Raw genomic sequence first — 144,179 nt, 5'->3', positions numbered from 1 at the left:
AGTCTCTCCCCAACTCCAGCCCATATGTCATTCTGCTGCCCGGATCATTTTTCTAAACAATCGTTCTGTGTATATCTTCCTGTTTCTCAAAATCCTCCAGTGGTTGCCCGTCCACCTCTGAATCAAACAGAAACTTCTTGCCATCGGCTTTAAGGCTCAAGGTCAACTCTCCTCCTCCTATTTCACCTCACTATTCTCGCATTACAACCCAAACCACACATTTGCCCTTCTAATACCAACCTACTTACTGGGTTTTAATCTCATCTTTCTCATTATTAAGAGATAATGCCTTCCTCCCTTCCCCTTCATATCCAATAGACCACCACCATACACAACAGACCAAAGCAGCATGGCTCAGTGGAAAGAGCCCGGGCTTTGGAGTCAGAGGTCATGGGTTCAAATCCCAGCTCCGCCAATTGTCAGCTGTGTGACTTCGGGCAACTCACTTAACTTCTCTCTGCCTCAGTTACTTCATCTGTAAAATGGGGATTAAGACTATGAGCCCCCTGTGGGACAACATGATCACCTTGTAACCTCCCCAGCACTTAGAACAGTGCTTTGCACATAGTAAGCACTTAATAAATGCCATCATCATCATCATCACTCTCCCTGTCTTCTAAAACCTACTAAAATCTTATTCCTTTGAGGCCTTTCCTAAATAATCTCTCATTTCCCTTCCCTGTTCTCTCTCCCTTCTGGGTCATCTATTCATTTGGACTGTAATCCCAGAACTCCTGGATATTCACACCATGCCCAGTTCCACAGCACTTATTTACATATTTTTTGGTCATATTTTGTAAATGCTTACTCTGTCAAGCACCATTCCAAGTGATTACACTTCTTACACTCTGCTGTTTCCCCTAGCTGTAATTTATTTTAATCTCTCTCTCTCTCTCTCACTAGATTTTATGTTCCTTGGGGGGTACGCATCATGTCTACCAACTCTATTCCATTGTACTCTCCCAAAACCTTAGTACAGTCCTCTACACCCAGTAAGTGCTTTATAAATGTATTGATTGACTGATTCTATTGCTGACTGACAATGACTTGATATCAATTTAATTTATCTGCCAACTAGATCGTTCAGTGTTTAATTTCAGATTATTCTTTTTTGGGCCCTGCAGATGAACCAGTTGACAAAAGGGAGTTGTTTCTTTGTTTTTTTTGTACATTATTTAAGCACTTACTCCCGTGCTAAGCACTGTTCTAAGCATCTGGGTAGATACAAGGTAATCAGGTTAGACACAGCCCCCATCCCACAGTCTAAATCCCAATTTTACAGATGAGGTAACTGAGGCAAAAAGTAGTTGTGACTGCCCAAGGTCACACAGCAGACAGAGGTGGGATTAGAACCCACATCCTCTGACTCCTAGTCCCAAGCTCTTTCCACTAGGCCATGCTGCTTCTCAGGAGGGACAGTTACTGTCCCTCATGCTGCTCATAATACAAATAGGAGGGAGTTTATATTTTATTTACATTAAGGGAGAGCTACTCTAAAATCCAACATCATAAGAAGGCTTTTTCTTATTTTTGTATTAAGCACTGAAAATTTTTACTTAAATATTTTTAATATTTTAGAGTAAGATTTGATTTTCTGAATCCGTCGAAGAGGATGCGTTTAGTAGTGTTGGTGCCATCTCAGACCCTGAGAGGACAAGATCTCGCTCAGTTGACAATAGCAATCCTTAAACTTTTTTTAACTGATTATCGTAGGTAGATGTATAAACAAAAGGAGGATTATGGGAAAACTGCATAACCTGAAATTAAATTGTTCCTGGGTGATTTTTTTGCCTGGATCCCCCTTTAGGATGGATTTTAAGTTAACTTTTGTGGAGAAGCAGAGAGGCCTAGTGGATAGAGCTCGTGCTTGGGAGTCAGAAGGATCTGGGTTCTAATCCCGGCTCTGCCACTTGTCTGCTGTGTGACCTTAGGCAAGTTACAGAACTTCTCTGTGTCTGTTAGTGGCATTAAGTCTGGGTGACTTCCCAGAAGTTCTAACCACAATTCTTACCTTGAATTTTTTTTAAAATCATATAAAATCTTCCTAATCCTAATCTCTTAGCTCTATCAAGATCCATGTTTTACCTCATCTGTAAAATGGGGATTGACTGTGAACCCTATGAGGGACAGGGACTGGGTAACCTGATTAATTTATATCTAACCCAGAGCTTCCTACAGTGCCTGGCACGAAGTAATCCCTTAACATATCATTAAAAAAACCCAAAAAACACCAGACTATGAATGGTGTGAAAAAAGCTTTCAACACACCAGCATATCTAGAAGATGGGAGAACAGAAGGTAGCTTGAAAATCACAAGCAAATCACTTACTGCAACTAGGATCAAGGGCAGTAAAATAGATAAAAATCAAAGGAAGTCCTTTGATGTATATATATCTATAATGCTATTTATTTATATTGATGCCTGTTTACTTGTTCTAGAATGTAAATGTGGGCAGGGATTGTTTCTATTGCTGAATTGTACTTTCCACGCACTTAGTAAAGTGCTCCACACACCATAAGCACTCGATATATATGATTGAATGAATAAATATTCTGGGGGAAAACACTTTTCATACAAATTCACTATCCAAGGACTGGCTAAATTCCCAGGTTCAGCCTGTTCAATTTATCCTTTTTTTAATGGTATTTGTTAAGTGTTTACTTTAAGTTAATCATCCCAAATCTCATACTGACAATTCTGAGGAAATGATACATTGACCTAAGAAACATGGATCTTGATAGAACTAAGAGATAAGGAAGATTTTTATATGATTTAAAAAAATGCATGGTAAAAATTGTGGTTAGAACTTCTGGGAAGTCACCCAGACAAAAGCCGGTTTAATGCTACTAACAAAATGGAATGAGAGATGTATAGACTTAAGGCTGCTACACAGTGGGTGAGCCTAATACCTGACTCTTTACCCTAATGCATAATTTCATTGCATAAAATGCTTTCCATTTTAAAAGCAGTGTGGAGGGAGAGGTACTGACTGTCTGTTCCTGTTCCTGTTACATACGTATCTTTCATCCACACACGCGTATCTTTCAAAATGAATTTGAAAGACCTGTGGTGGGAAGAAATATTTAGCCAATGATCAGTGAGGTCCTTCCAAACTTTATATAGTTTTTTTCAACCCTCAGAGAGGTTGGAATGAAAATAAATGGGGTTTTAGCACAAATACCTCCAAAAGTAGAAATTTAGCATGCCAAAACACAGTTTAGGCTTTGTCAATATCTAAATGGCCTTGGTTCCTCAGTGATAATAAAAGATCCGCACTATTATTTTGGCAGGCAGGACAGGTATCGTCCTGCCCCTACATGTTTTATGTGTTTTAGAAGGAGATGGTATTTGGCTACCTAAGAACCACACCATGCGTTTCTGAAGAGCAAATTGTTTAACCATTCCTCTGGCCACTTCGGTCCACTGGATTGAATGTTTGAGAAGGAATAACGTTTATGCAAAATGTTACAAGTAGTACCACATAAGTAAGATATAACAGCCAAAGGCTATTTGAGGTCTAGACTGGTTATTTTGAAGGAAGAAAGATTTTTTTTGTTGTCCTGCTTTCTAATGTTAAGCACTTACTAAGAGCTGGAGTAAGATAGCCAGGTTAGACACAGTCCCTGTCCCAAATGGGGCTCACAGTCTTAATCATCATTTCACAGATGAGGTAACTGAGGCACAGAGAATAATAATCATAAAGGTATTTGTTAAGCACTTACTAGGTGCCAGAAACTGTACTAAGTGCTGGGGTGGACACAATGTTTATCGAGTTGGACACAGTCCCTGTCCCACATGGGGTTAACAGCCTTAATCCCCATTTTACAGATGAGGTAACTGAGGCACAGAGAAGTAAAGTGACTTGCCCAAGATAATCCAGCAAAGTGCCAGAGTTGGGATTAGAACCCAGGTCCTTCTGACTCCCAGGACTGTGCTATTTCCATCGGCCACATTGTTTCACGGGCCCAGCTGAATTCTTAGAGAACGAAAATGGTTCTGAGAATACAGGTGCAGAAGTCTCAGTAGATATTGATTAGTATGTCTCTGATGAATGTAACAAAAAGGATAAATATGTTTTCAAGGTTGCAAACCATGCTGTAGCTAGGCCTTCATCAACAGACTCACACAGACTTAATTGTTAAAATTCAGTTTTAATAGTCCTGATTCTGAGGACGAGTTCTTGATAAATCCACTGCTTGGTCTGAGCCCTGATTGCACACAGATGGAATTCACCATTACAAATGTCAGTTTACTCTCTGCAGAATGGACCTTGTGAATTTTGCAGCTGTTGAAGATATGCGATCTCACACCTTTAATGGTGTTTCATTTAGGGGTAAACTGGAGGAATGAAAATGGGAAATCAGCTAGAGCCATACATTTTACATTAAAAATGAATGTAAACTGTACTTCCATAATCTCCAGAGGGCAGAATATTATGAAATGAAAACTGAAATCTTTGGCACTGAAATTTGCCTTTAAAGTTGTTTCTAATTGGGTAGGGTAAAATTGAGAAAGCCTGGTAATTATCTAGTGAGTGCCAGCAAAAATAACAAAAAAAAAATCTATCAAAGAAAAAATTAATATTTTGGGCCCAATTACCCAGGCTAAATGTCAGCATCTATTGCGCTTACAGCCGTTCACCTTGGATAGTCAACAGGCAATGCAGAGCAGAGGCGAGACCCAAGTAATCCTTGTTGATGGCCTAGAAGTGCTAGGGGTGGTGACCCAGGGCCACAAAAGCAGAGCTCTCTCTCCACAATCCCAAGCAGCAGGAATAGCAATATCATTTATTGAATTGCTTACTGTGAGCAGGCCAACTGATGGAATTTTGTTAAATAAGCAGCACAAGTTTCCACAGCATAATGATAGAGAAAGTTAGAAAACCAAATTGAGAAGGCAGCATGCTCACTCTCAATAAGAAGTGTGGTGGAAGGGTGGAATCAGGGTTGGTCTTAATTAGCAAAGTCTGAGGGTTGTAGTGCTGTCCAATCTATGGCAAGAGACACACAGCCCAACCAGATCCTTGAGCATCTCCACCAGTGTCATTTCTTTATTCAATTATCCAATCAAATTTATTGAGCACTTACTATGGGCAGAGCCCTGTATTAAGCTCCTGGGAGAGCACAGTATAACAGACACTTGCCCTGCCCACAACGAGCCTACAGTCTAGAGGGATTTATGGCTCATTCTCCGCTTCAAATGGTATGATCACAAATGAAATGAAGCTCTAGAACATAGTCTCCAAGCATCGGAGTTATACGGCTCACCTAAGTACAGTTGATGAGACATGAGAGGAGAATGAGGGATAGCTAGATGCCCAAACAACTGCTAGAGAAGCAGCGTGGCTCAGTGGAAAGAGCCCGGTCTTGGGAGTCAGAGGTCATGAGTTCTAATCCCGGATCCGCCACTTGTCAGCTGTGTGACTTTGGGCAAGTCACTTCACTTCTCTGTGCCTCAGTTCCCTCATCTGTAAAATGGGGATTAAGACTGTGAGCCCCACGTGGGACAACCTTGATTACCTTGGATCCCCCCCAGCACTTAGAACAGTGTTTGGCACATAGTAAGCACTTAACAAAATACCAACATTATTATTATTATTATAGGGTGTGCTGAACTTGGACCGAAAACAAGGAGGGCAGATGAAAGGCTTTAACAAAACCATGGAATAAAACCTCTGACAATGCAGTATTTCAGCCAAAAACTGAGAGTTAGTTGCTGAGTGTATACCAGCAGAGTGTATAGCTAAGAGAAAAAAACTAGCTCTCTGAGCAAAAGTTTCGTAAGGGACAAGAACAAGGAAGTAAAAGGGAAAACAGCATCAGACACAGTGAAAGTTACGTATGGTACTACAAGGGACTGACTATGTTTGCACAATGTGGCCAAAACGTGTCCCACATTGGCCTATTCAGCCATGCATGCCCTTGCAGGTGAATTGTACCATATGTGATGTGTCTGAATACAAAGATAAACTAACTATACTCTGTGTGCAGAGTACTGAATTAAATAGGCACTTGGGAGATTGACTCAGAAGCGAAAACATCCCGGCCCTCATGAGTTTAGGATCCAGTGGAGAGTTTCTGATCAGATGAGCTCTTTGGACACACGGCCCATGCCATGGTAGGGAAACTTTTAAGTGGGGATATGAAGCCCCTCAAAAGGGTCTGCGCTGGTCAAAATAATTCTGGATAAAGCAAGGGTGCTGGGAGTCGGAAGCATCGGGCTTCTAATTCCAGCTCCTCCACCTGTCTGCTGTGTGACTTTGGGCAAGTCACTTGACTTCCCTGTGCCAGTTGCCTCATGTGTAAAATGGGGAATAAGACTGTCAACCTCATGTGGGGCATGGACTTTGTCCAACCTGATTACCTTGTATTTACTGCGGTGTTTAGAACAGTGCCTGGAACATAGTAGACACTTTTTCCCCTTCTAGACTGTGAGCCTGTTGTGGGCAGGGATTGTCTCTATTGTTGAATGGTTTTTTCCACTATTGCACATGGTAAGCTCTCAAAAAATATGATTGAATTGTATTCAATTAACAAATACCATGAAACAGCAACAACAAAAACCTCTGTGTTGACCCTACTCTATACTATACTACACAGAATTCACTTTTCACATTTGAAGTGATTGAGACTTCTTCACTTGGCAGTACTGACTTCCAATTCATCCATGTCTTGTGCATTTATTCAGATTCGATAGAGAACTTTAAAAACTTCCAAGAAGTGTTTGACTAATAAGTGGCCAGCTCCACCACTTACCTGCTGTGTAACCTTGGGCAACTCAACTTCCCTGTGCCCCAGTTATCGTAACTGGAAAATGAGGATTTAATCCTGTTCTCCTTTCTCCTTAGACTGTGAGCCCCATGTGAGACCTGACTATCTTGTGCAGTGATGGACACATAATAAGCACTTAAATGCACAATTATTTTTATAAATATTTGATTAGTATACTGATCACATGCTTGCAAGGGCTTTTGCTCAACATCTGCACAGGCTTGGGAGTCAGAGGTTGTGGGTTCAAATGCCACCTCCAGCAATTGTCAGCTGTGTGACTTTGGGTAAGTCACTTAACTTCTCTGTGCCTCCATTACCTCATCTGTAAAGTGGGGATTAAGACTGTGAGCTCCCCGTGGGACAACCTGATCATCTTGTAACCTCCCCAGTGCTTAGAACAGTACTTTGCACATAGTAAATGCTTAATAAATGCCATTATTATTATTATTATTATTATTACTATTATCTGGGATACTGAGGAAGCTTTGGAAGCCTAAATTTCTCTTTACGCTTACAACAACTATTTGATTCTCTGAATAGTTTATTCAGTGCTACTTATAGGTCATACTTTTAAAATGGTATTTGTTAAGCACAAATTAAATCAAGAGAGATTGGTGATACACACAAGTAATCGACAGGTAAAATTCTGGTGGTTTGAGAACTGACAGAACACAGAAGGAAGACCTGAGCCTTGAACTTGGGCAAATATTTTGTCCTCTATAAATGAGGAAGAATGACCTAGCAATTATAGATTGGTAACTGTATCAAAGCCTGGAAATCAATTAATGATATTTATGAAGCACTTACTGTGTGCAGAAAACTCTAATAGTAATTATGGTATTTGTTATTCAGTTACCGTGTGCTAGACACTATACTGAGTGCTTGGGAGAATACAATGCAACAGGGTTGGTAGACATGCTCCCTACCCTCAAAGGGTTCTGGAATAATAATAAGAAGAAGAAGAATTGTGGTATTTAAGTGCTTACTATATTCTGGGCACTGTACTAGGTACTAGATACAATATAATTGAGCTGGACAGAGTCCCTGTCCCACATAGGGCTCACAGTCTTCATCCCCATTTTACAGATGAGGTAACAGAAGTGAAGTGACTTGTCCAAGGTCACACAGCATACACGCGGCAGAGCCGGGATTAGAACACATGACCTTCTGACTCTGAGGCTCATGCTCTATCCATTATGCCATGCTGCTTAATGAGCACTTAATGAGCACAAGATGATGTAGCAAGTGCTTGGGAGAATACAACACAACAATATAACGGACACATTCCCTGCCCAAAGTGAGTTTGCAGTCTAGAGGGGAAGTATTAAGAAATAGTTCAATTTCAAGGTAATAATAATTATGGTATGTGTTAAGTGTTTACTATGTGCCAGGTGCTGCACTAAGCACTGAGATAGACACAAGCTAATCAGGTTGGACACAGTCCATGTCCCACATGGGGCTCTCAGTCTTAATCCCCATTTTACAGATGAGGTAACTGAGGTGCAGAGAAGTGAAATGACTTGCCCAAGGTCACACAGCAGACAAGTGCCAGAGCCAGGGTTAGAACCCAGGTCCTTCTGACTCCCAGTCCTATGCTCTATCCATTATGCCATGCTATTTCTCTCAAATAAGAACATTGTAAAATATGGCAGAAATGTAAAAGGTGACTCCAGGATTGAAGACTTCTAGGATGGGGAGGGTGGTCATTTTTACTGGTGAAGAATGGAATATTAGGAAGAAGAGAGGGATTAGCCAGTTTGGGTCCAATTGATTGGCTAGATAGAAATGTCCTGGAGGTAGGAGGAAAGTCAACATTTTCATGTAGGTTAGCTGTGTATGGTACTGTAGCAGAATGACCTTCAGTTTGATGACAACTTGTTGCCACTTAGGCATACAGTCTCTCAATCAATCAATTGCATTTATTGAATACTTACTGTGTGCCTAGAACTGTACTAGGTGCTTGGGAGAGAACAAACCAGTAGACTAAAATCAGTCAGTCATATTTATTGAGCACTTACTGTATGCAGAGCACTGTAATAAGTGCTTGGGAGAGCACGATATTACAATAAACAGACACATTTCCTGCCCACAATGAGCTTACAGTCTAAAGGGTGAGACAGACATTAATATAAATAAATTACTAAAGTATATACTGGTCTTCTCATTTCAGTTTCCTATTTCCTTCCCTGTCTGTTGAACTTTGAAAAGAATTCCAGGAACACATGAAGATAATTTGGATGTGTTTCTGGCTTTCCCGGTTGAGGATGGTAAATTATCTCATGCTATACTGAAGGCATATTTGAATTAATGACTCCTCAAAGGTTTGACATTTGCCACTGTGTTCTTCAGAGCATGACATAGTGGAAGTAGAGTAGGCTAAGAATTAGGATGGTGGAAAAAAACCTTGAAAAATATTCAACTTTATACAATCCAGCCTGAAGGCAGATGACTCTGAGTAAATTTAAATTGTCACTTAACCTTTTTTGGTCTTATTGAACCCAGCTGGAAAACTGAATTAAAAAAAACAATTCCTCACCAAAAACCAGATGGTTCACTAGAGCTGAATTTCTCCAATGAACACATTTTAAAATAAATCCGGAATAAAAACTGAAGCCACCTTGAAAGCAATAGACAAAAAAAGCCCATAAATTCACTCTGAATGGCTCTCTCCCCAGCCACCAATTCAAACTCACTTTATGCAAATCATAATTTCTTTAGACCTAAACTCAAAAATACCAGAAACAGTTGGTACACTTACTGGGTCTTGTGCCTAACAAGGAAGCGTGTTGAAGAAGATTCTGAGGACGAGAAAAGAAAATCATGATCGTGATGACTAGAGCGGAGGCGGAGGTATTGGATGTGAGGTCAATAAGAAGCCTTGACCAAAATTACCCTCTGATTCTAGAGGTAAATGTATTTTTACCCTCTGGGAAATATTGATAAATGATTTCCAAATACCAGAGATGAAGATGTAGCACTTAGAACAGTGCTTGGCACATTGTAAGCGCTTAACAGATACCATCATTATTATTATGCCCTTACCAATCAATCATATTTATTGAGCGCTTACTGTATGCAGAGCACTGTACTAAGCGCTTGGGAAGTACAAGTTGGCAACATATAGAGATGGTCCCTACCCAACAGTGGGCTCACAGTCTAGAAGGGGGAGACAGAGAACAAAACAAAACATATTAACAAAATAAAATAAATATGTATCAGGCAATATGCTAAGCTCTTGGGTAGGTATATATTCCAACTTGGGGCATATTTATATATTCAATTATTGATTCTGCTATTTCATCCTGATGTTTGTTTACTTTTTTCTGTGATAACCTTGTGCTTTCTCCTGCTACCACTAACAATAACTGTCATATTTATGTGATTCCTATGGGCCAAGCACTGTACTAAACAATGAGGGGTAGATACAAGTCAGTCTGATTTGCTATTTCATGATCCTTTTTGTCTATCCCTGCACTAGGACTAAGCTACTTGAGGACAGGGACTATGTGACTTGTTTAATTTGTACTCTCCCCGGCATTCAATGCAGTGCTTAGCACTCAGTAAGCACTCAATAAATACCACTGACGAACTGGAAGAAAATGTAATTTTAAATTTGTTGGAAGAGGTGGATGCTCCCCACATCATACCAGAAAAAAAACATAGCCTCTGGAGAAAATGCCTGGATTTTGCTTTTGGACAACTTCAAATGTACTCTCCTTAAAGATTTAAAAAACAAAACATGAAGTGCAAATGTAACCTATTATAGGGAAGTTCATATTTTTATTGTTTTGGAACATAAATTATGGAATTTAAGATAGAAAAAGATAGTTCTACCGCCTCTTGGATCCAGACTTGGGAACTGCGGTTCCTTTGTAGTCTCCTTAACCCTGACTGGTCTAAAGGGTCGTAGAATGAATTTCTGTTGAAAGATTTCACACACAGATGCCTGCTTACTAAGCCTATCGAAATCAATCTGTGGATTTCCAGGTACTACAGCAAGAAAAGAGAAACTCTTCCATTGACCTTCGGGTTCACTGAGGGACTCCAAAGAATGGCTTCCAATGGGGGAGGGGCATTTTGGGATTGGGTTAAATGGCACCTCCCCAACCCAACACAACCCTTCTTTGCTTAATTCTTGAAAACATGTTTACAAAGAAAGCAAAAGGGAAAACATATGTATTTTTCTTCAAAGGATGACTATTTCTTACAGCTGGGTCAGACTCCCATTACTGAGAAACGTGCAAATCAGGAATAGCTAAATTGCTGAGGAGTAAAATAAGCCCCCAGACAAACAACCAAAAATGCTGAAAGACAAATTCTACATGGCTAGCAACCGGAAACATGTTTCTTTGATTTTGAAGAAAGAATAAAGGCATGAACTTGAACAATGACCTTTCTCATCTACAGTCAGTACAGCAGAGAGAACCAGCATGTCTCAGTGGAAAGAGCACAGGCTTTGGAGTCAGGGGTCACGGGTTCAAATCCAAGCTCCGCCAGTTGTCAGCTGTGTGACTTTGGGCAAGTCACTTAACTTCTCTGTGCCTCAGTTACCTCATCTGTAAAATGGGGATTAAGACTGTGAACCCCACGTGAGACAACCTGATCACCTTGTAACCTCCCCAGCACTTTGAACAGTGCTTTGCACAAAGTAAGCACTTAATAAATGCCATTAATATTATTATTATTATAGAAGCACCAGTCAAAGTAATAGTATTGATTAAGCATTTACTTTGTGCAGAGCTCTGTACCACACTTTTAGAAAGAGTATACAAGTGGGAACTAGAAATAGACCTTGTTCCTTGAAGGACTCGCAATCTTGAAATAGGAACTTTTGCACATTTGTCTTGGACAAGAAGTGTATCCTCTGGAGATGAATCAGATCTGAGTAGAGTTTGGGTTTTCACAACCACCTCAAAGCTGGGATGCTAGTTCATATCAGATCTAATCTAATCACCTGAGCTTTCCAAGCTCTGCTCGAAAACCAACCAAAACACATTTTTTTTCTGGTGAGATTTACAATATTTTCTGCTCCATGCCAAATTGCATTTCATCTGCTTTCCTCTTCTCCCATTCCCTGCTGCATCACACTGACTTGCTCCCTTTATTCACCCCCCTCCCAGCCCCACAGTACTTATGTACATATCTGAAATTTTATTTATATTAATGTCCATCTGCCCCTCTAGACTGTAAGCTTGTTGTGGGCAGGGAATGCGCCTGTTATACTGTACTCTCCCAATCACTCAATACAGTGTCTTGCATATAGCAAATGCCCAATAAATACTACTGACTAATGGACTGTCAGTCTGGTGTCCTGCGGAGAATGAGGACCAGCGGAAGGGATTGCTAATCATGATGTTGATATGATGCCATGGCTTCACAACTATGTTGCATGGTTTGATTCTATGCTTCATTATGTCTTTTAAACTGTTTAGACTCCATTGGCTTGCATGCCCATTTCAGTTCACTGGGCACGTTGATGCTCGGACATCTTACAGACACCAATTCAAACCCTCCGTCCTACAAAGCAAGATTGTGCTGCTGAGATGCTCACTGTATTCCACAACATTTTTCTTCATGCCTTTGCTCTGCCATTTGAATGGTTGGAGGCTTATTCAAAATATAAAGTACTTGGGGTTGGGTTTCACGTGAGATGTAGGTGGTGGGGATATTTGACTTTTCAGGGTATATCCTAGGCAATCCAAAGGCTAACCTGTGGATCTACAGTGGGGAAAAGACCACTGGTCAATCTTCAGTAACATTAGGTATGGACCACACCCTTGGATAAATAACATGGTTTGGAAATAGGGGAATAATACAATCTCTTATTGATGCTTTAGAATCTCCAGGAATAAAGAAAATTCAATTTGTTTTGCAGTCAGCATAACCTAATGGAAAGAGCATGGAATTGGGAAACTAGGGGACCTGGGTTCGAGGCCCACCAAGCCCATTGTGGGAACCTTGGACAAGTCACTTAACTTCTCTCAGCTTTAGCTGTCTCCAATTTACAATGGGGGTAAAACTGATTGTGGGACAAGGACTGCATTTTGATCTGTGACTTTGGGCACCCTACCCTCAGCTTCACAGCAATTATATATGTATTTCTAAGTTATATGCTAGAAATGAGTTGCTTATATTAATGTCTGTCTCCCCTTCTTGACAATAAGCTTACCGTGGGCAGGGAAAGTGTCTGCTAAATCGGTTGTATTGTACTCTCCCAAGCGTTTAGTAAAGTGTGCTGCACATAGTAAGCTCTCAGTAAAAACCATTGATTGAATGTTTCTGATCTATTAGCCTTTTATTTAGTGCAACTCTTACTACAAAGAGCTTAATAAGGTACTTTAATTATTGTCACTCTGAGGTTTTAAAGATTTCTCCTCTCTGTTTCTTTTCCTTTTTTTGGTTTGGTTCTTGGGAAATTTGCAGGATGAATGGAACGTTCATTTTTCTGTAAATTTTAGCTCAAAGCTCCTCAATCTAGCGTTGTTTATTCCAGTTTTATGACTTTCATATGTAATATTACTCATCATCCTGACTAATCGAATGAACAAGTGAAGCATCATGCAAAGGGCAGTTAAGTGGTACATCTGTGAGGGCTCACAACAGCTGCAGATCCAACAAAACAGAGGAATCACTTTCCCCTAAATGAGCAGCATGACCTTAGTGGAAAGAGCGTGGGCCTGAGAGCCAGAGCTCCTGGGTTCTAAGTAATAATTGTGGTATTTGTGAAGCACTGTGGCACATACAAGGTGACTGGGGCTCACAGTCTTAATCCCCATTTTACAGATGAGGTAACTGAGGCACAGAGCAGTTAAGTGACTTTCCCAAGTTACACAGCAAACATGTGACAGAGTCTTCATTAGAACTCACCACCTCCGACACCCAGGTCCACGGGTTTTCCACTAGGCTATGTTCCACTATTTGCTGTGAGACTCTGGGTAAGTGACTTAACTTCTCTGTACCTCAGTTACCTCAACTGTAAAATGGGGATTAAATCCGCCTCCCTCTGACTCAGATTTTGAGCCCATGTGGGACAGGGACTGTGCCGAACCTGATTAGCCTATATCTAGCCTAGCATGTAGGACGATGCTTGACACAGAGTAAGCATTTAATTATTATTCACAGCCATCGAGTCATTTCTGATTCACAGTGACTCCATGGATATACTTTCTCCAGAATGTCCTGTCCTCTGTCATAATCCACAACGTTTCTAATGGGTCTTCTGTTATCGTTGTTATGGTCTCTATCCATCTAGGCTGCTGATCTGCCTCTTCCAGGTTTTCCCTGAATTTTTCCCAGCATTAGTGTCTTCTCCAGAGAATTAGTTCTCCTGATTACGTGTCCAAAATATGCTAATTTAAATTGAGTCATTTGGCCTTCCAAATACCACATGGTTTAATTTGCTCCAAAATCCATTTGTTTGTTTTTCGGACAGTCCTTGGTATTCACCAAAGCCTTCTCCCACATCACATTTCAAAAAAATAAATGTTCTTTCTATCCTGTTTTTTCACTGTCCAGTTTTCAGATCCATACATTCACTGGAAACACCATAGAGTCGAATTTGTATTTTTGTGGCAATTGTTACATCAGCATATTTCATGACTTTTTCCAGGCTCTTCATAGCAAGTCTTCCTAACATTAATCTTCGGCATATTTCTTGGCTACTAGTTCCTTAATTATTGATTATCGATCCCAAGAAAGAAAAGTTATCAACTATTTCAATCTTCTCTCTGTTCACAGCAAATGTGTTTAAAACTTCCAGTTGTCATGATCTTTGTTTTCTTTACATTCAGATATAGGCCCTTCGTTTTGTTCTGTTCCTTAACTTTTAATAATAAGCCCTTCACTTTCTGCTAGTAGGGTTGTATCACCATTCAATATGGCAATACTTCAGGTGTACGCCCCAGCAACAGATGCAGAGCAAGAAGAAATAGATAGGTTTTACGATGAAGTACAGAGAGAGATTGATAAAAGCTGCAAGCAAGATATGTTGACTATAACTAGGGATTGGAATGCAAAAGTTGGTAATAGAATGGAAATGAAGGTTGATGGAAAATATGGGCTTGGAATTTGGAATCAAGCCGGGGACCGACATTGATTTCTGTGAATCAAATTACTTTTTTATTGCCAACACCTTCTTTATCCAACCTAAATGACCACTGTACACGTGGACTACACCAGATGGATTATATAGAAATCAAATAGACTATAATATTTGTAGAAAGAGATGGAGGAGTTCTATTTTGGCAGCAAAAACATGGCCTGGAGCTGATTGTGGAACATCATCATGAGCTGTTGATGTGTAAACTCAAGCTAAAACTTAGAAAGATCAATCATGCCTTACAGCTGCCCAAATATGAACTGATGAATATTCCCCTTGCATTTAAGGATCATGTAAAAAATAGATTTGAGGTTCTTAATCTTGCAGACAAGGAACCAGAGGAAATGTGGACAGAGATTAAAAACGTCATCAAGGAAGAAAGTCACACAGTATTGCAAAAGGTCAGGAAGAAGAAAAAGCCGAAATGGATGTCCAACATAACTCTGGAATTAGCCAAAAAAAAAGGAAGGAAGTGTTTAATAGCTTTAAAAGAAGAAGAGTTTATATAGAAAACACGTGACAATGAGTTATGCCAAAATTATGCATTGATTCTGACGAGTCATTAGTAAAGAGGAAATTAGGATGACTTTAAAAAAAAATACAGCATAGGAAAGGTGTATTTATTACCGTCTACCCTCCCTAGTGATATCTTAGAGATGAAGCATAGAAGCACAGGGAAGCAGCTCTAGTGAATAGAGCACGGATCTGGAAGTGAGAAGGACCCGGGTTCTTCTATTCCTAAAGCCATCACGTGTGTGTTGTGTGACCTTAGGCAAGTCACTCTAACTTCTCTGATTCTCATTTACCTCATCTGTGAAATGGAGATTGACTGTGAGCCCCATGTAGGACAGGGACTGTATCCAGACTGATTAGCATGTATCTACCCCAGTGCTTAGAACAGTCCTTCACACATAGTAAGACCTTGACAAATGCCATCATAGAAGTTAGATCACTAATCCTATGATGATGGAGCCATGAATGCAAATCAAATCCATGGGCTTCTAGTGCAGTGATCCCTGAGGAAGGTACTTAGTAAGCAACACTAGGCTGATAAATAGCTTTGGGATCCCAGCACCTGATGAAACTGCATCAAATTCTGGAAATAATAATGGTATTTGTTAAGCACTTACTATGTGCGAAGCACTGTTCTAAACACTGGGGGGGAATGCAAGGTGATCAGGTTGTCCCACATGGGGCTCATAGTCTTAATTCTCATTTTACAGATGAAGTAACGGAGGCTCAGAGAAGTTAAGTGACTTACCCAAGGTCACACAGCAGACGTGGCAGAGCCAGAATTAGAACCCATGACCTCTGACTCCCAAGCCTGGGCTCTTGCCGCTGAGCCATGCTGCTGGAAATAGCAGTATGACCTGAGGAGCAGACTGGCCTAGTGGAAAGAGCAAGGGCCTATGAGTCACTTCTCTGTGTCTCAGTTCTCAGCTGCAAAAGGGGGATTCAGTGCCTGTTCACCTTCCTTTTTAGACTATGAGCCCCAAGTGGGACCTGATTATCTTGTATCTACACCAGCACTTAGTACAGTGCTTAGCATGTAGTTAGTGATTAACAAATACCACAGTTATTATTGAGAGGAGCAGTGAGATGTCAGAGGGAAAGGGTGGGTAGGTAAGAGTGATTTCAGGATGAGAGAAAACAGATGGAGGGAAGTATCCTGTGGTATCTCATCTGTATCAAACTTCCATTGGTCTCTTAGACTATAAAGCTCACTGTGAGCAGGGAATGTGCTATATTGTATTCTCCCAAGCACTTAGTATTTTACCCTGAAAGCAGTAAGTGTCCAATAAGTACTAATGACTGACTTTGGAAAAGGTTCCAAATGTTCCTTATCATTTGGCCATGGATGTCACACCGTCAAGGTGGAGAGGGAGGGCCTCGATTCCTGTGGGAACAAAAACTCCATTGTCCTCTGAGATTCTGTTAATGAGCTGGAAAAAGGGAGTTGGACAGAAGTAAACAGACCTTCATGATTATTGTCGATCATAAATTTCCATGATTTGGTTTTCAGTTTCACTTGAAAATATGGGTGGCCAAGAGAGCAGGGTAGGAGAATTTGACTCAGGAACGAGACTGATGTTAACAGTTTGGAGGTCTTGTTCACAGTCTGCTCCTGGTTCCACAAAAACCAGAAAGCCCCATCTAAATTAAAATAGCATCCATTTTGGATCACATTCTGCCTATTGCACCAATAACAAATAATTTTCTCTCCTACCTAAACTTTTGCCATACAAAGTTCATCTCACTGATCTCCTCCTCTAGACTGTAAGCTCTCTGTGGGCGGGGAACGTTTCTTCCAACTCTGTTGTATTCTACTCTCTCAGAGGACCTAGGGTCTAATTCCAGTTCTTCCATTTATCTGTTTGTCCTTATGTATGTCACTCAGGTTCTCAGTGCCTCGGTTCCCTCAATTGCAAAATGGGCATTCAATACCTGTTCTCCCATCTACTGTGAGCCCCCTGTGGGACCTGATTATCTTGTATCTACCCCAGCATTGGACACACAGTAAATGCTTAACAAATAACACAAATTGTAAATCCTTTAGGTCTCAAAATAATAATAATACATAGTAATAATTATAATCCTGCCATGAATTCTGAAAGTGTCACTTCAGTGAATTTTAGAGAGTGGTCATTGCCAATTTTAGGAGTTGAACTTACAGGTCATCTAAAATCAGCTAGGTTTCAAAGGAAAACCTGTTGATTATTTTTGTCATGCCCCATCCTCCACTGGGCTAAGGACCTGCCAACTATATCCCAGTCACCCCATTTACAGATGCTCAGATAACTAAGAAAAAGAAAGGGTTTTCCCGTATTGCCTATATAATTGCAGCTCTGTATAACCTGGCTCCTTTCTAGTTTCTGAACTTTAGAAGTGGCTTGTTTCCCAATAAGAGGTTTTTAATTAAAGATGATGGATTATTAATTCTAATAACTCTGCCAGAACAACATTTTTCTGTGCTTTTATTTTTCTCCCTATCAACAGGGGAGTGAGGTGAAATTCTAGGTCCCGTCCACCGTTGCTATCAATAGAGTCGAGTAACTTTAGCGACATATCATCCTATCGCCCCAGATTATTTTAAGTGCTCTTTGAAAGGCTTTTCAACATTCCTGAGTGAAAAATATAACAGTGTTATCCAAAAGGCTTTCCAAGGTTATTCCCTTCCAGTCAACCAAAGAAGCTGCCAGGGCTGGCAGTGCCAGGCTGTTGCAGAGAAACTCAGAACTTTTTGGGATTTTAAAGTCTTGTCTGAAGTGAAAGGAGAGAGTGAATTGGATCACTGTAGAACTAGAAGATCACTGCAACTAGAAGATGCAGTCTAAAAATGATTTTTCCTCAAAAGTGGGTTTTAGAGGATTAAACTGTGGGAATAATTGTGTCAAATCGTCCCTTTACCTGCCTCTCAAGTCATAATTAGCAAGAGAACTGGGGCTTCCGTTTCACATGAGCCCTTGGGGCAAGTAATTCTGAGGCTGCAAATCTCTAAAATACTTGAGGTCTGAGCCACAAGCAAGCCTTTTCTCTGTGCAAATGTGGGCGTTTCCTAATCTCAGTAGCGCTTCCATTGTGCACACTCTTCTAGAAGCAGGTTAGCTAATCTGTTCTTCAGAAACAATTGCACTGCCAAGTTTCTATTTAACCAGAGGAAGAAGTGAATATGAATTTATGCTTGAAAAACATTGAGTGAATGCGAGTTGGTCTGGCCTAAAGAAAACTAACACATTGCTGAAGTGGTTTTATGTCAACCTCATCGTAAAGATCTTTGTTATAAATCTCTCAAATATAAGTGTTTCACTTTGATTCTCTACATTATTAAACCAAATGATGATCTCTTCATTTGAACCATTTTCCTAAAGACAAAACTGTTTTAACTACTCAACATGTAATGGGAAAGTGCATAAATTTGAGCTTGAAAAAATTCACTGGATTTTAAAAGGGAAATGCCAGGTGATTCGTGCATTTGGTTCAATTCTATTCGATTCCACTCATATTAATCGAGAACCTATAGGGGCCTAGGTCTTTACCAAATGTTATGAGGCATTATAGGAGAGATGACAAACCAAGGAATTTCCATCTGAATTTATGAGAAACCCGAGTGGAAGAAGTTTAATTCTTAATATAGTTTTCTTACAATATTGTTGCTATGGATCCAATATGAATCTGTGTAGCTCCTCTTTCTCTCTCGTTGAAGGTCGATTTTCAGTAGTGAGCAGTGTCTTCCCCTCTAGACTGTATGCTCCTTGTGGACAGAAAACACCTACCAACTCTGTTATATTCTAATAATAGTAATTGTACTGGTTAAACGCTCTCTATGCACTTTCTATGTGCCAAGCACTGCTCTAAGTCCCGGGATAGATAAAATTTATTCAGGTCAGACCCAGTCCCTACCTCACATATTTTCCCAAGCATTTAACACAGTGATCTACACCAAGCAAACACTCCACAAATACCACTGATGGAATTATTGATTCTGTCCTTGCATATCCACTGCAATCTACTATGGGTTAACTAGGGAGGTAGTTCAAACACCTCCTAATTGAGATCAAACCATGCCTTCCTTTGGCAACAGTAAAAAGGAGAAAAGGAAGCAGTGACCTTGTGTTCATCTGTTGCTTTGTCTTTACATACTCGTGCGCTATTTCTGCTTGGGCAGATCATTTAACTTCTCTATGCCGCAGTGTCTCATCTGTACAATGGGAATGAAATACCAGTTTTCCTTCCTAGATTGTGAGACTCCCATGGAACGGAATCTGTGTCTGACCTGATTTTATCTTGTATTTATCCCAGCACTTAGTACAAAGCTTGGACCATAGTAAGTGCTAGACAAATATCATTATTATTACAATTAAGACCAACATTGATGAATTAAAACCATCACTGAGGCAATGCTTCATTTCAATCTAGTTCAGTTGAGTAGGACAGTGAGAAGAATAGATGAGTAGCCGTAACCCAAATAGTTGCTTTATGCTGAACAGAAAAGGACTTACCTGTACAAGTGGGAAGGATAGATATAGGGAAACTCAAGCTTAAAAAGTCAATCATTGGTGCTTATTATTTCTGCCACATCTCAGAGCTTTCAGTCTATGTAAAAAACAAAACAAAAAAAACTTTCCTTCCTATCTATCCTTGGGATGTTGTCGGCAATTACTAAGTGCTTATTGTGCACAGAACATTGTATTAAGCACTTGGAAGAGTACAATACAATAGAGTTGGTAGACACATTCCCTGCCCACAGTGAGCTTAAAGTGAAGAGGGCAAAATGTGGTATGGTGGTAGATTGCTAGGAGGTGGCAGTAGTAGAAAAGACAACCTAAAATGGGCTAATCAGGAGAGGAGATACTAATGAAATTGGCATTACAAGTTGCAAATTCATCAGTTTATCGAAGGGTAACCATTATATGCATCCCATGTAGGATTTTGGGCTCTACATATTTTGTCACACCCACATGCATGGTTATGATCTTAGTGTCGACATCAACATCTTAGAGAATGAAAGGCAGCGATACTTGTGGTGAGCTTAATGAATTGTTAAATTGTTGCTGTTAATGATGAGATCCTGCTACTGCTGTTGCTATTAATGATGAGAGAAGCAGCATGGCTCAGTGGAAAGAGCATGGGCCTTGGAATCAGAGGTCATGATCTCTACTTTGCCAATTGTCAGCTGTGTGACTTTGGGCATGTCACAACTTCTCTGTGCCTCAGTTACCTCATCTATAAATTGGGGATTTATAGACTGTGAGCCCCCCGTGTAACAACCTGATCACTTTGTAACCTCCCCAGTGCTTAGAACAGTGCTTTGCATATAGAAAGCGCTTAATAAATGCCATCATTATTATTATTATCCCATTGCAGCCATCTACCACCTGCTAATTACCCAAAGGAAAAATGGATCGTCTTTATTTTTTGGGCCTGGGAGTCAGAGGAATTCACTTCTAATTCCAGCTCTGCCACTTGTCTGCTGGGTAACCTTGGGCAAGTCACTTAACTTCTGTGTCTCAGTTTCCTCATCTGTTAACTGGAGGTTAAATCCTATTTCCTCCTACCTAGACTATGAGTCCATGTGGAACTGGGAGTGTGTCCAACCTGATAGCCTTCTATCTACTCCAGTGATCAGAACAGTGCTTGGCACATAGTAAGCACTTAATAAATACTATTTATTATAATGGTATGGGCTTATTACTATTGGCAGGTTTGACATGCTTAAGAAGGAAATGAAAACCAGTTAAAGATGCCCAATTTGAGTGTACTTTTGGATACCAATGAATTACTAAAAAGAACTATGAAATACTTGAAACAAGTCATATATACATTAACAGGTTGAATTATCTTTTAAAGACAGATGACATTAAGAATATATTATCTCCTTACCCTATGCTTTCAAACAAGACCAAGTATCCCTGTCTTAATAAAAAATAATTATGTCTGCTAAGTGCTTACTATGTGCCAAGGACTCTTATAAGTACTAAAATAAATAAAAGATGATCGGATTGGATTCAGTGCCATATAGGGCTCTCAGTCTAGGTAAAAAAACAACAAAAAAAACCCTTTCCTTCCTATCTATCCTTAGGATGTTGTCCAGAATTTGAAAGTCACTTCCATCCTGAAATCATTCTGATTTACTTCAATAATAATAATAGTATTAAAGTGCTTACTATGTTCCAAATGCTGTAGTAAGTGCTGGAGTAGATATGAGATAATCAGATCCTTCAATCTAAACAGAAGGGAGGACAGGTATCGAATCCCCATTTTTCAGGTGAGGGAACAGAGGTACAGAGAAGTTAGGTGACTTTCCCAAGGGCACACAGCAGACAAGTGGCAGAAGTAGAATTAGAACCCAGGTCCTCTGACGACCCCCGCCCCGGGCCCATGCTCTTTCCCCTAAAACACACTGCTTTCCCTTCTGGCAAGTGGCTGACACAATTCTCAAACTCAGAATAGCATTTACTGCATAATTGGCTGAACACCTAATCAGGAAAAGAAGGGGAGGTGGAGTTCTGACAGAATAAATACCATTTCTGGAACAGCTAATGCTGCAGCTCAGAAGGGAGATAATAGGTTGGATTTATTTCTAGAAGTTGGAAGGATCTCGTGTAGGAAGTACATGTAGAAGGTGACCTGAATTCTGTAAACCCTCAGGATAAATGGCCACTGTGTCAGAAGACTGGCTGATCACCAGTTTAACTAACTTCCATCTAGTAAAATCCCGGCACTTACAGACCGGTGATTGTCACTTCTCTGTGTGGCAATTACTCTAATTTATAATTAAGTTTAGGACCAGTGAGCTTTGCAGAACAACAACATCACTTCTGTAAAGGGAAATTATACCTCATTAACCTGGTGCAATCCATGGATGATCAGAGCGCATAATGGGTCACTGGAAGGAGAGCTAGAAATGCAGAAGGAATAGCTAGAACTGTTCTATCACGCTTCTGTAAACATGCAGCCCATGGAGGGTAGCATCACAGATTTCCTCCAAGCATGCTGCAGTCCCTGTTGAAAGCTGAAAATTCTGAAAAAGGGCTTTGTACTAATATTTCAAAACTGGAATTTAAATGCAGTACGTTGTCCGGAAAGTTGAAAATTGCAAAAAAAAAGTTATTTTGACATCACATTTTCTGTAGATTTTCTAATAGGAAGGGAATATATATGCACTGAATTGCTGATGAATTCCATGTAAACTGAATTTAATCAAATATAACTGTCAAATGTGGATGGTCCCAACCTCCCTCCACAAGGTCAGCTCTCGTTCATCTCCTCCCACAACATAAACACACACATGCCCTCCCTTCCCCCCACCCCCCTCAATTCTGCCCACAGTGTTTCTATCAGTCGAAAAGCAGTGAAGAAAGCAAGTTCTTGTAAGGAGACCAAATTGTTGTCAAATGGTACTTTCCAAACGCTCAGTATAGTGTTCTGCACACAGTAAGTGCTCAGTAAATATGACTGAATGAATGAAAAGCTCCTGTTAATGCTTGCATAGCTCAGTATTTTCCCCTTTACCAGTTCCCCATAGCCTAACAATCACTGATCTGACACATCACCTTCTTGAGTTACAGACGGTTACATTCCTTAAAACCAATGACTGTCATGACCAGAGAGAAAAGACTTTCCAAAGGAAGCAGCTGTCAGGATGGCTAGACTCTAAATTTGACTTATCATGACAGTGGTTGTATTTGTATGGGTTAACCCCTAGGATTAGTTCTTGCCTGCCCTCTCCACCTCCCTAAAACAGATGTCTGGATTACTGTGCTACTCCAGAGAAACAAAGAGGGATTAGGGTCTCTCCTCTGTCTACTGTACTAAGCATACTTTGGGCTTTTCCAAAGGGATTCGCGTGTGTTTATATGTATATGCACACATACACGCATATAAATATATATTATATATATATATATATATATATATATATTTCAATGAAGGTATGGGTTAACAAGAATCAGTTCCAGAGTGGAAGAAAGAGATGGATTACATTAAAGAAATCATATGGCAAAGTTCTTTATTTAATGGTATTTGTTAAGCACTTACGGGCACTGTTCTAAGCGATAGGGGTAGTTAAGCAGGTTGGACACAGCCCCTGTTCCACCTGGGGCTTAATCCTTATTTTACAGATAACAGAGGCATAAAGAAGTGAAGTGTCTTGCCCAAGGTCACACAGCAGACATGAGGCAGAGCCAGGATTAGAACCCAAGTCCTTCTGATTCCCAGGACCTTGCTCTAAGCATTTAGCTTCATGTGACCCTATGAGAATAATTCAATCACCCATCTTTCCCTGCAGGCATTATGTGTTTACTGCGTGGAAATATTATCACTTCCATCTTAATCCAATCAATCAATAGTATTTCTTGAGCACTTACTATGTGCGGAGCACTTTACAGTGTGGCTCAGTGGAAAGAGCGCGGGTTTGGGAGTCAGAGTTCATGGGTTTGAATCCCACCTCCCCCACATGTCTGCTGTGTGACCTTGGGCAAGTCACTTAGCTTCTCTGTGCCTCAGTTCCCTCATCTGTAAAATGGGGATTAAGACTGTGAGCCCCACGTGGGACAACCTCATCACCTTGTATTCCCCCCAGCACCTAGAACAGTGCTTCGCACCTAGTAAGCACTTAACAAATACCAACATTATTATTATTATTATTATTACTAAGCACTTGGGCAAGTACAACATAACAAAATTAGCAGACACAATCCCTGCCTATACAAGCTGACCAGCTAGAGGGGCAAACACATTCATATGGATAAATAATGTATAATATATAATTTAAAAATATGAAAAATGCTGTGGGGTTGGGGGTAAGGCAAATAGAAGTCAAAAGGTTACATATTTAAGTGCGTAGATGTTGCAGAAGGGAGAGGGAGCTGGGGCAGAGAGCTTATTCTGGAAAGGCCTTTGGGAAGAGATGTAAGTGAAATCATTCCAACTTTTTCTTGGGATATATTCATGCTTGAAGGATGACAGAAGTGTTTATTTGAGGTGATGTAAACCAGTTCTATTGTGCAATATGGTGCTCGCTTCAACAGGACAAATACTCAAATTGGAACGATACAGAGAAGATTAGCATGGCCTTTGTTCAAGGATGAAATGCAAATGTGTGAAGTGTCTCATATTTTCCCTCTAGACTGTTCTCATTTCGAGCAGGGAACATGTCTTCTCTTTCTTTTGTACTGTACTCTCCCAAGTGCTAAAGTACTGTGCTTGGGGTATAATAAGTGCTCAGTAAATGCCATTGGTTTTTGATTGATCCATGGGCATTTGGGTTTTCTTCAACTAGTTTTCCAAAGGACGGCTTTGTATCTGAGTACTGCTTAGTAGCTTCGGCCAGGTCGGAAAGAGTTTTGGTCATAGGTGAACTTGGCCATCTAAATGTGCTCTGAAATAAAAGGAGGAATGGAGAAATTAGAACAGTGGAGAAAAAATGTTTCCAAACACCCAACACCTAAGGACAGAAAAGTCATGTTGTGTAGATTAGCGATGGACTGACAGTTGTTACAATGGCTTGATTCTGAATGAAGGGAGACACATTGAGGTTATTCACTTCCTTCAGAAAGACACATTTTTGTTGACTCATCTTGAAATTAAATGCCTTTCCTCTTTGCAAATGAAGCATTCTCTTCCCCCTCCCCACCCTACTCCCACCTCCAGCTTCCAGGGTAGGGTAGGCCTGCTGAAGAAGTGTAGGAGAAGACAGGATCACAGGATTGGGAAGTGTTGTAGAAGTGTTGCCTGGCTATCAGGACACCTGGGTTCTAGTGCCTCTTCTACCACTGGTTGGTAAGCGCTTAGAACAGTGCTTTGCACATAGTAAGCGCTTAATAAATGCCATCATTATTATTATTATTGCCTCCCCTACCTGTACTATAAAGTCTGTCTCTTCCACTAGATTATAAGCTCCTTGAGGGCAGGGATCATGTCTTCTTACACTATGGTAATAATGATAATGATTCATTTAGTGCTTACTTTGTGCAAAGCACTGTTCTAAACACTGGGGAGGTTACAAGGTGATCAGGTTGTGCCACGGGGGCTCACAGTCTTAAACCCCATTCTACAGATGAGGTAACTGAGTCACAGAGAAGTTAAGTGACTTGCCCAAAGTAACACAGGGAAACAGCATGGCTCAGTGGAAAGAGAACGGGCTTTGGAGTCAGAGGTCATGGGTTCAAATCCTGACTCTGCCAACTGTCAGCTGTGTGACTTTGGGCAAGTCACTTCACTTCTCTGGGCCTCAGTTACCTCATCTGTAAAAATGGGGATTAAAACTGTGAGCCCCTTGTGGGGCAAACTGATCCCCTTGTAACCTCCCCAGTGCTTAGAACAGTGCTTTGCACAGAGTAAGCGCTTAACAAATGCCATTATTATTATTAATTGGCGGAGCCGGAATTTGAACCCATGACCTCTGACTCCAAAGCCCATGCTCTTTCCACTGAGCCACGCTGCTTCTCTACTTCGTACTCTCCAAAGTGTTTAGCAGAGTGCTCTGCACAGAGTAAGTACTCAGTAAATACCATCGATTGAAACACATGATGTGCAAGGTGTAACTGGCTGAACTTATGAACCCACACACCAGTAAAATCTCACGTGGAGCCTGTAGGCCAATTATTTATACTTCGAGTTAGAGAATCTAGGAAATACACCTGACAGGGGATCCCAATTTTCAATATATATATCTTGTCAAACTCGTGAGCTTTAATTAAACTCAGAATTAATTCCAGAAAAAGCGAGAGATCTGTGTTTTATCAAGGCAGATGTAAATGAAATAGCACATGAGAACTTCCATGAAGCAATTCAGGAAGATTAATGTTGCTGAAGAGCATAATTCCTGTGGCATTTTATGGCAAAACAAGGTCAAGGTGATGGCCCTTTCCCCCAGAGTTAGCATGATAAGATCAACAGAAGAAAATCAAACTCCCTGCTGTCTTCTAATGGATTCCTTACCCACTGTAAAGCTAACTCCATCAGGAGGTGAAAGAGAAATGAGAGCAGATGCAGAATTTCATCATTTTAACCACTATTTAGCTTTCCTTTATTTTTATGAGGACTTAGAGAAGTCAGCTGAGTATCCCTTTAGAGTGTAAACTCATTGTGGGCTGGGACTGTGTCTACTGGCAATGTTTACTGCACTCTCCCAAGCGTTTGGTACAGTGCTCTGCACAGAGTACGTGCTAAATAAAAACCCTATCTTCCTGCCTTCACCCGCACACTCATATACACACACAGAGTATCTGAGTTGACTATATTGTTTTTTGTACTCCTGAGGCTGATTAGAAGTGGCATTATCATCAGTGGTATTATTGAGCATTTACTGTGTGCAGAGGCACTTAATAATAATTATAATTGCATTTGATAAAAACTTACTATGTTCCAAACAGTATACTAAGCGCTAGGGTAAATATAGGAAAATCAGGTCAGACAAAGTCCCTCTCCCACATACGGTTCACAGTCTAAATAGGTAAAGTAGGTATTTAATCCCCATTTTCGGATGAAGAAATTAAACAGAATAATCACCTTGTTCCACCACTTGTCTGCTATGTCACCTCGGGCACATCACTTAACTTCTCTGTGCCTCAGTTACCTCATCTGTAAAATGGGGATTAAGACTGTGAGCCCCATGAGACATAATTCCTTTGTATCTACCTTCGTTCTAAGAACAGTGCCTGGTGCATAGTACATGCTTAACAAATACCATTTAAAAAAACACAAATGTGCGTATACTAAGAGAAGGACTAATGGAAAGAACATGGGCCTAGACTTCAGAGGACCTGGGTTCTAATTCTGACTCTTCCACTTGTTAGCTATATGATCTTCGGTCAATTATTTAAGTTCTCTGGGTCTCAGTTTCCCCATCTGCAAAACAGGAGCTAAGTACCTGTTCTCCATCCTTCTTGGACTCTGAGCTCCATGAGGAACATGGACTATTTCCAGCCTGATTTTATTGTTTCTACCACAGTGCTTAGTATAGTGTTTGACACATAGTAAGTGTTGCCTAACAAGTACCACAGTGATCATCATTGTTGGCATACTCTAATCAAAGTCACATGGCCCATTAATAGGTTACCAAGGTCAAATATATAGTTACACAACATTCTTTTCTTTCTTTCTTTCTTTCTTTCTTCCTTTCTTTCTTTCTTCCTTTCTTCCTTTCTTCCTTTCTTCCTTTCTTCCTTCCTTCCTTTCTTTTTCTCTCTCTCTCTTTTTCTTTCTTTCTTTCTTTCTTTCTTTCTTTCTTTCTTCCTTTCTTCCTTTCTTCCTTCCTTCCTTCCTTCTTCTTTCTCTCTCTTTTTCTTTCTTTCTTTCTTTCTTTCTTTTTCTTTCTTTCTTTCTTCTTTTTCTCTCTTTCTCTCTCTTTCTCTCTCTCTTTCTCTCTCTCTCTTTCTCTCTCTCTCTTTCTCTCTCTCTCTTTCTCTCTCTCTTTCTCTCTTTCTCTTTCTTTCTTTCTTTCTTTCTTTCTTTCTCTTTCTCTCTTTCTCACTCTCTCTCTCTTTCTTTCTCTCTCTCTTTCTTTCTTTTTTATGGCATTCATTAAATGTTTACTCTGTGCCAGGCAGTGTTCTAAGCGCTGAAGTATATACAAGCTGATCAGATTGGACACAGTCCCTGTTGCACATGGGATTCACGGTTTTAATCCCCATTTTACAGATGAGGTGACTGACGCCCAGAGAAGTGAAATGCTTTGCCCAAGGTCACACTGCAGATAGTGGCTGAGACAGGATTAGAACCCAGGTTCATCTACTCCCAGGCTCATGCTCTAACCATTAGGCAACATGGTTTCTCATTCTTTATTTTAAATGAGGAAATACTGCATTTATCAACAAACTGCCCCAGAGAAATCACCTTTTTTAATATTAGCACTAAGAAGAGGCAATTATGCTTTCATGTACCAGCTTTTAAGGTGTGAATTTTCTGAGCAGGTTCATTCATTCATTCAGTCATTTATTGAGGGCTTACTATGTGCAGAGCACTGTACTAAGTGCTTGGAAAGTACAATTCGGCAACATATAGAGATAGTCCCTACCCAACAACGGGCTTGTGGTTCAACACATGGTGTGACCTTGGGCAAGTCACCTAACTTCTCTGGGCCTTAGTTACCACATCTGTAAAATGGGGATTAAGATTGTGAGCCCCACATGGGACAACCAGATCACCCTGTATCCTCCCCAGTGCTTAGAACAGTGCTTGGCACATAGTAAGTATTTAACAAATACCAACATTATTATTATTTGTAATGGAAATCTGGTGCAATTTAGTGATATTGAACTCCCACAGTGTATTTCCACTTTAATCTGAGTTCTGGTCCTAAGAAATAAAGCCAGAAGCACACGATCAGGATATACAGTTGAAGCAGTGTATGATGAACCAGATATGTTAAAATCAGCAATGTAACTATTGCATAAATCGTTTATGATAATGCATGGGTATTATGCTTATTTCCTTTGTGCTTCCGATTGTGAAACCCCCATTTCCCTCCCCACTTCCCCCCCCCCCCCAAAACCAGGAATAGGGACAAGGTCTAATTTTCACTTGTGTATTTTCCCCAGCCCTTAGTACAGTGTTCTGCACAAAGTAAGCACGTAATAATAATAATTGTAATATTTGTTAAGTGCTTACTATGTGCCAGGCACTGTTTTAAGCACTGAAATGGATGCCAGCAAATCGGGCTGGACACAATGCCTGTCCTACATGGGGCGGCTCACAGTCTTAATCCCCATTTGATAGATGAGGTAACTGAGGCCCAGACAAGGGAAGTGACTTGCCCAAGGTCACATAGCAGACAAGTGGCAGAGCCAGGATAAGAACCCAACTTTTTCTGACTCGCAGGCCATGAACAAGCCACTAGACCACATTTTTTACTTGGAATTTGGGCTTAGGCAAAAAACTATTCTCATGTCAGTGTTTGTTGTTTTCTTCTGTGACATCAAAACTTTCCTTACATGATGCACATATGCATGCTTAGTGCATGTGCTGAAATGGTATTGACTGGGTAGGGGCCCAATGAAGGGATGGGGAAGAGCCAGGCACTGCAGGACTCGGGGGTTAGAGGACCCCGTTAATAGGAAATAAAACTGGTACAGTTGCAGTTATCATTTGTTGATTAACAATCAAAATGATGTCTGCCACCGAATGTCCAATTTTGGTTCCTATTTTATGAGAAGTAGAGAAGCAGCATGGTGCAGTGGATGCAGCATGAGCCTGGGAATCAGAAAGTCACGGGTTCCAATCCAGCTCTGCCACTTGTCCGCTGTGTGATCTCGGGCAAGTCACTTCACTTCTCTGGGCCTCAGATACCTCATTTGTAAAATGGGGATTTGACACTGTAAGCCCCACAAGGGGCAGGGACTGTGTACAGCCCTATTTACTTGTATCCACCCCAGCATTTAGTGCAGTACCTGGCACATAGTAAGCACTTAACAAGTACTATACGTTCCCTGCCCACAATGAGCTTACTGTCTAGAGGAGGCAATTTGCCTATGCATTGGGATCGCTACACTTTCAGCAATCAATCAGTCATATTTATTGAACATTTACTGCGTTCAGGACATTTCACCAAGCACTTGGGAAAGTACAACACGACAATATAACAGACACTTGATATACACTCCACCCCCAGCTCCACAGCCCAGCACATGTCTGTAATTTATTTTATTGTCCTTTTCCCCCTCTAGACTCTAAGTTCCTTGTGGGTAGGAAACATGTCCACAAACTCTGTTATATTGCTCCAAGGGCTTAATACATTCCTTTGCTCACAGTAAGTGCTTAATAAATGCCATTGAATGATTGATGTGTCCGTAGTAGAGAAGGTATATTAGGGTCAGTGTAATAGGGTGGGGTAGCAACTGGTTCTGAGAAGGTTTTTCAGAGAGGCAGAATAACAAATTGAAATAGTTGAGTTGAGTGGTTTTACTAATTACCTCCTACATTCCTGCCCAAATTGCTAAAGATAACGCTGGCACACTGTGGGGGAGGGAGGGAAAAAATTGCTATAAAACTTGGAAAGATTTCATTTTATTCAGTCTCACTCTTTAGATGTGTTTGTTTCCCTAATCGGTCTGGATGTTTTTTTCTAAAAGCTCCCGCTGAATCTACCCCCAAATTGTATTTATTGAGCTCTTACTGGGTGCAGTGCTCTGTACTAACTGCTTGGAAAAGTACAATCCAACAGTTAGTTGTTGGAGAAGGTTTCTAAATGTAAATTTCAAGAACACAAGGTCAGTGAGGGGCTTAACTTTCGGTTTGCAGATTTCCTGAGGCTTGACTGAGTTCTAGTTAAACATATGGACTTTCGACATCTCTACTTTCATCCAGCTTTTTGAAGAGACAGTGGGGAAAAATGGTCATTTAGCTCTTCTCAATCAGACCAAATCCCTGGCTCTTTTATCCCAAGATTCTTTCTGGGCCTGGGGCTACCACTAAATTGAAAAAAAAAAAAAAAGAAAGAAAAAGAAATTCAACAGTGTAAAGAGAGAAATTCAAACATTGGTGTTAACTTCTTTCCAATTTCAAATTTTCTAGCTTGCTAAATATCCTTACCTAGGACCAGAGCAGTCAAGCAACTATCTGAACTCCAATCACATTTAGGTTCTCAGAAGTAAGCTACTAGCAAGAAAAAAAAATTTGACTTTAAGGGTAACAAACCTTAAAGTTCGAAAAATCCTTTTGAATGATTTTAAACTCCTTTCTTGAAAGTCATTATTTATCTTGGCCGGTCTAGATCGTATTCCAAGTGGCAGCTGTTTTCTCCCTTCGTAAAATGAGTCTGATAGGGGCCAAAAATAAATTCAATTTGGAGGAAATATATCTGGAAACAAGCTAATCTAAATGCTTCCTGAGCAAGCAGTACAGACTCTAGTGTTCTGCTGTCCTGTCTCCAGACAGTCACCCCTTCTCTGCTCTCTTCCCCCACCCCCAGCTACAGCGAATTGAGAGTTGCTGTGGATTTTTAACCCTTGCACTACATTGTCCTTGAAGACAGAGCTGCCATACACCAGAAACGCACCATCTTCTCAATTTGCTTCCAGGGCCATAGCTATCTGTACTGAGAAGCAGCGTGGCTTAGTGGAAAGAGGATGGGCTGGACGTCAGATGATGATGGTAGTATTTAAGTGCTTACTATGTGCCAAGCACTGTTCTAAGCACTGCGGGAGATACAAGGTTATCAGGTTGTCCCACGTGGGGCTCACAGCCTTAATCCCCATTTTACAGATGAAGGAACGGAGGCCCAGAGAAGTGAAGTGACTTGCCCAAAGTCACACAGCTGGCAAGTGGCGGAGGCAAAATTAGAACCCATGACCGCCGACTCTCAAGGCTGTGCCCTTCCCACTAAGCCTCACTGCTCCAGCTCTGCCACTTGTCTGCTGTGAGATCTTGGGCAAGCCACTTAACTTCTCTGTGCCTCAGTTACCTCATCTGTAAAAATGGGGATTAAAATTGAGAGCCCCACATGGGACAACCTGATTACCTTGTATCTACTCCAGCGCTCAGAACAGCGCTTGGCATAAAGTAAGCACTTAACAAATACCATTATTATTACTATTACTTGCTCAACTCATTCATTTTTTTTCCTCAATCATGCAAGCAAAATACAGAAGCATTGTTTCTACCGTTTATTTTGCGTAGGAGTTGGGAAGCAGAGTGATTCTTTCTCTTTACATTAGATTTTGGAGCCCTGGAAAGAACTCAAAATCAAATTTAATTCTGGAAATCCTGCTTTTTCCCCAAGAGGTTTTCAGTGTTGGTTCTAAAAGATGAAAGAGAAGAGAAATAGAGTGAGAATGAAGAAAGTAGGCTGAATGTCACTTTAACCACACAGAATGGACAGTGGAGGCTAATCGCCAATGTGGATGGTTGGATTCAGATATTTGGAATGAAAATGAATAGTATTAGGCGCATCTGTGGGATGGCGAAGCTGGAGTTATTCCACCTGTGTTGTACTGGGATCTGTGGAAAATTCACTTCCTAGAACAGCTCAGATGACCCTTTATCCCAGAACTTAATTATTTTCCACATATCTGTTGCGTGACCTTGAGCGTGTCATTTGACTTCTCTGTGCCTCAGTTTATATTATCTGCAAAATGGGGATTAAACTATGAGCTCCATGAGAAGCCGGGTCCAACCTGATTAGCTTGTATCTACCGCAGTGTTTACTGCCTGGCACATAGTAAGTGCTGAACAAATACCATAAAAATATCAAGTTTGAAAATGGTTGAATTTTAGGCAAAATTAAACATTTCTACAAATATGATATACAGTGTGCTTACAGGAAGAGAAGCAGTGTGGCTAAGTGGAAAGAACACGGGGTTTGGAGTCAGAGGTCATGGGTTCAAATTCCACCTCTGATAATTATCAGCTGTGTGACTTTGGGCAAGTCACTTCTCTGTGCCTCAGTTCCCTCATCTGTAAAATGGGGATTGAGACTGTGAGCCCCCCGTGGGACAGCCTGATTGCCTCGCAACCTCCCCAGCACTTAGAACAGTGCTTTGCACATGGTAAGTGCTTAATAAATGCCACTAAAAATGGGAAATAGGCTTATTCTTATTGCAAAAGAGGGCAATGGTTATCCATTAACATTTGTTTCTGTCCATATTTGTTTTTTTTTTAATGCAGGTACATGCAGTACTCATATATTGGGAGTTATATAAATGTTAGAACCCTGCCCCACAAAAAGTTATTAAATCATCTGCATTTCACTGATATTGAAGGGCATCTTTGAAACAGAGAATTGGAGGCACTTAATACTATTAACATTTGAAAGAAAAAATCACTAATGCCTTTCCTTTTTTCTGGCTTTCAAAAAAGTACCTTCTAATCATCCAATAAATTCCACAGGCATTAAAAGGCAAGTCTATCTTGTACCTTCACTCAGGAGATCCTTGTTGATTTAAGAGTTCCATTCCAGTTCCCCCTTCCACGGGCATAGCTGTCCTCTTTACAAAGCAAATGCCAAGTGGTGACAACTACTATAGTTTCTAGGACACGATGGAGAGAGAAAGAGAGAGACTGACAGGCAGACAGACAGAAAGACAGACAGATAGGGCTGGTGAGGGAGAGCAGGAATCTTGCTGTGTTCCCAGAGGGTGAGTCACTTCCTAGCAATAATCCTGAAATGCAATTTATTGCTGTTTTGCTGATATGAAGCTTAGCTCCGTTTTTCAGCAGAGTTCCAGACCCAACCTCCCTCCTAGCTCTCCATTAATCACTGGGAGACTGATATAAAGTGTACATAGAGTGGGAGTCTTGCCTGTGAGTGGCCTCTAGCTGTCTCCAGTTCAATGAAATTACCCTGGGTGAAGACTTGTTTTATGAGAGATTGGTTTATTTGTAACTAAACTACTTCCTCCGTTATTTGATAAGCTCAAATATTTGCTACTGATAGTGGGAGAGTGTCACATTTATTATTCCCTTTCAAGATTGCCTAACCCCTTTGGATCACCTTCCTTTAACTCTTTAGAGGGTGGCCCCTACCACAAAAGAACAATTGCTACTTCTGTCAGCGACACTTTAGACAAGAAGCCAGTGTCTTAGTTATTCTTAATTTGCATTATTTTAGTGCAGTCTTAACATGGCAAGCACAAAGAAAACCTGCTGTTAAAAATCAGAACAATAGAATAGTCACGTTGATTTGAAAGACTGACCCCTTTGAGTAATGTGTTGTTTTAATTTATGAAGACATAGTCAAAAATTAACAGAATTGAAATGGCTTATTAATTAGACCCCAAGATGTTCTTATTTTCTTGATGCATAAAGAGATGCTTGAATAAAAACAAGCGAAAGAGATGTATTGCATGGTACCAAAATTTCAATTTGGGGCCAGAGCTTAGCACAGTGCCTGGCACATGGTAAGCGTTTAACAAATACCATAATAATTATTATTACTATTACTATTCACATTACTGATTTAGTACTTTGTTCCTCTATTCCACTTAATAATAATAATAATGGTATTTATTAAGCGCTTACTATGTGCAAAGCTCTGTTCTAAGCACTGGGGAGGTTACGAGGTGATCAGGTTGTCCCTCAGGGGGCTCACAGTCTTAATACCCATTTTACAGATGAGGGAACTGAGGCACAGAGAAGTTAAGTGACTTGCCCAAAGTCACTCAGCTGATAATTGGCAGAGCCGGGATTTGAACCCATGACCTCTGACTCCAAAGCCCGTGCTCTTTCCACTGAGCCATGCTGCTTCTCATTTTACTTCATTTACTTCATTTTACAAGGACTGTAAACTCCTTGTGGCAGGAATCTTGCTACCAACTATTTTATGTTCCCAAGAGCTTAGAGCAGTGCTCTTCATCCAGAAAGGGCTCAGTAATTACCGTTGTTCAATTGATTGATTGATATCAGAGTTTTTAGTGATGAATCAAACTGCTGTTTAAGTGTAGAATGTAGGCCAAGATTTTGCTTTCTTCTATTCTGCTCTCCTAAGGATATAGTCTTTTCCTGGTTCTCCTCTTATCTCTCTGGATGTTCATTCTCAGTCTCTTTTGTGGGCTCCTCCTCCCCCTCACATCCCCTTACTGTAGGGGTTCCTCAAGGTTCAGTTCTTGGTCCCCTTCTGTTCTCGATCTACACTCACTCAACTATCATCTCTACGCTGATGACACCCAAATCTACATCTCTGCCCCTGCTCTTTCTCCCTACCTTCAGGCTCGTGTCTTCTCCTGCCTTCAAGACATCTCCATCTGGATGTCTGCCTGCCATCTAAAACTCAGTATGTCCAAGACTGAACTCCTTATCTTCCCTCCCAAACCCTGCCCTCTCCCTGACTTTCCCATCACTGTTGACGACACTACCATCCTTCCAGTCTCACAAGCCTGCAACCTTGGTGTCATCCTCGACTCTGCTCTCTCGTTCACCCCTCACATCCAATCCATCACCAAAAACTGCTACTCTCACCTCTGCAACATCACCAAGTTCCGCCCTTTCCTCTCCATCCAAACCACTACCCTACTGGTTCAATCTCTCATCCTATCCCGACTGGATTACTGCATCCTCTCTGATCTCCCATCCTCCTGTCTCTCCCCACTTCAGTCTATACTTCACGCTGCTGCCCAGATCATCTCTGTGCAGAAACGCTCTGGGCATGTTACTCTCCTCCTCAAAAATCTCCAATGGCTACCAATCAACCTACGCATCAGGCAAAAACTCCTCACTCTTGGCTTCAAGGCTCTCCATCACCTCATCCCCTCCTACCTCTCCTCCCTTCTTTCCTTCTCCAACCCAGCCCACACCCTCCGCTCCTCTGCCGCTAATCTCCTCACTGGGCCTCGTTCTCGCCTGTCCCGCCGTCGAACCCCAGCCCATGTCCTCCCCCTGGCCTGGAATGTCCTCCCTTTGCACGTTCACCAAGCTAGCTCTCTTCCTCCCTTCAAAGCCCTACTGAGAGGTCACCTCCTCCAGGAGGCCTTCCCAGACTGAGCCCCCCATTCCTCTCCCTATCCCCCATCCCCCCCACCTCTTTCCCCTCCCCACAGCACCTGTATATATGTTTGTACAGATTTATTACTCTATTTATATTACTTGTACATATTTACTATTCTATTTATTTTATTTTGTTATTATGTTTTGTTTTGTTGTCTGTCTCCCCCTTCTAGACTCTGAGCTCGCTGTTGGGTAGGGACCATCTCAATATGTTGCTAACTTGTACTTCCCAAGCTCTTAGTACAGTGCTCTGCACACAGTAAGCACTCAATAAATATGATTAAATGAATGAATATAATAATAGTAATAATAATAATAATAATAATGGCATTTGTTCAGCACTTACTATGTGCTAGGCACTGTATTTAGTGCTAAGATTGATACAAGCAAATGGGGTTGGACACAGTTCCTGTCCCAAATGGGGGTCCCAGTCTTAATCCCCATCTGACAGATGAGGTAATTTAGGTACAGAGAAGTGAAGTGACTTGCCCAAAGTCACACAGCAGACAAGTCTTGGTGTCAGAAGTATAACCCAGGTCCTTCTAATTCTCAGGCCCTTCATCTATTCAATTGATCATGCTGCTTCTATGCAGAATAGGCATTCAGTAAATACTGTTGATTGATTGATTTATTGTCTTATATCTACCCCAACACTTAGTACAGTCCTTGACACATAGTAAGCACTTAATAAATTCCAAAATTCTTGTTGTCAGTATTGTTACTGAATAGAAAGAATTTTCTGGATTCATAGAGCTCCTAATCTAGCAGATGTTCCTAGTAAAAAGTAGCCAGCATAAAATGTTTGGAATTTTTTTTTTAATAAGGCCCTTCTGAAAAACGAACCAAAATATTTTACAAACCCTAAGTGTGTTTGGCATTGTAATAGGTTCTTATCTTCTCAACCCACAGAGCTCTTAGAGGCCAAAATAGGCTTTGAGCCACTGGAGAGAGTAAGTTATGAATGGAAACATGCAGCCTTGAATTTTCTAGCTTGGCAAATAGTATTGACAAATCATTAGACCAACAAACTCTTTCTATTTGTCCTGCCAAAGCTGCAGTGGCCACATTCCTGTTTATGAGCCCTTCCCCTCCCTCTTTTCCTCAGATTGACCTCTTTCTAGTGCTCTCTTGCTCCCTTGGCCGAAGGAACCCACCACGCACCTGCCCCGGAAAATGCATCCAGGTGTTTCTCTCATTGAAACCAAACAAAAAAGGGGAGAGAAAGAAGAGGTAGAGTGCACTGTATTTCTTTTCAGCCTGTTGCCCGATTTCCTTTTTGCCTAGTCCCCCAAGCTAGTGCGTTTAGAAAACTAGTTTCTCGTAGCTCCGAAATCACTCAGACCCAGACCAAGCCTCCCAGGGTAAAACCCAGGCCTGTTTGAAAAGACAAAAACCCCATGCCACATGGTTCTTAATGGGGCAACCGTGAAGGGGCTTATTGTCAATCCAAAGAAAGGCAGCCTGCAATTAGTCCTTTTTGTTGTTAACTTTAGGGGGACTGATGAGAGCCGCTGGTTTCAGCCTAAGCAGACCAGGATTTCTGGCTGTGAGATTGTGGGCTTGTGTCATCAATCCATCAGTTGCATTTCTTGAGCACCTGTGGTGTGCAAATATTTATTAAATGCTTCCTGTGTACCAAGCACTGTGCTAAGTGCTAGGGTACCTCCAGTGCAAATCAGATCAGACGTTATCCCTATCCCACATGGGGCTCATGTTCTACTGTGTGCACAGCACTGTACCTTTGGAAGAGCACAGGGGTTAGAAGATCTGCTCCCTGCCCTCAGAGAGTTTACAATTTTGTGGGGCAGCAGATGCAAAATAATTCATAAATTGTGGTGAAAAGAGAACGGAAAGATGGATTTGTGGATGAGTAAACATTAAAACTCAGTAGAAAGAGCACTGGCTTGGGAGTCAGAGGTCATGGGTTCTAATTCCGGCTCCGCCGCTTGTCCGCTATGTGACTTTGGTCAAGTCACTTAACTTCTCTGGGCCTGTTACCTCATCCGTAAAATGGGGATTAAGACTGTGAGCCCCACATAGGATAACCTGATCACTTTGTATCCACCCCAGCGCTTAGAACAGTGCTTCACACATAATGTTTAACAAATGCCATCATCATTATTAAAACAGTAGAGTCAGTAGTTAACATACGCAAAACATGCTGTGGGGGATAGTGAGGGGGTAAGGGCAGAGGTGACCCTCAAGTGTTGAGATGGTAATTGGGAAAAGGGAGGAGGTGGGATTTTTAAGTTCATTGTGGACAGGGGACATATCTGTTATAGTGTTATACTGTATTTTCCCAAGCACTCAGTATAATGTGCTGCACACAGTAAGCGCTCAATAAATACAATTGTTATGATTATGATTTTTATCTGAGGCTATGATCCTTTAGGCTGCCCTGCCTAAAAACAACTGGGAAAGGGCTTGAGGGTGTAGATTTAGAGAAACTCTCAAGGTGCCTTCTAGCCCTTCCATTCTATCAGTTAATAAATTACATTCCAATCAGTCAACAATACTTATTGATCTGTGGAGACCACTGTACTGAGCACTTGGGAGAATCAAGCATCTTACAATCCAGAAGGGGAGAAAGACACTACAATAAATTACAAGTAAGGGAAGAATCGGGGTTTAAAGAGAGGTATACTAGTGTTATGAGGTACTGTGGGGAGATTGAATACCCAAGTGCTTAGGTGAGATGGAAGTGTCTCATGTTGGGAAGCAGCGTGACTTAGTGGATAGACCACTGGCCTGGGAGTCAGAAGGACCTGGGCTCTAATTCCACTCCTCTACATGTCTGTTGTGTGACCTTGGACAAGTCACTTTACTTCACTGGTCCTCCATTACCTCATCTGTAAAGTGAGGTTTAAGAGTGTGAGCCCCATGTGGGACTGTGCCCAATCTGATATACCCCAGATCTTAGAACAGTGTTTGGCACATAGTAAGTGCTTACCAAGTACCATAATTAATTAGTTAAGTGGAATTAAGCAGATGGGAAGTCAGCTTTGTCGATAGTGGTCCTAAAAGAAAATTGGCCAAAACATACAATCGACTACAGTTCAATTCAAATGAATGCTTTTTAAGTCTAGATTGCATTAACTTATTCAGTACATCACACTTGGACCAAAAAATTGCAATAGCAGTTTTCCAATATTTTTGCATCATGAAATAAATCAGAAGGGAATTGATTAATGGCTCTAATATTGAATCTAGGGTTAAATGTATCTGTGACTTAGTTTCCTTATCTGTATAAAATAGGGATTCGAGATCCGTTCTCTCTCCCCATTAGACTCTGAGCTTCGTGTGGGCTGATTATCTTCTATCTACCCAGAGTTTAGTACAGTGCTTGTACACAATGAGCTCTCACTAAATACAGTTGGAAGAAATGAATGAATGCTCGAGGGGTACATATCCAAATGCAGAGGTGTCACCAGAAAGAGGACAAATAGAGGGAGGAAGCATAATGAAACCAGGATTAGAGGTCTTTTATTCTAATTTAAAATGAAAGCAGTTGACTACTTATATCTGTGAGTCCCTCTCTGTTTCCCCAAACTAGATTCATTAGTAGTAAAATACACATACTGTTCTTCAAGCTAACATGGAAAAAAAAAATAAGGAAAAGATTATTTTCCTGACATAGCTGGAATTTTCAAATTTGCGTATTACACAAAGCGAGAGTTTCACTCAAGGTGGTCATTAGTGACAGTGACAATACCTACAATTACATTCTACAAACACATAAAGTTATACTTATTTCTCCAAAGATCATTTCCTTCAGAATTGTACTCCAGAGTCATGCAGAGTAAATTAGATGATATATGGTAATTTGAGATAGAATATAGATGGGGGAAATTAGAGAGATGGCAAAATCTTTTTCACTTTGCCACTGTCAGGTTCTACCATTTATTCCTTTTGCTCTACAGTTTAATCTTCTAATTCCTGCATTCAAAATGCTGTTACCTGACCATTGATATATGGAATGTTTTGGGGACCTATGTGGAAAAACATGGAGCTGTGCTTTCTGAAAATTCTAGTCACCAATTTACAGAATAGACAATTGTACCCATAATCTGTGACCTCCTCCTAGGAGAGAAAAACACCAAATTAGGTTTACATTTTCCAGAACTTCCACACTACCTTAAACACTCGGGTTCACATACTCCTATAATACCTATGTACATATTTTTATTAATCAATCAATTATCCATACTTATTGAGCATTTACTGTATACAGAGCACTGTACTAAGTACTTGGGAGAGTACGGTATTATAGAGCTGGTAGACATTTTCCCCGCCCACAAGGAGCTTACAGTAGAGAGGACTATTTAATTTTAATGCCCCTCTCCCTCACTAGATTGTAAACTGAGGTCAGAGATCACATCTACTAATTCTATTGAACTCTCCTAAACCCTGAGTGCATTTCTCTGCACAAAATACTATTGATTGGTTTGACTGGTCAATTGAACAGAAAACAAGAGAAAAGCAGAGAAAATTCCCAATGACCTCACAATTCTTTGTTTGTATTAAAAATTTCATTCATTCAATTGTATTTATGAAGTGCCTACTGTGTGCAGAGCACTGTATTAAGCACTTGGGAGAGTACAGCAGAACAATAAACAGATACCTTCCCTGTCCACAACAAGCTTATTTTAGAGACAAACTTATAGTCTACACATGAGGGAGGGAAAAATTTCCATTAACATAGATCACAGGCAAGCAATTAGCTTTGAACGTACCTTAGAGAAGCAAAGAAATATTCAAATTACAGATTTGATAAACCAAAATCAATACAGAGGAGGAATTCAACTTCATTAAGAAAGAAGGATCTTATAGTTAAAGGAAATCATTTCTTTTCATGTCATGAAAATCAGTGTTTTCCAACCAGTTTCTTTTTCCTTAGTTACAACAACAAATATTTGCTGGAATGAAGAGAAAAAATGGAGTTGCTAGAAGGTATGGCCATAAGGCATATGCATGCTAACACTGGAAAGACAGGTTCAGCCCATCAATGAGGGTGGATCAATTTGCAGACATGTTCATTAGACTCAGCAAGAAGCTCCATGGGTAGTGTTATTCCCATCCGAGCAAGTCAAACTCTTTATGTCCCACAAACCAGAAGCAAATTGGATGATTCCCAAATTCACCGCTCCATCCCTGACCTCTCTCCTTCTCTACACTCTCATGTTTCCTCTTGCCTTCAGGACATCACTATTTGGATGTCCCTCCACAACTCAAACATATCCAAAACAGAACTCCTCACCTTTCCACCTAAACCCTGTCCTCCCCCTTTTTTTCCCCATAAATGTAGACACCACTATCTTTCCTGTCACCCAAGCCTGTAATCTTGGCATTATCCTCCACTCACCTCTTTCATTCAATCCACTTATTCATTCTTTCACTAAATCCTGTTGGTTCAACCTTTGCAACATTGCTAAAATCCTCCCTTTCCTCTCCATCCAAAGTGCTACTCTGTTGATCCAAGCCCTCATCCTATTCCACCACCTGCCTCTCCCCTCTCCGATCCTTAGTTCACTCTGCCGCTCAAATCAGATCAACCAAATCTGCATTAAACAGAAACGCCTTACCATATAGACTTTTAAGCATTCATTCATTCATTCGTTTAACCGTATTTATTAAGTGCTTACCGTGTGCAGAACACAGTACTAAGTGCTTGGGAAAGAACAATACAACAATAGACAGTGACAATCCCTGCCCACAATGAGCTCATAGTCTGGCGGGTGGGGTGTGGGGGGGTGGACACAGACATCAATACAAATAAATTAAATTGCAGATCTATACCTAAGAGCTGTGGGGCTTGGGTGGAGGTGGCGGGGAGAGCAAAGGGAGCAAGTCAGGGAGATGGCGAAGGGAGTGGGAGATGTGGAAAAGTGGGACTTAGTCTGGGAAGGCCTCTTGGAGGAGGTGTGCCTTTAATAAGGCTTTAAATGTGGGGAGAGTAATTGTCTGTCGGATTGGAGGAGGGAGGGTGGTCCAGGCCAGAGGCAGCGCGTGGGCCGGAGGTCAGAGGCGAGACAGGCAAGATCGAGGCACAGTGAGAAAGTTAGCACAAGAGAAGCAAAGTACGTGAGTTGGGTTGTAGAAGGAGAGAAGCGAGGTGAGGCAGGAGAGGCAAGGTGACTGAGTGTTTTAAAGCCAATGCTGAGGAGGGTTTTTTTGATATGGAGGTAGATAGGCCACCACTGGAGATTTACTGTCAACTTACCCCGTGATTTACTACTACAACCCAACCTGCACAGTCAGCTCCTCTAATGCCTACTGGCTTACTGTACCTCAGTCTCATCTGCCTTACCACTAACTCTTTGCCCACAGTCTCGTCTGGCCTGGAACTCCCTGACCTTCGTATACAGCAAACCACCACTCTCCCCACCTTCAAAGCCTTATAAAATTAACATCTCTTCCAAGAGGCCTCGACTAAGCCCTCATCTTCCCTATTCCCTCTCCCTTCTGTGTCACCTAAGCACTTGAATCTGTGCCCTTTAAACACTCTTTCCCCCTCAGCACTTATGTACATATCATAATTTATTTTAATGTCTGTTGACCCCTCTGGACTGTAAGCTCCTTATGGGCTGGGTACATGTCTACCAGCTCTGTTGTCTTGTACCCTCCCAAGTCCTTAGTACAGTCCACTGCACAGAGCTAAGTGCTCAATAAATTCCGTTGATTGATAGATTCAATTGATTGATATTTTTACTTTCCTCACTGGTGTACCCAGAGTTTCTTTATGAATATATAAACTTTCTGATTGGCTTATTCTAGTCACAGATCCTTTTATTTGGAGGAGAATTGGACCTACCCATTAGCCCAATTTCAAATGCAAAATGTAGAATAAGTAGCAGATTTAAGGGACCTAAAACATTCTCCCAGTAATCTCCTCTTCTCAGCAAATCAGCCACAGGGCAATTAGCTCCAAACTGGAACTCACTCTCTTTATACAATTAGATATGCTAATTTATTTTATGGACTACAAAACTGTTTTTATGGCATTAGAAACTAGATTTTTTTTTTAGTCTCATTGTTTTAGTAGTAGCATCACGGTGAGGGTGTTTACTGGGGTTCTATAAAGTTTGGGCTTAATATATTCACTTGTGACCAAGCAGAGGAAGTAAACAGCATACTAATTGCATTCATCGATGAGAATAGGGTAGAAAGAGATTTCAATAGAGTTTGGCGAGAGGAGTCCCACAGAATGAGGCCAGCAGTGTTAATGCTCTCTGCCTTTCATTAAGGAATAACAGCTCATTCATTTGGGATTTTATAATCACATTATTAGCTATTACATCCTGGTGCCTCATGTAACCAGTGCTAGGTTTGGTTCTCAGAAGCAACAGAGGATTCAGAGGTGAACCCTCTGAGATCACTCAAAAAAACTAGTGGCAGTCTCAGGATTAGAATTCACATCCCTGTTAGATGGAAAAAAACCAAATGGGTGTGAGAGACAGCCTCAGCCCTCATTGGATGCTACTTTTTCTCTAGTGTGTTTTTCTAGTGTCTTAAGAGACTTGTTCTTTGATAACCTGGTGATTTTATCAATGTTCCCTTATTTTAATAAAATCATCATCTCAGGACTCCACAGCTCCTTTATTCCTGGTGAAACCAGGACAAATTGTCATCCAGAGAGCATTGACCAGGGAGGGAACTCAAGGTTGGGAGAACGAATAAGGACTTTGCATACCTTTGCAGTCTTCTAGACTGTGAGCCCACTGTTGGGTAGGGACCGCCTCTATATGTTGCCAACCTGTACTTCCCAAGCGCTTAGTACAGTGCTCTGCACACAGTAAGCGCTCAGTAAATACGATTGAATGAATACTCTTTAAACATAATTTCTCAGGTTGTTTTCAGAGCTTTTCCCCAAGGGGCAAGTCCACTGGAAAAATAATAAGATTAGCACTGAAACTAGGAAGAAGAAGTGTGGAAATAAGCAACGGCCTCCTTCTTGTGCCTCACTCTTAGAAGACAGAATGCAAATCCTTGAAGGCAGTGTGCTGGGGTGCTTAGAGAGTTTCCAGAGCAGACATTGAAACAAGAGGACAAATAAAGGACCTCCATTTCAGGACCTTCTTCCTCACCTTGAGGCAGAAAATAAGCCCAGTCAGAAACAACCACACTGGGAATTAGCTGTTCCTATTGAAACTTCAAAGTCCAAAACCAAATTATTGTTCACTCTAACAAAACCCAAGGACACTGGCTGTCTGAACAAGTTAACGTCATTCCTGGGAATGATCGTGCCCCTTCCACCACGCATGCCAACCCTCACCTTTCACTCCCACTATTTGTAGGGTGTTGGTTGTTCAGCTTGATGACCCGCAGCTGATAGGGAACACTTGGAGCTCAGCTTTGTCTGGGGAAATTTGATCTGAGGTTTACTAATAGAGCCTTAATGGTATTCCCACATTCCCTTTCCTTTCACCCTGAGAAGCAGGTGTGCCTATAACTCTATGCTGGTGTGTTTAGAAGTAAGCATTCTACATTGCAAAAAACTGTGAGTTGTGTGTGTGTGTGTGTGTGTGAATACTGATGTCATAATTTAGACAGGAAGCACCTGATTTATGGAAATTACTGTATTTAATTTTTCTAGGCTATTACGTTTAATTTATCAGCCATTTTATAATGGTATTTATTAAGTATTTACTGTATGCTAGGTATGGTCCTAAGCACTAGGGTAGATTCAAGCTAATTAGGTTGGACACAGTTCATGTCCCATGTGAGGCTCACACTCTTAATCAGAGAAGCAGTGTGGTTTAGTGACAAGAGCACAGGTTTGGGAGTCAGAAGTTGTGGGTTCTAATACTAACTCTGCAACTTGTCTGCTGTGTGGCCTTGGGCTTCTCTGTGCCTCAGTTACCTCATCTGTAAAATGGGGATGAAGACTGTGAGCCCTGATTGCCTTGTATTTACCCCAGCACTTAGAACAGTGCTTGGCACATAGTAAGCGCTTAACAAAATACCATTATTATTATTATTATTGTTATTATTTATCCCCATTATATAGATGAGGGAACTGAAGCACAGAGAAATTAAGGAACTTGCCCCAGGTCACCCAGGAGACAAATGGCAGTGTCAGAGTTAGAACCCAGGTCCTCTGACTCCCGTTTCGGACCTCTATCCAGTAGGCAGCACTGCTTCTATTTACAAAGGGCTGGGGAATGATCTTGGAGTTCATTCTCCCTGTCCTTTTTTTTTTTTGAAAGACCCACAGGTTCCATCCAGAGTAAGGTCAAAATGAAGAGTCCTTTACTCAAGTTCCTTGCTGAGCGATCTAGAGAACACTTAAGGAGCCCAAGCTTCCTAAACCATGTAAGGCAGGGTCTGTTTGCTGGACTGTTTTTAGAGATGAGGACTTGAAACATTCAATTGTATTTATTGAGCGCTTATGGTGTGCAGAACACTGTACTGAGCGCTTGGGAAGTACAAATCGGCAACATATAGAGACAGTCCCTCTTTCTCCCACCTTAAGACTTATTAAGATTGAATTTTGATTGATAGTTTTGAAATTATTGAGAGTCTCCAGTTTATTTTGCTTCCTAAATCTCTATAGGCCATAATGCTACAGAGAAGTAGCTAAGTCACTGAGGCAAACTGAGAATACCAGTTCTGCCAAAGACAGATCACAGTCTTAAAAATCATTTGTGGTCCCGCAAGCACAACAGCCCAAGACAAATATAAACCAGTTGGAAAAAAAAACCCAACAAAGTGTGCCGAAACACTTCCAGGAATACTGGGGACTGAGGGAAGATTGTAGTTTATATCATGAGCAGAAATAGAATGACATTTGCTAAACCTAGCTTTCTGGCCTTAAATGCAGGGATGTTCTAAAGCCAATTTCCAGTTTCATTTATTGCTTCTACCTAGAAGCCCAAAGAATCCAAAATACTTTGCAAATATTTCTCTCACTAAATCTCAGAGAAATCCTGTGTAGAAAAATCACATGTTTTCTAAAAGGTTTTCTCAGTTTAGTCCTTTCTTTTATTCCCTCTCCTTTCTGTCTCACCTGTGTTCTTATATCTGTACCCTTAAAACACTTGATATTTACCCAACCCTCAGCCCCAAAGCACTTAAATTCATATCAGAAATGTTTATATTCATATTAATGTCTCTCTCACCCTCTAAACTGTAAGCTTCTTGTGGGAAGGGAACATTTTTACCAACTCTGTTGTATTGTACTCTCCCATACACTTAGTACAGTGCTCTGAACACAGTAAGTGCTCAGTAAATATCATTGATTAATTGATTGATAGTAGGTAGCAATACTGTAGGAAACTTCATTTTACCAATTGAAACAACAGTGAACTAAATAGATAAGTCATCTTGGGCTATTAGGAAAACCAGTCTGAATATGCTGCTGTAGCACATTATATGGATTAATCAGTCCAAAACAAATATATTTTTTGGTCTCAATTAACCAAGTAGAAAGTTTTTTAACCTCAAATAGTCAAATTATTTGCTGGTGTAAATCTAGTTACAGTTTTGGACTTTAGTTTTTAATACGGTTGAACACTGAGAGCATACTTTTATATTTTTAAGCAATCAATCAAATCAAGAGTATTACTGTATGCAAAGCTTGGGAGGCCACAGTAGATTATGAGACATGCTTCCTCCCCTCAAGGAACTTATAAGAAGGTGCAGGAGAAGGAGTTAGTACTAAAATTAAACTCTATTGTATCCCTCCAAGTTGCTTAGAACAGTGCTTTGCATACAGTAAGCACTCAATAAATACTAATGATCAGTGGAGTATTTTGGAGTGGATCTTTATCTTCCCTTCATCTCTTATTGTGTCAATGATTTTTTCTTTTTCTGGTAAACCTAATAAACTTTCAAAAGAGAGAAAAGAAAAAGGATACAATAATAATAATAATGGCATTTATTAAGCTCTTACTATGTGCAAAGCACTGTTCTAAGTGCTGGGGGGATACAAGGTGATCTGGTTGTCCCATGTGGGGCTCACAGTCTCAATCCCCATTTTACAGATGAGGTAACTGAGGCTCAGAGAAGTGAAGTGACTTGCCCAAAGCCACACAGCTAAGTGGTGGAGCTGGGATTTGAACCCATGACCTCTGACTCCAAAGCCCATGCTCTTTCCACTGATCCACGCTGCTCCTCTTTTCTACAAGAGGAAGCAGCATTTAGGGCTCAGCTCCAGAGCAACTCAGAGGTATGTTGAGTTACTATGAACAAGGAATAGGGCAGAGGAAACATTTTAAAGACCAGTAACCAAAGTCTCAGACAATCCTGCATCCTTGCTAAAATCTGGGAGTCATTTGTGCGAAACGACAGCAATCAAGAAAGGGGTGGCCCTTTTAAAGCAGAAGCTTTGTAGAGATCTAGAGATTAGGAAGCAAAAGCAAAAATAACATCAGGCATGGTAAGCGTCAAGCAGGACACTACGAGGCAGAGCCAGTTTAAGAGTATAATATGGCTTAGGTTATGAGTTCCATCTTGGTTTCTTCACTCACAAAGACATGATCATGGGTGAATTTCATCGTCAGTTGAGATTTTTTTTCTAGTGGAAAGTACACTAGCTATGTATCATCTAGCTATGTATCATCTGTCTATGTCTCATCTATCCAATTGTGTGTGTGTGTGCGCGCTATAATGGGATTTTTTTTTAGCATATTCCTGGCATGGAATATATTTGTATATTTGGGGGTATCTGAGTATAACAGACTGATGCAAATCCAAAAGTAAGAATTGTTTTCACCCTTCTAGTAGTAGGGACAAGAAAGTGATTCATGGATGCATGAATAAGGTATTATCTGCAGAGGGATCATATTGCATTTTTCCTGTTTATTTTTCTGGCCATTTCACCTGTCCTATTCAGAAAAACAACAAAAAATAAGCTAGAAAACATTAAATATAAGCAAATTGTTTTTTAAAAAGCTCAGGTTGTGCCAAAAGTCCAAGATCTCATGCAGGAAAACATACAGTTTGAGCAGGTAAAATTGAAAGTTCAGTTGAAATTGAGAGCTCAAGGATGTTTGAAATCTTTGAATATAATACACCCTTCTTCTCATTCCTCAGTCTTGTAATAGGAGCTATGGCAACTATCACCAGTGAAACCCACCTTACTGTGTTAAATCTATAAATAGCTAGGAAACATGCACAGATAAAAAAAAAAGCACTTTAGAACCATCAAGATAGGCAGAGAACATTTGGGATATCTTCAAAGTTATGCTTCCACATCCTTCTGGACAATCCAAAGAGGAGCCATGACCGTTCTTGTGTGTTTCAATAATAATAATCATGTTATTTGTTAAGGCACTGTATTAAGCACTGGGGTAGGTACAGGCAAATCAGGTTGTACACAGTCCCTGTAACCACGAGGGGCTAACGGTCTTAATCCCCATTTTACAGTTGAGGTAACCAAGGCACAGAGAAGTGAAGTGACTTGCCCAAGGTTACACAGAGGACTGGTGGCGGAGCTGGGTTTAGAACTCAGATCCTTCTGCCTCCCAAGCCCAAGCTCATTCCACAGGGCCATGTTGCTTCTCCACAGTGGGAACTTTTCTAGCCATTTGCCATTCAATTGAGAATTGCTCAGACATCACTGGTTGAGACAATAGGATAATTAGATATAATCAGATAGTCACACACTATACCTCTCTTCAAGAGAAATAAGTCTTCACTCTTGATATGGAACTTTATCTAGCTTGACTGCATAGACCAAATTTTCCTAATAATACATAAATTATTCATTGGTGCAAACATTTTTGGCTCTATTTTTTATTAACTAGAAAAATGGCATCAGTGGGGAACAGCATCTGTAATCAAAATCACCCCTAATTGGGCCATAATCAATGGGTTTATTTGGGATAGATATGGATTTAGAGTGACTACCTCCTGATGGGCCTATAAGCAATAGGATCTTTCAGCAGTTGGCATACAAAAAGCTAGATAACTATGCCCCCAACGTGGCACGTAATGTTATTAGTTCATGTTGGTAAATAACATCAGTGTGTTGATGTTATTGTGCTTCATAGTTACAACAAAGCAACAGCTTATGCTGCTAATGGAAATAGGACAAATGAGGGGAGAGGAAAAGGAAAGGGAAGGGAAGATAAGGGGAGAAGGGGCAAGAAAAGGAAAAGGGAAAGAAGACCAAGGGAAGGGGGAAGAGAAAGGAAACAGAAGGTACAATGAGGGAATGGGGAAAAGATGGGAGAAGGGTAAAGAGTGGAAAAGCGGGGGAAGGGAGAGTAAGGGAAGAGGAGTGAGGGGAGAAGGGAAAAATGGAATGGAAGTGGATGGGAACAGTGGTAAAGAGCAGAGGAGATAAGGAGGGAGGATGGCTGTGTTGCTTGCAAAGTGACACAGAACAAGCACTTTGGTGGAAAACTAAAATATAGTATATTAGCAAGTGTTCAAAAAAGCATTATTCAGTTTTAGGTCACTGAACAGTTTAGTGGGGATTTTCTTTCTGTTTTGCATTGTTTAAATTTAAAAAAGACAAGTAGGCAGCATGGCCGAGTGGGGAGAGGAAGTTCTTGGAAGTCAGAGGACTGAGCTCTGACACTTACCTCTCTGTGCCTCAGTTTCTCCAGCTGTATAATGGAAATTCAATATCTGTCCTCCCACCGCCTTTGACTGCATGCCCCGTGTGGGACAGGGACTGTGTCCAAACTGGTTATGTTGTAACTACTCTAACACTTAGTATAAGTCACTTATCCTCTCTGAGACTCAGTTTGCTCATCTATAAAATGGGGATGTCAGGCTCTAAACCCTGCATAGGTCAAGGACTGCCTCTGATCTCATATTTACTCAGTACTTAACACGTAGTAAGCACTCAATAAAGGGCATAATTAAAATTTATTCATTATATTAACTGTCTACTGTGTGGAAGAACACTAAACTCAGATCCTGGGAGAGTGCCATAAGAACAAAAGACGTGGTTTTTGGCCTTGCGAAAGTTGACAGTCTAATGGGGAGACACAGATTGTCTAACTATGGTGGGAGCAGAAAAAAAAGCAAGAATAACTGGTACTAGCAAAAGTATGGAAAAACTAATAACCAAATGCATGAATAGTAGTATATGTGTAGATTGATATGAACACAAGTCCTAAGGGCAGCATGACCTAGATCACTGGACACAAGTTGAGACAAAAGCTTCTGAAGAAGTGGAATTTCAGGAGGGTTTTGAAGATGGGGCATGGTGTGAATCGGCAGATTTGAGGTGTGTAGGAAGTTTCAAGCAGGGGAAAGGTTAATGGAAAGGAGCAGAGTTGGGAGAGATGAGAGTCAGGCACAGGAAGAAGGTTAGCTTAGGAAGAGTGAAAAGTGTGAGCCTAGGGGCAGTGGGGGAACAGAACTGATCTATTAAGAGGGGTAAAACCTCTGTTTCTCATTCATGTTCCCTGCTAATGGGTGAACAATCCAACCCTGAATTGTGCCTCAAAACACTTCGAAGAATTGATTTTGAAGGATCCGAAAACAAGATTGTTCTGCATTTAAGTCACCAGTTATCTCTGTGGTGACTCTTCTGACATGTCCTATATAAAACCCCTGCGGTCAGAATGATTTTGGGACTCTGCTGTTACGGTCAGTATCTGAGCTGAAAAATCAAGATCAGGGAGCGCTTTTGTTTTTCACCTCCAAAGAGGCTCCTCCTGAGTAATCTCAAGGCACTTTTGTACGGTGATTAGACACGCGTGTGCTCCCAGCCCAACTCCTCAACTGACGCCGTTCCCAGATCGACTTTTTGCATGGTCCCATGAGTCACTTGGTGCGAAGCGTAAGAGCCTCTCAGTGGTCACCTTATTGCCACCGAACTGAGTTAGTGAGAATGTGACGAGAGGGAGAGTTTCCCAGAGAAATCTGAGCTGTGGGGGTCTTTGCTACTAATCCAAAAGCTATGACTTCATTCGCAACTGCTGCTCTATTGTTGCTGTTAATGGGAATGACTGAAATGCTTTTTTCTACCCCCACAAAATTCCAGAACAGCAATAACTGAGTCTCTGCCTGACTGGGAGTTCAGGGCATATCAGACATGGGTGGGGAGGCAGAGCTAAGAATTTACCTTCCCATTGGCCTGGAGCCCAAGATGTCAAGGAGCTTTAAACAGCTGCTTTGGGGGGTGACAGAAGCAAGGGGTCTATTTGTAAACCTTACCCCCTCTTCTCTCTCTTCTTAAGGAAAGTGTTCCCTGCAGTCAATCAGTGTATTAATTGAGTTCCTTGTTTAGGTGTGCAGAGCGCTTTACTGTACTAAGCACACTTGGGAACCTGTTTACATCTTCTTAGCACTAATGTCTAGGTATTTACTTTTTGTATTTATTTTTGACTTCTCTAGTTGTAAATGTTTTTATTTTTGTCTTTTCCATTAAAGAGTAAGCTCCTTTTGGACAGGGAATGTGTCACTTCTTAATTCTGCACTTCCCAGTTGCCTAGTACAGTGATCCTTACTAATTGGGCACTCAATTCATGCTATTGCTGCCACTACTACTTTTGAAGAGAGAGCACCAGAAGCAAAAGATAAGATAATAAATTATGTAAGCTCCTCTAGGAGCTTACAGTCTGCTACGATGATAAACATGTAGTTAACTGTCACTGTAGTTTTCCCCACCCTCATTTACAGGGGTTTGAAAATTCCCTTTCTTTGCGTTCAAGGGAAAAGCTCTATTAATAATTGTCTAGGATCTAAAACCACGAACTATACATTTACGGCAAGATGTGGAAATCTGAGAATTCTTGAAAGGACTCTACTATATCAGTGTGACAAGGATGCTGTTTGGATAAAAGAAAACCCTGTCATTCTCAAGAATCTAATTAATAAATATTTGTCCTGCTGAGGATGTGCAGAGGGACTAGTCAGTCAGTCATATTTATTGAGCGTTTATTGTGTGCAGAGCATGGAACTAAGCATTTGGGAAAGTACAGTATAACAATAAACAGACACATCCCCTGCCAACCATGAGCTTACAGTCTAGCTGTAGAGATAAGACATTAATATAAATAAATAAAAATTACAGATATGTACCAAAGTGCTGTGGGGCTGTGAGGGGGGATGAATAAAGGGAGCAAGTCAGGGTGATGGAGAAGGGAATGGGAAAAGAAAGCAGGAGGGCTTAGGGAAGGCTGGAGATGTGTCTGTAGACAGTTACTTTCTTCCCTGGTAGGAGAAAAGGAAGGAGGCCAGGAGAAAAGGGAAAAGGAATCCTCTTCAGGACTGTATGGACACACAGAGGCAACCTGGGTGAACTGGGAAGGTGGGTAGAGCACTGTACTAAGCACTAGGGAGAGTACAGTATGAAAGAGTTGGTAAACAGGTTCCCTACCCACAAGAGTTTATTGTCTAGAGGGGGAGACAGGCATTAAAATAAATCATGAATGCATATATATATATATATGACTATGTACATGTACGAATGCATACACATGTAAGTCTGTGAGGTTGAGGCAGGGGGTGTGAATCCAAGTGCAAGGGTGATGCAGAAGGAAGAGGGAGTAGGCGAAATGAGGGCTTAGTCAGCGAAGGCCTCTCGGAGGAGATGTGATTTTAATAAGGATTTGAAGGTGGGAAGAATTATGGTCTATCAGATATGAAGGGGGAGGGAGTTCCAGGCCAGAAGTAGAATGTGGATCAGGGGTCAGCAGCTAGATAGACAAGATCAAGATAGAGTGAGCAGGTTGGAGCTAGAGGAGTGAAGTAAGCAGGCTGGGTTGTAGTGGGAAATCTGTGAGGTAAGTAAGGTAGGATGGGGGCAAGGTGACTGAGTGCTTTAAAGCCGATGGTAAAGAGTTTCTGTTTGATGAGGAGGTGGATGGGAAACCACTGGAGGTTCTTGAGGAGTGGGGAAATAGGGACTTTTTGGTACAAAAATGATCTGGGTAGCAGAGTGAAGTATGGACTGGAGTTTGGAGAAACAGAAGGCAGGGAGGTAAGTGAGAAGGCTGATTCCGTAGTCAAGCTGGATTGGATAAGTGCTTGGATCAACAAAGTAGCAGTTTGGAAGGCATGGAAAAGCAGATTTCAGTGATGTTGTGAAAGTAGAATTAACAGTATTGTTTGCTCCACTCCTGCTTCCTCTCAGCCTCTATGGGTAGAAGTTCCATATCTTACATCCATCATGCTGAGTGCTTTCCTCCGGTCTTGGGTATCATCAAGCTCTAGAAAGGGCACTTACCCCGCTGTGGATAAATTAATTTTTGTGAACATTTTTCTCTTTTTACATGTTCCGGGCACTTCTACATTGTTCTCCTGATACCCTCACTCCCCTGCCCTTGTCACAGCCTCATTTTTTTATAGTATTTTCTAAGCACTTGCTATTTGCCAAACACTGTCCTAAGCAGTGGAGTAGATACATGCTAATCAGGTTTGACACAATCCCTGTCCCACATGGAACTCCTAGTTTTAATCCCCATTTTTAGGATAATAATAATAATGGCTTTTATTAAGCACTTACTATGTGCAAAGCACGGTTCTAAGCACCGGGGAGGTTACCAGGTGATCAGGTTGTCCCACGGGGGGTTCACAGTCTTCATCCCCATTTTACAGATGAGGTAACTGAGGCAGAGAGAAGTAAAGTGATTTGCCCACAGTCACACAGAGAAGTGGCAGAGCTGGGATTAGAACCCAGGTCCTTTTGATTCCCATCCCTGTGCTCTATCTACTAGGCCACTCTGCTCCCTAGGGCCAAGCACCAACAGGAATTATTCAGCTGAATCCACTTGAAGTACATCCAGTGAGCCCCTGTAGCTTTCCTATCTCCCATTTTCCCTAGTCCAGTTCCCCCCAGCTGGATGCCACCCCACTGGTCCAGCCTGCTGCCCCATACTTTTTTTTATGGCATTTATTAAGCGCTTACTATGTGCCAGACACTGTACTTAAGTGTATATACAAACTAATCAAATTGGATACAGTCCATGCCCCACATGGGGCTCACACTCTTAATCCCCATTTACAGATGAGGTAACTGAGGCACAGAGAAGTGAAGTGACTTGCCCAAGCAGGAATTAGAACCTAGATCCTTCTGATTTCCAGGCCTGTGCTCTAATAGACCACACTGCTTCTGTGTACTCATTTGATCAATTCCTGATGGAACTGTTTTTGAGGATCTCACTCATGCACTTATAATCAAATATGATGCAGGCTCAGGGCAAATTGGTGCAGAGGCAGTTTTCTTTCCCTCTGGGGTTATCAAAAAGTTCATCAAAGCAATAAATTGATCATAGTTCAATGTTAAATTAGACATACTTAGATTATATTTCCTTGAAAAAAATGGTGATTTAAGAGTTTAAAGCTAAGGGTCCAGGCGAGCATTTTAAATTCTGCTCCATCCAATTGTTATCTGATGGGTTTTACTAAGCCCTAGAAGCCAAAATTCTTCCCCCACCCATAGCAATTCCTATTTCCTAGAACTGGGATCTTGATTCCTCATGCAGAGTGACAAGACGAGAAGCAGCGTGGCTCAGTGGAAAGGGGACGGGCTTTGGAGTCAGAGGTCACGGGTTCAAATCCTCCTTTCGCCAGTTGTCAGCTGTGTGACTTTGGGCAAGTCACTTAACTTCTCTGGGCCTCAGTTCCCTCATCTGTAAAATGGGGGTTAAGACTGTGATCCCCCCGTGGGACAACCTGATCACCTTGTTACCTCCCCAGCACTTAGAACAGTGTTTTGCACATAGTAAGTGCTTAATAAATGCTATTATTATTATTATTATTATAAGATGTACTAGCATCTCACAACTTTTACAGTGGCATTAATTTTTTCCCAACTCTATGGAGATGAAAGTAAAAGTAAAGACAAAACACAGCATAACTGGATAAGGAGAATAACTAATTGATTCAGCAGAACACCACACGTCACTACTAATACCAATGACTGTGGTGTTTGTTAAGCACTTACTATGTGCCAAAGACTATACTAAGTGCTGGGGTAGATAATCAGATCAGACACAGACCCCATCCCATAAGGGGCTCAGCTTCTAACTGGGAGGGAGAACAGATACTGAATCCCTATTTTCAGATGGGGAAGTTGAGGCACAAAGAAAATAAATGTCTTGCCCAAAGTCACATAGCAGGCGAGTGGAAGAGCTGGGATTAGAGCCACCTCATAGCCAGATCTGCCGTCTTGGAGCCATGTGGGCTGGGACCGGAGTGGCACGAACACAACCCTAAGACCGAGGTGTTGGGGGTTGATGGGGTGCAAGGGTGGATCCCTAGGCTGCAATGGGGAGAGGCTGGAGGTTCCCCATGGAGGCAGAGGCTCCAAGAGTTGCTATAGGGTTGCATTTGGGTTGCATTGCATAGAGAAGCAGCATGGCTCAGTGGAAAAATCTAGGACTTAGGAGTCAGAGGTCGTAGGTTCTAATCCCAGCTCTGCCACTGTGTGACTTTGGGCAAGTCACTTAACTTCTCTGGGCCTCAGTTCCCTCATCTGTAAAATGGGGATTAAGACTGGGAGCCTCATGTGGGGCAACCTGATTACCTTGTTTTCCCCCAGCGCTTAGAACAGTGCTTGGCACATAGTAAGCACTTAACAAAAGCCTTAATTAATTAATTAGTTCGGGATCAGAGCTGGGGGTGGCAGGGGGCATACAGGCTGTGACCCCAGGCTGGGAGGAGGTGGGATGGATAGAGTGTTCCCAGGGCAGCCCAGAGATTCCCCACTGCTCCACCACGGTGGCAGCTTCAGCCATGGCTGTGGGGCTGTCCAAAATCGGGCTGGACAAACCTCCAAGAGGCCTTCCCTGATTTAGCCCTCATTTCCCCTTCTCCTTTTTTTAATGGCATTTATTAAGCGCTTACTATTTGCAAAGCATTGTTCTAAGCACTGGGGAGGTTACAAGGTGATCAGGTTGTCCCACCGGGGGCTCACAGTCTTCATCCCCATTTTACAGATGAGGGAACTGAGGCACAGAGAAGTTAAGTGACTTGCCCAAAGTCACACAGCTGACAATTGGCAGAGCTGGGATTTGAACCCATGACCTCTGACTCCAAAGCCCAGGCTCTTTTTCACTGAGCTATGCTGCTTCCTTCTATATCACCCTGACTTGCTCCCTTCATTCATCCCCCCTCCCAGCCCCACAGCACTTATGTACATGTGTGTAATTCATTAATTTATATTAATGTCTGTCTCCCCCACTAGACTTTGAGCTCATTTAGGGGAGGGAATGTGTCTGTTCTATTGCTATATTGTACTCTCCCCAGTGCTTAGTGCTGTGCTTTGTACACAGTAGGTGCTCAATAAATACAATTGGTTAAATGACTTACCCAAGGTCACACAGCAGTCACAGCTTCTGTCAGGCATAACCCTTCCTCCTCAACTTCCTCTTGTCCGTACACTTAAAAATTCTTTATCTCTCCTCCAGCCACATCTGTTATGACCTCATCTAGGACAATCACCCTGAACAGATTACCACTGTACCCCTTTAAGAATTGTGGCAGAGCCTTCTCCACATCCCTGTTTCTCCCTAATTTATTCATTTGATAGCATTTATTGAGTGCTTACTGTGTGCAGAGCACTGTATTAAGTGTTTGGAAAGTACAATACAGCAAATAGATACAGTCTTTGCCCACAGTGGGCTCACAGTCCACAGCCGTGGAGACAGACATCAATACAAGTAAACAGGCATCAATATAAATATATATATATATATATATATATATATATATATATATATATATATGCTGTGGGACGGGCAAAGGGGAGAAGAGCAAAAGCAGAGACTCAGGGTTTCCAAAGCCAAAGTTTCTTTCTATATGGGTTCCTTTCTCATTTCCTGCCATCTATTGACATGATAATAGTAATGATAATGCGTCAAGAACTCTGCTAAGCACTGGGTTGGAAATAAGAGCATCCGATCAGACACAGTCCCTTTAAGTCCTGGCTACTGTCTCTTTAAAAGTCTCTTTCCAAAAAAGGAAATGCTTTGACAACGAAATTCTTCATGAGATGGTATTCATTAGTGAGAACATGCATCTTTTGTTCAGAGCATTTCAACTTCTGCCTTTCTCACTGAAGGCAATAACAAGTTTTAAAATGAGGGATGACACTGATTTATATTTCCCGGAGCTCACTAGTCAAACAGCAGATAACATGTTAATGCTAACCCACCAGGCAAAAGTCAATGAAATGCCTTTTTTGATCTGCACAATAACACTATTGTAATTAACACAATTGCTGTATATTCTTTCCTCAATTTATGGGCATGAGTCCCATCGTGTCAAAGGGACTTTAATGCATGCATCAAGGGAAAATTATAGCGTGAAATGTGAAAACATGTCTTGATTTAAACTGTGTGGAAAAGTCTTCACAGCTTTTTTCTTTTATTATTATCATCATTATTATTATTTGAAGATCACTCAACTAGCTGCAAGTATGAATAGTAACCACAAAGATTTCATTGGCGGAACAATTTCCAGACACGTTCACCAGTCACCTGAGTGTTCACTATCTTTTTGAAAGTAAGGAAAGGAATCCTTGAGAGACCATACTTAAATTGCTGGCTGTGATTACTGTTCTCACATTCATAATTTCTTAGAAGACACCCCTCCATAGAAAAGGCCCTATTATTTTGGGTGTCGCAATCTTAATTGAAAAAAAAATGCAAGTTTTCAAATTCTTTTATTAGTTGATTAAGCTCAAATTACTGAAGAGTTCTTTGTCAATAGCTCAGAAAGGCACTTTACAAACAGTGCCATGATCTGAACAGTAATAGAATTGTGCCAGTGTGGAATTATCTCCCTGGGGAAGTGAAGCCACTGTTCCATTCCTCATGTGTTTGTTTATTGCTTAGTCACTTCCTCCTCACACTTCTCTATAAAGTTTTCATATATGTGAGCCATGTTATTTGTGGAAAGAAAAGCTAAATGTGCATGTCATCTAAGCTGCTTTTTATCGTATTTGTTAAGTGCTTACAATGTGCCAGGCACTATACTAAGCGCTGGGGTAGTTACAAGATTATCAGGATGGATACAGTCCAGTCCCACATGGGGCTCATAGTTTTAGTTCCCATGTTAAAGACGAGCTAACAGAAGCACAGAGAAGTGAAGGTAAGACGGGAGACAGGTGGCAGAGCCAGGAATAGAATACAGGTCCATCTGATTCTCAGGCCTGTACTCCATCCACTAGGCAACACTGCTTCTTAGTATGGCCTAGAGGATACAGTACGGGCCTGAGAGCCAGAAGGACCTGGGTTCAAATTCTGACTCCGCCACATGTCTGCTGGGTGACTTTAGGCAAGGCATTTTACTTCCCTGTGCTTCAGTTCCCCGTCTGTAAATTGGAAATGAGTGTAAGCCCCATGTGGGACAGAGACTATGTCTGACATGATTACGTTGTATCTACCCCAGTGCTTAGAATAGTGCTTGGCACATAGTGAGGGCTTAACAAGTACCATAATAATTATTATTGTTATTATTATTATTATTATTATTACTACTATTACAAGGTCATGCTGCTTCTCCTTGACAGCAGGAATCCTGCCTACCACCTCCCAAATGCTTCATCTCCCATGCATTTAGTACAGTGCTCTGCACATAGTAAGTGCTCAATGAATACCATTGATTGATTGATAGAAGGGAATTTTGTGGCTTGGTTTCTTGGCGTTCAGTAATCAGACCATAGTTAAGTCTTAGGCTGTTGCTGACACCACCCCTTTGGCAATACAGGGCTGCTTCAATATTACATCAGCTTGAGTCCGTGAAAAGAAATCTGAGGCAGAGAGGACACAAAATCCCCTGGACCATCCTTAGTCCATCTCAGCTGTCAGTCAGTCAATTGTATTTATTGAGTACTTGCTGTGTGCAGAGCATTGTACTAAATGGTTGGGAGAGTACAGTATAAAAATAAACAGACTCATTCCCTGCGCACAGGGAGTTTACAGTCTAGAGGGGAGATAGATACTAATATAATAAATGAATTACAGATATGTACACGTGCTGTGGGGCTGGGAGAGGGGATGAATAAAAGGAGGAAGTCAGGGCGACAGAGCAGAGCTGGGCCACATCAGCATTTTATTTTTTAATGGTATTTGTTCATTCATTCAATCGTATTTATTGAGCACTTACTGGGTGCAGAGACTGTACTAAGCGCTTGGGAAGTACAAATTTAAGTGCTTACTATGTGCCAGACACTGTACTAAATGCTGGAGTAGATAAAAGACTACTGGCTCATTGGAAAGAGCATGGGCTTGGAGTCAGAGGTCATGGGTTCAAATCCAGCTCTGCCACTTGTCAGCTGTGTGACTTTGGGCAAGTCACTTAACTTCTCTGGGCCTCAGTGACCTCATCTGCAAAATGGGGATTAAGACTGTGAGCCCCCCATGGGACAACCTGATCACCTTGTAACCTCCCCAGCACTTAGAACAGTGAGCCCACCGTTGGGTAGGGACCGTCTCTGTTGCCAACTTGTACTTCCCAAGCACTTAGTACAGTGCTCTGCACACAGTATGTGCTCAATAAATACGATTGAATGAATGAATGTTTTGCACATAGTAAGTGCTTAATAAATGCCATTATTATTATTATTATTATTACTATTATAAAAGCTAGTCCCACATGGGGTTTACAGTCTTAATCTCCATTTTGAAGATGAGGGAGGTGAGGCACACAGAAATTAAGTGACTTACCCAAGGTGACACAGATAAGTGGCTCAGACAGGATTAGAACTCAGGTCCTTCTGACCCCCAGGCCCAAGCTTTATCCACTAAGCCATGCTGTTTCTCAAGGCCATGAGCTCTGTGAAGGGATGGAGATAACCAAAGGAAAATAAGGCAGGGCCAAGTATTCGCCTCCTCAGAATAGGAGAGGGGGAAGCAATGAGAGAAGCAGCGCGGCTCAGTGGAAAAGAGCCCGGGCTTTGGAGTCAGAGGTCATGGGTTCAAATCCCCGCTCCGCCAATCGTCGGCTGTGTGACTTTGGGCAAGTCACTTCACTTCTCTGTGCCTCAGTTCCCTCATCTGTAAAATGGGGATTAAGACCGTGAGCCCCACGTGGGACAACCTGATCACCTTGTGACCTCCCCAGCGCTTAGAACAGTGCTTTGCACACAGTAAGCGTTTAATAAATGCCATTATTATTATTATTATTATTTAATGCAGAGTTGTCAAATGGAAAGTTGGATCCTAATCACATATTTCCCAGATTTAGAGTCTGGTTTTCCAAGCCCTTCCATGTCCCAACAGGCCCCCCTTCCAACGCCCTCAGGATTTCACAGAAGGCAGGGGGCACCCAGAGAGATAGATTTAATCAAGGATAAGAAGCAGAACCCTTCAGGAAACGTCTCAGTGTCCCTGCCTCCAGTAACATTTTTGTCCAAAGGCCAGCTGAGAGAGATCTCTCTTTTCTATCAGTGGCTTGAAATTGTTCAAGGCAACTCCTGGAGTCACAGGAAGCTAAAGACACTTTTGTCAGTGAGTCATGCTAGCTGTGCGGTTGTTCACAAGAAGATCGGGAGATAGGCAAAAGAGGTTGGAAGCAACTTGGCTTATTGGAAAGAGCCAGATCTGGAAATCAGGGGACTTGGGAACCTAATCCTGGCTCTTCCAAATGTTTACTGGGGGACTTGGGGCAAATCATTCACTTTTCCGTGCCTTGGTTTCCTTATGCTGTAGTGGCTTCTGCTATAACGATCGCTGCTATAACGGATCCTGAGCCACAAGGACCCTGAAATCTGTTACTTTAGCCAAGGTACCCTATCGACCTTTGTTTTTATCTTTATTCATCCATTTATTCATTCAGTCGTATTTATTGAGCACTTACTGTGTGCACAGCACTGGACTACACTTGGGAGAGTACTGTATGACAATAAGCAGACACATGTTATCTTAGTATTGCGTTTCATGGCTCCAGTATAACTGTTCTCCAGTCCCCAAACCCCATTTTTTATTTGTAAATTATGAGCTCCCCAAGGAACAGTGACCATGTCTAATTCCCACCTGGGCATTCTTTCCCAGCACTTAGTACAGTGCTGTGAAAACAGTTATAACTCAATAAATACCATTATTACCACTAGTGCAAAATGGAAATTCAATCCCTATTCTCCTTCCCTTTTAGACTGGGAGCCTCATAGGGGACAGGGACTGTGCCCTACCTGATTATCTCGGATTTAGTGCTTGGCACAGGGTTAACATTGAAAAAAATACCATAATTATTATTATTATTACTAGAGGAAGAAAAATGTCTGGAGGAAGAAAAGCTGATAAAAACATTTTCCACTATGTAGTTCCACCTGTTTCTCATGGGATCTTGCTCTCTGCTTTGCCACCGAGTCCAAGTGGGTAGTCAGTGAGGAGGGGAACCAAGCAGCTCAATTAATCCATGGTATTTATTGAACACTTATTGTGCAGAGAGCTTGGGGGAGTACAATGCAACAGAGTTGTTAAACACCTTTCCTGCCCACAAGAAGCTTATGGGAGACAGGTATTAAAATAAATCACAGATGAGCACATAAGTGCTGTGGGACTAAGGGTCAGGTGTATATTGTGCACTTAAGGGTACAGATGCAAGTTTATAGGTGATGCGGTAGAGGAAATGAAAGCTTAGTCAGGGAAGGCCTCTTGGTGGAGATGTGATTTTAGTAAAGCTTTAGAGAGAGTAGTGGTCTATCTAATATAATAGTGATTTTTGTTAAATGCCATATTCTGTACTTTACTGTACGGAAAGCAACATGGTGTACTGGATAGAACACAGGCCTGAGAGTCAGGTCACAGGTTCTAATCCCAGCTCTGCCACTTGTCAGCTGCGTGACTTTGGGCAAGTCACTGAACTTCTCTGTGCCTCAGTTACCTCATCTGTAAAATGGGGATTAAGACTGTGAGCCCCATGTGGGACAACCTGATTACCTTTTATCCCCTCCAGGGCTCAGAAGAGTGCTTGGCACATAGTAAGCACTTAAATGGCATTATTATTATTATTATTATTATTATTATCATCTGTCTCCCCATCTAAAGCACAGGCTTGGGAGTCAGAAGGACCTGGGTTCTAATCCCATTTCCGGCACGTGTCTGCTGTGGGACCTTGGGCAAATCATTTAACTTCTCTGGGCCTCAGTTATCTCATCTGTAAAATGGGGATTAAGAGTCTGAGTCCCATGTGGGACAAGGACTGTGTCCAGCTTGATTAAGTGGGTTCTACCCCTGTACTTAGAACAGTGCTTGGCATATTTAAAAAGTACTATAATTATTAAAACCTGTAAACTCATTATTGGCAGGGAATGTGGCTATTCATTCATTCAATCATATTTATTGAGTGCTTACTGTGTGAAGAGCACTGTACTAAGCGCTTGGGAAGTACAAGTTGGTATTCTGTTGCCTTATACTCTGCCAAGCACTTAGTACAATAAATGCCTTTGATTGATGGATGGATTATTCAGTCATTGTTTTCTGCTTCTCTAAAGCCTAAACATAAAAGTGCTAGCCATTTTTGCATATCCCCAGACAGTTGTTTTTGCTTTCCATTGTGTTCTCTGGCAGTCAAAGGTTTGGACCCATTGCTCAGGCTCCTATTTAAACACATCCTCTCATCTATATCTCCTCACCTGCATCCTCTCATCTGGAATTTACAATAATAATAATAATAATAATAATAATAATAATAATTATTATTATTATTTTGGTATTTGTTAAGCACTATGTACAAGCACTGTTCTAAGAGCTGGGGAAGATACAAGGTGATCAGGTTGTCCCATGTGGGGCTCACAGTCTTCATCCCCATTTTACAAATGAGGTAACTGAGGCACAGAGAAGCTTAAGTGACTTGCCCAAAATCACACAGCTGTCTGTGCCTCTGTGCATCTCTTAAATAATTATGGTATTTGTTAAGCACTTATTTTGTGCCAAGCACAATGATAAGCACTGGGGTATCAGGTTGGAAACAGTCCCTGTCCCACATGGGGCTCACAGTATAATTAGGAAGATGAAATAGCTGTTCTCCCTCCTACTTGGACTGTGAGCCCCTTGTGGGTCTGTACGCAACCTAATTGGCTTCTTTCTATCCTGACATTTGTAACAGTGCTTGACACATAGTAACTGCTTAACATATATCATAATTTCATTATTACTGTTATTGTTGTTGCTGTCATTATTATTGTATTATCTTAGACTGGAAAATAATAATTCCTGGAAAAGAATTGCCTCTTTCAGTGCACTATCATAAAGATGGACGTATCTTCAGGTGTAATTATTCTTGAATCAAGAACGAATGTATCTATAGCAGATACTGATAGGCAAATTTCATAACAAAGGAAGAATGAACAGGCCTGCCAACAACTCTTTAATCAATCAATCAAGTAGTATAAAACCTAACTCACCTCATTACTCTCCTACGCACACTTTGCTCCTCTTATCAATCAATCAATCAATCAATCATATTTATTGAGCGCTTACTATGTGCAGAGCACTGTACTAAGCGCTTGGGAAGTACAAATTGGCAACACATAGAGACAGTCCCTACCCAACAGTGGGCTCACAGTCTAAAAGGGGGAGACAGAACAGAACCAAACAAACCAACAAAATAAAATAAATAGGATAGAAATGTACAAGTAAAATAAATAAATAAATAAATAAATAAATAATGCTCTTATGCTAACCTTCTCACAGTACTTCGATCTTGATCTCTCACAGCCTGCCTTTCACCCCCATCCTGCCTCTGGCCTGGAATGCCCTCCCTCCCTCATATCCGAGAGACAATTATTCTCCCCACCTTCAGAGCCCCATTGAAGGCATATCTGCTTCAAGAGACTGTGAGCCCTCTGTTGGGTAGGGACCGTCTCTATATGTTGCCAACTTGTACTTCCCAAGCGCTTAGTACAGTGCTTTGCACACAGTAAGCGCTCAATAAATACGATTGAATGAATGAATGAAAGAGGCCTTTCTTGACTAAACCCTCCTTTCCTCTTCTCTCACTCCCTTCTATATTGCCCTGACTTCCACCCTTCATTTATTCCCCCTCCCAGCCCCACAGCACTTATGCACATATTTGGAATTTATTTATTCATATTAATGCCTATCTCTCCCTCTAGATTGTAAGCATGTTGTGTGCAGGGAATGTGTCTGTTTACTCTCCTAAGTTTTTAGTACAGTGCTTGGCACAAAGTGAGTGCTCAATAAATATGATTCAATGACTAGAACACAACAGAATTGGTAGGTAATAATGCTAGTAATAATTATGGTATTTGTTAGGCGCTTACTATGTGCCAGGCACTGTTACTGAGCACTGGGGTGGATACAAGCAGATTGGGCCAGACATGGTCCTTGTTCCAGATAGTGCTCACAGTCTTAATCTCCATTTTACAGTCAAGGTAACTGAGGCACAGAGAAGTGAAGTGACTTGCCCAAGGCCACAGAGCAGACAAGTGGAGGAGTCGGGATTAGAACCCATGACCTTTTGACTCCCAGGACTGTGCTCTATCCTCTACTCCCTGCTGCTTCCCACTACACCGTGCTGCTTCCCCTGCCCATTGAGAGCTTACAGTCTAGAGTGGGGAGCGGACGTTGTTAGAAATAAATAAAATAGAGATGCATACATCTATTTTGTGGGGCTGAGGGTGAGGAGAATATCAAGTGCTTAAAGGGTACAGATCCAACAGCAAGGGTAGCACTGAAACTCTATTTATTTTACTTGTACATATTTATTCTACTTATTTTATCTTGTTTATATGTTTTGTTTTATTGTCTGTCTCCCCATTCTAGACTGTGAGTCTGCTGTTGGGTAGGGACCGTCTCTATATGTTGCCAGCTTGTACTTCCCAAGCGCTTAGTACAGTGCTCTGCACACAGTAAGCGTGGCTCAGTGAAAAGAGCACGGGCTTTGGAGTCAGAGGTCATGGGTTCAAATCCCGGCTCCGCCATTTGTCAGCTGTGTGACTTTAGGCAAGTCACTTAACTTCTCTGTGCCTCAGTTACCTCATCAGTAAAATGGGGATTAAGACTGTGAGCCCCATGTGGGACAACCTGTTCACCTGGTAATCTCCCCAGTGGTTAGAACAGTGCTTTGCACATAGTAAGTGCTTAACAAATACCATTATTATTATTATTATTAATAATAATAATAAATACGATTGAATGAATGAGAGGAAGTAAGAGAAAAGAGAGCATAATCAGGGACGGGCTCTCGAATGAGGCTTTGGGGAGGGGGCTAGGGAAGTCCAGGCCAGAGGAAGGCCACGGGAAAAGGGTCAGTAATGAGATGGACAAGATACAGGCACAGTGAGCAAGTTGGTGTCAAAGTTGTAGTAGATCAGTGAAGTGAGGGGGAGAATTGATTGAGGGCTTGAAGCCGATGGTAAGCAATTCCTATTTGATGTGGAGCTGGTGTCAGGAAATTTTACAGGTATACCTCAAGTCACAGTAACTTCTTGCAACATACAATCCAGGGATATGTCAGAATTATTTGATCTATTAGCCCAGGTTACAATCACCCCACAGTGCACCCAAACTGGGAATTCAGACGGTATTATTGATTTCTAGACTGTGAGCCCACTGTTGGGTAGGGACCGTCTCTATATGTTGCCAACTTGTACTTCCCAAGTGCTTAGTACAGTGCACTGCACATAGTAAGGGCTCAATAAATACGGTTGCGTAAATACTTCACCATACTTTGATAATAGTTGTGGTATTTGTTAAGTGTTTACTCTGTGCCAGGCACTGTACTAAGCGCTGGGCTGGATACAAGCCAATCAGATTGGACACAGTTCGTGTAGAGGTCATGGGTTCTAATCCCGGCTCCGCCACTTGTCAGCTGTGTGACTTTGGGCAAGTCACTCAACTTCCCTGGGCCTCAGTTCCCGCATCTGGAAAATGGGGATGAAGACTGTGAGCCCCATGTGGGACAACCTGATTACCTTGTATCTCCCCCAGCGCTTAGAACAGTGCTTGGCACATAGTAAGCGCTTAACAAATACCATCATTATTATTATTATCATTATGAGGCTCCCTGTCTTAATCCCCATTTTACAGATGAGCCCCAGAGAAGTGAAGCGAAGTGACTTACTCAGGGACATAGAGCAGACACGTGGCAGAGTCTGGATTAGAACCCAGGACCTTCTGACTCCCAAGCCCATGCTCTATCCATTAGGCCACGCTGTTTCTTTACTACCACTCAGTGGTACAACCACTGGAGGGAAGCAACCTATACTGTTTGAGGCCTCACCCCACGCAGAACTCCAACAGCCCTCATGTTTTGATTACAAATTAGTCACTTTCTACTTGCCTCTTCCCCACTTGGATTGAGGTTAAGCACATAACGCTGAACGGATCTTGGAGGATGCCCAACCCAAAGTTCTCTTTTGGCAGCCTCCACTCTTAGTACAGACCCTGGCACATATTAAGCGCTTAGTACAGTGCTCTGCACACAGTAAGTGCTCAATAAATACGATTGAATGAATGAAGCGTTTAACAAATACCAAAGTGATTATTATTATTATTAAGACCCATGGTCCTAACAATGTCAATCAGTGATATTTATTGAGCACTTACTGTGTGCAGAGTGTGGCACTAAGTGCTTCAGAAAGTACAATAAATCAGAAATGGTAAACATATTCCCTGCCCATGGGGAACAGGCCAATCCCAGCTCTGCCACTTGCCTACTGTGTGACCCTGGGCAAGTCACTTAACTTCTCTGTGCCTCTGTTACCTGATCTGTCAAATGGGGATTAAGATTGTGAGCCCTTGGGGAACATGGACTGTGTCCAACCTGTTTATCTTGTATGTACCCCGGTGCTTAGTTCAGTGCCTGGCACATTGTAAGCGCTAAACAGATACCATAAATATATACGTCTATCATCATCATCATCAATCGTATTTATTGAGCACTTACTGTGTGAAGAGCACTGTATTAAGCACTTGGGAAGTACAAGTTGGCAACATATAGAGACAGTCCCTACCCAATAGTGGGCTATATATATATTTAAAGGAGGTTGCAGTCTAGACGGGGAGAATGACATTTTTTAAAAGATGTATGTTTGAACATTAGGCTGTGGGGGTGAATTAATGAGCCCCATGTGGGACAACCTGATCACCTTGTAACCTCCCCAGTGCTTAGAACAGTGCTTTGCACATAGTAAGTGCTTAATAAATGCCATTATTAGTATTATTATTAATTAAGGGCACAAATCCAAATGCAAGGGTGACACAGAGGGAGAGGGAGTAAGGGAAATGCAGGCTTAGTCAGGGAAGGCTGCTAGAGAAGCAGCATGTTATAATGGATAAAGCATGGGCCTATGAGTGAGAAGGACATTCCTTCTCTTCCTCCCTTCAAAGCCCTACTGAGAGCTCACCTCCTCCAGGAGGCCTTCCCAGACTGAGCCCCCTTTTTCCTCTCCCCCTCCCCATCCCCCCGCCCTACCTCCTTCCCCTCCCCACAGCACTTGTATAGATTTGTACCGATTTATTTCTCTATTTATTTTAATTGTACATATTTACTATTCTATTTATTTTAAGTATGTGCATATAGCTTTAATTTTATTTGTTCTGACGATTTTTTGTTCTGACATGTTTTGTTTTGCAGTCTGTCTCCTAGACTGTGAACCCGTTGTTGGGTAGGGACTGTCTCTATATATGTTGCCGACTTGTACTTCCCAAGCGCTTAGTACAGTGCTCTGCACACAGTGCTCAATAAATACGATTGAATGAATGTATGAAAAGGACATCCAATCCAGTCCCCACCACGGGTCTGCTGTGTGACCTTGGGCAAGTCACTTTACTTCTCTGAGTCTGTTACCTCATCTAGAAAATGGGGATTGAAACTTTAAGCCCTATGTGGAACAGGGACTGTGTCCAACCCAGAGCTTAGTACAGTGCCTGGCATGTAGTAAGCACTTAACAAATACCATAATTGTTGTTATTATTATTATTGTACTGGGGAGTGGCCTACTCCAACTCTTCATTTAGTTAATTTTGAATTATCTTAACAAAGATTAAACAATAGTGTGGCAACTGGAATGTTTCAGGATCAACACAGCAGATGATTTCATACTGTTCCAGAAACTCTGGGTCAGATTCAAATTTAGAACATTAGTCTATTGGACCTCACAATCTAGAGATTCATGAATTTTCAAGCAGCTACTTTTGGGAAGGAGCATAGACTATTGGAAAGAATATGGGTTTGAGAGTCAGAGGATCTGGGTTCTAATCCCAGCTCTACCACTTGTCTGCTCTGTGCCTCAGTTTCCTCAATGGAGATGAAATACCTGTTCCCCCTCCTACTTAAGTCTTGAGTCCCATGTGAAACAGGGAATTCATCTGAACTGATTATCTTGCATTAACCCTAGTACTGAAATATAGTGCTTGCCATATAATAAGCACTTAACAAACACTACAATTATCATTGTCACTTCGCATGGCAAAGCGGATAGAGCACAGGCCTGGAAGTCTTCTCAGGTCATGGGTTCTAATCCTTACTCCATCACTTGTCTGCTGTGTGACCTGGGGAAAGTCACTTCACTTCTCTGGACCTGCTACCTCATCTGGAAAATGGGGATTGAGAGTGTGAGCCCCATGTGGGACAGGTCCAACCTAAATTTGCTTGAATCCACCCCAGTGCTTAGTACAGTGTTTGGCACATAGTAAGTGCTTAAAAAATACCATAACTATTAATTAACATTAATATTCAGGGAACATAGCCTGGCTATATCATGGAGTATGCCTATTATGATTCCACCACACATGAAAAATATGATTGAAAGTTGATCATATTATAACCATACTGTTATTCTTTTCAGGCCAATCAGTTTAAATACCCTAAAGATACAGCTTGGGCCAGAGGCAAATTATTCAGACATTAATGGCCAAGAAATACTCTTTGGCCTCGATTACAGGGCTACTTCTGGCAGTGGCTTTTTGAGCCTAAATTATCCAGATAATTGCCTCAATCATGCACTCATTATGGGATATAGCCATCAAGAACTTTTACTTCGATCTCACAATGACTGAGGCTGTTTGGCACAAAACCATCATTCATTTGAAAAAGCAAACTGCAGAAACTACATTTTTCTTAGTGGCATGCACGTTGGAAACCTTGTTTTCATTCCAATGAAAAGAGAATTGTTCATTCATTTAATCATATTTATTGAGCGCTTATGTGCAAAGCACTGTACTAAGGACTTGGGAGAGTACAGTATAACAATAAACAGACACATTCCCTGTCCACAAAAGGCTCACATTTATTCATTCAATTCAGTCGTATTTATTGAGCGCTTACTGTGTCCAGAGCACTGTACTAAGGGCTTGGAAAGTACAATTCAGGAACAGAGAGAGACAATCCCTACCCACAACTGACTCACAGTCTAGAAGGGAGAAACGGACATTAAGATAAACATATCAATAAATCACAGTTATGTAAGTAAGTGCTGCAGGGCTGGAAGGGGGGATGAACAAAGGGAGCAAGTTAGGGTAATGCAGAAGGGAGTGGGAGAAGAGGAAAGAGGGCTTAGTCAGGGATGGCCTCTTGGTGGATATTTGCCTTCAATAAGGCTTTGAAGCTGGGAGAGTGTGTCTTGGATATGAGGAGGGAGGGCATTTTAGGCCAGAGGCAGGACATGGGCAAGATAGACATTGGTGGTGAGATAGGCAAGATAGAGGTACAGTGAGAAGGTTAGCATTGATGAGCAAAGCCTGCAGGTTGGGTTGTAGTAGGAGAGTAGCACGGTGAGGTAGGAGGCGGCAAGGTGATGAAGTGCTTTAAAGCCAATGGTGATTGGCTTTGTTTGATATGGAGGTGGGTGGGAAACCAGTGGAGATTCTTGAGGTGTGGGGAGAAAGACCAGCTCAGCTCAGGGATACACTTAGAGACAGACTTAAGATGACCAGTGAAGGCCCTCACAGTCACCAGTCTTGCTCTAGATCCCCGTGAACATAGGCACCATTATTGAACTCTGGGAAGCCATGACGAAGCTTTAAATAATAATGTTGCCATTACTTGATTGGGAAATATTGGGGAAGAGCAGTTCTGGGCTCAGGTTTGGAACCCCTTCTATTCCGCATCTACACCCACTCCCTTTGGAGAACTCATTCACTCCCAAGGCTTCAACTCCCATCTCTATGTGGATGATACCCAAATCTACACCTCCAGCCCTGGCCTCTTCCCTAGTAGAAGCAGCGTGGCATGGTGGCTAGAGCCCAGGCCTGGGACTCAGAAGGTCATGGGTTCTATTCCCGGCTCTGCCACTTGTAGGCTGTGTGACCTCGGGCAAGTCACTTCACTTCTCTGGGACTCAGTTACTTCATCTGTAAAATGTGGATTGAGACTGTGAGCCCCACATGTGATGGGGACTGGGTCCAACCCGGTTTGCTTGTATCCACCCCAGCGCTTAGTACAGTGCCTGGCACATAGTAAGTGATCCCAGCTTCGCCAATTGTCAGCTGTGTGACTTTGGGCAAGAGAAACAGTGTGGCTCAGTGGAAAGAGCACAGGCTTTGGAGTCAGAGGTCAAGTGTTCAAATCCTGGCTCTGCCAGTTGTCAGCTGTGTGACTTTGGGCAAGTCGCTTAACTTCTCAGTTCCCTCATCTGTGAAATGGGGATTAAGACTGTGAGCCCCCCGTGGGACAACCTGATCACCTTGTAACTTCCCCAGTGCTTAGAACAGTACTTTGCATGTAGTAAGCGCTTAATAAATGCCATTATTATTATTATTAACTTCTCTGTGCCTCAGTTACCTCAACTGTAAAATGGGGATTAAGACTGTGAGCCCCCCGTGGGACAACCTAATCACCTTGTAACCTCCCCAGTACTTACAACAGTGTTCTGCACACAGTAAGCACTTAACAAATGCCATCATTATTATTATTAACAAATACCATAATTATAAGTACTATAGGGCTGAGAGAGCGGTGAATAAAAGAAGCAAATTCAAGAGCAAGTATGATGCATAAGGGAGTGGGAGAAGAGGAAATGAGGGCTTAGTGAGGGAAGGCCTCTTGGAGGAGATGTGCCTTTAATAAAGCTTTGAAGGTGGGGAGAGTAATTGTCAGTTATGAAGGAGAAGGGTGTTTTATACAAGAGGACATGGGCAAGAAGTCAGTGGTGAGATTAAGGTGGAATGAGTGAGTATAGGTGAAGTCCGAGTTCATGGGTTCAAATCCTGGCTCTGTCAATTGTCAGCTGTGTGACTTTAGGCAAGTCACTTAACTTCTCTGTGCCTCAGTTACCTCATCTTTAAAATGGGGATTAAGACTGTGAGCCCCACGTGGGACAAACTGATCACCTTGTAACCTCCCCAGCGCTTAGAACGGTGCTTTGCACATAGTAAGCGCTTAATAAATGCCGTTATTATTATTATTAGAGGAGCAAAGTGTGTGAGCTGGGTTGTAGGAGGAGATCAGTAAGGTGAGGTAGGAGGCGGCCAGGTGACTGAGTGCTTTAAAGGCTATGGTAAGCAGTTTCTTGAAAATAAATAAATTACAGGAGTTTCTGTAAAATAAATATCATAGTAATGGCTTAAATAAAAATATGGGACATAAAGGAATCCGAGTCCTTATCTGTACCAATCAGGAGGTACACCAGCTTGAAACTGGACTGTCTGGCATTGCCTGGATAACTGGCCACCTGTCTGAGAGCCTGAAAGCCTTAGAGACGTCAGCCTGAGAGGACTGAGGGGTGAAAGACATCAAATATACATAGGCAGAGATCCAGGAAGAGGAGAATTAACCAGAGATTGAGAGACAGACAGACCGACGCAGAGACACCAAGAGAAGAGCAGAGAGACATCTGAGGCCAAATAAAATGGGATTTGAGATATACTGAGAAACAGGCACAGAAATAGGAATCACAAACAGGAATAGAAGCAGAGGTGGGGACAGGGACAGAAGAAGGGAAAGTAAGATAACTTTCCTACCTCTTCTCCTTGGACCTGATAGAAGGGCTGCCAAGTTTTATATGATTTTATTTACGGAATTTATTAAGCCCTAATTCTGTGCTAAATAGAGTAGTGGCACAATCTGAGGAGACTGGGATTGCAATCAATCAATCAATGGAGTTAATTGAATGCCAACTGAATTCAAAGCACTGTATTCAGTCAATAAATCATATTAAATGAGTGCTTACTGTGACAGTATTGGGACAATATAGTAAAACAGAGTTGATAGTCACACTCTCTGCCTACAAGAAGCGTTTAGAAAAGTGCTCTGCACACAGTAAGCACTCAGTAAATATGATTGAATGAAAGAAGCATCCTACCCCTGCTGTGTCACTTTGAGAAACTCAATTTCGCTGTGCCTCAATTTCCTCATCTGTAAAATGGTAATAAATACCTCCTCTCCCTCCTCCTTAACCTGAAAGAATATAAGTGGTGGGGCTGGGATTAGAACCCATGACCTACTGACTCCCAAGCCCGTGGTCTATCCACTACTCCATGCTGCTTCCCACCACATCATGCTAAATGCTGTCTCAGGGAGTTGAGGAGAAAGAGATAGAAAAGTAGTATTAACCTGGACCTGTTTCCTGCAAAGCAGCCATCAGGCAGTTTTCTACCTGACATAATGTGGTCCCATTCCTCTGGGTTGCTTTCTCCGATTGAAGTGCGAAAATTTTGGAAAAGGGGCAATATCACTGAGACTTCAAATGCTACCTCACTTGTTTTGATGGTATTAATGAGGTACCTACTACGTGCCAGGCATTTTACCAAGCTCTGGATACACTAGAGCTATGAGATAATCAGTGCTTAGTGCAGAGTCCGGCACATAGTAAGCCCTTAATAAATACCTTAAAAAAAATCAGGTTGGACACTGCCCTTGTCCCTGTCCCGCATTGGGCTTATGGTCTTAATCCTCATTTTACAGATATGGTACCTGAGGCACAGAGAAGTTAAAGGACTTGCCCAAGGTCTCCTTTCCATTCCCATACCTCATTCCCGACAACATCAACTTCCACAGAATCTAAGCAAGAGCAAACCAAAATGAGAGTCAGAAATGATTAGAGACTGGTTAGGTTCACTCTGATTCCTTTTAACCAACCCAATTTCTTTTGGTCCTTGGGCATAATGGCAGGTGTAAATTTGCCCAGCCGCCTCCAGTGACCTCATATTTCATATCCCCAACAGCCTCGGACGGCCTTGCCTGTGGTGAGGAATGGCGTTTGTTTTGGCGGCAACTGGAATGTTAGGGGCTTAAGGCTGGTTTCAACATCTGTTGATGGATGGGAGCATTCAGGCTGGCATGCAGAATGAAATTTGTTTCCGTTCTACTCATAGGTACTTTGGAAATCTGCTGAATTTGCAACTGGGTGTTTTGATATTGTTTAAAAATGTGCTAGGATGGAAAAAAAACAGCATCAGAATCTTGTATCACATAGATCTCTTCTGTTCAGCAGAGACTGGCGGGTTGATTTTGGTAGAGAAGACGTGAGGCGAGGATGAAAAGCACCTGAGGCCTTTTTGAACCTGGGTAAGGTTTGCAATGGTGATTAGGTAATTTTCTCAACCTGTTTTTGTTTGAATTGTCTATCGAATGTTTGTTCCTGCGTCAATTCAGAAAAATGACTCACAATAACAAATATCATAAATATAGCTTTATTGGGTGTCTGGCTGCTAGACAATCACTTTTCATAATAACAAGCCTATATTACATATGGTTGATGACAGTATCGTGGAAAATTGTGTACAGTTATATGCATCAAAACTCTACTGTTGAATACATTGATTATAATGACACCTAAAAGTACCTGCCAATTTATGAATTAAGTTATGAATGATAACTATGCACTTTTTCTCCTTGTTCACTTGATCCACTTTTTCTACATCATAGGCAATACTTTTATGCTCACAATATTTTCCACCACTGGTTGCTAATTACCAACATATTTACCTATTTTTCAATTTAAAATGTATTCATGACAAGTAAGTCTTTTAATAAGTAATGGATTTTGAAATCGTTTGAGAAGTGCTACTGATATAGTACTGATGCATGACTTGTAAAAAACAATGCATTATTGTGGAAAACGTGAAATATTTGTTTCCAAATGGGTACTTTCCCTGAATTAGCACCCTTTTCTCCCTAAAGCAATTGACATGGATCATTGTGACTTTTTTAAAAAGTGACTTGGAAAAAAACTGAGGGGACTTTATCTTTTATTAGTCACTCAAGAAGGTGGAGATTACTGTATAATTTCAATTAATGGAACCAAACAGCCACATTTATATGACGACAGGCTGTAAGTCCCTCTTTATGTCTGTGGACCTCCTGCTCCTTAGCAGAGGGGACTAGGATGGGGAGGGGGGAAGTCTCCAAGCTACGCCTGCCCCACTCCATCGTGGATTCATCTACACAGAGCGGAGATGGAGAGTTTTGTTTGACTTTTTTTTGTGGACTGCCACTGCAAAGCTAGGACCTTTTCTTCCTCACCCTGGGATTACACTCACGCTGATCTGGTTGATTCAGGTAGTCTTCCCCACATCGATAAATCCCATTTTCGCGTTTTTTCAGCTACGTGTTTCAGGTAGGCAGATTCCCCAGCTAACAGAGGGTGAGCTTATCCTCACCTCACCAGGATCCAGGCCAGCAGGAAGACTCTTTGTCTTCCCAACTTGTGTCCAGGCAAACACCAGCTGACACAGCCAGTATAATGTAGAGAGGGTCACCGTCGGGGCAAACTGTCTGCCTTGACTGATCTAACGCGGTTGTGTTGTCGTGCTGAGCCAAGGAGGAAGGAGAGCTGGCCGCCTCTGGAAGCCGGACTGTCATTAGACAGACTTAACCTGCTCATGTCGGCAGTTGGGGGGTGGGAGGAGGGGCTGCGTAAGGGCAAGGGGGGCCTGGGTGAGCCACAGAGGCCAGGAAGCGGAGGCCTCAATTATCTGAATTGATAGCTAAAATGGCCAAGCTGGGGAGCCTGAGTCACCCCTGCTCCCAATCACCCCGACGCTACATGATGTGAGAAAGCAGGTGCTAGCATGATTCCTGGCCCGGCCTTGGACCTTTGGCTCACTTTGGCGAGCCAGGAGAGATAATAATAATAATGATAATGATGGCATTTATTGAGCACTTACTATGTGCAAAGCACAGTTCTAAGTGCTGGGGAGGTTACAAGGTGATCAGGTTGTCCCACCGGGGGCTCACAGTCTTAATCCCCATTTTCCAGATGAGGTAACTGAGGCACAGAGAAGTGAAGTGACTCGCCCAAAGTCACACAGCTGACAATGGGCAGAGCTGGGATTTGAACCCATGACCTCTGACTCCAAAGCCCATGCTCTTTCCACTGAGCCATGCTGCTTCTCTATGTATTATTTGTTAATAAATAATTATTATTGGTTAAGCGCTTTCTATGTGCCAAGCACTATCCTAAGCACTGGGATACTTACAAGTTAATCAGGTTGGACACAGACCATGACCCACGTGGGGCTCTCAGTCTTAATCCCCATTTTACAGATGAGGTAACTGAGGCCCAGAGAAGTGAAGTGATTTGCCCAAGGTCACCCAGCCAACAAGTGACGAAGCTGGGATTAGCTGATCTTCTGGCTCCTAGCTCTGTGCTTCTATCCACCAAGCCATGCAGAGATATGGCTGTATGATGCCAAGTTATTGAGGCAGTGTCTCAGTTTACCCATTTGCAGAAGGAGAATACTAATTTTTCCCCACATCCTCCCTCAAAGGAATGCTGATTTTGACACACTTTAAGCTCTATCATTAATTGATCAATCAGTAAAGGGTATTTATTGACCACTTACTGTGTACAGAGGATTTTACTAAGTGCTTGGGAGAGTACAATCTGATCTCTGCTCTTAAGGAGTTTACAATCTACCAGATACAGGGGAAATAAGGAGAAGCTTACAGTCCCCTAGGTGTCTCTTTCAAGTGAGAGCGTCATGTCAATCAAGGGATTCTTTTTGGTTCTAAAGAACTCTTCTTATAACATCATTTGGGGGGGGACAGTAAATGTTGTACAATAGAGGTTTCAATAATAATAATAATGATGGCATTTATTAAGTGCTTACTAAGTGCAAAGCACTGTTCTAAGCGCTGGGGAGGTTACAAATGATCAGGTTGTCCCCCGGGGGACATAGTCCCCATTTTACAGATGAGGTCACTGAGGCACAGAGAAGTTAAGTGACTCACCCGAAGTCACACAGCTGACGGTGAAGCCGGGATTTGAACCCATGACCTCTTTCTCCAAAGCCCGTGCTCTTTCCACTGAGACACGCTGCTATTAAACTACTTATTAAAGTCATGGAGTCAGAGCAGTTCCTTGATGAGCCGGATTTCACTCTTCCTTACTTCTGTTTTAACCCTTCCCTACTCTTCTCATTTGTTCAGAAATCCCCTTCCCATAACTGCCCCTCCTCCTGTACCTAGAGTAGTAGCTTCTCTGGTCCTCTAAGCTTTGAGGCTGCCCCTCCAATACCCACTCGGCATGGGCATAATATAAAATTCCAACTGCTCTCGATCGACACTGCAGTGGAAAAACAGATGAGTAGCATTAATTTTGTCCAGTGACAGTCCATTTGTGGCTCAACACTGTAGGCGGAGCCCTCCTTTTAGACCGCCTCAAGGGCTGGAAGAGAGGCATAAAGGGTGGAAGATTCAACAGGTGGAACTGCTGAATGCCTGTCTATACTGGTTTACTTATGGTGGGATTAGAGCCAAATCCTAGGTTAACTTCAGTTGCAGCCATAGGTTAACTTGTTTACACACACTCCTCTCCCCTCTGACCTGTTGTTGAAATATGTGAAAGTATGTGGGGTCACATCCGACTTCTTAATCGGGGACAAATTCCATGTTGAGTTAATTTTCCCCAGTGCAGACGGTTTTATTGCTTCGCCCTAGAATCCCAGAGACGGATGTGCTAATCCTCCCATCCGCAGGGTAACTACCCATTCGTGTGTGTGTGTGTGTGTGTGTGTGTGTGCCTGCGTGTATTTAAACCCCCCCACACTTCCTGATGGGCAGGAAGTAGCCCATCAATAACAATGACATCTCTGAAGACAAAAAACACCCAAAATCAAAGCAAGAGAATAAGCAGATTCCCCCGTAAAAGTCAGTCCCCAAATGAGTTGGGAAACATTGTGGTGTCTTTAGGATGGGTTAGGCAGGAAGCAGAGGTCCTGACCCACTTCAGGTAATTAAAGGGTCCATGACACTTGGAGTAAGAGGAGAGGTATGAATTCCAGTTTCCTGGCTAAATTCCAAACCACATAATTATACCCTGCCTACGACCTAAAATTTTCCCCAGAGTTTCAACCGAAAAAGAGATTCCTCATTTCCTGTCATAAATGGTGTTGCTGTGACCTGTTAAATAGCTCCATGTTTCTTCTCAGAGGGGGCCGAATTTCAGTGATAAATGAGGTTTTCCCATATAGGGTGTTTGGGGATGAAAGTCACAATGGGGCTGTGATAATACGGTGTGTTCACATTTTGTTCAGAATACACTAAATGCTGCCAGCAGGACATCTAGGGAAAGCAAAATAACATAAAGTGCTTTGGGAGTCCCACAGACTCTCCGAGTCAGAGAATGGAAAAAAAAAAAAATCTCCCTTCTCCCCCCTTAAAATTAGCAAAGGAGGGCTTTACTTAAGCTACAGCTCCTTTCTTGCACAACTAGTAGCTGAAACGCCTAGGAATGTGTGCATACTCGATGAGATAAAAGGAATCAATTTGACTTTAACTAGGGAAATAAAGATCAAAGGTCACTTGCATGAGTCTTCCTGAACTGGATTGTACTTGGTCTTTCAAGTGTAGTTGAAATTTGCCTCAATTAATTATCCTGGAAGTGTTGTAACAAACAATAATTAAGGCATATGCCTTTTTATTGGAACTGATCCTATCCTTTTTATTACTGTATAAACAAATAGAAATCCGTGGCAGTCTCACCGTGACCAAAGCCAGAAATAGAAAAATCCTACACAGGAGTAATGGCTTCAAGGAAAATCATGAAGACAATGCACGATAATTGAAAATTTTAATTCTAACTGATTTTTTAAATAAGTGAATGAAGCTGACAGAAGGCTCCCTAATTCTTCCAATACAAAGCACTCTCCCCCAGAGTTATAGCTTCTCTTCATTATATAAATTACTAGGGGTTTTTACTGTTGTGGTACACCAAAAATTGACCTCTTCTTAGCTATAGCCAACTCTCAATTATTGGTGATAAAGGGGGACAAGTATAGACGAAGTCCACAGATACTCCAAATTCCTAATTTTCTTTATTAATTTCAACTCTGTCCTCCACTAAATCTTTTGTTACAGTTTTATTATTGCCCAAATTAATTGATTTGAATTTTCCTTCTTTTTTTCCCTTTTCTTTGATGGCTGTGCTAATGGGAGTGGGGAAATCAATGAAATGGCTAGCAGGCAGTCATAGAGAAGGAGAAAGAGGAGGTGAGGAACTGAATCAGTGGTATTTATCAAGCCCCTACTGTATGCAAAGCCCTGTACAAAATGGTTGGGAGAGTATAAAAGAAGAAAAATCTGTTCCCTGACCTTAAGCTTACAATTCAATACACAAGCCAGGTAAGCAGTAATCAAATGGTCAGTTAACTAATAGATTTTCTGAGTGCTTATGTACTAAACGCTTAAATAATAACTATGGTATTTGTTAAGAAATTACTATGTGTCAAGCCCTGTTCTAAGTACGGGAGTAGATACAAGTTAATATTATCAGACATAGTCCCTGTTCCACATGAGGCTCACAGTCTAAGCAGAAGGTAGAACAGGTATTGAATTCCTATTTTACAGGTGAGGAAACTGAGGCACAGAGAAATTACATGACTTGTGGAAGGTCACACAGCAGTCAACTGGTGGAGCTGGAATTAGAACCCAGGTCCTCTGTCTCCTGGACCTATTTTCTTTCAACTAGACTACATTGCTCTCCTGTGCTTGGGAGAATACAATAGATTGAGTAGTTACAAACCCTGCCATCAGTGATCTTAGAATCTAGAGAGGGAGTCAGGCATTAAAATAAAATAAATTACAGGGAAAGGAAGTAATCAAATAGCCCATCTGCACAGATCTGTGGAGGGTTGCATAAGTACCTAAGTGCTTGGGGTGTGCAAACTCATATGCTTGGGTGATTCACTATGGAGAGAAAAATAGGGAGAAGGGATGAGGGGATTGTTTTCAGAAGGCCTTCTGGAGGAGATATAATTTTAATATATCTTGAAAATGGGGACAGTAGTAGTCTGCTGGATATGAAGAAGGAGGGAGTTCCATGCTGGAGAGAGGGGTGAGCAAGGGATTGACAACGAGAGAGACAACGGCAAGGCTCAGTGAGAAGGTTGGCCTAGTGGATCGAACACGAGCGTGGGAATCAAAAGGACCTGGGTTCTAAACCCAGCTCCACCACTTGTCTGCTGTGTGACCTTGGGCAAGTCACTTCACTTCTCCGTGCCTCAGTGACCTCATCTGTAAAATGGGGATTAAGACTGTGAGTCCCACGCGGGACAGGAACTGTGTCCAACTCAATCACTTTGAATCTACTCCAGCACTTAGTACATTGCCTGGCACATAGTAAGCGCTTAACAAATACCATAGTTGTTCTTATCTGGCTCAAAGGTCATTCTAATAGAGTATTCATCAACGACTCAAAGTAGACAGAAGGGCTGTATTGAGCAATGATCCATGGGGATTAATTCTGGGATCAATTTGATTCAGTCTTTTAATTGATGACTGAGATATAAGGAATCCAGAGCATGCTCAATAGATTTGTAGCTGGTCTCGACTGGGCAGGGTTGTTAACACTTTGGTGTACAGGTAGAATCAAGCAGTCAATCTTATTTTTTGAGTGCTTACTCTGAGTAGAGCACGCTACTAAATGCTTGGGATATTTGGGAAGTATTGCCAAGTATTGGGAAGTATTGGAAGTATTGCCTAGTGGAAAGGGCACAGGCCTGAGAGTCAGAGGGCCTGGGTTCTAATTCCAGTTTCACCATTTGTCTGCTGGGTGAGCTTGGAAAAGTCACTTAACTTCTCTGTGCTTCAATTCCCTCATCTGCAAATTGGAATTCAATACCTGTTCTCTCTCCTACTTAGATTGTAAGCCTTATGTGGGACCTGATTATCTTGTATCTACCCCAGAACTTAGTACAGTGCTTTCCACATAGTAATCGCTTAACAAGTACCATTATTATTATTGTTGCTATTATGTAATATCATGGGCAGACATGTTCCCTGCCCACAAGAAGCTTTACAATCTAGAGGAGGAGACAGACATTAAAATGATTTATGGGTTCGTACCTAAATTCTCTGGGGCTGAGGGTGGGTGAATATCAAGTGCTTAAAGGGTACAGAGCCAAATGCAAGGGCAATGCAGAAGGGAGTAGGAGACATTCATTCATTCATTCAATTGTATTTATTGAGCACTTACTGTGTGCAGAGCACTGTACTAAGCGCTTGGGAAGTACAAGTTGGCAACATATAGAGGCGGTCCCTACCTAACAACCGGCTCACAGAGAAGGGGGAGACAGAAAACAAAACACGTGGACAGGTGTCAAGTTGTCAGAACAAATAGAATTAAAGTTAAATGCACATCATTAACAAAATAAATAGAATAGTAAATATGTACAAGTAAAATAAATAGAGTAATAAATCTGTACAAACAGATATACAGGTGCTGTGGGGAGCGGAAGGAGGTAGGGCAGGGGGGATGGGGAGGAAGAGAGGAAAAAGGGGGTTCAGTCTGGGAAGGCCTCTTGGAGGAGGTGGGCTCTCAGTAGGGCTTTGAAGGGAGGAAGAGAGCTAGCTTGGCGGATGTGCGGAGGGAGGGCCTTCCAGGCCAGGGGGAGGACGTGGGCCGAGAGTCGACAGCAAGACAGGCGAGAATGAGGTACAGTAAGGAGGTTAGTGGCAGAGGAACGGAGGGTGCGGGCTGGGCTAGAGAAGGGAAGTGAGGTCGGAGGGGACGAGGTGATGGACAGCCTTGAAGCCAAGAGTGAGGAGTTTTTGCTTGATGGCAGGAAGCCACTGGAGATTTTTGAGGAGGGGAGTAATATGCCCAGAGCGTTTCTGCACAAAGATGATCTGGGCAGCAGTGTGAAATATAGACTGAAGTGGGGAGAGACAGGAGGATGGGAGATCAGAGAGGAGGCTAATGCAGTAATCCAGTTGGGATAAGATGAGAGATTGACAAGCAAGGTAGCAGTTTGGATGGAGAGGAAAGGGTGGATCTTGGCGATGTTGTGGAGGTGAGACCGGCAGGTTTTGGTAATGGATTGAATGTGAGGGATGAACGGAGAGCAGAGTCGAGGATGACACCAAGGTTGCGGGCTTGTGAGACAGCTTTGTCAGGGAAGGCCTCTTGGAGGACATGTGATTTTAATAAGGCTTTGATGGTTTGGAGAGTGGTCATCTGTCAGATATGAAGCGGGATTGAGTTTCAAGTCAGAGGCAGCCTGAGAAGCAGCAAGACCTAGTGGATAGAGCATAGGCCTGGGAGGGACGTGGGTTCTAATCCTGACTCTGCCACTTGTCTGCTGTGTCACCTTGGGTAAGTCACTTAACTTGTCAATGCTTCAGTTACCTCATCTGTAAGGTAAGGATTAAGACTGTCAGCCCCATGTGGGACAGGGACTGTGTCCAACTTGATTTGCTTGTATCCACTCCAGAGTTTAGTGATTGGCACGTTTAACAAATATCACAATTATTATTATTATAATAGGGGTTGATAGTGAGATGGATGAGATCGAGGTACAATGAGTAAGTGAGGAAAATTTAAAGTGAAAACATCTGAAAATGGCTTTCCAGGAATAGGATGAAATTCAGCAGGTTTAACTATAAGGTAGCACATTTTAAGGACCATCATCATCATCAATAGTATTTATTGAGCGCTTACTATGTGCAGAGCACTGTACTAAGCTCTTGGGAAGTACAAATTGGCAACATATAGAGACAGTCCCTACCCAGCAGTGGATGAAAAACAAACAGTGGAAATTCTGTAAAAGAGATTAAAAGGAAGCTGAAAATGAAGACAATGGGTAAGTAATGTCATTGTAAGACTCATTCTAATGTTTCTCTTTAACATTGCTACTTGGATGTTGCTCCAAAACCTCAAATTTAACATGTCCAAAACAGAACTATCATCCTGCTCAAACCCTGTCCTCCCCTTTACTCTCCTGTCACTGTAGACAGCACCACCATCCTCCCTGTCTCACAAGCTGGTAAACTTGGCATTATCCTCAACTCATGTCTCCCATTCAATCGGTTATAAAATCCTGTCAGGTTCATTATTGTTTATTCACTTATGTGCCAAGCACCATACTAAACATAGGGATAGATAAAAGATAATTATCCTGGGCACAGTCCTTTCCCAGTTGGGGCTCACAGTCTAAGTGGGAGGGAGAATAGCTATTTAATCCCCATTTTACAGTTGATGAAACTGAGGCACAGAGAAGTGCCCAAGATCATGCAGCAAAGAATTGGCAAAGTTGGGATTGGAACCCAGGTCCTCTGCCCTTTCCTTTCCATCCAAACAGCTACCATGCAGATTCAAGCACTTAACCTATCACCCACAGCCTCCTCACTGACCTCCATTCTTCAGCACTCTACCCTCCCTAGTCCATACTTCACTCTGCTGTCCAAATCATTTTCCTAAAAATATTCAGTCCATATCTCTCCACTCCTTAATACCCTCCACCACTGCATCAAACCGAAACTCTTTACCATAAATAGGCTCTCTTCCTCCTACTTTGCTGATCTCCTACTACAACTCAGCTTCCACAGTTTGATCCTCTAACACCAACCTACTCTTTGTACCTCTATCTCATCTATCTCTCCATCAACCACTTGCCCACATCCTCCCCCTGTCCTGGAAGTCCGAGAGACCACCACTCTCCCCGCCTTCGAAGCCCTCCAAAAACCACATCTCCTCCAAGAGGCCTTTCCTGACTAGGCTCTCACTGTGCCTACCTGTCACTCTGCCTCAACTAAGCACTTGGTTATATATTTGTAAAGAATTTGGATATTTACCTAAACCTCATCCACTCAGCACTTACATACAAATCCTTAAACTCTGCCATTTCCCCCATTATTGTTTGTATTATTGCATTATTATTGGCATTATTTTAATATCTGCCTTACCATCTTAACTGTAAGCTCTTTGTGGGCAGGGATCTTGTCTACCAACTCTAACTCTACTCTCCCAAGCGCTTAGTACATGCTCTGCACACAATAAGTGCTCAATAAAGATCATTGATTAATTCATTGATTGATTTTAGCCTAGGTAGTCTTAGTTTGCTCCACTCCTCTTCCAGTTCCAGTTTGAATCAAAACATGTATTTCATATGATCGTATTTATTGAGCACTTACTGTGTGCAGAGCACTGTACTTAGCGTTTCTACATGAGCATTTTTTATTCTACCAGTATTTCTGATGATAGAAATTATTTTTTCAGTGTTTGTCAGGCAAATAGCTATTTTTAAAAATTAAAAAAAAACATTTCAAAATAACCTAATGTGATTTTTAGGCAACTGTATCTATTTTGTGTAATCTTTTTTCTCAGAAATGGGCTTCGCTCCTCTCTTAAAGCTGATGCCTCATATGAAATATTATATACTATAGTAGTAACTATGAATAGCAATGTTATATACTGTAGTCATAACTATGAATACCAGTGCCTCAATCCATTTGTTTGCAATCCATTCATCCACAAAGAGACCTTTATTTGAACTTTTGCTAGAAGCAGGTTGACAGCTCTCTCCCAGCCAGAGCAATAACTGTTAAACATCTGTTTGGCTAAAACAGATTATCGATTCTTAAGCCTGACTTGGTTGCACTACTTAGTAGTAGTCAGTCAGACAGTTGTATCTATTGAGCACTTACTGGGTACAAAGCACTGTACTAAGCGCTTGGGAGAGTACAATATAACAACAAGCACACTCATTGATCCTACTCCCCAGCCCCTCAGCAGGTAACTCCTGCTTCTATTTCTCCTATCTATAATAATAATAATGGCAGTTACAGTTCCTTCTCAGCATCACTGAGAATCCCCCCAGATGACACTGTCTCCCCTGCAGCTCTCTCTAGGGGTGGCCTCATCTTCTACTCCCCAAGATTCACTGGGAAAGGAGGAGGAGTTGGCTTCCTCAATTATCTTTGCCCCCTCTTACCTCGCCTTCCTGCTCTCATTCATTCAATCGTATTTATTGAGCACTTACTGTGTGCAGAGCACTGTACTAAGCGCTTGGGAAGTACAAGTTTGCAACATATAGAGACGGTCCCTACCCAACAGCGGGCTCAGAGTCTAGAAGGGGGAATTGTAGGCACAACTGTAGGCACAAAATTCTTCAGTATTGCTATTTTTAATGTTTGCAGCAGTTGGCACTGTTTTCTCTCATTCTTTAGGAAGCTTTTGTTCAAAAATAACCACCACTTATTAATAATAATAACAATAATAGTGGTATGTGTGAAGTGCTTACTATGTGCTAGGCACTGTACTAAACACTGGGGTGAATACAAATTGGATTGGACACAGGACAGGGACTCACAGTCTCAATCCCCATTTTACAGATGGGGTAACCGAGTGAAGTGACTCGCAAAAGGTCACCCAGCAGACAAGTGGAAGAGGCAGGATTAGAACCCATGACCGGCCTGAGTTCTATCCAGCAAGCCACGCTGCTTCCCATAAGAAGTTCTTGATAGCAGAATGTCATATTAGTCGAGCCTTAGCAAGCGACTCCCACTTTTCATGTCCTTAAAACTCTTCCACTGCCCTCACTGCTTTCAGTTTTATAAGTTCCACTGTCCACACAGTGGTTGCTTGGGTATCCTGCTGTTGCTCATTCTCCTGATTAATACGTAAGGAAAATGCACTGACAACCGGTTCTCTATGTTGCTGCTTCTTCACCAAAATTAAAGCACCGCACAGGTTAGAGGAGTGCATTGTCCTTACAAGTTGACTCAACTAGTGAGTGAGGCTAAACTAGATTGTTAAACTCTTCGTGGGCAAGGATTGTGTCTATTAACTTTACTGTATTATACTCTCCCAAGGGCTTACTTCAGTGCTCTGTAAACAGTAAGCACTCAATAACACTTACTGAATGACTGATTATAAATTAAGGGCAATTCTTAATAATGCAGCCAGAAAAAAAAAATCCACATAACATTTTAAGGAAACCATAATAATAAAAACCTCTGCCAATCTCTAACATTACTCACTTTGCTGCTACAACTGCAGTAATTGGAACTCTGAAGAAAGGGCCTGCACTGGGTGATGCTAAATCATAACCACACACCTCTCCTGCTACAACCCAGCCCACACACTTTGCTCCTCTGTCAACCTACTGTCCTCTAGACAGTAAACTCACTTTGTGCAGGGAATGTGTATGTTTATTGTAGTAGTGTACTGTCCTAAGCTCTTAGTACAGTAGTGTGTGCACAGTAAGCGCTCAGTAAATATGAATGAAGTGCCTCGATCTCGACTATCTCACCACCAAACTCTCACCTACGACTTGCCTCTGGCCTGGATCGCCCTCCCTTTTCATATCCGACAGACAATTACCCTCCCCGCCTTCAAAGCCTTATTGAAGGCACATCTCCTCCAAGAGGCCTTCCCTGACTAAACCCTCATTTTCTCTTTTCCCACTCCCTTCTGCATCACCCTGACTTGCTCCTGTTATTCACCACCCTCAGTCCCACAGAATTTATGTACATAAGCTTTAATGTATTAATTATATTAATACATTACTTAATGTAATTAATACATTAATTACATTAATGTCTGTGTCCCCCTCTAGACAGTAAGCTCATTTTGGGCGGGGAATGTGTCTGTTACAGTCTTTTGTTGTACTCTCCCAAACACTTAGTACAGTGCCCTGCACAGAGTAAGCACTCAATGAATATGATTGATTCCCTCTCCCTCCCCAATGCTGTTTTTGCACCATTCCACCTCCCCCATCCCTCTCTTTCCCATAATTTGAAGTCCATATCATTTGCCTCTGCCACCCACTCCAGCTACTAGTCACAGTCATCTTCCGCCCACACCCCCAGGCCCCTCCTGTATCTTTCTGAATCATTATGATCCCTTTCTCAGATTCCTTCTCTCTTTCTCCATCCCTGCATCAATCCTCGGGGACTTCAAAATTCATGTGGTTGCCCCAGACAATCCTTCCACTGTCCACCTCCTCTCGCTCCTCTACTGCACTGACCTCCCCCGCTCCACCTCACCTCGCCCATTCACCACCTTGTACACACACTCAATCTCATCATCTCTTCTAGACTGTGAGCCCGTTGTTGGGTAGGGACCATTTCTATATGTTGTCAACTTGTACTTGCACACAGTAAGCGCTCAATAAATATGATTGATTGAATGAATGAATCTCTAATCACCATACACTCTCTACCCTCACCAACTGCGAAATCCTTCTATCCAGCCACAACCTCCTGTTGTTGTTTTTGGTACCTGTTAAATGCTCTCTATGCGTCAAGCTCTCAACTAAACTCTGGGGTAGATACAAGCTAATCAGGTTGGATGCGGTCCATAACCCACATGGGGCTCACAGTTTTATCCACATTTTAAGATGGGCTACCTGAAGCACAGAGAAGTGACTTGTCCAAAGTCACACTGCATACAAGAGGCGGAGCCAGGATTAGAACCCAGGCTCCTTGTCTGCCTTGTTTCCCACACACCCCCTCCTTGCAAATTTGTCCTGTTCCTCCACAGAGACCTCTGATCCTTTCACCCGCACCAATTTTCTCAAGATGTTATGCCCCATTTAGTCTCCATACCCAAATGACCTTCCTTTTATGGCCAGATTGACCCTCTCAACACCACCCTCTCTACTGAACTCAGTTCACTCACTCCCTTATCCATTGTTTGCCATTCTCATACCACTAACCCACAGCCCTGAATCACCTCCACAGTCTTCTTCTTTCATTTCTGTGCATGAGCTGCAGAGTGCTGCTGGTAGAAATTCAGATATCAGGTCTATCTCATCCTCCTAAAATTCACACTTGCCTGCTTTAGCTCTGCCCTCTCCTCTATCCAGCAACATCATTACAGCCATTTAACTTCTCTAAGTTACGTCATCTATAAAATGGGGATTGAGAGTCTTAGCCCCACCTGGGGCAACCCGATTAATAATAATAATGGCATTTTTTAAGCACTTACTATGTGCAAAGCACTGCTGTAAACGCTGGGAGGGATACAAGGTGATCAGGTTGTCCCACATGGGGCTCACAGTCTTTATCCTCATTTTACAGATGAGGTAACTGAGGCCCAGAGAAGTTAAGTGACTTGCCCAAAGTCACAAAGCTGACAAGTGGCAGTGCTGGGATTAGAACCCATAACCTCTGGCTCTCAAGCCAGGGCTCTTTCCACTGAGCCACGCTGAGAAGCAGCGTGGCTCACGTCTTGTATCTACCTTATATCTATCTTGTATCTCCCTGATTACCTTTGACTGAGGTACCTGTTACTCTGTACCCCAGAGCCTAGAACAGTGTGTGGCACATAGTAAGCACTTAAGAAATATCATAATTACTATTATTATTATAATTTCTCCATCCTTACTGACTCCCATGGCCACTGCCATAGTCAGTTTTTTTCATATATTAAACTCTCTCCTCAACCCTCACCTCCCTCACCCCAAATCTCTTGCCCCAAATGACCCGGCCGTGTATTTTGCTGAGAAAATTAAAACCATCAGGCATGATGTCCCTAAAATCTTCACCGCTCCTCTCCAGTCCCACCCTCCTCCTGCTCCCTCTTCAACTCTCCCATTTTTCCCAGTAGTTTCTCAAGAGATCACCCAACTCCTCTCCAAATTCACCTCCTCCACCTGCACCTCCAACTACAACACTTTACACCTTCACACTTTCCCCCTCCCTTTTTCCTACCATCTGGTTCCAAATCCCCACATTTATAAGCCCATATGACACTTTTTGTTTCACTGAAACTGCATACCAGGCAAGATTGGCTTACTTTCACCACAGCCTCAAACTAAAAACAATTCTCATATTCCATCTCTCCATTCTCTTCTCTAAATATGGTCATTCAGATCACAAAGCGTGTCAGTATTATTCATATTTGCTAAAAAAAAAAACCTCCGCAGAGGAGAGGCCTAATCTATTCTAGAGCACGGATTGGCAAGCTACAACCAAAAAATCCCACAGGACCTACATTCCCCAGCAGTAATCACTTAGTCTGCTGGGCAGCAACTGGTTTCCTCAAATTCATCAGTTGGGGCAGGGCTTGAACCCCGGTGAAAGAGAGGTCTCCACTTTCTTATCTCTGCCATTTTGGTGAGGTTCAGTCTTAGGCCTCAGACAGGGACATTCCCTGCTGAATCGTCCCAGGAGGCTGCAAGGGGAAGCGGATAGACAGGCCTAATGTAATGAGCACAGAACTGGGAATCAGGAGATTCCGGGGTTTTCAGTGTTGGTGCCAAACTGTCTGCCATTTTTCCATAAGACATACAAGTCTCACAGATTCCGTTTTCTATTTTCTTGTGTAGTCTTGTGTCAGTTGTCCTACTAGAGCCTAGTGACACTTGTCTAAGTGCTGGCCTATGGATTGGCTGGGTATGCCAGGTGTGGGCTGATGCAGAATCTGTCTTTTTCACGTGAATGGTCTATCCATAGTGCTTTGCTCATTCTGAGGGGTCAGGATGCCTTTGTGGGTGTGTTTTTCCAGAGCACATAGCATATAGAAACTCCTATATGAGGCACCAAGACTCCCTTTAGCTGCTGCTCTCAGCTTGTCAATAGTATCATCTTTGAAAACTAAGGATAGTTATATATGGACATGAGTTGTGCTAATTTATTCATTGGATTTCAGTTACATGCTTGGAATTAGAACCATTTGAATTTAGCATGCATCAAGTAATATTTTTTGAGTGCTTTGTGCAGAGAACTGTACTAAGCGCTTGGGAGAGTACGGTATAACAGACTTAGTAGAAATGTTCCTTGCCCACAATGGGCTTACAGTCTAGAAGATGTAAATTGAATTGTAAATGCATAGTAATAAGTAAATGTATCATTTAAAATATTGGCAGGAGAGGGGGAAATATTTCTTAGCTTTAGCATACATGTCAAATCTTGCTAAGGCTGGTCCATCCCCACACACCCCACTCCTATTTTCAATCAGTTGTATTAAACACTCACTGTGTACAAAGCACTATACTAAGCACTGAGGAAAGTACAATATAACAGAACTGGTAGACATGTTCCCTGCCCACAAGTAGCTTATAGCATAGAGGGGAGCTTACTCTTCATGAATTTATTACAGCCCCTTTTCCCTTCGCATCTCACTTTTTATGGTATTTGTTAAGGTCTTACTATGAGTTAAGCACTGTTCTAAGTGCTGGGGTAGATTCAAAAATAATCAGGTTTGAAACAGATCCCGTCTCACATAGAACGCACAGCCTAAGTAGGAGCATAAAGAAGTATTGAATCCCCATTTTACAGTTGAGGAAATTGAGGCCCAGGGAAATGAAGTGACTTGCCCAAGGTCACACAACAGGAAAGTGGCAGAGCTGAGATCAGGGCCCACATCCTCTGATCCCCAGGCCCGTGCGCTTTTCACTAGGCAACACTACTTCCCTCCTCTCCTTGCAAGTAGAACCAACGCATTTCCCCTTTTCTTATCATTATTAGCCAACATAAAATTAAGAAAAACATTTTCATTTCCCTTCAACCAGGACCTAGGCACACTTATCATTATTAGCCAACATAAAATTAAGAAAAACATTTTCATTTCTCTTCAACCAGGACCTAGGCACTCTTCAAACCAAAGCTATGAGGTAACTCTCTGAATGGCTTTATAGCTTTCCCTCAGTGAGAATTACCCTTTCAATTGATCTTTAACATTATTTTTGTAGATAGCTGCAACACTAAATAATGTTTTGATATCTCAGAAGTTTTTGACTTGTCCCTTTCCATTTTCCTCCCAATTCAATATCAACTGCCTCAAGTTCAGATCTTAGACATCTATTTCCTTATGTGTTCCAGGCATGTACTCCACACTCACAGGATTCATTAGCGAATAGCCTTTTTTTTTTTATCGTGTTGAGATAATTCGTTTGGCTTTGTATGTCTCAGAATAAACATCTTGTTTTTGTGTATATACTTTTGTGAATCGAACAGTCTGCCCCAGGGCCAGTGAATCCAAAGTCAAAGAGGGATGCACCCTTCATATTCTGTTAATTGATTGAAAGGGCAAATGATCTATAGGAAAAGTTGCATCATTAACTTAATTGAGGGCGAAGCCTAATTAGAGGGGAAGCGGAGGAGACAGAGCCAGAGACACAGCCGGGCTTCATCTGAGATGTCAACAAACAGACATTGTAACTCAAACCAGACAGGGCTGCAGCGCGTCATTTACATCTTCTACTTCAATGTGAAAACATTTACGGTGAGTGGGGGGGGGGGGGGAGAGTGGTGTGCCATTGAGCAGTATTCTTGGTTCCAGGGAAAGCAAAAGTTAGCTCTCTTAACAGAAATAAAACTTCTTCCAAGTGGATGAAAGTCAGTGGCCCTAGCATTAATTTTTTTAAAAAGCTTTAAACAAACTTACTTGGTTGTAATTATTTGAGAAGTAAATAATTTGTACTCTGAATTCCTGAAAAAAAAAATCCAATCGATGTTTATAGAGTACATTTTTAAGCTAGCCAGCTATATTTTCAAAGACTACATTTTCTTATCTCCAGTGAATGATTATTCCGGACCATCCTGGAGCTCTAATGTATCATGCGAGATATGAGAGTATGTTTATAAACAGTTTATATGGGAAAAGGCCAGAAGAAATTCTAGGAGAATTAATGAACAATGTCGGCCTTCACTACCAAGCATATTTACGCTGAAACATCACTGTACTACACTGATACAAACGATGAGAAAATGTACTTTTAATCAGCTGATAATGAAGATTTCAACTTCCTTCCAGTTGCTGATTTCTCTAAGCATTATTCCAGTGGGCAAATTGCTGTTCTGTCACTTCACACCCACAAGGTCTCTTCCTCCAAACCAAAGGTTTCTGCAGAAGCAGCATTGCCTAGTGGATAGAGCACAGGCTTGGGAGTCAGAAGGATCTGGGTTCTAGTCCTGCTTTTTCTACTTTTCCCCTGGGTGACTTTGGGCATGTCACTTCCCTTCTCTGTGCCTCTGTTACCTCATCTGTAAAATGGGGATTAAGACTGGGCACTCCAGGTGGAACAGGGACTGTGTCCAACCTGATCACCTGTTATCTACCTCAGCTCTTAGAACAGTGCCTGGCACATAGTAAGCACTTAACAAACACCATTAAAAAGTAAAGTTTCTATGTGGTTAACACTGGTTATACATTATGGAAGCCTCTCAGAAAAAGTTTGGCTTAATATCGCTACATTGGAACAGGTGTTAGGGTGGTGAGAGTTTGGGCTTCTCTGTTTTAAAGGCCCTTCCTCTTCGTGTTCTCTGTGTAGTTCCTTTTCTTCTTTTCTTTTTTTTTTTAACTGACTGCAGCAAATCAAACAAAACCTTTTATAAGAAATGCCACTTAGGTTCAATGAGGAATGCAAGCGCACATATTTTGGCTAAAGAGTTAGCCTCTAAAGTACATAGGTATTATTACACAATTCAACCGGAGTCATTGGCATTATGCATTTCTTGGGAAAACTGGGCCCTGAGCCTGAATCTCAAGATACGTACAGTATTTCTATGAATATATTTAATTAAGGAAGTAGAATGTCGGAATGTTAATAAATGGAAAGAATGTGGAAACTTTGTGATAAAATCCATACTTTTCTGGTCAAAAAGAAAAGAAGTTATACATTAATCAGCTACAACTTTGTTTGACCCAAGTATGGTCAGTTGGTGCTGTTTGAACAATAAAAAAAAGTCCTCTTTGTACACCACAGAAAAATCCTGATGACATCAGGCACGGAATTATTAACACTTGACCTCTGCAGAAACTCCTATGCTCTTTACTATGGTACAATATTTGCTCTTTAGTAATTCTGCCTAAAGAAAAATCAACATTAAAATGATTTTGCTTGATTCCTTTCATGGGCATTTTCCACACTTCACCTTTCCTCCGCCCTCGTGCTTGCTCCTTAATTCCCGTAATTCTGTTTTGGATTTGATTTGATGTACTGTGCAAGATAAATATTTTGGTCCTTGGCTAAGCTCAGAGCAGAGGGAGGGTGAGTTTGTAAAAAATCAGGAAACTGGTCCAATCCTACCAGGCAACAATTGTGATGCCAGCTTTGCAATGTCATAAAAAAGCACCTAAGCTTTGTCTTTAAAACTCTTGTTCATTCACTCATTTTTTCAATCGTATTTATTGAGTGTTTACTGTGTGCAGAGCACTGTACTAAGCGCTTGGGAAATACAAGTCGGCAACATATCGAGATGGTCCCTACCCAACTACCGGCTCACAGTCTAGACGGGGGAGACGGACAACAAAACAAAACACATAGACAGGTGTCAAAGCTGTATGCACATCATTAACAAAGTAAATAGAATAGGAAATATGTACAAGTAAAATAAATAGAGTAATAAATCTGTACAAATATATGCAAGTGCTATGGGGAGGGGAAGGAGGTAGGGCAGGGGAGTGGGGAGGGGAAAAGGGGGGCTCAGTCTGGGATTGTTTGTAAATCTGCAACAACTCACAAACACCGACTCCACCTGTAAGTTTAAAAAGAGCCACCAAATTAAAGGCTCAACAATTTTGCTCATGCATCGCTCAGAGCCCCTGAACACACGATCATAATGCCAATTCTGCTTTTCTTAGTACAGGCAGAGTGCTGCTCTCTCATTTTCCCTTTGAAATAATAATCATCATCATAATTGTGGTATTTGTTAAGCGCTTACTATATGCCAGGCTTTGTACTGAGTGCTGGAATGGGTGCAAGTAAGTCGGGTTGGACCCAGTCCCTGACCCATATGGGGCTCACACTCTACATCCCCTTTTTACAGATGAGGAAACTGAAGAATAGAAAACCAAAGTGACATTCCTAAGGTCACACAGCAGATAAGTGGTGGAGCCAGGATTAGAACCCAGGTCCTACTCACTCCCAGGCCTGGGCTCTATCGGTTAGAGAAGCAGCGTGGCTCAGTGGAAAGAGCACGAGCTTTGGCGTCAGAGGTCATGGGTTCAAATCCCAGCTCTGCCACTTGTCAGCTGTGTGACTTTGGGCAAGTCACTTAACTTCTCTGTGCCTCAGTTACCTCATCTATAAAATGGGGATGAAGACTGTGAGTCCCACGTGGGACAACCTGATCACCTTGTAACCTCCACAGCACTTAGAACAGTGCTTTGCACATAGTAAGCGCTTAATAAATGCCATTATTATTATTATTATTATTACACTGCTAATGCACAGGGTCCACCCACTCTCTGGACAGGGGATGGGAAAGCCATGATATTGATAATAATAATAATAATAATGTTAAGTGCATAGTACAGTGCTTGGCACAAAGTAAGCACGCAACTGATGTCCGACCTTGGCCAAGTCACTTAATTTCTCTGTACCTCAGTTACCTCATCTGTGAAATGGAGATTCAGTATCTGGTCTCCCACCTGCTTATACTGTGGGACCTGATTATCTTGAATCTACCCCAGCACTTAATACAGAGCTTGGCACAAAGTAAGCGCCTAGCAAATACCACCACCATTATTATTATCAGTTTTTTTCTTCCAGGTGGCACAGCCTGCTCATCAAATGTTTAAATCAGCCCTTAACACATTGTACGCAAACACGGCAACTGTTCACAGTCTGTGGGGAGTTTGAAGTCATGTTAGTTTCAACAAGGGAGAGAATCCCTGGCCCCTCAATCAATCAGTCAACTGAATTTATTGAGCACTTAGTGTGTGAAGAGCACTGTACTATCCTTGGGATAGTACAAATAACAGACACATTCCCTGTGAGGGGGCTGGTCACTTCACATCCTCCCAAGGGGAGGCAGGAAGACTGGGGAAAACTCCAACCAGCTCTCACAATCAATCAATCATGTTTATTGAGTGCTTACTGTGTGCAGAGCACTGTACTAAGCACTTGGAAAGTACAAGTTGGCAACATATAGAAACAGTCCCTACCCAACAGTGGGCTCACAGTCACAGCAACAGCAGGCCTGGGTTCTGGGCGATGAAGGTGCCAGCACTCTCCAGGCACTGAAAAACACTGGAAGCAGTGTGGCCTAGTGGATAGCGCATGGGCCTCAGAGTTAGAAGGACCTGGGTTCTAGTCCCATCTCCTCCTCTTGTCTGCTGTGTGACCTCGGGCAAGTTACTTAACTTTCCAGCACCTCAGTAACCTCACCTGTAAAATGGGGGTGAAGATTGTAAGCCCCGTGTGGGACAGCTATTGTGTCCAACTTGATTAGCTCATATTGACCCCTGCTAAGTACAGTGCCCGGCACACAGTGAGCATTTAGCAAATACCATAAAAAAGCTTGCTTAATAATAATAATAGTAATGGCATTTGTTAAGCACTTACTATGTGCTGAGCACTGTTCTAAGCGCTGGGATAGATACAAGGTGATGGGGTTGTCCCACGTGGGGCTCACAGTCTTCATCCTCATTTTACAGATGGGGTAACTGAGGCCCAGAGAAGTGAAGTGACTTGCCCAAAGTCACACAGCAGGACCTTGCACTGCATTTTCCCCTGCACCACTCCTCTTTTCCCAACAGCAACAGGGCAGACTTTTGCAAGGGGGTCTCTGATCACTCTTAAAAGTTCCCCTACCCCAAAACTAGGGCTTGGCAGGGGAGAGTACAATATAACAATAAACAGACACATTCCCTGCCCACAACAAGCTTATAATCTAGAGGGGGAATCCCACATGGGGCTCATAGTCTTAATACCCAATTTACAGGTAAGGTAACTGAGGCCCAGAGAAGTTAAATCACTTGGCCAAGATCCCACAGCAAACAAGTGGCAGATAGTCCCAGGATATTCCCATGAGATGAAGGTACAAAACTGCTTATGTGGAGTTTATCTTAGGACTTGGGGAAGGTTACTAGCAACTGTTTCCAATGCACCCATAATGCTACGGGGGAAATGAATGGTCATTTACATATAGAAGGACTACCTTTTTTCCCCTTTAATTCTTCTTCTAGAGATAAAACTGAAATTACTGCCATCTGAGACCTCTCTGACTGGCTCAGAGATGGACTAGGGTGCAAAACACCTTCCTTCCTTCTGTAGCCTGCCTTCTGTCTTTGGCAGGGCAGAGGGGACAGCAGAGAAAAGAGGAAAGATCACCAAGCAGGGCATGATCATGGTCCTGGCTCTGCCCTTTTCCTGCTGTGTGCCCTTAGGCAAATCACTTAACCTCCCTATGCCTCAATTTCCTCATCTGTAAAATGGGAATGAATACCTGTTCTTCCTCTTAGACCATGAGCCCCAGTGGAACACAGATTGTGCCAGTTCCTGTCTGATTATCTTGTGTTTTCCCAAGCACTTAGCACAATAAATATCATCAATTTTATGGGGCATTTCCTTGACTTTCTTTTCCTTTCTGCTCACCCAATAGTCACCCACTTTTTATAGGGGAAAGAGATGGAGGATTGAAGTCTCAAAGATGGTCTCCAACCCTATTCTTCCCATTGTTGCATGCATAGAAGCCCCCACCCCACGACCCCACTCCTACCACAGATGGAGGAGGACTTGAACCAAGATGATGGCCACAGATGGAATAACCCAAAACCACCTCCTTTCAGTCGTGGTAGCCACCATGTAAGGTACAAGACTAAGGAACCATTACTCATTACAGCAGCATGATAAGGCAAAGGAGTCTCAGTCTCTCTCACTCTCCATCTTCTTCTCCATCTTCCTCCTCTTTTTCTATCAATCAGTGGTACCAATCAGTGGCATTTATTGAGCACTTATTGTGTGCAGAGCACTGTACTGAGCATTTGTGAGAGTATAATTCAGCATTCATTTATTCAATCCTATTGAGTGCTTCCTGTGTGCAAAGCACTATACTAAGCACTTGGGAGAGTACAGTCTTACAATAAACACATTCCCTGCCCACAATGAGCATAGGATTGATGCACATGTTCTCTGCCCACAAGGAGCTTACAGTCTAGAGAGGGAGACAGACATTAACATAAATTTACAGATATGTAAATGTGTGATGTGGGGCTGGGAATGGGAAAAACATAAAAGACATAGATCCAAGTGCCTAGGTGATGCAGAAGGGATGGGAAGAAAGGGCTTCATGGGGGAAGGTCTCTTGGAGGAGATATGATTTCAGTAAAGCTTTGAAGGTGGGGAGAGTGGTGGTCTGTTGTATATCAAGTGGGAGAGAGTTCCAGGCAAGAGGGAGGATTTTGGGCGAGGGGCTGGCGATGATCTAGATGAGATCAAAGTACAGTGAGTAGGTTGGCATTAGAAGAGTGAAGTGTGTGGACTAGATTGTAGTAGGAAATCAAGGGGTCTAACTAGTTAGGAGGGGCTGAGCTGATTGAGTGTTTTAAAGGCAGGGGTAAGAAATTTGATGCAGAGGTGGATGGGCAACCACTGGAGATTTTTGAGGAGTGGGAAGACAATGCACTGAAATTTTTTTTTAGAAAAATGACCCAGACAGCAGAGTGAAGTATGCACTGAAGTGAGGAGAGAAAGGAGGCAGTAAAATCAGTGAGGAGATTGATGTAGTAATCGAGTTGGGATAAGATAAGTACTTGCATCATTGTAGTAGCAGTTTGTAGAGGAGATAATGGGTTTTACTGATGTTGTGAAGGTAAAAATGACTAGATATGGTGACAGATTGAATCTGTGTGTTCCATGAAAGAGATGAGTATAATGCCAAGGTTACAGGCATTCGAGATAGGGTGGAGAGTGTTGTTGTCTACAGTGATGGGAAAGACAGGATTTGGATGAGAAGATGACTGAGTCCCCCCTTTACCTCTCCTCCTTCCCACCCTGCACCCCCACTCTACCTCCTTCCCCTCCCCACAGCACCTGTATATATGTTTGTACAGATTTATTAGTCTATTTTACTTGTACACATTTACTGTTCTATTTATTTTGTTAATGATGTGCATCTACCTTTATTTCTATTTATTCTGATGACTTGACACCTGTCCATATGTTTTGTTGTCTGTCTCCCCCTTCTAGACTGTGAGCCCATTGTTGGATAGGGACCATCTCTATATGTTGCCAACTTGTACTTCCCAAGCGCTTAGTACAGTGCCCTGCACACAGTAAGAGCTCAATAAATACAATTGAATGGATGAAGGAAGATGAGAATTTCTGTTTTGGACATGTTCAGTTTGAGGTGCCAGCAGGACATTCAGGTAGAGATGTCCTGAAGGCAGGAGGAAATGAGAGACTGCAGAGAAAGAGGTCAGGGCTGGAGATGTAAGTTTGGGATTCACCCACGTAAAAGATGGTCTGTCTGGATTTGCTTCCATATGTCTGCTTCCTTCCATGTCTGTTTCCCTTCATGTTTATTTATTTCTCTGTTTGCTTGTCTATGTATCTGTCAAGTTATGACAAGTTCAGTATCCATTTCTATGGAATAGCAGTATATACGGTCCTATTAAGCCAATGGAGAGGCTTAAACTCAGTAAAAAAGAATTTTCCACAAAAACAAAATCTGAAACAGTCTTTCCTTTGAAATCTTTTCTATTTTCCAGGACGGTACTCCTGAAATCAAGCATGCCTTTCACTGGGAGTCTCTTTATTAATTATGAGAAGCTTGTCCTTGATTTGCATAATTTTTAATGACCTGAACATCCAAACCTGATCGGTGGCTTTAAAGGAGGCAAGAAATGCTCATTGTACCGAACATCATGGAGGTTACTGATCCTCAAGGGAAACACTAAAAGAATGGAAATTACACCCACACTCTGTAATGAGATTGGCAGAGAGAGGCTAGCAGCGGAGGAATCTGGCTAGACAAATGCGCCTTAATGAGGATGATGCAAGAAGTGGCTTGTTAACTGAGTTTCTTCCTCCAGATTCATGAAGTGCTCTCTCCCAGAGGATGGCAGAAGCCACAAGCCATTCTTCTGGGGCTGAGGGGTTATGTGGAGTTACTGGGATTTTCTCCCAATGGCAAAATCATCCCCAGCTGTTCTTCATATCCTCAGTGCAACTTGGATGTTTGCTCCCTTTATTAACCGTAAGCCTCAGCCCCATGACACCTTTGTCCCTGGCCATAATTTATTCATTTTAGTTAGCATCTATCTCTCCGTCTAGACTGTAAGCTCATCATGGGTGGGCACTGTCAAGCATCGTTCTAAGAGCTGGGGTAGATTAAAGTTAATCAGGTCAGATGCAGTCCCTTTCTCACATAGGGCTCACAGTCTTAATCCCCCTTTTACAGATGAGGTAATTGAGGCACAGATAAGTGAAGTGACTTGCTCAAAATCACACAGCAGACAAGTGGCAGAATTGGGATTAGAACTCAAGCCCTTTTGACTCTCAGGCCTGAACTCTATCCACTAGGCCATGCTGCTTCTCTGTGGAAGATCTCTGCAGGAAATTTATAGAAGAACTCATTGACAGAGAAAGTGTTCCCCAGAACCAAATCCCCAAATCTGCTGTTTGTCAGTCTGCATTGAGCAAATTAATTGGAGAACTGCCAGATCTCCATCACTCCTGAGAGATGTTAGGCCCGGCGATGGATTTTACTGGGTGAGGTTATGGCCTCACCCGTTCCAAGGGCCCTGCTGTCAGTCGGAGTTGCTGGGGGTGGGAGAGATGGTTTCTCAAAAGCCTTTTTAGCTAGAAGAAAATACAAAATTATTCCAAATTATGACTTTACCAGGCATATTCAGCCCCAAACCCTGGCCAAAAAACACCCTGAAGTCACTGTAGAAGCATCTGGACCTCCATTGGGTCCTAAAGTCCTCCATCCATTTTCTTCCTATGTCTCTCTCTTTAGTATTTGTTAAGTGCTTACTATGTTCCAGACACTATACTAAGCACTGGGGTAGTTACAAGACGTCGGATTGGATACAGTCCCTGTCCCACTTGGAGGATTAATCAATTTATCATATTTATTGAGAACTTACTATGTTCAGAGCACTGTACTAAGCACTTGGGAGAGTACAATACAAAGGAATTAGCAGGCATGTTCCTGCCCTTAATGAGTTTACAGTCTAAAGGGGATCACAGTCTTAATCCCCATTTTACAGATGAGGTAACTGAGGCGACGAGAAATTACCCTAGATTGAGCAACAGAGAAGTAATGGCCCTGGGATTAGAAGCCAGATCCTTCTCTCACAGATATTTAGGGCATTCAACTCCACCCCCACCCCCGGACCTCTCTCAGGGTCGCACCTGGAGAGCTTCCAGTTCTCTACCAGTCTCAGCTATGGGAGGGGGAGTCAAACATAGGCCTGCCATTCCATTCCTAGCTTGGGCAGTGGCTAGTGAGTGGAAGGCAATCTGCTACAAGTCAAAACTCACCCATGCTGGGCAGCAGCAGCATGGGAGAGAGTCAAGGGCAGAGACTCAAGTTTACTTCAAGGAAGAAAACAATGGCAAACCACTTCCATATTTTTACTAAGAAAATTCTGTGGATACACTGCCAGCATGATTGCAGATGGAGAGAGATGTGTTCTGGGAGAGATGTGTCCATGGTATCGCTATCATAATAATTATAATAATGGCATTTATTAAATGCTTACTATGTGCAAAGCACTGTTCTAAGCACTGGGGAGGTTACAAGGTGATCAGGTTGTCCCACGTGGGGCTCACAGTCTTAATTCCCATTTTACAGATGAGGCAACTGAGGCACAGAGAAGTTAAGTGACTTGCCCAAAGTCACACAGCTGACAATTGGTGGAGTCAGGATTTGGACCCATGACCTCTGACTCCAAAGCCTGTACTCTTTTCTCTGAGCCACGCTGCTTCTCTGAGCCACACTGTGGGTCAGAAACAACTCAATGGCAAAAACAAGACCCTCTACAGAGTCCCTGCACCCCTCTTCCTGCCATCATTCTATGGCTGCCTCAGGCATCTCTTGGTAGTGCAGACCACCTCATCGGAGTCTAAACCACAACCCCTTCCACTAGGCTGGCTATAGGAAGCCCATGGAAAAAATGCTCCCATCTGTGGCTTCCCAGGTCACTTGGTTCCCCAGCAACTGGAGCTTCTCCCCAGGCCCCAACTCGAGGCAGATCCCTAGATCTGGGATCTCTACTATATTTAATAAGGTAACAACCAAAGCAAATCCAGGTTGAACAATCTTTTCCAGGACCAAGTACTTAGTGCAGTGCTCTCTGCACACAGTAAGTCCTCAATAAATGCAATTGATTGATCTAATACTCTTCCTCCTCCAGGACACTCTATACTTAAGTTCAGACTCCCAGCGTTCATGTTCTTCTCCTCCTTGGTGGCAGAAACCTCACTCCTCTGGAATCACAGTAAAGAGACTCTTAAAATCCAACAATCAATCAACCAATCAATCAATCAATCAATCAATCGTATTTATTGAGCGCTTACTGTGTGCAGAGCACTGTACTAAGTGCTTGGGAAGTACAAGTTGGCAACATATAGAGACAGTCCCTACCCAACAGTGGGCTCACAGTCTAAAAGGGGGAGACAGAGAACAAAACCAAACATACTAACAAAATAAAATAAATAGAATAGATATGTACAAGTAAAATAAATAGAGTAATAAATATGTACAAACATATATACATATATACAGGTGCTGTGGGAAAGGGAAGGAGGTAAGATGAGTGGGGTGGAGAGGGGGACGAGGGGGAGAGGAAGGAAGGGGCTCAGTCTGGGAAGGCCTCCTGGAGGAGGTGAGCTCTCAGTAGGGCCTTGAAGGGACCTACTTCAAGGTCCCTCCAATCCCTCCCTGTGCCCATACAGGGTCCACAAAACAAGCTCTCAGTGTGTCCTGCTCTCCCAGACACACTGGCTCACTTCTCCTCCCCGCAAGATGGCCTAGGTTCTCCTTCTTCTTCCTCATGTGCCCCTCTATGTCCTCCCTGATCCTTCTGTCTGACTGGTTGTGCTTACACTTCAGGGAGAGGCACAAAGGAGTAACTCTCCTGCTGTCCTCCTCCCTCTCCCAAGGGTGGGGGCCAGTGAAATTGGTCATCACAACAATGCATAAGGGGAAATACTGGAAATAGGATAGCTAACAGTTCTCATCCCACTAAACCCTCTGAATTAGTACCTCAGTGTTCCACTTTAAAAAATGTTTTAATTTTAATTGTTGGGTCTGGAAGAAATCAGCCTGTTCTTGAATGGAATTGTTCACGCTGATCCTGTCTATCTCTAGCTTGAAGCGTTTAGAAGCTGGAGGTGGTGCAGTGCCCAGAACATGCAACCTGCATGTGGACACATTGACCTTTGAATGAAGCTGATAAAGAAGAGGAAGCCTTATCCACATAGAAATAGTTTCAGAGTTACATAGTGAAGAGGGGACTGCCCATTTGCACCAGTGATTAAGGGCAGATTAAAAAGGCATTCCTCCACCATAATTCTTAGCTATTTAATCCCAAGAATATGAGGGCACTCTTTCTGCTTTCTTTGAAAATATTCAAAAAGGAATGCTCTCCCTGTTAAAGTTGTCTGTAATTAGCTAGAATCTCCTCCTTCTCTCTCCCCTTGTTCCCTCTCTCCTTCCCTCTCTTCCTTTCTCTCTCTCTCTCTCTCTCTCTCTCAACCTCTTCCTCCCTCCTCTAACCACTAACCATGAGCTGGTGCTGACAGTAGGGCAGAGATTTGGGGCCTAGGGTTCCCTAGATGACAAATGAGGCTCTACGTTCTTTGTCAGCAAGGATCATGTCTACCAACTTTATTAATAATAATAATAATAATGATGGCATTTGTTAAGCACTTACTATGTGCAAAGCACTGTTCTAAGCACTGCGGAGGTTACAAGTTGATCAGGTTGTCCCACGGGGGGCTCACAGTCTTAATCCTGATTTTCCAGATGAGGTAACTGAGGCACAGAGAAGTTAAGTGACTTGCCTAAAGTCACACAGCTGACAGGTGGCGGAGCTGGGATTTGAACCCATGACCTCTGACTCCAAACCCGTGTTCTTTCCACTGAGCCACGCTGCTTCTACTTTACTATACTTTATTATAATGTAGTCTCCCCAGTTCTTACTACAGTGCTCTACACATAGTAAGCACTCAGTAAATGCCACTGATTGATTGAGGAAGCAGAGAGCCCTTTTCCCTGGTCATTTTGGAGCATTCTACAACCTCTCTGTGCGACTGTGAAATGTAGCCTCACAGACAGGTGCGCTAGGGATTGTCTATCTGTCACGTCTGAATCCATCTGTATTAGTTTCTGGTGTTAACTCTCCTGTAACCAGGAATCAAAGTGGGATCACAAATGAGCTTTTTTCTCCTCCACACTTGGTCAAACAATCAATCAATCAGTCTAGCATATTTATGGGTGCTTATTTTCTGCAGGGCGCTGTACTAAGCACTTTGGAGAGTATGTTAGAGTCATAGACATGATCCCTGCCCTCAAGGAGCTTACTCTCCAGTGAAGGAGACAGACTCTAAAATAAATAGTTGATAAGGGGAAGCAACTGATTTTAAGATATGGACATAAGTGTTGTGGGGCTGGGGTGAGTATCTAAGTACTTAGGGGTGAGGACTTGAGGACATAGGTAATGCAGTAAGGAGAGACTTAGGATGGGGAGATGAAAGATTAATCAGGAAAGGCTTTCTGACGAAGTCACTTGCAGCCACCCACTAAGGAAGGGAAGGATTGAGCTGATTTGGATAAAAATGGTTCCAAAGTAGAACAAAATTTGATTTTTTTTCACTCTTTGCTGCCTCTCCTCATTGACCAGCAGAAGTAAAGAGTAAGATGAAATTAAAGCTCGTTGTAGGCAGGGAATGTGTCTGCCAACTCTGTTGCAGCAGCGTGGCGCAGTGGGAAGAGTCCGGGCTTGGGATCCCGAGGCCATGGGTTCGAATTCCGGCTCCGCCACTTGTCAGCTGTGTGACCTTGGGCAAGTCCCTTAACTTCTCTGAGCCTCAGTTCCCTCATCTCTAAAATGGGGATTAAGACTGTGAGCCCCAAGAGGGACAACGTGATCACCTTGTATGCCCCCAGCACTTAGAACAGTGCTTTGCACATAGTAAGCGCTTAACAAATGTCATCATTATTATTATTATTATTGCACTGTACTCTCCTAAGAGCCCAATAAGTACCAGTGACTGATTGATTGATGGACACAGCTAGACTGTGAACCTGTTGTTGGGTAGGGACCGTCTCTATATGTTGCCGACTTGTACTTCCCAAGCGCTTAGTACAGCGTTCTGCACACAGTAAGTGCTCAATAAATACGATTGAATGAATTTAGAATCCCAGATTTCCTTCTCTGGTGTGAACCAGAAAGATTCTCTTGAAGAAGGCAGGCAGGAGAGCTTAAAACTCACTTAGTCTCACCTCCAAGTACTTAGGTACATATCCTTGTACTCCTTGCTCCCCTTAGCTGTATGTGTTTTGATGCCCATCTCCCTGGTAAGACTGTAAGCTTCCTGAGAGCAAGAATTGTAGTAATAATAATGATAATGGCATTTATTAAGCACTTACTATGTGCAAAACACTGTTCTAAGCACTGGGGAGGTTACAAGGTGATCAGGTTGTGCCACAGGGGGCTCACAGTCTTAATCCCCATTTTACAGATGAGGTAACTGAAGCACAGAGAAGTTAAGTGATTTGCCCAAAGTCACACAGCTGACAATTGGCAGAGGTGGGATTTGAACCCATGACCTCTGACTCCAAACCCCCTGCTCTTTGCACAGAGCCATGTTGCTTGCATCTACCAAATGTATTGTGCTCTCCTAAATCCTTAGAATGATGCTCTGGCCAAGGTAAGCACTCAATAAATACCACTGATCGATTGAAAAAGAACAGTGTGAAGCCAAAATTCCTACAGGACAATGACTATGACAGTTGAATCATTAAAGCCTTGAAAAATGGAGGAAAATGGAAGTTTCACAAAGAGACTCGATTCCTATACTATCATTTTATTATCATTATCAGAGATGGAGCATGGCCTAGTGGAAAGGGCATGGGCGTGGGAATCAGAGGACCTGCATCCCAATCCCAGTTCTTCCAATTGCTTGCTGTGAGACCATGCGCAGATAATTTTTCTGCACCTCAATTACCTCATCTGTAAAATAGGGATTGAATCTCCCTCCCTGCAACTTAGACCCTGAGCCCTATGTGGGATGGGACACCATGTCCAACCTTTCATTCATTCATTCAATCATATTTATTGAGCGCTTACTGTGTGCAGAGCACTGTACTAAGCACTTGGAAAGTACAATACAGCAATGAAGAGAGACAATCCCTGCCCACAACAGGTTTATCTACCCCAGTGCTAAGAACAGTGCTTAACCAATACCATGAAAAAAATTACCATTTTTACTTCCTTCTGTGTTCTTTCACACATTTTTTTTCTACCTCCCTAATCTATTTCACCCTTTGAACTCCAACGTTTTAAGCTCTCATTTTACTGCAGGAAATCTATCATGCTGATTTCCAAATTTGAACACCTTCTCAAAGCAGCTGTTATTGAGTATTAGCCGATGACTGCAAATTAGGAATATTGCATATACATTTTTGGATTTAGGAAATTACTGGTTGCACTTGGGATATTATTGCTTTCACCTAGTTTGTGTTGTCTCAATTTTATCAGAACAGAAAGCCTAAAAGAAAACTTCAGATCATGTCAAAAAGGGATAAAATGCCAAAAAATTTCAAAAAATTTTAAAGCTGTTGTTTAGTTGGGGTACTACAGGAAGCATTTAGTCTTAACATGGCTGAGATTATAGTTTGCATACTGTACTTCTTTTAAATTATACCCCTGGTGAAAGTAGACTGCATTTAGAGATTTTTTTCCTTATTTATTTCATCTGACAATTCCAAACTTCAACCACTGAACTAAATCAAGACATCAAGCATTTCTTTCATGTTTTCTGTTATGTCGACCTTTGGGACTAGGTATAATTGAAGGTTTTTGAGTATTTTTGAAAAGGAAAAAGAAATTGGGGGCTTTAATTTGGAAAAATTACACACACACACACACACACACACACACACAAAAAAAAAAAAAAAAAAAAAAACAAACCTCTGCAGGGTTGCAGGGTTAAAAGGGGGGGAAAAGAGTAAAAGTTCATTGGGACATAGTGATTTATAGGGAAAGCCTTAGCAGCTTACATAAAACCGAAGGAGGGAAGTAGCCAACACTAGGTCAAATCTCCATTCACATGTTGTGTAATAAAAGGCTGACTGTAGCCTTTGAGCCTTGCTTCCAGTATAGACAATGGCAATTGCAGAGCAAAGACTAATAACAGGATTTAGCATAAATCCACCACAGGAAATGAACAGTTGTACTAGCAAATAATTAGCCAGGGAACATTTTATGGCAACCTCAGGATGCTTCCATACACTTTCCAACCCTGAGTGCCATCGTGATTATGAAAATATAATTAGCTCTTCCCGATTCTAATTTTTTGATTGATCGAAGGGTGGTTTCTCTCTCCCTTCCTTTTTAGAGGCCCTGCCAATTTCTCCCGTTCTCATTTAGCCACGGTGATAAGTGAGCGTTTTGAAGTCTCAGGGGGAGGGTTTTAGGACGTTTCCTTTCTTCCCCCGCGGATGCTTCTTTATTGCAAGGTGAATTGTGTTTATTTTGCCCAGCTAACAAGTGAGTTCAAAGCGACACTTTGATCCTGAACCCTTGCCAGATTCCCAAAGCTGAAAGCCCCCTGTGCAGTGGAGCAAACCTGTACTCACAAAGCCTGGCTAATTTGCAAAGGAATGTCAAAATTACTGGCACCGTTCAGCAGTGAGGTGCACTGTAGGCTATAGCGCTTTCTAATGAGCAGATGCGGCATTTCGCCCAATTCCCATTCCCCCTACTTGGTCTTTCTTTTAAGGAAAGTTCACTGGGGTCTGTAGCAGGGGAGCAAGTCTTAAAACGAGAACTTTTGCCAAGGCAGATTTATAGCAGCAGAAAATCCAAGTGCTTGGCTGAGTTGCTGATCTTCTTCGCCACGAGAAATGGTAGTGGGTAACGGGTGTTTCCTTACCATGACAGTTGATGTTAGAGAAGCAGAATGGCCTACTGGCAAGAGCACGGGCTGGAGAGTCAGAGGACATGGGTTCTAATCCTGACTCCGCCACTCATCTGCTGTGTGACCTTGGGAAAACCACTTAACTTCTCTGTGCCTCAATCAATCAATCAATCGTATTTATTGAGCGCTTACTGTGTGCAGAGCACTGTACTAAGCGCTTGGGAAGTACAAGTTGGCAACATATACAGTCCCTACCCAACAGTGGGCTCACAGTCTAAAACTGTGTAACGTCAGTAACGTCATCTGTAAAATGGAGATTAAGACTGTGAGCCCCATGTGGGACAGGAACTTTGTCCAACTTGATTATTCTGTATCTACCCCAGTGCTTAGAACAGCGCTTGGCATATAGTAAGCACTAAACAAATATACTAAAATTAAATAAATAAATAAATAGAAGCAAATCATTCTGCATGTTGCTAGACTAATCTCTCTTGTCCCTGCCTCCTCTTCCCTTTCATTCATCTATTCGATTGTATTTATTGAGCGCTTACTCTGTGCGAAGCACTGAACTAAGTGCGTGGGACAATACAGTAAAACAATAACCAGACACATTCCCTGCCCACAACAAGCTCCCACCCTCCACCTGCACTGATCACATCTCTCTGAGTTCTGGATCATATTTTCTCATGACATCCGACTCGATGCCAGAAAAGCACCTTCCTGTCCTAATGGGGATTGTGGACAAAACTGGAAACTTCATACTGAATTCCCAAGTTGGGAAACTGGAATTTGCAGGGATTCCCAACCTTCCACTTGAGGAAGCAGGACGACAAGGCTTTTAAGGGAAAGAGGTCACCAGAGCTGTGATGGCAAAGTCCCTGAACCTGGCTCCTTGGGCACACCGTGCTCTGGGATCGGATGCCTGTGACCCTGATGGTCTTCTACACCCTCACTCCTGACTAGCATTTCTGAAAGATAACAAAGAACGGCTCACCCCTCGTGTTCTGGCTTACCAGGAAGAATAGGATATCATTTCTCCGGTCCAACTCCCCCTTTTGAAGAAGGCCATCTGCTTGAAGATGACCTGCCCCATGTGAAAATGGAGACTTCCGTGTTTTTAACTTATTCTAAATTTGAATGCTAACTTTGGCATTATGCCTTGGACTGCTTACAAGGGTTTTTCTTCTCTGGGAGATAGTAAATTTCAATAATTATTTTTCCATGAAGAAGAGCCCTTTTATTGCCATCTCTGGCATTTAACAGTTTTCAAACTTGTTTGAAGTTTAGACTGAAATCACAGTATTTAGACTATAGAAATCCCGGGAGGTTCCACCCTAATGATGCCTATGTTTCCCCAAATGAGATTAGACTTTTTAAAATACTTTCCTTGGACTTTTGTTGTGTTTTGGGTTTATGGTCTTCTGGAGCATCAAATTTTGTTGATGAACTGGAGTTAACCCTTTTGAGTTTGGAAGATTTCATGATGAGCAAATCACTCAAAATGGAGCGGTAAGGATTTTGAGAAAAGGCAAGTCACTCAACTTCTGGCAAGTCACTTAACTTCTGTGCCTCAGTTACCTCATCCGTAAAATGGAGATTAAGACTGTGAGTCTAATAGGAGACATGGACTGTGTCCAAACTGTCTAACTTGTATCTACTCCAGCGCTTAGAACAGTGCCTTGCACATAGTAAGCGCTTAACAAATCCCCCCCCCCCCAAAAAAAAAAAAACAAAGTAGGCCTCGGTTATCAAACATTTGTGTTAGAAACCTCACTGGCCTTAGTGGAGGGTGAAAAGAGCAACTTCTCTGGATGCTGATGGTCAGAGGAAGCCAAAAATGCCCTCTGTATATCAAGAACTCTTTCTCCCTCAATCTCTGCATCTTGGACTCCTTCCATCCTCAGGGACCACCACCAATGTCAGAGACCCAGAACTCATTCATTCATTCAATTGTACTTATTGAGCGCTTACTGTGTACAGAACACTGTACTAAGCTCTTGGGAGAGTACAGTACAACTATTTTGTGTTCTGGAGTAGAAAAGTCGGGGATTGACAGCAGGGGTATGATAATGCTATCTCAGAAACATTTAGGGGAGAAAGAACTCTCTCCCTACCATCTTTTTTATAGTATTTGTTTAGCACTTACTGTATGTCAAGCACTGTTCTAAGAGCTGCTGTAGGTAGAAATGAATCATGTTGGAAACTGCCCCTGTTCCATATGAGGGTCCCCTATGGGGCTCACAGTCTTAGTTGGAGGGAAAAGCAACAGGGCCTCATGAAGTGAACATCAGCCTGGGAGTCAGAGGACCTGGGATCTAAATCCTGGCACTATCAAAACCTTGTTGTGTGACTTTGAGCAAGTCACTTAACTTCTCCGTGTCTCAACTCTCCTCTTCTCCCTCCTACTTAGTCTGTGAGCCCCATGTAGGACAGGGATTGTGAACAATCTAATTTACTTTTAACTACCCTGTACTTAGAACAGTGCTTGACACATAGTAAGCACTTAAGGAATACAATTGAAAAAACCCAACACTAATCTTTACAAATTTGTGCACAAATTTTAAAAATGAGGAAATTGATTCACTGAGGAGTTAAATGACTTCCCTAAGGTCACATAGCTGCAACTGGCAGAGCAGGGATTAGAACCCAGGTCCTCTGAATCCCAGACCCACGCTTTTCCCCCTAGGCCATGCTGTTTTCTCATCATTCCTGCAAGTTTCAATCAGTCATTCAATCAATCAGTGATATTTATCCAGTGCTTACTGGATAAGTACGGATCCACTGTACTGAGCGCTTGGGAGAGTATAATACAACAGAGGCAGTAGACAAGGCCTCTCTCCACAGGGTTTGTGACCCAGCCATGGAGTAGATGGGAGGAGAGAATGAAGACACTAAGCTTTTCTACTGCCTTCTATCTACTGGGAACTGAATTCAGTACTGGCTCAAAATCACTGAAATTTTGAATTTTAGGTGAAGGAATTCTGTTAAATAGCTTTAACACCAAGCAACGTCTTCTACTCTATCATTAAAGCTCTATGGGGCAATTTCCAAAGAAAATCCAAGTGACTTGCAAAATCTTGCAGTTAATGATAAGGGAAAGATGGCTAGACTTTCAGACAGGCATTTGAAGAGTAGAAAGGCAGCACTGAGGGCTGCAATAAAAGAGAAATAGAATAGAGAATGAGGTTAGACACAGTCTGTGTCCCAAATGGGACTCACAGTCATTATCCCCATTCTACAGATGAGGTTAACTGAGGCCCAGACAAGTGAAGTGACTTACCCAAGGCCACAGAGCAGACAAGTGGTGGAGTCGGGATTGGAACCCAGATCCTTGTGACCACCAGGCCCTTGCACTATTCACTAAGCCACACTGTTTAAAAAAGATAGGGGAAGCAACAATGGAAACCAGTGGAGGAAGAAAACTTAGGGGGCTCTTCAGTGGTAATAAGACTTAATCAGCTAGAACATTTAGCTCCATCTACAGCTGAAGACGGCACTGTAACCAGTGACCATCCCGGTATCCTGTCTCACCCCATCCCTCCTGGTCTTTCAGCAGGTTTCCATGGATGCTCTGGGATCTCAGGTTCTCAGGTCTGCTGTATCACCCTTAACTATAGAGATTTCTTGCAGTGAGGCAGAGCTGGGAAATTGAATCATTTTACTTGCCACAAAAACCCTGCCTCTCAGAAAGACTAAGCAAAACATAACACAATGTATCAATCAGTTGTATTTATTGAGCGCTTACTGTGTGCAGAGCACTGTACTAAACACTTGAGAGTACAATATAACAGACACCATTCCATGCCCACAACGAGCTTACAATCTAGAGAGACAAATATTAATATTAATATAAATAAATAAATGACGGATATGTGCTGTGGGGGGATGAATAAAGGGAGCCTGTTAGGGAGTAGAAGAAAATGAAAAGAGGGCTTAGTCAGGGAAGGCCTCTTGGAGGAGATGCACCTTCAATAAGGCTTTGAAAGGGGGAGAGTCATTGTCTGCCAGAAGTGAAGAGGGAGGGTGTTCCAGGACAGAGGCGGGATGTGGGTGAGAGGTTGGCAGTGAGATAGATGAGGTCGAGGTACAGTGAGTAGGTTGGCACTAGAGGAACTAACATCAGTGGAGACACAGCGAGTCTAATGTAACCCAACCCCCAATGGGGGATTGGGGTGGGTCTCGAGCCTCAACTTATTTCCAATAGTGGTTGCCCTTCCATCTATGGTGACCTGACCCTCTTTGGCCCCAGATGTAGCCATCAAATCCTGGATATCAGAGTCCTAAGGACAGCACTGGAGGCTATGGCTATGTCCCCCTCCCCGCAAGGAATGAATGTGGAGCCATTGCAGCTGCTTCCGCCTTTCCAAACAGCTCCCCCCCTTCCCCTCCCCTCTCTTTTCTGCCCTCCCTCCCTTGTTCTCTCTCACCCTGGAGGAATCTTTGTGGTGCTCTCTGGGAAGGGATCCTCAGGCCAAAATAATCACCCTTCCCCCTCCACTTGAGACGGATAGAAGGGCACCGTTGCACAAACACGGACTCGGGTACAAAAGACTCCACTCATTAATCGTCATCCTCACGGTCAGTTGGGCTGGAAGTTTCCTGCGGTCTACTAAAACCTGGGCCAAGCCCGTGAGAAATAGAACTGGAGGGCCTCCCTGATTAGCTCATTGAGGCTGTGGGCCTCTTATTGCAGCCCAAAGGAAACAACCATCATCCTACCATGAAAATGCCATTTTCACACCTGTGGTCTTCAACTCCACTTCAAAAAATGGACCCGCAGGTGGCCACACATAATTAGAGCCAGAAACCTCCTGGAAAAAGCTAATATTTGCTTTGCTACCATGGATTTGTGCCCTGGTTCTTGAAGAATGGCACAAACCCACACCTCTCCTCACCTCAAAACCCTGCTCTGGCTTCCTATGTCTCTGGGTATCAAACAAAACTCCTCCCATTAGGCTTTGAGGTTTTCCACCAACTCACCTCAACTTAGAATCTGTTCTTTTCTCCCACTATCCTCCAAAGGAACGTCTTTGCTCTTCCCAATCTCACCTTCTGGTTGTACCTCACTCCTGACTCTCCCTTAACCATCCTGTCACTCACACTATTCCCCCAGTTTGAAATTCCTTCCCTCCCCACATTAAACAGACTGCAGCTTTCTCCATATCCAAATCCCTCCTAGAACCCCCCATGCTCCAAGTAGGCTTTCCCTAATTAATTTCCAGTTTCCTAAATTATAAGAGCCCATCAGCTGTCACTAGTACATATGAATTTATTTATATCCATCTTCAGCACTTTTATATATATTTAGTCTATTGTACCATCAATTATTGAATTAGACCATTCTGTTATTCATTGGTTTTATGTCTGTTTCCATTTTAGAGTGTAAACGTCTCATGGGGAGAGAATGCGTAACTTTCTTTCATATTTCCAAAATGCTTAGCACAGTGCATTACATTAAGTAGGTGAATAATTATAATAATTGTGGTATTATTATAATAACTATTATTATTATAATTTTGTGTCAGGCACTGTACTAAACACTAGGGTGGTTACAAGCAAATTGGGTTGGACACAGTCCCTGTCCCTGGCTCATAGTCTCAATCCCCATTCTACAGATGAGGTAACTGAGGCAGAGAGAAGTGAAGTGACTTGCCCAAGGCCACACAGCAGACAAGTGGCAGAGCTGAGATTAGAATCCATGACCTTCCAATTCCCAGGCCCATGCTCTATCCACTAATCCATGCTCAATAAATACAAATACCACTGTTACTTCTCCCTGTTTCACCTGGAAGTGGCAGATTTCTATTGCTGACCATCATCATCATTTGCCTCCCCCTTTAGACTGGAAGTTCCCTGGGGTCAGGAAATGTGTCTACCAACTCTATTGTATTGTACTTTCCTAAATGTTAGTATAGTGCCCTGCACACAGGAAATGCTCAGTAAATATTACTAATTGACTGATTGATCATCTTCCCTATTTACTGAGTGCCTACCCAAAGTATTACACTAGGTGCTTGGAAGCATATATAAGAAAAAAGCCATTTAATAAGAATTATTAGGGCATTTGTTAAGCACTTACTATGTGCCAAGCACTGTGCTAAGCTCTGGGGTAGATAATACAAGATATTCTCATTGGACACAGTCCTCTTTCCATGTGGGGCTCGAGTCTAAGTAGCAGGGAAGAAGATTTAATCCCCATTTTGCACATGAGGAAATTAAGGCACAGAAAGGTTAAGTCACTTGCCCAAGACCATACAGCTGACAAGTGGTGGAGCTGGGATTAGAACTCATATCCTTTGATTCTCAGGCGCATGTTCTTCTCACTAGGCCATGCTGTCTTACAACTTAATGACACAATTATAGGTGTATGACTACGATAAGAATGATTTTAAATTATTTCACCGAGTCAGAGCAATGGTGAATTCAGCCAGAGCTGTAACTGGGACTGGGAAACAGCATCTTGGAGGAGCTATGTGATACCCATTCACCTCTGCATCAAACAGAAATGCCTCACCTTCACCTTTAAGGCCCTCAATCACCTGACCTCCTCCTACCTATCACCTGACCTCCTCCTACCTCATCTTGCTGTTCTCCTACTTCAGCATAGCCCACACACTTCAATCCTCTAGCAACGGCTTAAGCACTGTGCCCTGATCTCATCTATCTCACCACTGACCCCTTTCCTAAATCCTTCCCCTGGCTTGGAACTTCCTTCTCCTCCATATACACTAGACCACCACTCAACCAGCCTTCAAAGTCTTATTTAGCCACTGACCCCTTTCCTACATCCTTCCCCTGGCCTGGCACTCCTTTCCCCTCCATATACACCAGACCACAACTCAACCCACCTTCAAAGTCTTATTAAGGTCACATCTCGTCCAGGGGGGACTTCCCTGATTAAGCCCTACTTTCACCTGCTAAGTCTTTCTCCTACATCATTTATGCATTTGGATCTGTACCCTTTGGGCATTTGATATTCACCCCAATTTCCTTCCCACAGCACTTATGCACCTATGCATAAATTATATATTATAAATTATTTATTTATATTAATGAATGTCTCCCTCTCTAGACCATAATCTCTTTTTGGGCAGGGAAAATGTCTACCAACTTTGTTGTGCTGTACTCTCCCAAGTGCTTAGTGCGGTGCTCTACACATAGTAAACACTCAACAAATACCATTAATTGATTGATAGTTGGCATGCCTGTACATCCTTAATTACCACTTTAGCAACCATTATGTACCCCCTGCCCACAAATTAAATAGTAATAATAATAATAACGATAATAATGACAATGGTGGTATCTGCTAGTGCTTAATATGAGCCAAGCACTGTACTGATTACTAGGGTAGGTACAAGATAGTCAGGGAGGTCGCAGAGCCTATCCCAGATTCACTGTCTAAAGAGGAGGGAGGAGAAGTCTTTAATCTACATTTTACAGATGAGGAAACTGAGGCATGGGGCATTTAAGGATTTGCCCAAGGTCATGTAATAGGCAAGTGGCAGAGCCAAGATTAGAATCCACTTCTCTTGAGGAATAGCCCCAAACTTTTTCCATTAGGCCATGTTGTTTATAACTATATTCATTTTCTCTAGGGAGCTCAGGAAAAAAAAATTTGTACTAACCCTTCTTATTCCTAATGATATTTTCATCATCCTTAGTGCAAAGAAGTGTTTTGTTTTGAACCCACCACCCTCAAGCGTGAATCGCTACCTCTGGTCCTGGAGGTGTATGATTTGAAGACACTGTCTTTACCTTGTCCTCTCCCTTCATGATTCTGTATACTTAAATCATGTCCTTCTCAGACTTCATCTTTCTGGACTGCTGATTCACAGTCTTTTCAGATTATTTTCATGTGAAAACTGCTCCACTCCCTAGATCATCTTGGTTTCCATTTTCTGTACCTTCTCCTACTTTACAGTAAAGTTCCTCAGAGTCAATAACTAGAACTACACACGGTGTATCACACAAGCAGATTTACCAGGTTTTATACATAAGCAAAAGAGAAGCAGCATGGCCTAGTGGAAGGAGCATGGGCCTGAGTGTCAGAGGACCTGGGTTCTCATGCCAGTTCTGCCAATTTCTTGCTGTGTGACCTTGGACAAGTTGCTTAACTTCTCTGTGCCTCAGTTTTCTCAACTGTATAATGGGGATTAAATACCTGTTCTCCCTCCTACCTAAACTGTGAGTCCAATGTGGGACAGCGACTGTGCCCAACTTCATTAACTTTTATCCACTTCGGTGCTTAGAACAGTGTTTGGCACATAGGAAGCTCTCAATGAATACCATTGAAAAAAAGTAAAAACCTGCCTTTGGCATTTTTTCTATCCCCTTCCCGACTGTGCTTAGCTTTCTGGAGGCTTTCTGAGCTGCCATCATATACTGGACGGATATTCAATAACAATAATGACTTCATCGTAATAACTTTTTCTGATTTCTTTTAACTGCCTGTTTCACTGCACGAATTGTAACCTTTTTTCCTTTTCTTAAAAGGCCTAATCCAGCTCTCCAGAGAGCAGTTTTCTGTACCTTAACGTTAGGATCCCCATTCTGGGGGAGGAGGGAGAGAAAGAATTCATAAAAAAATGAGGAAAAAAAATCTATGGAGAAAAAACATTGATGGGGGAACTGGAAAGGCAGGGGAGAAAAGAATGAAGTGAAAATAAAAGGTAGAAAAAAGGCAAGACAGAGCAAGTCAGTTATGCCAAAAGCAATGGTGTTGTTGATGTATTACTGTGAGAAGGATTGATTTAAGGAGTTTGACAGGGGAGACCATAATCCTCTCAAGGAAGGAAAACTACAAAGTGATCAGCAAATAGCAAAAGGAATTTAAAATAGAATGAGAAAAAAATGGGCAAGGAAGAGAAACGAGAACATTTAAGGGAAAGGAACCTCTTTGACATTCAAATTAAAATTCAAAGCATCTGTTCCCTCTTGGATCCAAAATTCATTAACCTGCATTACAGGAAATATCGGTCTTGAATCATCAGTCTCAAAAATGAATCAAAAAGTCTCAGAATGAAAAAGATTTTCATTTCTGAAATAGCAAAGCCTTCTCAGTCTCAGAAGAGAAGTGCCTTAACACTTGAACTGCAGCTGAATGACACTTAGGCAAAAAAAAAAACCAACCTCAATAGTGTATACTGAGCATTTACTCTGTGCAGATCACTGTACTGAGCACTAGTGACACTACAAGAGATTTAGTTTATAATAATAATAATGATGACGGTATTTGTTAAGCGCTTACTATGTGCCAAGCACTGTTCTAAGCTCTGAGCACTCAATCCCTATGTATTCCCTCTAGACTGTAAACTTGTTGCTGATAGGGAATGTGTCTACCAACTCTGTTGCATTGTACTCTCCCAAGTGCTCAGTACATTGCTCTGCACACAGTAAGTACTAAAAAAATACTATTGATTGATTGATTAACTGGCTATTTATGAGATAATATATAAATTATATTTTGATGTGTATGGTAATCTTTAATATACTGCATATATTTATGCCATGGTTTTACTACCCATAAATATAAGCACCTCATGAGTTGTGTTTTTAATGAATATCATGTTCTTCCAAATATATTTCTAAAAATATTTCATCCTTTCTACTCAGCTAAAAAAATACAGATACAGAGATCAAGACCTTTCCAAATTCTTTCTTCTCAAGCAAAGCAGAAAATTACTCTTTTGGTAATAATCACTAATAGAGTATTTCCTTTCAGACAGGGAAGCATTTACACTATATTTTCTGGGGAAAAAAAGATGATCGATGTTGATTTATTTCTGGAAAAAACATTTCTGCAAATGTATTTGGATTCTGGGAAGAATTAATTCTCAAATCCTATCTTTCTGCAAAAAATATTTCATCCCATTAGATATACAAAAATTCTGAGATGCCCAACCCTCCAAATTTTCCATCAGGTTTCCACATCTGGTTATGTTTAACAGTGTACATCCATCTGTCAAAATGACTCTTGTCTAGTATAAATTTGTAAAAAGCTTCACCTTCAACCCAGCACTCTCCCTAGATGTAGGAGGAAAGAGGGGAGCGAGTTGGTCGTAAAAGAAGGGAGTTTCTTTCTGGGAATGTGAAAGGTCACTACTTTTGTGACCAGGGAAATGTGGTCACACTGTAGCAAACATATTCACCACACATCCAGGCCCGAAAGAGTGTGGCAGGGAGTTGCGAGAAGAATGAGCAGAGGAAAGAAGCACTAATGTAGATGCTTCTGTGTGACAGATCTCCTCAATCATCTGTGTGACAAGTGTCTTCAACTTCTCCATTAGATCTAGCTCATTAACCAACCAAGGATATTTATTAAGTGCTTGCTATGTGCTGGATGGTGCTCTAAAGTAAGCCCCTGGAAGACTGTAATACAGTAGAGTTGGTAGCCATGATCCCTGCCTTCAAAGAGCTTAAACTCCAGTGGGGGAGATGGATGTTAAGAAAAATTAAAGAAAGGGGAATAGAAAGAATGTGAATGAGAATGTGTCCATTAGGGCTGCGGCAAGTATTTAAAATAGTATTTAAAATTTAAAGTAGGTGACCCTACTTTAAAGGGTGAGGAAGGGTGAATAGCACCGGAAAATGAGAGATTGGTCGGGGAAGACCTCTTGGAAGAGATAAGATTTTTAGAAGGCCTTTGAAGAACGAGTGGAGGTCTGTCAGATCTGCAGATGGAGGGAGTTCTAGACCAGAGGGAGGATGGAAGTACCAGTGATGAGGATAGGGTTCAAGAAGAGATAAGGTGGAGGGATAATGTGACCTAATAAAATAAATAATATTTGTGGTATTTGATGTGCCAAGGATTGTACTAAATCCTGGGGCAGATATGTTACAAGTTACAAGATACAAGTTTGGATACAGTCCACATGGTGCTCACAATGAAAAGAGAGAGAATGGATATAGAATCCCTATTTTACAGATGAGGAAGCTTAAGCAAAGATAAATTAAATGACTAGTCCAAGGCCTCATAAACAGTAGGCAAAGGAGTCATTAGAACTCAGGTCCTCTGAATCCTAGGTCTGTACTCTTTCTACTAGTAGAAAGACCATGGGGCAGGGAGTCAGAGAAAATGAATTTTGTTTCTAGCTCTGTGTAGCCAAACTAGTTACTTAACCTGAGTGTCCTTTGCCTCATCTGTAACTTAAAGATAAGATACCTGAACTTCCTCTCACTTTAGTGAGACAACTACCACGTTTCATTTTTTGTCTTTGCTTCATTTGAACCCTAAGGATAAGAACTTGATCTTCCCTTCTCTTAGGTGGGACAGGTACCATGGTTGATTTTTTTTTATCTTCTTTCACATTTAACACTGCACTTGGCACATAGTAAGTAATTAATAAATACTAAGACTGTTAACTAAAGAAGAAGTGGATGCACACAACATATCAAAGGAATAAGCAGCATGGCTCAGTGGAGAGAGCACGGGCTGAGGAATCAAAGGTCATGAGTTCAAATCCTGGCTCCGCCAATTGTCATCTGTGTGACTTTGGGCAATCACTAACTTCTCTGTGCCTCAGTTACCTCATTTGTAAAATGAGGATTAAGACTGTGAGCCCCACATGGGACAACCTGATCACCTTGTAATCTCCCCAGCACTTAGAACAGTGCTTTGCACATAGTAAGTGCTTAACAAATGCCATTATTATTATTATTATTATAAAAGGGGAACAGTATGACCAAATACAAACAGCCTTCTAGACTGTTAGCTCATTGTGGGCTGGCAACGTCTACCAACTTTGTTATATTGTTCTCTCCCAAGTTCTTAGTACAGTGCTCTGCTCACAGTATGTGCTTAGCAAATGCAGTTGATTGATCATTTGAGCTCAGGTCTGTGAGTCAGAGGACCTGGATTCCAATCCCTTCTCCTTTGTGACCTTGGCAAGTCACTTAACTTCTCTGTGCCTCAGTTTCCTCATCAGTAAAATGGGGGTTCAGCACTTGCTTTTCCTCTGAGACAGAGAGCTCCATGTTCAACAATGACAGTGTCCAACCGATTAGCTTGTACCTACCCCAGTGCTTAGAACAGAGCTTGACACAAATACCTTATAATTATCATTATTATTATTATTAATGTATGAGTTGGGAGAGGGAGATGCAGTGATAGACGGTGTGTCATGATCAAGGGATAGCATTTTCAATATAAGGGATACTTGAGCTTGTTTGGAAGTACACGGGAGGAGGTTGAAAGGAACCCCTCCTCCCACTCTCCATCCCCCCGTCTTACCTCCTTCCCTTCCCCACAGCACCTGTATATATGTATATATGTTTGTACGTATTTATTACTCTATTTATTTTACTTGTACATATCTATTCTATTCATTTTATTTTGTTAATATGTTTTGTTCTCTGTCTCCCCCTTCTAGACTGTGAGCCCACTGTTGGGTAGGGACCGTCTCTATATTTTGCCAACTTGTACTTCCCAAGCGCTTAGTACAATACTCTGCACACAGTAAGCGCTCAATAAATACAATTGAATGAATGAATGAATGTGAGCCCACTGTCTAGACTGTGAGCCCACTGTTGGGTAGGGACCGTCTCTGTATGTTGCCAACTTGTACTTCCTGAGTGCTTAGTACAGTGCTCTGCACACAGTAAGCAGTCAATAAATATGATTGAAAGAATGAATGGTGGAGCTAGAATTAGAACCCATGATGTCTGACTCCCTTTCCACTAAGCCAGCCTGCTTCTCTGTCCTCCCCCTCCAACTCTTGGCCAACTCCTATGACCTCCCAACCCTCAGAGCACAGGTCCTGGGACTTTATCTTATATTGGCCCTGAATTCTGGCCCAGAATTTTTCCTTTTTCCTTCCCTGTTTGACAGGGACCCCCATATGGACCAGGGACTGTGTTTGATTTGATTGTTCTATATCTACCCCAACACTTAGTACAAGGCTTAGCACAGAGTAAACAGTCAGTGGTGTTTACTGAGAACTTACATTGTGCAGAGAGCTGTTAAACACTTTTATTATTATCATTACTATTATCATTATTATTGTTATTATGACTTCCAGCACCGGGCAGAAATAGAGACAGAGAGACTGAGTTAAAAGGCAAATAAAGTGGATGTCAGAATCTTATTTTTGTAGTGTCGGTTGCTTGGGCATGTATTTCCCAAAAGTCAGAGGGCCTATATTTCTCAAATCTCCTGGGGATATTCGGCTTAATGAGAAAATTGGGCAGAGCTTTTAAAACTGCTTGTGGAGAGGGCTCTTTTTGCCCCTTCCTGCTGACTCATCTCCTTCCACTCAGGCTGAGGGACATGGGCCCTTCACATGATGAATTGCATGTTTACATGCTTCACATCCAGAAACCACGTATGTCTATAGAATTATGTTCGTTGTATTTTGACGTTTTCTTAAGGTCATGGAAGTTGGTGTTTTTATTGCACCCTGTAAACGTAGCAAAGTTTAAATATTGAATCTAGCCTGTCTTTTACATCTCCCTCTCTGTGTAGGTGAATTATTAAACTACATCTCTATATAACTACACTTCTATGCTGAGCTTTGAGGTGGAAACTGCAGTCACAACAAAGTCCATATTAAATTTCTGTACATGTAGACTTTACTCTTCAAGCATTTACTCATCCATGCATCCATCTTCCCACTCATCTTTTCCTCCTTTCTGTAATTATTTAGTTTCTGTCACCCTCACTATAATGTAAGTACCATGAGGGCAGGGGTCGTGTTTTCAAACTTTATTGTGCTTTTCCAAGTGGTTAATATAATGCTGTGCACAATGAAGGAGCTCAGTGTATTCTATTGATTGATCGATTGTACATTGTGGACCTTTGGCTAAATTCCTTTCCCACATTCCTTAAGAGACTGGGTCCTGGTAGACCAGTTTGGGTACAGAATTCCTGCTGCTTCCCTCCCCTTTTAATATCGTTGTTGTTATTGTATTTGTTAAACACTTACTGTGTGCCAAGCATATAGAACATATTCCTGCACTAAGTGCTGAGGTAGATCCGAGATAATCAGATAGGCTCACAGTCTAAGTAAAAGGGAGAACGGGTATTGAATCCCCACTTTAGAGATGAGGAAACTGAGCCTCAGAAAAGTTAAGTGACCTGCAGAAGGTCCAACGGCCGGCAACTGGCAGACCTCAGATGAGAACCCAGATCCTTCTAATCCCAGGCCTGTGCTCTTTCCACTAGACCACACTGCTTGAACTTAAATCCTAGAACAGGCCTGAAACCCAATCATTCTCCTGAGTCGGCCCAGGCCTGACCAGACCAAACCTTCTTGAAGCGTTTCTGACTCATCTGGATCTGCAACCAAAGTGACCTGACCTCTGTGTGGGAAGGGGGAGGTGTCCTCTGACTGCATTAAAAAATAAGTGATGCATATTTCTTCCCTTGCAAAGTGCTGGGACAACACGTGCAGGGAAATGGCACCATATTTGCCATTTTGGGGGAGTTTTCCTAGAGCATTTCACTAGGGGAACTTTCACCCCCCAATATGCACACACACACACACACACACACACACACACACACACACACACACACACACACACACATCCTGCCCCCCCTCAACTTGCTCTAGAGCCTTTCCCTGCCCACATTTGAGTGATTATTGGAGCCATTCCAAGCAAAGCATCCACTGTAACTGCTCCTGACATGTTCCATGCATGCTGGCCTAGGGATAAAAGCTGCTTGCTACTTGCTTTCAGAACCCCCCTTCACCACAGCCAAGCATCCCCTTTGGATGTCTGCTACTACAAACAGTAGTAATAATAATAGTATTTATTAAGCACTTACTTTAGACCAAGTACTATACTAAGCACAGGGGTAGATGTGAGGTCATCAGGTTCCAAGTGGGGTTCAGAATGAAGTAGGAGGGAGAGCAGGTATTGAATCCCTATTTTACAGATGAGGGAACAGAGGCCCAGAGAAGCTGTCACTTGCCCAAGGTCACATAGCAGACAAGGTTAAGCACAACTGAGGCATACAAATGCTCTTCCAGAGTTGCCTAGTGGTAAGAACACAGGTCTGAAAGTCAGAGGACCTGGGTTCTAATCCCATCTCTGACACTTACCTGACCTTAGACAAGTCACTTAACTTATCTGGGCCTCAAGTTTCCTCATCTGCAAAATGCCGATTCAATATCCATGCACTCTCCTACTTAGAATGTGAGCTTTATGTGGGACATGATTATCTTGTATCTACCCCAACACTGAGTGCCGTTCTTAGCCTATAGTAAGTGCTTAACAAATGCTATTGTCACGATTATTTGTAGTAGTAATAATAATAATGATGATGACATTTATTAAGTGCTTACTATGAGCAAAGCACTGTTCTAAGTGCTGGGGAGGTTACAAACTGATCAGGTTGTCCCATGGGGGGCTCACAGTCTTAATCCCCATTTTACAGATGAGGTAACTGAGGCCCAGAGAAGTTAAGTGACTTGCTCGAAGTCACACAGCTGACAATTGGCAGAGCCGGGATTTGAACCCATGACCTCTGACTCCAAATCCCGGGCTCTTTCCACTGAGTAGTAATAATATTAATAGTGGTAATTGTTAAGTGCTTACTATGTGCCAAACACTGTTCTAAGCACTGTGCTAGATACAAGGTGATCAGGTTGGATACGGTCCCTGTCCTACATGGGGCTCACAGTCTTAATCCCCACTTTACAGATGAGGTAATAGGCACAGAAGGTAAGTGACTTGTCCAAGGTCACATAGCAGACAAGTGATGGAGCTGGGATTAGAACCCACATTCTCTTGACTCCAAGGCTGTGCTCTTCCCATCCAGCTTCAGCATTAATGTATACACATATTCAATTATTCATTTGGTCACTTCACCCTAATATACTGATATTACTGACCACTACATCCTTGTTGTTGCTCCTTCTATACCTACATTATTGACATCTGCTGCCCTGCTGCACCCATGGCAGGGATCGTGGTTTTGGCAGATCGTTGTGCTTACCAGAACACTAAGCACAAACATACCTTCAACTGATTTAACTAATAATTAAACTCAGCCTAGACCAGTGCAGCCAGAGGGTCCTGACTTTGCTTAAGAACTCGGCTTATGAACCTAATTTTGAAGAAGTGTGACCCAGATAACACTGTAGCAGTACTTACAATTACAGCTGATTTTCTCTTGAGCTAAGGGATTTTTTCTTGGAACTGGATCCCCAGTTTTCTCTTCTTAATAGCGTAGTTCAATAAAGGTTTTGAATGAGCCCAAGCTTTATAGGCCTTATATTCAAAATAACAACCAAGTCATCCACCTAATGAAAATTGGAATCTCACGAGGAGACCTAGTCCTCCCATCTGTAAAGCCCACTATTGTTCAGCTCTTGGGTTTTATGCAGCAGTATTGTGGAGTCTCAGACCTCACCTAAACTCCAGGTACATGATGCAATAAGCATCTTCTTGCTTTAAAGGACCAAGATGCAGTCTTTGATGAGAGGAGCTTTATTTGATTGCCAGAAATAGCCTTCTAACATGGCTACATAAATTCCACCACCTTTCAAAGGGAGCATGATGACCTGCTGAAATAGCAGACAACTGTTTTGAGAGGATAGATTCCTGGCAGAATAGAGCAAATCAGTCACAGAGCAACATTTCTACTTGAGTTGGACCCATCTTCCTTCATTTTGAGGACACCTGGAGAGAGCTGAATTGGCTCCAGAAACCTCTTCTTCCCAACTTCCAACTTCCAATGTTTTCTCGTGCTGGTTCTCAGTCACTCAAAGAGTGACCCAGGCTGGTGACCTGATGAAGCCAATTGATAGCTCTGGAGAGTTGGCAAGGTTCTACACTTTTCAGCATATGGGTTGAAATGAGTGTAAACCTGACTTAAAGAATTTCTCCCAAAGTGCAATCTGATCTGGCATCTAATGCAGTATTGATATTGACAAACATCAACAGCCATTATGACTAACATACACAACTTTACACTAACCCAAACAAAAATCAAAATGCAGCATTGATATTGACAAATATCGGCAATCATTATGACTAGTGTGTACAACTTTACACTAACCCAAACAAAAACAACACCACAAAAACCCTTAGATGTTTTTTCTGCCTGGATTGCCCTCTAGCCTAAACGTTACTGCCCAAAAGTGGTTGGATTAATTTGAGATATCTATCATAACAACCTGAGGTTGCAGCAGAATAGTGGAAGCAAAATGACTTAGCTTAGTAGTAGCGGACAATTTTTTTTCTTCATATTATATTTTACCGAAACCATAACACTATCCAAAGGGCCTCATAATTTGATTCAAGCAGTGCCAAGTTACTCAGGAGACATACAGTTTATTTCACATAATGGCATGTGTTAGGAAGATCAGTTGGTTTCTAAGCATGTTTTACCTTTGGTGTGAAAGCATCCTTGGGTTGCTACTACTACTACTACTACTAATTATGATACTTGTTGACAGCTTGCTATTTACCAAGCAGTCACTCTATTAAGAGCTAGAGTAGATACAAGATAACTTGGTTGGACACATTCCCTTGCCCCACACAGGGGCTTACAGTCTAAGTAGAATAGAGCAGGATTTAAATAAAAACAATGATATCTGTTAAGCACATGCTATGTATGAGGCACTGTACTAAACACTGGGGTGGATACTGGCAAATCAGGTTGGACAATGTCCCTGTCCCATTTGGAGCTCACAGTCTCAATCCCCATTTTACAGATGAGATAACTGAGCCCCAAAGAAGTGACTTGCCCAAGGTCACATGGCAGACAAGTGGCATAGCTGGGATTGAACCCATGACCTTCTGACTATCAGGCCAGTGCTCTATCCATTATGTTCCTGTAAAAAGTCCACTACACCACCTGTAAAATGTCCACTTTACAGATGAGGAAATTGAGGTCCAAAAGTTAAGTGACTTGCCCAAGATCCCACAATAGACAAGTGGCGGAGCCAGGATTAGAACCCACATTCTGTGGCTTCCAGATCTGTGTTTTTTCCACTAGGGCCCACTGCTTAAACAACTTAAGGAAACACAAAATAGGAGAGTCAATTCCATACAAAGGGGACACAACCTATACGGAACAAGAGCATCAGCCAATGCTCTAGCTCCCTAGAGCATTTAACTGCAGAATTAATTTCAGTTATCTGCCACATTTTAACATCTTTCGGTCACAATTCCTAGTTGTTGTAGTAGTAGTAGTTGAAATAGTGGGCCTTAGACTACTACCCATCTCAGCACCTTCTCTTCTTCTTTAAGTGTTTGGGCAAGCTCAGATTCTAGGGCGTTTCCAGGGAATATGTTGGATGCCTAGTAAGTGCTTAACTTATCATTATTATTATTTCCCTACTCACAGTCGTACACCAACAATAACTGTGTTAGAAGGAAGGGGTGGTCCCAAAAGTGTTGCCATGCAGTCTACCCCCAAATTACAGTCGCCATGGCAACAATGATTTTGTGAGTAATGACTGTGAGCCTGCTGTTGGGTAGGGACCATTTCTATATGTTAGCAACTTGTACTTCCCAAGCACTTAGTACAGTGCTCTGCACACAGTAAGCGCTCAATAAATACGATTGAATGAATGAATCCCTCTGAACCATACGCTCCTTTTTTTCATGGTATTTGTTAAATGCTTGCTATGTGTCAAGCACTGTTGATGATGATGGCATTTATTAAGCACTTACTATGTGCAAAGCACTGTTCTAAGCGCTGGGGAGGTTACAAGGTGATCAGGTTGTCCCACAGGGGCTCACAGTCTTAATCCTCATTTTACAGATGAGGGAATCGAGGCCCAGAGAAGTGAAGTGACTTGCCCAAAGTCACACAGCTGGCAAGTAGGGGAGCCAGGATTTGAACCTATGACTTCTGACTCCAAAGCCCGGGCTCTTTCCACTGTGCCATGCTGCTTTCTAAGCACTGGGATAAAAACAAATTAATCAGGTTGGACTCGGTCCCTGTTCCACTTGGCGCTTACAGTCTAAGTACTGTACTATTTCAGGAGCTTAATACAGTGGTCTGCACATAGTAAGCTCTCAATAAATACCACTGACCGATTGTATGATCACAATTGCTTTAGGTAAGCCATTCGTAGGCCCCAGAAAATGCGCTGAAATTTGTGGGGGGGAGGGGTGTGTGTGTGTGTGTGTGTGTGTGTGTGTGTGTGTGTGTGTGTGTGTGTGTGTGTGTGTGTGTGTGCATATAGAAGGGAAAAGGTGCAAAAAAGGGGCAGAGAAGCAGTGTGCCCTAGTGGAAAGAACATGAACCCATGAGCCTGGGAGTCAGAGGATCAGGGTTCTGATCCCAGCTTTGCCGTGTGTCTGCAGTGTGACCTTGGACAAGTCACTTCACTTCTCTGTGCATAAGTTATCTCATCTGTAAAATGGGGATTCAACCTTACTCCCTTCTACTTGGACTGTGAGCCTCATATGGGAAAGGGACGGTGACCCAACTAATTAACTTGTATCTACCCCAGTGTTTAGAACAGTGCTTGGTACCATCAAACAATACATCTATCAGTAATACATTTTTGAGTGAATGTGTGTGTGAGTGTGTATGTATGTGAACGTGCAAAAGTGTAAATGCAAAATACATGTCAAGCAGGTGGGAGACAAGAGAATGAAGTCACTCAGTAGGGTTTTCATCCTACCAAAATATTTAAGTCACCACTGGAGTCCTTTTGATCCTACTGAGTCAGAATCAGATCTGGATCTAATTAGGAAATGGCAACACTGACTTTTCCTCTATCATAAAATGAATCCCTTCTCTACCCAGATAAGTCAACCATATTAAACATGAAAATTCATTATTTCATTTTGTTTTTAGAAAGCTTGTATGACATTTTTATGACATCACCATGTAAACCCAGCACAGATTTTGTTCAAGATTTCATTATGGTTTCTGACTTTGATGATGAAACACTCAAATCTACCAAGGAGAAGCTCCTTTCAAGTTGGGATTTTCCAGGAAGGAGCCAATTAAACCTAATTCCATGGACATCAAACCATCTGAATCAATATTACTGAAAAGTATCAACAGGCTGCCATACACCCAGAGCTGCTCAGGCATCAGTGGTTCCAGTTCTAGCACATCAAGTGCTTAGCACACAGTAAGCGCACAATAAATACGATTGAATTGAATGACTGCAGAATCAAGAAGTGAAAATGAGTAGTTTCACACAGCTCTAAATAGTGAAAATAAGTTGTAGCTTTCCTATGAATCAACTACGTTATGATCTAGTTCCCTCAACATAAATTGAATGTCCAATTGCCCTTTGGTAGTATATGTCAATTATTTTTTTAGCCTTCTGCTATATTTAAAGGTTCTTCTTTTCTCCCAATAATCCTTCTCGGGTTTATTGTAGAGTCTTGTCTTCAAATTTCTTGCACACATAGTAAATGCTTAACAAATACCATTTTAAAAAGTCATTATGAATCTAACACAAAATGTCATCCTACACCTAGACCTGAATGATGAAGACATGGCATTAATTGGTTGAACAGGTCGGGTATGGGATTTGAAGCTAGGGAAGTGGTAGGGAAAACAAGTCAGTAGACTGTGGTTGTAATCAATTAATCAATGGTATTTATTAAGTACGTATGGTGTGCAGAGCACTGTATTAAGTGCTTGAGAGAAGCAGGGTGGTGTAGTGGATAAAGCATGGGCCTTGGAATCAGAAGGACCTGGGTTCTAATTTCAGCTCTGCCACATGTCTGCTGTATGACCCTGATAAAGCCACTTAACTTCTCTGTGCATCAGTTATTTCATCTGTAAAAGACTGTGAGCTCCATGTGGGCTAGGGACTGTGTCCAAACTGATTTTCTTATATCCACCCCAGTGCTTAGTACAGTGCCTGGCACATATTATGTACAGAGCATTGCACTAAGTTCTTGGGAGAGTACAGTGCAACAATAAAAAGACACATTTCCTGCCCACAACGAGCTTACATCAGGCTCTGGGTGATGTGTGAGAGGCCGCAAATGGGGGGACATGAGGTGGGGAGGAGGGTCTGTGCATGGGCCTGAGTGTCAGAAGGTTATGGGTTCTAATCCCAGCTCCACCACATGTCTGCTGTGTGACCTTGGGCAAGTTACTTCACCTCTCCAGGCCCCGGTTACCTCATCTGTAAAATGGGAATTAAGAATGTGAGCCCTGTGGGGGACAGGGACAGTGTCCAATCTGATTAACTTGTATTAATGCCAGCACTTAGAACAGTGCTTGGCACAGAGTAAGAGCTCAACAAGTACTGTATTTATGGTCATTATTATAACCCTTTGTGTAAAGTTTCATAAACGATTAAAATAGCTCACTGCAACATGCTTGGGCTATCTTCCAGCTGGATATGTGTAATCTCGGTGGCACCTCTTGGACAAAATCCAAGAAATGTTCCTCTTCAGGCATTGTCAGAAGCTCCTCTACCACTTTCAGGACCTCTTCATTCTGGTCCTTTATGAAGCATTTTCCCAGGAGCTAATTCTCAAGGCTACAAAAGGAGAACAAACTTGTTCAAATGGTGAATGAAACAAAATACATCTGGAAAAAATATATCTCCACAAGACACCACTTACCAAAATAATGCCAGAGCCAGTAAAGGAACAGCTAGCCGATCAGCCCCATGCTGAGCTTACAAAATCCATTCCAGAACTTGGCATGTGGAACGTGAAATTTCTACTCAAACTCTTTTTGCGGTGTGACAAGACTCCATGAATTGACAATATTTGACAGAGTTCAGATGTCCAATTGGAAAACCCAACAGTGGCCATTTCTCTGAGCTTCCTAGTAGTGAGTTGACAAGCCAAAACCCCAGAAAGCTCAATACTGAATTATATTATCCAATTACAGGTGATTTCAATAATGTAGGCATCCTGAAACAACTCCTGTTTGCCACCTCGGGGTGGGAGTGGAGAACCTGCCCCCATACCCAGCACAGCCAAGGCCAAGAAGGAAGCAGTATGGCTTGGATGATAGAGCCTGGGAATCTAAAAGGACCTGGGTTCTAATCCTGACTCTGCCACTTGTCTTCTGGGCTTCTGTTGTTACAGCTGTAAAATGGGGATTAAGGCTGTGAGCCCCATGTGAGCAGGCACTCTGTCCAACCCGTTTTGCTGGTATCTACCCCATTGCTTAGTATAGTGAGTGGCACAAATACCATTCCCACCTCAAATTCAACAGACAATTACTCTTCCCCCATTCAAGGCCTTATTGAAAGCACATCTCCTCCAGGAAGCCTTCCCTGACTAAGTCCCCCGTTGGCGAAGCACTGTTCTAAGCGCTTGGGAGAGAAGCAACATGGGGTAGTGGATAAAGCATAGGACTGGGTGTAATAAGGTCATGGGTTCTAATACCAGCTCTGCCACTTGTCTGCCATGTGTGCCTGCTTGTCTATTTGGTTATTTATTTGAAAATGGGGGAATGCACTATATGCAACTTCCAGAAGATTATCATTATCGTTACTATTGATGAATTTCCGTTAGACACTTATCATGTGGCAAGTCCTTAACAAAAACCATCATTATTAGTGTTATAAATAAGCACTTACTATGTACCAAGTACCGTGATAAGCACTGGGGTAGGCATGAGTTAATCAGGTCAAATCCTCTGTCCTACAGGGGGCTCATGGTCTAAGAGGGAGATTGAACAAGTATTCTACAAATGAGGAAACAGAGGTTCAGAGAAGTTAAGTGAGTGGCCCAAGGTGACACAGTAAGCAAGTAGCAGAGCCGTGAAATAAACCCCAGTCACCAAACACCCAGGCCTGTGCTCTTTCCAATAGACAATGTCACTTCAGCAGATTTGGAACAGAAAATGTTACATATGAAAGAACAATTGCTGGATACACCCTTGGCTAGAATTTCAGAATGGAATGAGGAGCAGCTTGGCCTAGTGGAAAGTTCATGGGCCTGGGAGTTAAAGGCCCTGGGTTCTAAATGGTATTTGTTAAGTTCTTACTATGTGTCAAGCGCTGGGGTACATAGAAGCTAATCGGGTTGGACACAGTCCATGTCCCACACTGGGCTCACGGTCTTAATCCCCATTTTACAGATCAGGTAACAGAGGCACATAGAAGTTAAGTGACTTGCCCAAGGTCACTCAGCAGACAAGTGGCAGAGCTGAAACTAAAACCCAGGTCCTTCTGACTCCCACTAGGCCACGCTGCTTCTCAATTACTATTGATTGACCGATTGATTGATTTTAGCCTCTGGAAGTCTCTTACCTGCTTTCTTCCTTATATCTTCTTGAGCTCCAAGAGCTAACAAGGTTGGTGAATAATTTTTAAGTTTGATTTGAAACTGGGAGATATTTCTGCCTTAAATAGACCCGAAGAATAGCTGCCTCCCTTGCATTAATCTGGGGGCACATCATAATTTTTAGGCTCAGTAACCTGCAGCAAAGAGTCAGGGGCAACTGCCCAGAGAGACAGCAGGAGCTGTCCAACTCTTCAGGATCTTCAGAACTCCTGCTGCTTCTATCAATCAATCAATCAATCAATCAATCAGTATTACTTCCTGAGTGCCTACTGTGAGCAGACTACTGTACTAAGCTCTTGGGAAAGAATAACATAGCAGTCATGATCCCTGGCAACCTGGCATGGGAGGAAAACCCTAGTGTTCAATTGAAGAGAAGGAAGAGAAGAAAGGAGAACAGAAGTGAGAAGCTTCATTAGCAAGAGAGGAAGAGAGATGGAGGAGAGGCAGTAATAGGAGGGTAAAGGACCCACTGAAAGATGAGGCAAGAGAGCCAGGGTGGAAGAACCCAGATGAGGATTGGGGAAAGCAAGGTGAGGGGGAGAAGTCAGCAAGATGAGCAAGTTATGGTTCATTCTGAACAAGGAGAGGGAAAGTGGACACTACAGTATTTGCAGATAGTCCTGGAAGGCTGATGCCAAAAACCAGGACCATTCCAGGAGGTTGCAGTGTTGCTCTTCTCCCTCGTCTTCAAGAACTGGACTGCTCAAAGGAGGTCCAGTCAACTGAGCTACAAACTTTGACTGGAACCTAATCACTTCGGTTGATCAATCAATCAGTGTTGCAACAGTTTTCATCAAATTAAACTAGATTTCCAAGGATTCCACTCAATCTTAATGTTACTTGTCATGATCCTCTTTTCATCATTTCAATTCAATAGCGTATCACCTTGCTGATGAGACATTTCAGTTTTTCCTGCTTCAATATCGGTGGTAATTACTGAGCATTTACTGTGTACAGGGCACTGAACTAAGCACTTGGTAGACATGGTACCTGCTCTCAGAGAGTTAACAATCTAGTTGGAGTGACAGGTATTAAAATAAATTAAAGAGAGAGGAAGTACAGAGTATAAGGAGATACACATAATTGCTGTGGAGCTGGGGGTGGACTGAGTATCAAAGTGCCTAAGGGATACTGACCCAAGTGAATAGATGTACAGAAGGCAAAGTGAATAGTTTGTGGAAATGAAGACCTATTGCCCTTGGGGGCAATACAAGTTTTGGCAGGGTTTTGAATATGAGGAAAGTGGTGGTCTGTTGGATATGAAGGGGGAGGGAGTCCCAAAGGAGGACAAATGCAAGGAGTTGATAGTGAGACAGATTCCCCCTCTAGACTGTAAACCCACTATGGGCAAGGGAACGTGTCTACCTATTTTTGTTGTACTTTACTCTACCAAGGGCTTAATACAGTGCTCTGCACATAGTAAGTGCTCAATAAATACCACTGATAGATTGCTCAAGGTACAGTGAGTAGATTGGCATTAGAAGAGCAGCTTGTGTGGGTTGGGCTGTAGTAGGAGATTAGGAAGACTTCAAAAGGGGTAAGAGCTGATGGCACAGAGATGGATGGAAAACAACTGGAGATTTTTGAGAAGCAAAGAGATGTGCATAGGACATTGTTTAGAAAAGTGATATGGGCAGTGGAGAGGAGTATGGACTGGACTGGGGAAAGACAGGAGGCAGAGATGGCAGTGAGGAGACAGACGCAGTTGTCTAGGTGGGATGTGATAATTGTCTGGGCCAGCATGTTAACAGTTTGGATGGAGAGGACGGAGCAGATTCCAGAGATGTTGTAAATGTAGAACACAATAGTTGCATTCCAGAAAACTCCCAAGTTTACAAACAATAGTTTTGTAAACAAGAGGCTAGGGGGAGATGGTTCAAAAACAATTGAAACAATTATTTGGAGAAGGTTAGTCACCAGCAGACTCCTCTGTCTTTAAGGCCAGTTTAAGCCATCTGCATTGGGTGTTTGGATCAGAAAGTCTATAACGGTTTATTAGCATTTCATAGAGGATTTATTTGCAACTGCTAAAAGTTCAGTTTCCAGTAAATAGGTGGTAACAGTGAACTTAAAGCACTGACAATTAGTTCCTGTACTATGCTAATGTAACTGATTCAGTGTTATTGATAGAGAAATACAAAGTAAGCGACAGTGGTCTGCTTCGGAGAAGTGTAGCTGTATTCTGGGTATTAGAGGGGGAAGAAATAAGATATGTAAGAAAGAGAAATCTGGTGGAAAGCCAATGGTCTAGAGTTTCTGCTTGCTGTGAAGGGAAGTGGTTAGCCATTGGAGGTGTTTGGGGAGGGGAGAGACGTGAGGCGGAAGACAGGACTAGTCAAAGATTACACCAGGAACAGGGAATGTGGTGGGGTTATCGACAGAGATGAGGAAGTTAGGAAGATAAGTGGGTTTAGGAGGGCAGATGAGGAGTTCAGTTTTAGACATGATAAGGGTAAAGTCAATTTAAGCTTCCATATGGAGGCATCCTGAAGGGAGAGGAAGTTGGGAATACAGAGCTTCTTGTGGCCAGGGAATGTGTTGTCTACCAACTCTGCTGTTTTGTACTCTCCCAAGTGCTTACTACAGTGTTCTGCACACAGTGAGAGCTCAAGAAGTACCATCCATTGAGTGATGCAACTGGATACAGGGGTGGGGTGGTGAGGTAAATAGAGGTGGAAGCTGAGGCCATGTGAATGGATGAGCTCCCTGAGACCAGAGAATTGAATGTGAAGTATTGGACAAGCAATCCGTAGTCAATCGATCGATCAATCCATTGTGTTCATTGAGCACTTAAGCACACTGATTGAGTGCAGAGTGCTGCATTATGCATTTGGGAGAGTACAGTGTAACAGAGTTGGTAGACACATTCCCTGCCCACAACAAGCTTACAGTCTAGAGGAGGAGAAAGTGGTTTGGGATGTCCTTTATCTCATTTCTAGAGTACAGGATGCAGTTTGTTCTTTCCTCTTCCATAGGGGCTGCTCAAAATCCCGGCTCCGCCAACTGTCAGTTGTGTGACTTTGGGCAAGTCACTTAACTTCTCTGTGCCTCAGTTACCTCATCTGTAAAATGGGGATTAAAACTGTAAGCCCCCGTGGGACAACCTGATCACCTTGTAACCTCCCCAGTGCTTAGAACAGTGCTTTGCACACAGTAAGACCTTAACAAATACCATCATTATTAAAACTACTGACTGCCATTTTATCTGGAGGACTTTCCCTGCCCCCAAATTCCCTTCAAAATGTCACAGATCATGTGGAGTATTCATTCATTCATTATATTTATTGAGTGCTTACTGTGGGCAGAGTACTATACTAAGCGCTTAGGAGAGTACAATAGAACACTCAACACACACATTCCCTGCCCAAAATGAGCTTACCATCTAGAGTATGCCCTGTCATTATGCCCATTTCTTGATTGCATGGAATTATATCATTCCCACATTACTTCTCAGGGCACGGTGCAACTTTAAACTACTTGCAACCTGTCAATTTTAAAAATAATCACTTTAGCTCTGATAGCTGAGAGCTATAGCCGGGTCTTCCTCCTATTTAAACTGTGAGTCTCTTATGGGGCAGAGACTGTGTCGGAGCTGATTAACTTGTATCTATTCCAATACTGAGGACAGTGCTTGACACACAGTAAGCAGTTACTAAATATAATACTACTACTAATAATAATGATAGCCATATCTGGAATTGAAAGGTTCAGTTAAAAATTCCACTGGCTCTGATCCAGGGGTGAAATGTCGAATATTTTTTTCAAGAACACAGCACAAGTGTTCCGATCTAGTTTTTTAAAATTTGATAGAGGGGATTTGTGTTTTTTTTCCATTTTACTTCTTCCAAGAATGATCCGTGAACAGAGATCAGCTGAGTGACATTTAAGTCTTTCAGAAAGACAGGGAATTTGAAGTAAATCACAGTGATTAAAAAAGAAGTTTAGATGAGAAACAAAATTGCAATTTTATGAAACTTCCAACCATACACCTATAAAAAGCTCAGTTTAGAGTTTCACAGTAGATCTATATATGGGGGAGTTCAAAGAGATTTTTAGAGCTAGCTGGGGTGGTCCCCGGTAGTTTTGAACACTACCAGAATCTATCTAAATTTCAAAGTTGAAATCCCTTCTAATCCTTTATTTATTAGCAGTTTAACTTTCATCTCACCCTCCTCTTCCAACATTTCAAGTGAGGATTCTCTCCAAGGGACCAAAACATTAGCTAACCTTAAAGCTCTCTTCGGGGGCTCAAGGCTTTCGGCATCTGTTTATGTGTACTGTAGTATTCTGGAGGAAAGGGTATTTCAGGATGGGGAGAGTGTTTCAGTCTCTTCCAAACTGCCTACACACATACACACACATACACACACACAATGCAGAATGCTGGAAAATGGGTAAAAGCCATAAAGAGCGAGTTTTCCCCCTTCTTCATTCCCTCCCCACACCCCAAGCCCACCACCAGAAACAGGCAGGCCTGAAAGCACCCGCCACTCTGGCCGCCGAGCTGTTTGATTGCTTAAGCCTGGTGGTCAGACAATAGGAGAAGAAAGAATGGCTGCTTCCTTCCTTCCTTCCTGTTGAGTGTTCTGCCTGAGGGAGCAAATTCAATAGCACTTTGCTTCACAGCAACACTCGGCTCTAGCACAGGCGAAAACCAACAAAGCGCCATTCTAAGGCATTTCCAACTGCACCTAAGCCAAGCCACTGAGCTGTGGAGCTGTCGGGGGAGGAGGAGGGGTGTTACTGGGGGAAGGGAGGCCAAACCCAGGCCCTCTGGATGGTGCGCACAATGGCCCAGTAAACATATAGACCATTGTCTACATGGAAGAAGCTGCCACAGGTTTTGAAGAGCAGTCGTGTGAAGTGGGGAAGCCCCGAAACAAAAACCTTTGCCCGTGTGTTATCGTTTTTTGCTGTTGTTGTTTTATCTTTGTGATCTTTTCAGATATTTCTTTTGGCTCCCAGCTTGGCTGCTTCTTCTGTCCCCATGGAAATAACACAAAACAAAATTAAATCAATATAGCTATAATGACTCGGATATCAAGACGGCAACTTCCGAGTCCCAAATCCCAGAGGAAAACTGCCCTTTTTAGCCACGATTCCAACTGCTTCCAGTCTTTTCTCATTCAGGAAATAACTACAACGCTTATCGACACGCAGCTCCTAAAGGAGGCTAATTGTCAGCAAGCTGCTACCCCAGTGTTTCTAAGTTAAATTTCAGATACGGATTCAAGATTGAAAGGCAAAATTCAACGCATTCTTCATTTCTTTAAAAAATATAGAATAGGTATATGTAGGTCTGCAGTTAATAATTTAAATTTAGATTATTCATATATATACTATCAGAGAGAGGTAGAGAAGGGGAGAGAGAAATGAGATACAGCACTGTAATCGGATTTTTTGGAAATGTTTGATTTTGATGTTTTTTATTCCCACTTCTTGGTTGAGGTTTCTTCTAGGTAAATTTGTGTTGCCCCAGTTTTATGGTCTTTTAGCCAAATGAAGCAAGTTGCTGGTCAAAAATGACAAACATGTAAGGACCAAGTGTGAATGAATGAAAAGTGTCTAACTCACAAAGATCCTGGCACAGAGCTCCTTTGATACCCTGCTGACTGTGAGAGAATACATAATCAGCATGCTAAGTGTCCTTACTGTCTTATACAGCTGAACTGGCCCATCGCCCCAACAAATAATGGTTTATATTGTAGGATAATGGGACAAGGATTTCTGTCGAGATGATTGTGTCCTTATGTGTGATCAGGACACTGTTCTGAGAGGCATTAGCAAGAACAGTTCTTCTCTGGGTGGGGAATTAAAAAAAAGACTAACATTAAAAAGATCCTTCTTCAAAACTCATTTCAGGTATCAATGCATTCCTTTTCATTCATTCAATCATATTTATTGAGTATTTATAGTGTGCAGAGCACTGTACTAAGTGCTTGGAAAGTACAATTCAGCAATAAAGAGAGACAATCCCTGCCCACACAGAGCTTACAGTATGACTCACTCTCCAAAGTGTTCTGGGTTTTGAAGATTAAGGCTGTGTTTACTTAGCTTTTTTAAAAATATACAAAGTCGGAGTTTCCATTTCCAAGTTGCATCTGCTTTCTTTTGCAAAGATCCGTTAAAGCTGTTTTCCCCACTGTCTCTGAACCATAGTTAGAAGAAACTATTGAGCCAAGACATGGAAGTTACTGCTTTTCTTTTCTCCATCTTTCCTTCAATGACATTGTCTCAACCTCGTTTGCAAACTTGATTACCAGTGGAAAAATCTCCTTTGTTGCTTGGAGCTACTCTGTGTGCAGTATTTGTCGCATATCATCTCAAGCACTTGAACATCTGTAATGGAAACTGGTGTGTGTTTTCTATCTAAAAAAAGAGAAATTGAATGCTTACTCTCTGGTTTATGTGATGCTCTATATTACGATTATGGCTTGAGTTTATAATGAACGTATGATGAAATGGAGACAACTAAATCATTCATTTTATGGAATCAAAGCATTGGGACCTAGTGGAAAGAGCCCAGCCCCGGGAGTCAGAGGACTTGAGTTCCAATTCCTGTTCTACCTGTATCTGTTCTACCTGCATCCCCCTCTAGACTGTAAGCTCAGTGTAGACAGGGAATGTGTCTGTTTATGTGTTGCATTGTTTGTACTCTCCCAAGTGTTTAATGCAGTGCTCTGAACACAGTAAGTGCTCAGGAAATATTACTGACTAACTGATGAGGATCTACCAGATTGGACCCAGACCCTGATCCCACACGGAGCTCACAGTCTAAGGGAGAAACTGAGATAAAGAGAAGTTAAATGACTTGTCCAAGATCACCCAGCAGGCAAGTGGCAGAGCATGGATTTGAATCCAGGTCCTCTGAGTCCTGAGCCCGTGCACTTTCCACTAGGCCACACTTGCTTCTCCCACCTACCAATATCCCCCACCTTCCCAATGCAGGATTTCTAGTCCTAATCAACACACACACAAAAAAAAAACCAAAAACAAACAAAAAACCACAAACACACACCATGCGGCTAACAGAGCCACTTACTGTAGAATTAATCATCCGTTCTGAAATGATGCATCAGTGAAGCAAGTAGATATTTAGGGAAACAAGTTTCTCAGTCCCTCGACAAGACAGGCCCACGGTGATGGATTTTTTGGATAAGGGAACATTTTTGTGTTCTCTGAGGCAACAGGATAAATCATTCCAAAGTAAGACTGTCCCTCCAAAGGAGAAATATCTGCTCACCTTACTGATGCTTAAACGTTCTGACACATACTTAAAACAATCAGTCACATACCTGTTTTTTTACATTCCTCTAGAGTTTAAGCTCTTTGCAGGCAGGGAACATGTCTACAAACTGTATTGTAGTGTACTCTCCCAAGCACTTAGTACAATGGTCTGCAAGCAGTAAGCGCTCAATAAATACCATTGGTGATGATGATGAAAATAGAGATAATCACCTGTCCTGCCGTTGACCCCTGGCCCATTTCTTACTTCTAGCCTAGAATGCCCTGTCTCCTCAAATCCACCAACAATCACACTTCCCCCTTTCAAAGCCCTATTGAAGGGTCACCTCCTCCAAGAGGCCTTCTCAGACTAAGCTCCCCTTTTCCTCTGCACCTCCCCGCCCCGACTCATTCCCTTTGCTGTACCCCCTCTCCCCGCTCCACAGCACTTGTGTATATTTGTACATATATTTGTACACATTTGTCAGAGGTCATGGGTTCGAATCCCGGCTCCACCACGTGTCTGTTGTGTGACCTTGGGCAAGTCACTTAGCTTCTCTGAGCCTCAGTTACCTCATCTGTAAAATGGGGATTAAGACTGTGAGCCCCACGTGGGACAACTTAATCACCTTGTATCCCCCCCAGCACTAAGAACAGTGTTTTGCACACAGTAAGCACTTAACAAATGACACTATCATTATTATTATTATTATTACATATCTATAATTCCATGCATTTATGTTAATGTCTGTTTTACTTGTTCTGATGTATGTATATACATCTTTAATTCTATTTATTTATATTGATTCTATTGATGCCTGTTTACTTCTTTGGATGTCTGTCTCACCACTTCTAGACTGTGAACCCATTGTGGGCAGAGATTGAACCTCTTTGTTGCTGAATTGTACTTTCCAAGCGCTTACTACAGTGTTCTGAACATGATAAGTGCCAATAAATATGATTGAATGAATTGAATGAATCAATCATACTTATTGAGCACTCACTGGGTGCAGGGCATTGTACTAAGTGCTTGAGAGAGTACGATATAATAGAGTTGGTAGACCCAATTGCCTTGTATTCATGCCAGCATTTACTACAGTGCCTGGTATATGATAAGTACTTAACAAATGCCATTAAAAATAATTGGGTATATTCAAACCTTAATGTGCACTTCGGATGTTTCCCCTCCAGCCTAGGACTTGTCTAACTGTTTCTTTTATGGTACTTGTTAAGCACTTACTGTGTCAAACACTGTTCGAAGCACTGGGATGGGTGCAAGTTAATTAGGTTGGACACAATTCCTGTCCCTCATAGAGGTCACAGTCTTAAGTAGGAGGGGAGAACAGGTACTAAATTCCCATTTTGCATTTGAGGAAACTGAGGCACAGAGAAGTTAAAGCAGTTCGCCCAAGGTCACACAGCAAGCAATTGGCAGAGCTGGGATTAGAACCCAAGTCCTCTGACTCCCGGGCCCGTAGGTCTTTCCACTAGGCCTCGCTGCTTCTCTGAAAGGGAGAATGTCCTGGCAATGATGACTTTTGCAAGGCAAGTTCTGCTACAAGTAGAGTAACAGCAAGAGAATTGGCTGAAAAGACAGGATAATAGCTTAGCTCTGCTATTGTTGTAATGGCATTTATTAAGCGCTTAGTATGTGCAAAGCACTGTTTTAAGCACTGGGGAGGTTCCAAGGTGATCAGGTTGTCCCACAGGGGGCTCATAGTCTTAATCCCCATTTTACAGATGAAGGAACTGAGACACAGAGAAGTTAAGTGACTTGCCCAAAGTCACACAGCTGACAATTGGCAGAGCCGAAATTCGAACCCATGACCTCTGCTATGGCTGACTTCCCACTCCTCCACCCTGGAATGGTGAGCATCCAAAGATGGGAATACACAAAATCGCCTCAGTCCCCAGTTTGACCAGGATACTTTAAAGTAATAGCATAAAATAATATCCTACATAACAATAACAACTTAATAGCTTGCTGGGTGTGGTTGCTTCTTAGTCTCTTTGTTCTTGTCTTCTGTTTCCCTAGTGCCTTAGCAATTCATGCTGTCACCATGATGCAACAGTGTGAAATTTGACTTACCCTGAATACCTGCATGGACACTCAAGACAGAATCAATCAATGGTATTTACTGTATGTGCAGAACACTGTACTGAGTGCTTGGGAAAGTACAAAGAAATAATAATAATAATAATCAGTGAATGTGACTAGTTTAGTCTTAGATTGTGACCTCTTGAGGCTCAGGACTCATGTCTCATTCCCACCAGTTTATTCTTTCCCAGTGCTTAGTACAGTGTTCTGCACATGATAAGCAAGTAATAAATACCATTAAGCAACATGGCCTGGTGGAAAGAGCACAGGGCCTGGGTTTCAAAGGACCTGGGTTCTAATCCCTACTCTGCCAAGTATTAATTAATTCATTCATTCAATCATATTTATTGAGTGCTTACTGTGTGCAGAGCACTGTACTAAGCGCTTGGGAAGTACAAGTTGGCAACATCTAGAGACGGTCCCTACCCAACAGCGGGCTCACAGTCTAGAAGGGGGAGACAGACAACAAAACAAAACATATTAACAAAATAAAATAAATAGAATAAATATGTACAAATAAAATAAATAGAGTAATAAATATGTACAGACATATATACATATATACAGGTGCTGCGGGGAGGGGAAGGAGGTAAGGCGGGGGGGGTGGGGAGGGGAAGGAGGGAGAGAGGAAGGAGCGGGCTCAGTCTGGGAAGGCCTCCTGGAGGAGGTGAGCTCTCAGTAAGGCTTTGAAGGAAGGAAGAGAGCTACCTGCTCTGTGACCTTGAGCAATCAATCAATCAATCAATCAACATTTGTTGAATGCTTACAGTGTGCAGAGCACATGAAAGAATACAATATAACCAAGTTGGTAGACACATTTCCTGTCCACGATGAGCTTGCAGTCACCTAACTTCTCTATGCCTCAGTTCACTCATCAGTAAAATGGGGATTCATCACTTTTTTTAAGGTATTTGCTAGGAGTTTACTATGTGCCAGACACTGTACTAAGTGCTGGGCTAGAAATAAGCTAATCAGATTGGACACAGAACAATACTTGGCACACAGCAAGCGCTTAACAAATACCATCATCATCATCATAATCCCTATTTTGCAGATGAGGCGATTGCAGTACAGAGAAGTTAAGTGACTTGCACAAGACCACAGAGCAGACAACTGGCCGAGCCAGGATTAGAACCCAGGTCCTTCTGATTCCTAGGCCTGTACTCTATCCATTAGGCCACACTGCTTCTCCTTCCCATGTGTGATGCCATATGGGACCTGGTTAAATTCATCCTATAGACTGGAAACTTACTGTGGGCAGAGAACGTGTCTGTTCTATTGTTTTATTGTGCTCTCCCAAGTGCTTAATACAGTACTCTGCACACAATAAGCACTCAATAAATACATTTTATTGACTGACTGGTCATCTTGTGTCTATCCCAGCACTTATTACAGTGTTTGGCATAAAGTAAGCACTTAATAAAATACCACAATTATTACTCAATATAATTGCTATTACCACTACTACTAGATTGCAAGCTCCTTGTGGGCAGAGAACGATTCTACTATATCTGTTGTATGTTGCTCTTTCAAATGCTTAGCACATCGCTCTGCCCACTGAAAGCACTCAATAATACCATTTAATGATTGATTCATTGATTATTACTACTGCTAAGGCTTCTACTGTTACTACTATTACTACCCTATGGTTTGCAGCAAAGGCAGTGTCAGGAGATGGGAGTTGAGCTCATTGTGGGCAGGGAATGTGTCTGTTTATTATTGTACTGTATTCTCTCAAGCGCTTAGTACAGCATTCTGCACACAGTAAGTGCTCAATGAATAAATTCATTCATTGAATTCAGTCATATTTATTGAGTGCTTACTGTGTGCAGAGCACTGTACTAAGAGCTTGGAAAATACAATTCAGCAATAAAGAGAGGCAATCCCTGCCCACAACAGGCTTACAGTCTAGAAGGGGGGAGACAGTCATCAAAGCAAGTAAACAGGCATCAATAGCATCAATATAAATAAATAGAATTATAGATATATACACTTCAAAACCAGTAAACAGGCATTAATATAAATGAATAGAATTATCAATATGTACATATATACACAAGGGCTGTGGGGTGGGGAAGAGGGATAGAGCAAAGGAAGGGAGTCAGGGTGATAGGAAGGGGAGAGCTTTGAAGCCAATAGTGAGGAGTTTTTTCTTGATACAGATGTTGACCTCTGGGGATTTTTGAGGAATGGCGTGACATTCCCAGAATGATACTGTTATTAAGATAATCCGGGCAGCAGAGTGAAGTATAGACTGAAGTGGGGAGAGACAGGAGGTTGGAAGGTTAGAAAGGAGGCTGAAGCAGGATAGGATGAGTACTGGTACTAATGTGGTAGCAGTTTGGATGGAGAAGAAAGGACGGATCTTGGTGTTGTTGTGAAGGTGAGACCGGCAGGCTTTAGTGACAAATTGGATACGTGGGGTGAATGAGAGAGCAGAGCCAAGGATGACATCAAGGTTGTGGGCTGTGAGATGGGAAGGGATGGTTATTGAGCTCTACCATCTTCTTCCCTTAGCCAAGAAACAAGGGATCTGTAGAGATGAGGAGGATGACTGAGGGAAGGACTTTCCAACTGGTTTGTGCCTCTAGTTCTTCTTTCTACTGGTGTCTTATGGCCTGCTGAGCTACAAAACAGGAAGTATATTCTTGTGAGATCTGAGAAGTAGCAGAGTCATTCCTCAATTAATAGTATTTATTGAGCACTTACTGTCTGCAGGACACTTTACTAAAGTGCTTGGGCCAGCAGGAAAGAGTTAGTAGATAAGATTCCTTCCCTCAAGGACCTTACAGTCTATGGGAGGAGTCAGACACAAAAAGAAATTACAGTAAGAGAGAAGCTGGTCATCATCACCCTGCTAGAAGGGAGAGCAAGAGCCCAGGAAACTAGTTTTAGAATATTATCAGGATTAGTATGGTGTGTGTTAAGCGCCTAGTATGTGTCAACATACTTAGGTGTCTGTTTTATTGTTATATTGTACTCCCCGAAACACTTAGTACAGTGCTCTGCAGACAGTAAGCACTCAATAAATACGATTGACTGACTGACTGTCAAGCGCTGTCCTAAACCCTGGGGTAGCTATAAATTAATCAGGTCAGGCGCAAGTTGTCATCCCACATGGGGCTCACAGTCTAAATTGGAGGGAGGACAGGTATCGCATCCCATTTTTCAGTTGAGAAAATGGAGGCCCAGAGAAAGTCAGTGACTTGCCCAGCATCACACTGCAGACAAATGGCAGAACAGGGATTCGAACTTAAGTCTTCTTACTTCCATGCCTGTCTGATTTCCATTAGGCCACACTGCTTCCTGACTACCCTCCTAATATTCTGGGACCTCTTCCAATTTGACTTAAAAGTCAAACTTATTACAAAATAGAGTCTGTGGCCAAGGTGTACCAAGCTGGCCTTTCGTGGAGTGGGTTCCTCACCATAACTGGCTCCCAGATCTCTCCCTCTCTTGACTGTGGGGGAGTTTTTGAGTTCCCACCCACCTCTGTGCCCTCCACTGCCCTCGCTGACCACCTTGTCATAATATCAAGTTGCCTTTGCTCTCTTGCCCAAGTCAAGTTATGCCCCAGACAGACATGATCATCGATAATAGGGGCTTGTTCTCCACTGATTCAGTCAGCAGACCAGGCCTGGAAAAGCCAGAATGCGACTCATTTTTCTGTCTCTGCCCTACCACTCTGAGTCTGTCTGTCACACTTCTCTCTTTTGGGTCTGCCTGTCTGTGTGTTTCTGTCTTCCCCTCTGAGGCACTCCTCTCTGGCTCCCACCAACTCCTTTTACTTTTCTGGGTCTCTATTTGCTTCCTCTGCAAACCGGCACCCAATCCCACCTCCTCCCACACTCCAAAAGAAAATTTCACCCCTCTGGTCTGGGAGCAGAGTCGGGGGAATAGTCCAGAAGTGGTCAAATATAGTCACAGATAACAGTAATAATAATGATAATAATAATAATAATAACAATGGGATTTGTTAAGCACTTACTATATGCCAAGCACTGTTCTAAGCACTGGGGTAGATATGAGGTCATCAGATTGTCCAATGTGGGGCTCAAAGTCGTAATTCCCTTTTTACAGATGAGCTAACTGAGGCACAGAGAAGTTAAGTGGCTTGCCCAAGGTCACACAGCAGACAAGTGATGGAGCTGGGATTAGAACCCCATGTCCTCTGACTCCCAAGCCCGTGCTCTTTCTGCTAGGCCACGCTGCTTCTCTAATAATAATTGTGGTATTTGTTAAGTGCTTACTATGTGCCAGGCACTGTACTAAGCGCTGGGGTGGATGCAAGCAAATCAGGTTGGACACAGTCCCTGTGCCACATGGGGCTCACAGTCTTAATCCCCATGGAACAGATGAGTTAACTGAGGCTCAGAGAAGTGAAGTGACTTGCCCAAGGTCACACAGCAGACATTGAGAAGCAGCATGGCTCAGTGGAAAGAGCCTGGGCTTTGGAGTCAGAGGTCATAGGTTCAAATCCCGGCTCCACCAACTGTCAGCTGTGTGACTTTGGGCAAGTCACTTAACTTCTCTGTGCCTCAGTTACCTCATCTGTAAAATGGGGATTAAAAAAACTGTGAGCCCCCCATGGGACAATTTGATCACCTTGTAACCTTCCCAGTGCTTAGAACAGTGCTTTGCACATAGTAAGCGCTTAACAAATACCGTCATTATTATTATGTGGCGGAGCCGAGATGAGGACCCATGACCTTTTCTGACACCCAGGCCCATGGTCTATCCACTACACCTGACTAGCAGAATGCTATTTTTTTGGTATTTGTTCAGCACTTACTATGTGTCAAACACTGTTCTAAATCCTGGGGTATGTACAAGTTAATTAGTCAGACACAGTCCTTGTCCGTCACGGAACTCACCGCCTAAATAGGAGAGCGAACAGGTATTGAATCCTCATTTTATAGTTGAGGAACTGAGGCACAGAAAAGTTAGATGACTTGCCCAAGGTCACACAGCAAGCATTTGGCAGAGGTGGGATTAGAAGCCATGTCCTCTGACACCCAGGCCTGTGCTCTTTCCACTAGGCCACGTTGCTTCTCATTATGAATACACATTATTGCTTATGAGGATTCACTAAACAGTCGCTTTGGCCCCAGAGGGCCATTTCTGGGAAGCAATTTGCCATCCCTCAGCACCTTCCGCCTAAGCTCTGTCTGGAATTTTACTCGCTTTTTTCGGAGAAGAGAACTGAAGCTCAGGGAAGCTAAGTGTCAGTTGTAATGCTTGGAAATGAAGCTACACATTTGTGATTTCTTATCCAGAGGTCTGTCCATTAGATCATTAGTCAATTAGATTATTGATTGATTGATTGACTGATAGCTAGACAAGGCTGTGTCTAGAATGAGTCTATTTGGCCAGACAGGAGCCCTGACTGTAAGCTCGTTGTGGGTAGGGAATATGTCTGTTTATTGTTGTATTGTACTCTCCCAAGTGCTTAGTACAGTGCTCTGCACACAGTGAGCACTCAATAAATACTACTGAATGAATGAATGAATAGATTTTCTTGAGCTTATCAGCCCTGCCTTTGCCATTTGCGGGGGGTGGGGGGGTGGGTGGGGGGGGATTGTCTGCTCAGGAGCCAAATATGATGCTCTGAGCACCTGCAGCTCAGGGAATTCATGATATTCTAATCCCTTCACTGAAAGGTTGATTTAGGCCCAAAGCTGGAAATAAAATCAAGTTCTCTTATGCCCCACTGGTTAATGAATACATCTCATCAGCAGTGTATGCTGGTGGGTATTTTAGCACACCCCTAGTTAATTAGAAACTAAATTACAAACGTAGCTAATTATTCATAATGACCACATTCTTTTCTTTAACCTCTGTTAAATTAGTTATAAAAATGTTTAGTACGGAAAAGTATCCAAAGGTGGAGTAACAGTCAACTGTCGGAACTGCGTCTAGTCTGACTCGAACCAGTGAAACGTACACCAATGTACACCTTCACCTACACCTTCTTGCAGAACCCAAATGTTCAGAATCGATCGGTACACTGTACTTCAGAAATGAACCAAAGCCTCTTTTGATAAGCCTCTGGCCTATCTTTCTAGCTGTGTGGCTT

General features: G+C 42.2%; 1 non-coding gene across 1 annotated transcript; it reads left to right on the top strand.

Annotated features, from left to right (window-relative positions):
• Positions 1-24,383: 24,383 nt before the first annotated feature.
• LOC119939882 lies at positions 24,384-24,490 on the top strand. The gene has a single exon (XR_005454837.1). It is a non-coding gene; the product is annotated as a U6 spliceosomal RNA (small nuclear RNA).
• Positions 24,491-144,179: the final 119,689 nt, after the last annotated feature.

The sequence above is a fragment of the Tachyglossus aculeatus genome, chromosome 17, assembly GCF_015852505.1.
Source record: "Tachyglossus aculeatus isolate mTacAcu1 chromosome 17, mTacAcu1.pri, whole genome shotgun sequence".
Taxonomy (NCBI): domain Eukaryota; kingdom Metazoa; phylum Chordata; class Mammalia; order Monotremata; family Tachyglossidae; genus Tachyglossus; species Tachyglossus aculeatus.
This window is presented reverse-complemented; position numbering and strand designations above follow the sequence as displayed.